Source organism: Sciurus carolinensis, chromosome 7 (assembly GCF_902686445.1).
Source record: "Sciurus carolinensis chromosome 7, mSciCar1.2, whole genome shotgun sequence".
Lineage (NCBI taxonomy): Eukaryota > Metazoa > Chordata > Mammalia > Rodentia > Sciuridae > Sciurus > Sciurus carolinensis.
The window spans coordinates 63,753,614-63,897,792 of record NC_062219.1 but is presented as its reverse complement, the minus strand read 5'-3'; the positions used below and the strand labels follow the sequence as shown (position 1 = coordinate 63,897,792).

The 144,179-nt window shown below is 36.4% G+C and overlaps 2 protein-coding genes across 4 annotated transcripts; one reads left to right on the top strand and one right to left on the bottom strand.

Annotated features, from left to right (window-relative positions):
• The first annotated feature begins 2,523 nt into the window (after positions 1-2,523).
• On the top strand, positions 2,524-9,394 carry Pou3f2 (POU class 3 homeobox 2). Its single transcript, XM_047557140.1, has one exon. The coding sequence runs from the start codon at positions 2,701-2,703 to the stop codon at positions 4,030-4,032; it is 1,332 nt and encodes a 443-aa protein (XP_047413096.1). The 5' UTR covers positions 2,524-2,700; the 3' UTR covers positions 4,033-9,394.
• A 29,470-nt stretch (positions 9,395-38,864) lies between these two features.
• Fbxl4 (F-box and leucine rich repeat protein 4) lies at positions 38,865-129,234 on the bottom strand. 3 transcript variants are annotated; one of them, XR_007109544.1, is made up of 10 exons: positions 129,098-129,234; positions 111,174-111,291; positions 109,941-110,524; positions 98,611-98,956; positions 89,676-89,920; positions 81,365-81,578; positions 46,937-47,008; positions 42,687-42,999; positions 41,560-41,626; positions 39,312-39,394 (listed from the first exon to the last, which is right to left on the bottom strand). XR_007109544.1 is itself a non-coding variant. In XM_047558961.1 (9 exons), the coding sequence occupies exons 3-9, from the start codon at positions 110,450-110,452 to the stop codon at positions 39,231-39,233; spliced, it is 1,866 nt and encodes a 621-aa protein (XP_047414917.1). In that variant the 5' UTR covers positions 110,453-110,524; positions 111,174-111,291; positions 129,098-129,234; the 3' UTR covers positions 38,865-39,230. The 3 variants fall into 3 exon arrangements, 2 of the variants coding, with proteins under 2 accessions (XP_047414917.1, XP_047414918.1); XM_047558961.1 differs by lacking the exon at positions 41,560-41,626 and having other exon boundaries at positions 38,865-39,394; XM_047558962.1 differs by lacking the exon at positions 41,560-41,626 and having other exon boundaries at positions 38,866-39,394; positions 109,941-110,381.
• Positions 129,235-144,179: the final 14,945 nt, after the last annotated feature.

Here is a 144,179-nt window from a genome sequence, read left to right as displayed (position 1 = left end):
GTCAGGGGTGTGAGGTGCTTAGTAACGGGAGGCAGCCCTTCCCGGGAGCTGGATTCCTTCCTCTGTAGAAGCTCTGAGCTCCCCAGGAGGAAAGAAAAGAAAGGTGCCGTGAGAGGACTGTGAGTTCCCCATGGGCGGGGTAAAGCCTTGTACCCAGTGCAAGGGACGCAGGGCTGAAGCTCTAGGGAGGTTGCCCTGCCCGCCCCTCAACCCCTGCGCTCTCCATACTGGGAGCGCCAGCACCACACGCTGAGTCTGCGCGCTCTGAGGCTTCGACTTTTCAATTTTATTTTCTTATTTATTTATTTATTTATTTATTTATTTATTTATTTATTTATTTATTTATTTTTTTTTTTTTCCTGGCCAGACCAAGTTACTGTATTCCTAGCAGACCCCAAGCGCGAGGTTAGAGTGGCTGGGCGATTGCGCTGGAAGTCAGCGCTTCACAACGTATATCCTAGCCTCGCTGCGCGGGTGCGCGCGCGCGTGGCAGGGGTGCAGGTCAGTCCCGCTGCTGCCTGTGGGCTCGCTCCTCCCCTAACCATTTCTCTCTTCCCCTCACACACACGCTCATAAACACAGGACACGTGGAAATTCGCAGCCAAAGCGCCTTGCCCGAGCGGGTACTCAACCTGGTGATTTATAAACAACTCAGTCACTCCCCAAAGAGCACGGCTCCTCGTTAGTCATGATGAATTTTCTGGTCTGCTCTATTCTGCTGTCTAGATTAAGATGCTCGGAGGCCCCAAAATGCTCCCTTTGAGCGTTGATTTGACTTCCCTCACAAGCCTACCACCGCCGACAGAGCCCGAACTAGCACAACAACGCGGGGGTCAGGGATGAGAGGTGGAGAAGTAATTCACGTTCCCTGGAGTCTTTCTTTCCCTTCCTGGCAATAACTTTTTATGTACCGGTGCTGTACTGCCGACCCTTCCTGGCGGTCCGCTGCTTCAGCCTGCATCCGCCCCTAGGTCCTGCTATCAGACTCGAAAACTGGCAGCAGACACCTGCCTCTTTGGGCTAAGAAACTGAAGGCGCGACGCGCTCGCGCTCTGCAGAGCGGCGCCGCGGGTGCACTGTCCCGCGGTCTTGTTCTGGAGTTCACGGCTGAATGCTGAGCAGGAAGCTTGACTGACTAGCGCCCGAGAGCTTAGACTGACCCCACCCCCTGGCGCTCGCAAAAGTTATTGATTAGGAAGGTTTCCCTGGCATCGACCCATTTACTTTCACACCTTTTTTTTTTTTCCCTTTTGAAGCGACTTAACGGAAAAGTTGCGCCAATAAGCGCGAGGAACAGGGAGTGGGGGGAGCGCATACATCTCCATCAGCACCGCTACCCAGAGCTGCTCTTGGATATTCCACCAAACCCAGAGGCCCTGCACCCCTCGCCAGCACTTCTGCAGCCTCGCACAAGTCCAAGGTCTGCCCACACAAGCTCCTAGTTTTCTAAACCAAAAACTATGCGCGCGCCCGAGTGTGAATCTGACAGACTTTTAGAGTTCTGTTTTCAGTTCAGACCGCGGTACTGTTAGAGCAGCCAACTCTGCGCCTTGATAGGAGTAGCTCACAAGCCGCGGCAGAGTCTGAGCTTGCCTCTCGCCGAGTCTTTTCGGTGAAGAACTGAGGCAGTCGGGCCTGGAACCAAGAGCCTGGGCTAGCAGGGTGGAGACAAGGAGGGAGCCTTCATTCCAGTCAAAAGTGTCCTCACACTCAGGAGCGAAAGGCACCTGTGTTCTGAAATTCTAACCATGAGGGGAAGGGGACTTCGACTAAGGGACAATTCTGGCTCCTGGCTCTAGGTTTAAGCGACACTGGTGTGTGTGTGTGTGTGTGTGTGTGTGTGTGTGTGTATCCCCTAGGTGAATGAAAATCGAACTCCCGCTGGCTCGGTGCGACCCAGCCTTTCTCTTTCTCCATCCCTCCCCGGCTCCCTCAAAGCCCTATTGGAAAGAGAAAGTGGACCCCCCCAAACCCCCCAACACACACACACCCTATCCAAGTCTTCCAAGTGGCTGTGGTCGATAAGAGCGCCGGAACCACCCCCCTGCCCGGCTTCTCTGCCTGGGAGACAGATGGGGGGCGGGTCCCACCCGAGAGGGGGCGGAGGAGGCCCGGGGTGGGGAAGAAGAGGGGGGGTGAGAACTGAGAGAATCTGAATCGCCCGGCTAGGGGGGGGACTAGGAGGAGGGTTAGCAAGAGCCTGGGGGAGGAGAGGGGGCAGCTGTGCGCCAATCAGTGGCGCCGGTCTGGGAGGTTGCTAGCGGTATCCACGTAAATCAAAGGGCGCGGAGCCAATGGGAGGGGGCGGAGGGGGCGGGGCCCAGGCGCGTGCCGCTGCGAGCCGGCTCTGCCAAGAGAGCGGGAGAGCGCTGGAGAGAGCAGGGAGAGGGGGGAGCGCCGTGCGAGTCAGAGTGAGAGAGAGCGAGAAGGAGGGAGAGGAGAAAGAGAGCGAGGGCGGGCGGGCGGGAGGCGGCGGCGGCAGCAGCAGCAGTAATAGCAGTGGCAGCAACAGAAGGCGTCGGAGCGGGCGTCGGAGCTGCCCGCTAGGGGAGAGAGAGAGCGAGCGAGAGAGAAAGAGAGAGAGAGAAAGAGAGAGAGAAGAGAGAAAGAGGGCGAGGAGGAGAGGGAGCCAGAGGCGAAAAAGTAACTGTCAAATGCGCGGCTCCTTTAACCGGAGCGCTCAGTCCGGCTCCAAGAGTCATGGCGACCGCAGCGTCTAACCACTACAGCCTGCTCACCTCCAGCGCCTCCATCGTGCACGCCGAGCCTCCCGGCGGCATGCAGCAGGGCGCCGGGGGCTACCGCGAGGCGCAGAGCCTGGTGCAGGGCGACTACGGCGCGCTGCAGAGCAACGGGCACCCACTCAGCCACGCTCACCAGTGGATCACCGCGCTGTCCCACGGCGGTGGCGGCGGCGGCGGGGGCGGGGGCGGCGGCGGCGGGGGCGGCGGCGGGGGCGGCGGCGACGGCTCCCCTTGGTCCACCAGCCCCCTGGGCCAGCCGGACATCAAGCCCTCCGTGGTGGTGCAGCAGGGTGGCCGCGGCGACGAGCTGCACGGGCCAGGCGCCCTGCAGCAGCAGCACCAGCAGCAGCAACAGCAGCAGCAACAGCAACAGCAGCAGCAGCAGCAGCAACAGCAGCAGCAACGGCCGCCGCATCTGGTGCACCACGCTGCCAACCACCACCCCGGGCCCGGGGCATGGAGGAGCGCGGCGGCTGCAGCGCACCTCCCACCCTCCATGGGAGCGTCCAACGGTGGCTTGCTCTACTCGCAGCCCAGCTTCACCGTGAACGGAATGCTGGGCGCCGGCGGGCAGCCGACAGGGCTGCATCACCACGGCCTGCGGGACGCGCACGACGAGCCACATCATGCCGACCACCACCCGCACCCTCACTCTCACCCACACCAGCAGCCACCGCCGCCGCCGCCCCCACAGGGCCCGCCAGGCCACCCAGGTGCGCACCACGACCCGCACTCGGACGAGGACACGCCGACCTCGGACGACCTGGAGCAGTTCGCCAAGCAGTTCAAGCAGAGGCGGATCAAACTGGGATTTACCCAAGCAGACGTGGGGCTGGCGCTGGGCACCCTGTACGGCAACGTGTTCTCGCAGACCACCATCTGCAGGTTTGAGGCCCTGCAGCTGAGCTTCAAGAACATGTGCAAGCTGAAGCCTTTGTTGAACAAGTGGTTGGAAGAGGCAGACTCGTCCTCGGGCAGCCCCACAAGCATAGACAAGATCGCAGCGCAGGGGCGCAAGCGGAAAAAGCGGACCTCCATCGAGGTGAGCGTCAAGGGGGCTCTGGAGAGCCATTTCCTCAAATGCCCCAAGCCCTCGGCCCAGGAGATCACCTCCCTCGCGGACAGCTTACAGCTGGAGAAGGAGGTGGTGAGAGTTTGGTTTTGTAACAGGAGACAGAAAGAGAAAAGGATGACCCCTCCCGGAGGGACTCTGCCGGGCGCCGAGGATGTGTACGGGGGGAGTAGGGACACGCCACCACACCACGGGGTGCAGACGCCCGTCCAGTGAACTCGAGCAGGGGGAGGGGCAGAGCGCGGGGCTCCCCCTCCCCTTCTGCCCACGGTCCTTTCCGGACCCTTGTTCCCTCTCTAACTTCTGATTGTTCTTTTTATTTTTAATTATTATTTCCCCGTCCCCTAAAAAGAAAAAAAAAAAAAAAAGGAAAAAGGAAAGCAACTAAGACACTGGACTATCCTATAAACGGTAGCAGGTGTAATGATATGTTTTGACCTTTACAGGCGAGTACCCAGGCAATGAAGTAGAGTGTCTCCTAGAGAGAGTGAGAAGAGTGTGTGTTTGTGTGTGTGAAAGAGAAAGAGAGAGATGGCAAGCACTGAGATAAATACCTGGCAAAACTAAATAAATTACCAAAAAGAAGAATCCCACCAAACCGTGATAAACACAAAACTGCAGCTTCCTTGTGCTCCATGCTTGGAGTTGGGACGTGCTGCTGTGTTTATTTAATGTGGCGTCCCATCAGGAAACAGGAAAAAAAAAAATCACATGTTCTTTGATATAGGCAAAATTTAACCACATAAATTTGCACTGCAAGAAAATTGAAGTTTACATGAACAAATTCATAAATATATTTTTCTCTTAATCTCCACCGTTAATTTTGGAATTACCCTTTGGGTTTTGTTTTGCTTTGCTTTGCTTTACTCAGTAGAGAGAATTGAAGCCAGTTCTTGACCGCGCTCCATTTCTAGTTCTTGTATTGCCCCTTCTTACTGTTTGTGAACTTTGATTACCTTCATATTCCCTTTGCGTTGGTGTAACATTTATTTATTCCTTTTACCAAAGCAAATGATTGAATTCATACAAAATAACTGCTTGCCTGACTTTGAGAAATGTGTATGGTCTACACACTTTATCCAAGGCAAGACTCTAATTTAGAATATAATAATAAGAGTCAAGCATTGGTTTTCTTACCACCCACAAAGTAAACTTCATTTTCAGGCAGTGTTTCTGGGGGAGGTTATACAGGGGAGAAAAAGAAAAATCAATAGTGAGTGACTGATTGCTTCATTTTATCAGGCGGGCCCATTGTGAGAGAGCTCAGAGGAAATGTGGAGGTTAAATCTATTTCCAGAGTTGTCCAACAGAAAGAAAGTGGCACTTTGAAGGGAACTAGGTGAATCTATATCTTCAGATACCCCCATATAGTTCTCTGCTTTTAGTTTTAATAACTTAATTATGAGAAATCATTTGTGCTGACCGCAGCAACTAAACTTTGTTCCTCAAATTGTCTTTTTTTTTAAGCATAAAGAAAACCACCCAGAATTCAATGGTGTATGCATTTACCATGTTTCTTAGCACACAAATACCCATATGCATACATACATAGACCATAGACTGGATTTGTCTTCACTAGTTCATTTGTTTATCAGTCATATTTAGGGTCCCACATCCTCTTTCCCTTTAACTTATTACAGAAAATACCAGTTTCACTTGGACAGCTCCCCCCTTCAGTAAGGAAGCCAAATGAAGTGAAAATAAAATGCTATTTTCAATCCTTCCTCTCTCCCTTTTGTTAATAGTTTTAAGTGCATTTTTTACCTTATCTTGATGGAAAACAGTTAACTCCCAACACAAAAAACTACTGGGAAGTGTAGGTAAAAACAAACAAATTTGTAACTGTATTGAAAATAAATACCATTAAACTGTGATCGGTTAAAATTTTTAAAATAATAATCAGCACAAAAGGGCGCTAAAAGGGAAGACACTTTTTATTAACCTTAAAAGTTTGGGGCTTTTTTCCTGGTTAGGTATTAGATAAATGTTTATTTTAAAAAATTGAATTTTCACTACCATAAAATTATGGTTCAGCATCAGATTAGCATTGCACTCAGTAGTTAAGGTTTTAGAAAATATGCTTTATACAATATTGTCTTTTCAAACACCTGTGATTGTTTCATTTTCAATGTTTTTGCAAGATAAATGGTGACTTATAATGGGCATATTTATTTGCCTGTATTTCATTTCCCCCTATGAATGTCACAAGGAGATGGGCACGGAGCTGCTTCAGGTACATCACACTGCTTGTTCCTGAGGTGTGGGAACTGGCCTTCAGTGAAGCAATCCAGAGCAGGGCAGAGAAGTAATGGTAAAGGGAGGAAATGAATTTTCAGATACTTATTATCAAGTAGGTAAGGTCAGAAGCTGGAGTTCAGGGGATGTGTCTACAGTTCCTCTAGCTCTCATAGGTTTACTAAGATGAAAGTTACCACTGAACCTTACCACTATGTATATATGTTTAATATCTGTCTTTTGAAATGCAGAAATAGTTTAAATGTTTCTTTGTCTATTTTTCTTTTTTTTTAATGCTACCCAGGGAAATATTTTCATATCATTTTTAAGTGGCCTGCCTCAATGTATATTTATTTCTTTTGAAGCAAAAAGGTTCTGGAAACTGTTTTTCTGTAGCTTTAAATGAGTAGGTGAGCAAAATCTATATGGGATGTAATTTTTTTTGTTCAGTCTCTTTAAAAATACTTTGTTTTGGTACATTTGGTTGTGCTTGTGGGGAAAATAAAAGCGCAGAGATCCTTATATATTTATGTTAAAGTAATATTTTATTATTACATAAAACAGAAATGCACAATACCTTCATAGTTTGTTCTAATTATTGAAATATCTTTATTTTATTTTTAAAGATAGTGCCAAGTTTTAAGGGGAAAAAAATCCTAGACCTTATACCGACTGAGTTGAGTTGTGTGTAAAACACCTCCCTTCCTTTATACTTCATAAAGTTTTGGAATAAATTTTATGCATATACTGCCAGGTTTCATGTTTATAACTTTCAGAAGCTTTTTTTTTTAAATGAATACTACTGTTCTGATTTACTTTTCTTTGCAAAACTATCATCAGTCCAAAACCTTTCAGTCACTACGCCTGTAGCATTAAATTGAAATGGTCACTGGATTTGAGCTTCAATTTGTTTGCCATTTCATGGTCTGACAAAGAGATGTTTGCCCTGTAAATACGTGCAGATATTACCGCATCTTGTTTCCAGGTTAGGTATACCTTATCTAATTGGACTGTTGGGAGAGCATCAATCGAACTACGTAATTTGGAATCTGCAGAAAAGCGGGGCTTAGATTATTCCTCTTAATAACTAACAAATATCTTTCAACAAAGAATAACTCTGACAATATGCTATGTGCGTGATTACCACATGATTAGAAGTAGATTCTATATATTATTAATATTAGGTTTACAGGAAAAGATAGATTTTACAGTGGTCTATACAATAGTGTCTGTTTCTGATCAGGCAAACAAATGGGCTCTAAAAAAAGAAGCAGGAGCATGCAGGAGAGAAATCAAGTCATAATGCTAACAACAGATTCTTTCAAACAGTCTTAGAACACTATACTTTAAAAAATCAGTTTTAAGCTTAGCGAGAATTCCAAGCAGACTTGGGTTAGTTTACAAGTTTGTTGATGTATTTAAAGTCCTCCTTGGAACATTGGCTTAAGTATAAATGTTCATTTAGAAAGGTAGTTTCTGGGCTTATTACATCTGATCATCTTTTCTAACTCCTAGTCAATATTACATGGGTCCCAAACAGATTCAGCCAAATGATCTTATCAATAGTCTGAACAAGAAGTGACAGAAAGAAGAAGTGTTTTGTGACCGCAGACATGCTGATGGGTAAAATGTTTAAGCTGGGTATAGATTTGAGTTCTGGGTCAATATCCCTTCACTATAGGCAGAAAACAAGCAGCATCTGCCCTCTGCAGGGCATTTCAGTGGACCTTGAGAAGGGAATTTTTGTTCTTAGCCACAGGGGCTACTGACTGGAAAGCATCATCACATGTTAAGCAGACACATCATGGTTTTGACCCATGTTTGCCATTCAGATCCTAAAGCTACTCGGGTAGTTTCCATGCCAGCTAGGGAAGGTATTACACACTGTGGTGAAAAAGTATCACCGCCACTGGAACAAATCTGGGGGGCAATCATTCCTAAGATGTGGGCTTAGCCACAATAATGAACCCTTTTTTCTAAACACAATAATGCAGAATGTAACCATCCTGATAGAACTCTTCTGTTTCTTCAAAAGATGTCACTTTTTAGATTTATGATATAAGATGGGGAGAAATGATCATGTGGGAAAGAGTTATGTGAAGGTCAGATGGAGGAAATGGCCACAAATAATATTATGCTTGGCATTTCTAAACATTCTCGGTTCCCACGAAATAACCTCTATTATATTTCAGATGGCAGCAACAAAAGCACTCTTTTCCTTTCCCTCCTGCTCCTACCAAGGGAGGTCACACATTCGTTGACAAAATTTTCTGGTAAAACGGTTTTGATAAAGGCACTCATCTTTCTACTTATTTCTTCAAAAGCACATAATAAAGAGATGCAACAGCAACAATGAGGGGATAGCATTTGGGTTCACTGGTACCCACAAGTGTATGTCTATTTGTTGCATTCACTTGCCTTTTATTTTCTCAGTATGGAAGCATCTTGGATAGTGCTGGAGAGTGGGATGAAATTACCCTTTTATCACTCCTTTCTGTGACATGTCTTTGCTGATTTTTCAACCAACTCATAGAACTCTGTTCTAGATTCTATTGAATTCCTACAGAAGTTAAAGAATGAGGTAAAGGATGGAGCTTGTACAGAAAGAGAAAGAATGATGAAATAAGGGTTTCTTTGGGTCTGCTTGTATATTTCAGTGGATAAGGCAAAGGGACAGTGTTTATCTAAAATAAAAGAGAAAGATGCATATTGGAGTACTATGACTCTTAACCATATGATGAAATGGGATGTACAGTTAAGTTTTATATAAATATTTTCCCTATTTAGGAAAGTTTACTTTTTCAGTGATGCATATTCTCTTAACAGGGGACAGATGGTAGTAGCAGAGAACCAGGGCTTCTAATACCTATTCCCCTATTTGATTCAGGATGGAAAATAATGTAAAAGTGACAGGGGCCTGCCACTCAACAAATTAAAGAATCAACTGGCCCATGTTTGCAGAACTTGGGCTAGTGTTATTTCAGTGCCCCCTCACCCAGAGAGGAGTATGGAATTGCCAGAAAATGGCTTTTTAGTTTCCTTTAAGGCTTTGCTTGGTTACGGAGTAAAGAAACAATCAGAATATTTTCACGTTGTTCTGGTGTTTGTGGGAAGCTAGAAAATTTGTTCCCTCCTCTTTTTTAAAAAAAGAAAAGTTAATTAACTTTATCATGTAATACCTTTCCTTTACCTTAATGACACCTCTGCTTGACTTAGCTGTTAGAGGTTTTAGAAACAGTATCATATCCCATCAAAACAATCCTGGTCTCTTATTGTTCCTAGAATTCTGATCGTTGGTAACATTAAGATGTATTTCCCTTTTTAAAAAATGTCTGAAATGTTATTTAATACACCAGTAAAAGTGCATCTATATCTTAAAGTTTATTCCTTCCATGTCTTTTTGAGTTTTTATAGCTCTTTGTTTGGAATGGGGGGGGGCGATTTCCATATGCGGCTTGTGTGTGTGAAGAGCTTGGGCTCTGAAAGGGTCTGTAGTTGGCGGCAAACAGTCCTCTGCTCTCAGAATGGGGAGTTGTCAAACAGGGGGAAAAAAAGAAGAAGAAAAAGAAGAAGAAGGAAATAGATGCCCCCACACCGACCTTGTTGTCACAGATTTTTAAAAGACAGGGGAGGGTTAGGACCCCATCTGAGCGATATGGAGGGGATTTTGATTGTTATGAATTAACTGTGAGTGTGCCAAACAACGTCAATAGGAAATCTCACTGTGGAGTAAATTTGAACCTATGCCCTTTTTTATTTGGGTCATATATTTTTCCTCCCACCAGGGTTTCCTCTGGATTTGTTGTTTAAAAAGGAAAAGGAAAAGCCACACACCTAAAAATATGGTCACAGAGTTCTGCAGCAGAGTGGGAAAAAGAAAGTTTCTTGTGGGTTTGTAACACAAATTAGCCACTGTAAATCACAGGGCTTAAGGCTCAGGCAAATTCATGTGGAAAGTGTTGGAGGCTCTTTCCCTCCTCCTGTTAAGAAATCTCATTCTATCAGAGGAATTTTTATGTGACCTTTTATGTTCTAAGGCACATGATTCTGAAGAGAATTATTTGACATTAATAACTTTTTGTTGATGTTGTCCCCCTAACAAATATTCCTTCAAAGTTGGTGCAGCGACTGGGCAAGGTGGGTCTAGGCAAGGCGAGACAGTGTGCTGCCAGCGGGCATCAGCTTCTGCGCTCAGCGGCTAGACAAGCGCAGGCCCTCAACGCGCGCACCCCACCCTGGCAGATGAGATGAGGGTCCTGAAAGCTAGACTCGAGAGCTTAGGGAGAGGAGAGACGTGGGAGAAACCAGGCATTCCTTGTGTTCCAGCCCAGGCCCACGCTCCAGAACGCTGCTAACAGCCCCTGGGAGTGCCTGCTTGGAAATCAAGGACTCTCTGCCTTGCCCCGGGGCTCCGACGACGCCACGACCCCAGTGGGAAGGGTTGACAGCTCGGACTTTGAGAGCCATTCCAACTCTCTCCCTTCCTAGGGAGGTCCATGCGGGGGACTACATGGACTATTGGTGGGTTCGCCAGCCGGAGACTGAAGCTAGAGGTGGTTAGGTGGAGTACAGATGTCTTGGGTATGGCCGTCGTCCCAGGAAAAGAATATCTAAGAGCAGGAGTTGGAAGGGCTTTTCTAAACGCAACGCATGGCTACAGGAGAGTGGGGGGTGGGCGCAGGTGCTGCCTGGGAACGGAGGGCCCAGAGGACAGTGAATCTCCTAGCTTTCTGCCTGTGCTTTTCTGCTTGACTCTACAAAGTCGGGCCCAGGACATTGCTTTTACTTGGGAGAGGCAATTGTGGGAGACGGTGCCCCAAGAAAAAAGTGGAGAGCAAACAACTACAAGAAAACTGGAAGAAAAACTGGAAGAAAAAACTGCATGGGAAGTAAAATAATTTGGACTTTTCCTGGTCTGCGAGGGCAAAGAATGGAGGACAGTGGAAAGCTGAGAAGCGAAGTTCTGAAGCATGCGCCCTTCAGTTCCCACCCATCAAACTTCTGGCTGTTTGACCTCAATTCTCTGCCTCCAGTGGAGGGGAACTTTTCCTCTAAACGCGTGGAGGAAAATCATTCTCTAACTCCCAGAAGCCGGTCACTCCCTGCTGAGCCTAAAGTCAGTTTTTGCAGAGAAAAGTCAGTTCTCCAAAGATGGGAAACCGGGAGCCCCTCTGGGCCCCCTATGATTCCAAGCCAGAGTTGAAAGCCGTGAGCTGCGAGGGTCGTGCCCCAGGACTGGAAGCCTGGCATTCATCTCCGTGGGTTGGCCACTCCAAGGGCCTTGGGACCCCTCCACCCCCATTAGCCATCCCAGGCTCCTGTGAGAAGAAACTCAGTCCTTGAAAACCTTTGCAGAAGGGCGAAGTGGGTTCCGATGCGGTCTTTCCCCTCCAGAAGGAGATGAGGCCGGCTGGAGATCAGGGTCACTTGGAGCCTGGGGTGAACGTCCTGGCCGCTGTGGCGGGAAGCTGGCTGAGAGCGGTGGGAAGGCTACTAAAGGCAGAGGCCGGGGCTCCCGCGGGGCTCCGGTCTGTGCTGGCTCAGGGCCTGGTTTCTGAGGGGCGGCCCAAGCCTCTCCCTCGCTCCTGCCGTGCCGGCCCGCGGCCACTCACCGCGCTCAGCCGCTAGCCCGGGCGGGGTCGTACACAAACAAGGATGCTTCTATTTACTCGCCTCTGCCTGTGGATTTCTAAGACATTCAGCAGGCACAATCATTAAACTAATTTGTATTTGATTGTTTGGGCGGACGGAGGGTAGTTTTATTGCGGTAAGCATTCAAGCAGGCACGCATCGCTGATTACCAGTATACATTAAATAAAGTTGTTTGTACACATTGTCTTACCACATATAGGCAGAGGCTTATTATTCTAATTACTCTAATTAGTGCATTGAAATGTTTTCTACTTGATTTGAGAAGACAGTGATTAGTTCTATTACTTCTTTTAACTCGTATTTTATGGAAAACTGTTGATGCATGTTCAAATTACTTTATTTGCCCCCAGAATATAACGCTGACCCAAACGCAGTGAACTGCACGGCCCTTGTGGGGCCCCAACTTTGATGTGGGCCTGGGCTTGGAAGAGGCGTCTGGTATTTATTATTTTGCTCCCATCCGCGAAGGCTAGTCTCCCAGCGCGGGGCCCGCGGCCCCTGCCCCATTCTGCGTCCCAGATGCGCTCCAGTCTCTGACCGAGTTCCAGCAAACAGAGATCCGAAACCTGTTCGGACTCAGCCTCCCTGGCCTGTTGCCCTGCTCCTTCCCCTGGTGGGACTGGTTTTAAAAGACTCCTTTAAGCATATTTTCCGTGAATCTGTTTCTTGAGCTTTAATGTTACTATTAATTGATAAGATCAGCTCATCAAACATACTATTTCGATAGGGAATTGTAATTAAAACCTTAATCCTGTTTGAGACTTTTTTCCTTTAAATTCCTTTTTCTTATGGAAGGGGTACAAAGTTCACTATAAAAAGTATTATAACAGGGAGATTAATTCGTTATCTAAATAACAATCTTTGCTATTGATCCAACGTACTTTCCGCCACCTTTTGTGTTAGTCCGGGAGGCCCTTAAAAAGGAGAATATGACAAAGCAGCAGATTTGGACCAAACCCCTCAGACTCGGATCTGCTTGGGAAAGCGAGGGGATTTGAGGACCGCCGTCCTCCACAGTCGGAGGAGGCTTTCCAGGTGGGTCTTTGCAGTCCCGCGGCTGCCACTGGGGAAGCTCAGCGTCAGTGCCGCAGGCTTGTAGCTGGGCCTTCTGCGCGGTCCTCTCCCCTCTCAAAGGGAGATCTGCTCAGTCTCTAGGTAAATATTCGACCGGTTCTGCTTTTACTTTTAATATTTAAACTCGGATTATCCTGTCTCTAAATGCGCGTTCCTAACCTTTGCCGGTGGCTGGATGTAATAAACCCTGGCGGGCTGGGCGCTCAGCCTCTGCTGGTCTCATCACCGCCTCCCGCCCCCGCCCCGCCCCCCAGCCCCTGCCCCTCCGCCCCTCGCCGCCCGCAGCGAAAGCCGCGCGGGAATGAAATCAGCGCCTCTCGGCAGCTGACGGCTGAGCATCCAGGGCGCTTGCAGGCGGGGGAGACCGCCCTTTATCCTGGCTGAAGAGTCCTCCGGGGTTGCAGATGGAGACGTGCAACCCCGCGGCGCCCCGGAGGAAAAAGAACCCGGCTTCCTGAAAGCAGCAGCCCCCAGGCATGGGAGGGGTTGCGGAGTGGAGTAGGGGGCCTGGAAGTTGGGCTGGGTCGCTGTTGTGTATGTGTGTGTGGCGAGAGGAGAGTGCACCCGGTCCAAATGTATATCCCCTCCTTGCACGTCCCCTTTAAAAGAGGTCGTGGCCCCAGTTTGAGAAGAAGCCAAAGAATTTCTGAAGCGAAGAGGACCGTTTGTGCTCCCAGGTCAGCTAAGTAGTCGGAGATTTTCTTCTTTTCTAAGAGCTTCCCCCACTCACACCCTCCTTCTTCCCCTCGAACAAAGTCTTCATACCCCACGCAGAGACTTGTTATGTAACAAAGTCTCCCATGCTAGTTTAACTGGAGAATAAAGGACACCCTAGCCCCACCCTCCTTCTTCCCTTCTCTCTTCCCCCAGTGCATCTGTTCTTCAGGACTTCAGTCATCGCACCCAAGAAGGGTGCAGGCCTTAACCCAGTAGAACTTTGGCGCCCCACAGTGGCACCAGCTTGTAACTACTCTTGATTTTACAGCCGCCTAATCAGTTCAAATGTTTTGTTTCCGATCAATTCACTTTCCCCCATCTCCTCTCCCTCTTTACTCTACATTCTTTCCCTTACTCTCCCAGTCAAACACTTATGAAGGTGACTGTATGCATATGACTCATACAAAGACTTCTAAACATTCAGTGCTAGGTAGTTCTTTATAGGGATTTGAAAATTATCACCAGAGGGGACCATACATTCTATACCAGAAAAGTTCCCAGAGAAAGGGAGGAAGAAAAGACACACCTCAAGCCTTAGTTCCTACACGTTGGGACTGTAATAGGCAAGCATTTTGTCTCTCAGAGAAGTCCCATCATCTCATTAGCATCAAGACCAGAATACCAAGTTAGAAGCCATGCTTAATAGCAGGTTGAATCCTTCACTTAGGAGAAAGGAATCCAGAGAATACTATTTTAACTCAATCCAAGTTTCATCTGAGACTTCTTTCTACATAGTAGGTTTATTCAGTTTTAGGGTTCAAAATGATGTGTTTTTTGTTTTTGTTTTTGTTTTTGTTTTTGTTTTCCCAAGAGGATCACCTGAACAGAAACAAATCCTTGGAAATTTTTCCAGAATAGGCAAAGCATCCCAATCTCCCAAAACTGCCACCAAAGGTATCCATTCAGCCTATAGAGCTGCACTTTGCTTCCTTCAGAGCCCACTGAATTAGTCCTTTCCCCACAACATGGGCCATTTTTACTGTGAGTGGTGCTTCCTTCCTCTGCCTTCATTCCAAGTAACATGATTTGGGGGGCGGGGGCTGGAGAGGACAAGATCTTCAGGCGGTACTCGGCAGTAGTAATGGAACTGGCAACAGGCTTGCAGTCAGAACACCTGCGTTTGTGTACCAGCTCTGCACTTAACTAGCCAGCAACCTGGGGGAAATCAGCAAAATCTATTTCTTCATATGCAGAATGTGGATAATATCACTTTTTAATATTTCCAACGGGGTTGAAGTAAAACTCAAATGACATAAAGTACATGAAAGCACTAAATAAAGTGCAAATCTAATGTGAAGTGCTGTTACTGTCAACTCTGATGGAGGCCTTCACTGTGATTGTCCAGCAAGAAATGTTTCTGACTTAAATATGATACAGCCTTATGTCTGCCAGTACAAGGAAAAAGAAATTCAAGGACAGTCATCCCAATTGCACTATCTAGGGAGGCACCAAAATTCTGATTTGGGAGCTGCTATTTACAACTGCATTTAGGATATTCAGACCCTAGTTTGTAGCAGAAGTTCATCATTAGGGCCTCCAGCTCCACACACCAGTAATCGCAGCGATTGCTGCTTTGCTCTGATGTGAGGGTTAGCCCAGAACTCTGGGCAACACTCCATTTATTTAACATCTCTTGATGTTTCCAGCATCTTTCTCTGGGTGTCTTTTATAGCAGCATGCGTCAATCAACAAGAGAACACTGGGATCATACACTCAAAACCAACCACACACGCAAAGCAGCAACAACGGCAATAACCACTGGAGAATCCCTACGGGCCTCCTACACTGGAATTAGAAATAAAGATGGTTTGGATTCCACAGGCACTCTGCGACATGTTCTCGTACCTAGGAGGGGCGTTAGGGGAGAAGCCAGTTCCCACTTTGGAGTACACTTCATCACTAAGGGATCCCATTCCACTCAGGAAGTCATTCTACTTTCCTAAGGGCTCTTCCTCTGAAGGAGGAGGAGGGACCTCCTGCCCTTTAGCAGAGGAGTGGTCCAGGTCATCCCCTCCTTTTGCCCCTGCAGGTGGGCCCCGGGCACCAAACGTGGCAAGACTGGAGGCTCTGGACGTTTCCCAGCCCGCGGGAAAGTCAGGAGTTCTGCGCTCCTCCTACGTGGCCGAAGCAGTTGTGCTAGCAATGCTCTGCGCGGGCTCGCGAAGCGCAGGCGGAGGAAGGGTTTCACGATTCACTCCGGGCGGCCCAAAGGTTTGGCCCGCCCTTCCTCAGTATTGGCCACGCAGGGCCGCTTTGGCTCTGCTGGGGTCAAGATTTACAAAAACATGTTGTTGCCTCAGAAGCTCGGCGTAGACGTGGAGAGGGGAGAGGAGGTGGACGACTGGAGACGCCACACCGAACAGGGCTTCAGCATCTCGGCACCCCCAACACCCAGGCCCCGGCGAAGCCGCCTTGAGAAGACCCAGAAGCAGCCTGATCAGGACCCTCCCCACGTGGCCCCAGGCTGTGCCCCAAGGGCTCTCATTTAGATGGGTTCCATTTGAAAGCCTAAAGATTCCTAGAGGTATTTCTTCCTCTTGAGTCAGAGGAGACGGACGGGCAGCGATGGCTGCTCAAGAATAGCGCCTCTTCCAGGGGTCGGAGATGGGACGGGAGGGAAGTGGAGGCAGGAACCAGGACGTTCTAGGAGCATGCAGGTCTAGACTTAGCACTAGAGGCATTTTCACTAGGTATAGGAAAGGCCAAACCGGTATCTCCAAGGACAGTGGAACTTACTACCAAGAGCTTGGGGGTACTTGAACCAGGATTTGTGGGCCTGTTGCCTTCAAGGACTTAAGTTGATAATGAACATACATGCATTTGCAAAAGGACAGATCTGAGTTCAGTGAATTGGGATTCTTCGTTGAAGTAATCAAAGTTAGGAGAGAAAGGTCATTTAGCAATTAAGGAAAAAAAAAAGGAGAAAGAATTGTTTGGCAGAAAGAAGCTGAGTGGGTCCTGAAGATAGGAAGCAACTGGCACAATGTGAGGCAGAGAAGCAGGAAAAGGCAGAGGGTGAGCAGGTTTGACAGTCTGGACCAGAGAACAGAAACTGGCGGCCAGCATAAGAAGGCTGCTGAGGGAGACTGTGAATGGAGTTAATTGGTAGAGGGTCTAGAAGAAGGTTTAATTAGACTCCAAAGGCAATTAAGAGCCATTGTAGACAAAAGATCTCATGAAAATAATGTTTTGGGAGGAAGGGAGCTGGCCTAGGGTATCAGGTTGGAAGGGAAGATGAGAACAGAACATTAGCTAGGAAGGAGGCTATTGGAGTACAGCAGACTCAAGGTAGTCAGGGAAGTCTGAAACAGACAGATGATGGTGTTTAAATGGCTGGAGGGGCTAAAAAGGCAGAAATATGGAGTGGTGAGACCATGATTACATTTTGGGGGTATCAACAGGGCAAAGATAGAGAGAGGAGAACAAAAGGGAATTGGAGAATTGATTTCTCTAGAATCACACACACGCACAGGTACATGATAAAACCATAAGTACAGCAGGGTTTTCAACATTTATCCATTGAACCCACCTCTAAGGCTGACCCTAATTCAGGATTTTTAAATTTAAAATTAATTAGTTAATTAATGCTAGGTCCTGTCCTAAGTGATGTCTCTGTAGCTGACAGAATATGAAAGAAAAAAAAAAAAGAACATAAATCACAGGTCATACATTTTTCATGTTATAGGCACTATCCATAATGTTGAGAAACCTTTATAGAAGGATGACAGCCAGACTTCTAGAAACTTCCTGTGAGACCGAAGTAGAACATATCACTTCCTTTTTCATGTGTCTTCTGCCATATGCATTCATCTAAGTCTTTGTTTTAAAGACAGTTTTCACAATCTATTTTTTAAAAATTCAGGTACATACTAAACTTTCTTTTAAAAAACATATTTAGTCAACTAAAACTATGAGGGCTTAGTTTTGAGGAGAATATATTTATTTACATTTACTATTACTTTTCAATTAAAGCACAAAAGCCCCCTCTCTAAGATTTCCTAGCCTTTAAAAGGTAGGAATGATATACATGATTATTCTCAAGTAGAAAAAAGGAAAGCAATTTAAATAGAGGACCACTGAAAACAAGTATGTCAATATTCTCTTAAATATAGTAAAAAGTAACTGACACTGCCCAGTTTTTAAACAGAGCATGAGGAAGCTGAAAATTTTCCCTCTAAGATCAGGAGAGAGACAATGATGCTCACTTTTACTACTTCTATTCATTCTAACACTGTAGGTACAATCTGAAGTAATTAGAAAAGCGGGGGTTGGGGGAAGCATCCAAATTGGAAATAAAGAAGTTAAATTGTCTCTGTTTGCAGATGACTTCATCTCAAGACAGGAAACCCTAAAGACTCTCAAATGCTAAAGAAAGCTATTAGAACTAATAATTGAATTCAGGAAAAGTGCAAGATACAAAACTGACCCACACAAATCAGTAGCATTTATATACACTAAGAACAATTTACAATCATTTTTATTTCCAAAAAAAGAATAAAGAATATAATCCTGTTTACAGAAGTATTGAAATACTTAAGAAAAAATTTAACCAAAGAAATTAAGTGTGTACACCGAAAACTATAAAACACCAATAAAAGAAATTGATAAATGGAAATATATCCCATGTTCACGTATTAGAATTGAAATTATTCAAATGTCCATACTACCCAAAGTAATTTATAGATTGAATTCAACCCCTATCAAAATTCCAATGTTACTAGAAAAAACTTTTAAATAATAAAATTTATTTGGAATCACAAAAGACCAGGGATAGCAAAAACAATTTTGAGCAAAAAAAATAAACCTGAAAGAATCACACTAGCTGATTTCAATATGTAGTTACAAAACTATAGTATTCAAAATAGGGATGGCAGTGACATACAGATCAATAGAATGGAAATTCCAGAAATAAATCATGCATTTACAGTCAATTGATTTTTGACAAAGTTGCCAAAAACACGATAGGAAAAGGACAATGTCTTTAATAAATGGTGATAGGAAAACTGCATATCCACATGCAGAAGAATTAAAGTGACTCTTGTCTTACACCACATTAAAAAAAAGCAACTCTGAATGAATTAAAACTTAAAAGTAAAATCTGAAACTGTCAAACCACTAAAAAAAATAGGTTAAAAGTTTGTTGACATTGGTCTGGGCAATTAGTTTTTGATACAAGACTAAAATCACAGACAACAGTCAAAAATAGGCAAGTGAGATGTTATCAAATGAAAAAGTTTCCCATGGTAAAAGAAACAATAAACAGAGTGAAGAGACAACCTGTTGAATAAGAAAAACAAAATTGCAAACCATACATCTGATAAGGGGTTAATAAAATAACAGTAAGGAGACAGCCTAATTTTTTTAAAAAGGGAGATAGATCTAAAAAGACACATTCAAAAGAAGACATACAAATAGATAACAGATGTATCAAAAAATGTCCAGTATCAGTAATCATTAGGGAATTGCAAATCAAAACCACAATAAGGTATCACCTCATCAGTTAAAATGGCTATTATCATAAAAAGACTAAAGATGCTATTGAGGATGTGGAGAAAAGGGAACTCTGTACACTGTTGGAGGCATTGCAGAGTAAACAGAAAGTAGGTTTCAAAAAAATTTTTTAAATAGAACATAACAATATGATTCAGCAATCTCACTACTGAGTGTATACAAAGGAAATGAAATCAGTGTGTCAAAGAGACATCTGCATGCAGTAAAGTAAAACAATACATTTACTTTTGTATTATTCACAATAACCAAGATAGTAAATCACAATGGATAAATCAAAAAAGAAAGCACACACACACACACACACACACACACACACACACACACTTGCACACAATGGAATACTATTGAGTCTTTAAAAAAGAGACCTTGCATTCATAACAATTTGTGTCATTTGTATTCAACATAGACAAACATGGAACACGTTATGCTGTGTGAAATAAGCCAGGCACAAAAGGACATAAGAACATATTGCATGATCTCACTTACATGTGGAATTAAAAAAAAAAAAAAAAAAAAAAAAAAAGAGGTGAACTCAGAACAGAGAAAATGGTGATTCCCAGGACTGGGATGTCTGGTGAGGATTTGGAGATGTTAGAAAAAGTTTTAACCACAAAAAAGTAAGTATGTAAAGTTTTAGATATGTCAATTAGCTTGATTTAATAATTTCACAATTATACATTTACCAAAATATAACAATGTACACTATAAAATATGCAACTTTTATTTGTTAATTATACCTTAACAAATCTGGGGGGTTGGGAATAAAGACAGACCATGAACTGACTTCCATAAAATTTCTCCTCTAAGATAGTTGAATTAAGTTGGTTCTAGTTTCCACTACCTATTTAAAATCAAACTAATCAGAGCACCTTAATTTTTTTTCTTGGAAAATCTTGGAAAGTGGTAGTCAGAAAGAAAAAAAAACTTTTTACCTAGAAATGTTTATTAAAAATTAATATTTTTAAGGTACTGTGGGAAAATGAGAAACTATTTTCTGCAAAATAAGAGTTAGATCTAATTTGATAATGAAATTAAGTTTTCTGTTGTCATTATGCAAGCATTTTTTTTCAGGGGAAGACATACTAATCCCACATATGCCCACTTTATATTTTACAAACTGTACTATGTTAAAAAAACTGTTGGGTGCAACTAAGTGGACTGGGAAGGCTATTGACTCTGATTTAGAAGATGTATGTGTATAGCAGAGGATCTGCCAGATGCTGTCTGCCTCTCTAACGTCATTAGCATAATCTCTTAATTTGGAGGAAGAGGATAAGGTATTATCAGATAGTTCTGCATGGGTGCTGAATTATCAGAATTATTTGTATAGGGAGGCAACATTTTAGAAACTGGTAAAAGGTTTATTTCTAAAAGAGCTTCATATGGCATAGATTTGAATGGAATCTTAACCAGATGATAAATATAAAACAAAATTCTCTTTATAATTTTGCAGTATTTCACACAGAAAATATATAAATAAAACCATGACAAGTACCTGTATATCTTCCACTTAATTTAAGAAATAAAACATGCTACTCCTCATGTAGTTATGGCTCCCTGGTCATCATTTCCTCTTCTCCACCTGCGGTAAACAACTGAATTTCACATTTACCATTCCCATGAATTCCTTCATATATTACACATATATCTGTATTCTTAAAAGTCTGTCATATTTAAAACTTTGTATAAACAATATAAAACTTTTGAATAAGCCACAATTCATAGAAAATGTAAAAATATTTCAGATGCAAAAGATAAGGCACATTAGATATACCGCTATATTTTCCAGACTTATATAATACATTATTTTGGTTCAAGGCCTATATGGATCTTCCAAACCAGTTATATATTCAAAAACTGAAATGCTACAGAGAAAAGCAAAAGGCAGAATGGGTAATAACCACAACAATATTTATGTTTTGTTTTATTTTGAACCCAGGGCCTCACGTATGCTAAGCAACTGCTCTGCCACTGAGTTACATCCCCAGCCCCATGTTTTGCCTTTTTCAGTATGACCAAAGTCTATATATTTTATAAATTATCAGCTCAATTGTATAAATAAGTCTAAGGAGATAGACCAGCATGAATGTGTTCTTACTTATAAATAACTGTATGTCCTAATAGTTGTCACTTCAGAAATAGTTACTTCCCAATAAAAAGTGTTAGTTTTCATTTTAAGTACTTTTATGGGTATAAAATGGTTTGTGAATAATTATACTATATACATGGAGGGTATCCAGAAGTAAAAAAGTGTATTCTGTCCTTATTCCAATTATAATTAGAATCTACATTGTGGTAGATCATTTCTGAAGATGTCACTACAATATCCCCACCCTGGGTGTGTCCTACAATGAGCATCTCCATCCGTTCTCAAGTGGAGAGTGATTCCCCCCACCACCACCACCAGTTTTTTCCTAAACTGGGCTTCTCCTTATTTTGATCAAGAAAATGCAGCCTTGGAAATAACTCTATGCACCTTAAAAGGCTAAACTTTAAGAGGCCTTGTAACTTCTATTTTTGCATCTTTGGAAGACCTGAGAAGAGAGAGAAACCCAGTCTCTGGCCAACAACCCAAATGAACTAGAGTCCAAACAATTAACTAGGTGCATACCACCCACATGTGAGCTTGGGCAAAAACAGAAGAGTTGTCCAAATCCATAAAATCATGAGAAATAAGAAATCATTCACTTAAAGCTATACATTTTGATGTGGTTACAACGCAGCAATAAATAAATGAAAGAGTCATGTAAATGACTTTGTGTTATAGGTTTGGCATCTTTGCACCATACGATGAAGTCATAAGTAAAAATTTACAAAAAGGATGTTTTACCAATTCTGTGTCATAGTAAAATCCAACATTTAAAGGTTCTTGGAGTTCTATTCCCACCCAATATGGTCTTCTGAAGTATCTTAAACTTGAGAAAGAACTTTAACACTGGATGAAAAATTTCAAACACCAAATGACACTCTTCAACATTTACTGCTAAGTGTGTGGGAAACCCTGAACTACTCTGGTATTATTTGTAATTGCCACAAGGACTTTATAATCCATATACACAAATACATAACAATTTCAAAAAAACAGAAAACATGAATATTATATGTAAGCTAATTCAATTAAAGTTCTTAGGAGGAGAATTCAAAGTTAGAAGGAGTAAAATAAGAATTATTTAGTAGTATTTAATAAAATGAGAAAGTGTAATCAGGCAGGAAAAAAATGGGAAAGCACTTTATGTAGGGAACAACTGGAAAAGACAAGGACAACTTACCTTTTCTGGAAGTGGGTGGGAGAAAGAGTTGCTTAAAAGAATATTCTTTAAACGTTGTTAATACATGACTATTAGAATCTCTTATTTGAAACCAACTAACTGAAATCAAACCATCCAGTCCTAATAAAGAAAAGTAATTCAATGAATTATAAAACATAATATTTCTGAAATGACTTGATCCTTGGGAACAATTCAATCATCAGGACTCAGTCTGGCTGTCTTTATGTCCTAGAGGTGAATTCATCATGGTGACTAGAATGCTTGGCTTGTATTTTGTACTAATGGCATCCCCAGACTAAAGAGTTCCATCTGAGACCCAGAACTACTTTTATTAACCATCTCTGTGTACCAGCTGTGGTGTGCATGCCTGTAATCCCAGCAACTAAATGACTCAGAGGATCACAAATTTGAGGCCAGCGTGGGCAACTTAGTGAGACCCTCAAAAGTAAAGATAAAAGGACTGAGGCTATAGCTCAGTTGTAGAGTGCCCCTGATTTAAATCCTCAGTAACCACAACAACAGCAGCTGCAATAGCATCACCACCACTTGTGTTAGGGGAGGGTTTGCAATGCTTTTGACTAGCCAATCAGTTCAAATGCTAACCCCTAAAAGCAAGGAATCAACCCAAGACTTATGTCCTCTGAAATATGTGAACACTTCTCTGAAAGAGTTGTTCTCCCAGAGAAAGTCAGAATGGCAACTCAAGAAGGGTTAAAATGTGGCCAAATAGGAAAAAAGGTGTGTGTGTGTGTATGTGCACTGTTCACTATAATTAACATACTTTTAACAGAGTATGCTGATATTATAAACATCTTTAGGAAAAGACCTAAAAGTAAAGGAACTTCTATATTGACTTAGTGATGTAAAGAAATAGATTGTATCTATATGTGAGTCACAAAAGTGAAGATTATTAGTCATCTCTCAACCTATAGTTTCATATTTCTTATTGTGGAGGTAATAGACATTTCCAGGAAACTACTCTTAGAAGATTAAACTATTTTATCTAAAAAATGTACTTATTTGAAATTCCACAACATTCTTAATGAAAATAATATTATCTGCATAATTACATTAAATGGCTTCTGGAATACATTACCACTAATGATGCTAATAGAGCTAGTCCAGATGCAAACTATAAAAACATCCATTATCTTTTGTCCTTGAAGGAACTTCAAAAATTGCTTTTTTCCCCTCTTGTAGGAAGCCTACTAATGTTATACTAGAATTCATCTTATTTTGTAAACTGCTCTACAGAGCCTCAATATCTCATAAAAGTTTCAGGAAATATTCTAAGAATATACCCCATTATTTTGTGCTTTTTCCCCTATGGTCCAGTTTCATATATGATTGATTTAATGAATGTGGTAGCCAGGATATTTAAATCTCATTTTTATTTTTCTTCCTAGCTTGTATTCGGTCTACAGATATTAGGCAACACCATAGACAACAAATATATTTTATAAAATAAAGTAATTTTCCACTATTGGTAATACATAAAAGTTGAAATTAGGTTTTATTGTGTATCACTGTTATGTTAGTTTATAGAATTAAACTAACTGCAGTGATAAAGTAATTGAGATATTCTGGGTCTCAGTTAATAAAAAAAGGAAAAGTCACACTAAAACCATGTTTCTAAAAAAATAGTACTTTAAGCACAGTATTGGCATCAAAGTAGACGTGAAAATCAATGGGATAGAAGACTCAGAAACAAACCCACATACTTACAGCCATCTGATACTTGACAAAGGTGCTAAAAATGTATGTTTGAGAAAAGATAGTCTTTTTAACAAATGGTCCTGGGAAACTGGATATCTATATGTAGAAGAATAAAATCAGATGCTTGTCTTTCACCCTGCACAGAAGTCAAATCAAAATGGATCAAAGACTTGGGAATTAAACCAGAAGCCATGCATCTGCTAGAAGAAAACATAGGGTCAACCCTCCACCATATAGGTATAGGCACTAACTTCCTCAACAAGACCCCTAAAGCTTAAGAAATAAAACTAAGACTCAATAACAGGAATAATGTTAAATTAAAAAGCTTCTGCATAGCTGAAGAAACAAGAGAGTAAAGAGAGCCTACAGAATAGGAAAAAAAACTTTGCCAGCTACTCTTATGACAGGGGATTAATATCCAGAATAAATAAAGAATTCAAAAACCTCAATGCAAAAGAGAAAGAAAAAACCCAAATAACCCAATCAGTAAATGGGAAAAATAACTAAAAAGAAAATTCTCAAAAAAAAAAACCCCAAATTAAAACCACACTAAGAATACAAATGATAATAAATAATGGTGAGATTGTGGAGAAAAAGTACACTTGCACATTGTTGGTGGGACTGCAAATTAGTACAACCACTCTGGAAAGCAGTGTGGCAATATCTCAAAAAACTGGAAATGGAACCACTATATGACCCAACTACCCCACTCTTGGAACTAAAATGAGCATACTAGAGCAATACAGCCACTATAAAGTTTATAGCAGCACAATTCACAATAGCCAAACTATGGAATCAACCCAGATGCCTGTCAATAGATGAATGGATCAAGAAAATGTGGTATATTTACACAATGAAGTTTTATTCCACAGTAAAGAAGAATGAAATAATGGCATTGGCCAGTAAACAGGTGAAAATGAAGAAAAATCATGCTAAGTGAAATAAACCAGAATCAGAAGATTAAGGGTTGAATGTTTTCTCTCATATGTAGAAGCTAGAGCAAAATTAGGGAAAAAAAGCAGTGGGGAAGGGGATCCAATACCATAAAGATGTAGGGAAGGTCAGTGGAGTAGAAGTAGGAGAATAAGAGGGAGAAAGGAATGGAAAGGGGAAGAAATATGGAATGGATCTAACAGAATCGTAGTACGTACAAATATAAATGCACTAAAGGGAATTTCTCCTTTACAAAAACATAGAAAGTATCAATCAAAAATAAAAGAGAAAGGAATATCAGTAGAATAAAGGAGAGAGAAAAGGGAGGGAGAGGGAAGGAAAAGGGAGGGTAAGTGGGGATTGAAATAGAATTCCTTGTATATATAACTTTGCTAAAAGGAACACAAATACTATGTATAAGAGGCTGATAAAAATTTTTAAAAATAGTTGTTTCTAAGATAGGCAAGAGCATGGTGATACTTCAAGTGTGTGCATTCCAAGTCCAGTGATGACTAGATCTCAAAGACAAAGCATACATAATGCAAACCTCTGATACTTTTGATAGTATGTTATGGACATTAGTACATGTAGGATATTTTGAATGCCTTTATTTTCCTCTATATAAATTGACAGTCACACAATTTTTTTTTCTTTTCTGGGAAATATCTATGTTAGGGCTCTCCAGAGAAAGAGAACTGATAGGATGTGCATGTTAAAGAGATTTATTATAAGGATTTGGCTCATATGACTATGGAGGCTGGCAAGTCCAAAATCTGCCAAGTAGGCTGGCAGACTGGCGATATAAAGCCACACTGGAGTTGTCATCTCAAGACCAGCAGGCTGGATAGCTAGTGTTACAACTCAAGTCCTGAGGCAGTTGCTGTGGAACCAGGAGAGTCAACCTTGCAGATCAAGGTCAAAGGCATTCTACTGGAGAAATTCTTTCTGCAAGAAGGCTAGTTTGTTTATTTTCTGTGGACCTTCAAATGATTGGATAAAGCCCCCCACATTGTGGAAAGCAATCAGCTTTACTTAAAGTGTATCCCTTTAAATGTTTTACTTTTTGTTTATTTGTTTATTTTTGAGATAGGCTCTCACATGTTGCAAGGCTGGTTGAAAACTCCCAGGCTCAAGTAATCTTGTGACCTCAACCTCCCAAGTAGTTGGGATTACAGGCCTGTGCCACCACAAACTGCTCAATTTAAATTCTTATCTCATCACCCTCCCACCAACTGAAGCACACGAAATAATGTTTTGATTAAATATCTGAACATTCTATGACCCAGCCAAATTGACAAAATTAACCACCACAAGTCCACCCTGTCAAGTTGCAGGAACAGAAAGCAAAAACATGCTAGTGGTATGCTAAGGGTAGTGGTGAATGGTGCCACGCCCAGTGCCATTCCTTGGTTTCTGAACCTGCAAATCCTGGCTATGGAGAAAACATAACAGTTATTGGATGCTGATTCAGAGCATAGACTGCCTTCTGAAGAACCCTGCCCTATATCTACAGTATTGCCACCATGCTGGTTCTAGAACTGTCTTCAAAAAGTCACTCCACCATTCTATCAAGCCACCTACTTCAGGATGGTGGGGGGAAAAAAGACCATGACCCTGAACCCATTTGCTGTGAAGTGAATTCCTTGATTAGAAGCAATGCTATGTGGAATACTATGATGGTGGATAAGGTGTTCTGTAACTCAGATGATGGTTTTGCATGCAGGAAAGGCAAATGCATATCCAAAGTAAATGTGTATTCCAGAAAGAATAAAATGCTACTTCTTCCATGAAGTGTTCCAGTGTAATCAACCTGCCACCAGTTATGGTTACATAACAGTTGGGCTCTTACATGATAATTTAGGATATGTCTACTGGCTATAAAATGGTGCAAGAACCAATAATATCTAGGGGGAAATGACTTTCCTATGTGCTAACCATAGGATATTCCTTACCCTGGCCTAATTTGACTCTAAATAATTATACATAATTTGGAGAAACCTCCGGACCAACTACTCAAGGTTTGGTGTTCAAATTAAGTTCTTAGGACAGGTGTGAGCCCAAACAGATGTCAGTCATTGGATAGTGTACTGACACATGAGGTATTCCAGGCAGGGCAGTGTGGACCAGGAAGGGAAAATGTCCAAATAAGTGACATTAATGAGACTTAATCTTATGTTACTAAAAATATTTTAACAGTTCAACATTTTTTCCCTTCAGTTTTCAAAGTTCTTTGAACCTACTATCTAAATAAACCTCAGTTCTCTTCCAGGCAGGCAGATTTCTATGGCATAAAACTTCTACCAGTACAACTGGTTTTAGAGGGCATGTATCAGAGGATGCAGAGGAACAAGATGCCCTGAGTTTGTGTTTTCATCAAGAAGATTCCTGGTTTTCAGAATTCCTGAATATTGTTACCTATTTGTATATCTATCCAGATATGTATACCATGAAAGTGCCAGTATAATAGGAATATAAATCTGGTGTATTTCACTAACATTGAATTCATAGTAGGAATTCATATTTCAATTAAGCAACTAAAACTTGTTGAAATATCAACTTTAAATTGCCATAATTCAAAATAAGTGTCATATGTAATTGAAAAATAAACTAGAAAAAGATGATAGTACTGTTTGTAAAAGGGATGATAAATCTGAAAGTAATAAAATGACTTTCAGAGTAGATGGCAAATTTAGAGAAAATAAAATTGCCATTAAAAACATTGCCTAATTTATAAAACTTGGATCTTAATAGTCTTGCTTTATACTGGAGATAGGCCAAGCTGTGGATAATCTCCAATATTTGCTCAACAAATATTTATTGAGTATCTATTATGTGCCAGGTACTATTCTAAGCCTTGGCAATAACGTATAAAATAAAGTCTTTGTGCTTATACAGTTTAAAATTATAGAGCAGTAGATACAAATGAATATATAGTATATAAAATAGTCATAAATACTCTAAAATATGGCAGGTTACAAGGGATAGTGATTGATGAGGGGAGGGGTGTTGGGGTCTTAAGCCCCCTTGCTCTTCTTGACCAGCGACAAGGAAAGGGGACACTCTCCAACAAGGTCAGACCAGGATAGGTAGGGCAGACTGACCACCGGCTCCCAGCCCTCCAGGTGGAGGGCAATCAGATGCGTCAGGGAGACCAGTCACAGCAAGAACTCCTTTATTGAGGAAATCACACAGCTTTTATGTAGGGTGGGGGCTAGGCAGGAACCAATCAGCTTAAAGGTCAGCAAGGCATAGAGGATTCATGCAAGTGAGAGTCCCATAGGACTATATGGCAAGCACGAGCTGATCACATTCGTGGAACTGTTGTTAACCAATCCCTAACGGTGGCCCGACTTATCGTCATTAACCTTTGAAACCGCCTTTGAGCCTTGATCTTGCTCACTCGCCAGGGAGTAAGGAGTCAGCCTGAGTTAGTTAACGTGTCATTAGTCCCAAAAGAGGGGAATATGCCATTTCATTTTGGTCAATATGGGCCTTTCAGCATAGGCAAAATTTAAAGAGACTTGGGAGGATGCTAATACTAATCAAAGCATTTTCACTTCAAAGTAACAAGCTATTTTGGTTCCCACATTTCTGAATTTTTATATTTGTGTTAATCAGCTTTCCATCACTATGACACAATACCTGAGATTAAGAGAAAATTTTTATTTTTCTCTCATTCTCTTTTGGAGGTTCCAGTCTATGACTGATTGGCACCATAGCTTTGAGCCTGTGGTGAGACAGAACATCGTGGTGTGAGAAGGAGCAAAAACACTTACCTCATAGCCAAAAAGCAAGACAGGAAGAAGAAAAGGGTGGGAGTACCACAGTATTTTTGAAGGGCATTGTGCCCAATGATCTTGAGGCTTCCTACTAAGCCCCCATTTGCGGGGGTTGGTAGGTATTGGGGATTGAATCCAGGAGCACTCTTGCACTGAGATACATCCCCAGTCCTTTTGAAAATTTTATTTTGAAACAGTGTCTAAAAAAACTGCCAGGCTGAGCTTAAATTTGCAATCCTCCTGTCTCAGCCTCCCAAGTAGCTGCAATTAGAGGTATGTACTACTGCACCCAGCAAAACCGTAATTCTTAAAATTCATTACCTCCAAATAGTGCAACCCTGAGGACCAACCCTAAAATGTATGGTCCTTTGGAGGACACTTAACCTAACCATATCATATATAATCAAAATGTCATCAATTATGGAGGTCTGGTACATTAAATGTGGTGATAAAAATTAATTCATGAAGACAAATATAAAGCCCAAATAAACATAGTAGCATCACAGCATTTTTTTTCATTGTCACCCCAATAATGTATAGGGTTTGTACTACTTAGACTACTTTGGACAGTTTGGGTATTTGTTTAAAACGTAGTTCTGAGAGTTCTATCTACTATCAGACTATACAAGGGTTTGGGGACTAGAAATTTACATTTAAAAAAATCCCAGGTTATTCTTACATATAATGATGTAAGCAAACTTCAGAGTAACAAAAGAGCATTTTAATAATTTTGAATGTTTAAAGCCTTACTAGGTTGAATATTAAGATTAAAAACAAAGAAGTATCATACATTACTACTTCATCTCAAATCTCTTAAAAATAAGATGGGATATGAATAAAGGAAAACTAAAGTTCCATTACTCTACTATAATTCTAAGAAAAACAGTGATTAAACTACAATAAAAATCGGAGGATATGCTTTGTCAATTAAGTGACTAAAACAGCATTAGAATGATAGCTTTATAGTAAGAATGGCCTCAGAAAGATTGCAGAACAACTTCTGAGGAAATTGAAACTCAAAGTTAAATAACAGCCAAAAAGTAGTACAGTTCAGACTGCCCATCCCTCATGACTTTTGTTTTTCTTCTATCACTTCCATTGCTGTACCATCAATGACCCAGGGACTAGAACTACTTTAGCTTATTTCCTACAGAATTAGGTGATATTGATATTTGGGAGAATCTTTTCCCCCAAAATTCAAATGAAGATCTTTCTAGAAATTCTGAACTTAAACCCATATAGTCAGCATATATTTCTCTTTTAAAAATTAAGATATTTCCTTTCACATTATTTTGACATATTTTGGCTACTTATAGTGAATTCAAATATTTGTAGAAGATTGTTGTACTTGAAGTGTTATTGACCAGAATTATAGGTTCTCAAAACCTTTGGCTGTCATTTACAATGACAGGAAGAGTAGCTTTACTATCAATGACTTGACCATGTAATATTTGGCCAACCGAATGTGAGTGGACTTGAGCACTGTATCTACTTGGAGGCTTTCACATTGCTGCCAGTTCTCTTGCTTCAGTGCCTCTGCCACAGAAGGGCATAGGCCAAGATAGAGTCTTCATGTCCAGACTAGGTCCTGGCTGGGGTGAAGCTGAACCTAAGCCACACACTGCAGTGCAGCCACAGCAACCACTCACAGGAGTCAACAAACCGCATGAGAAAATTGCATTGGTAAGCATCACTGAATTCACTGTAGCCTGAGAAAAGCTGGTACCTTAAGTAAAAAGATATCCAAAGTAAGTATTTTGAGGTTCCCAGACCAAGCATTTTTCTTATGAAAATGGGTAAATATCTTCTCAATGTTCCTAAAAGTACATTAATGAATAGAATGTTTTTATGTAGTCTTAAACCTGGTATATGATAGGTGCATATTTGAGTTATGGTCATTTGTGTTTGAAAAATAGTTGTAATTAATTTGTTTCACAATTTCATGATGTAAAATTTCACCAATGTGCCGGAAGGAAATGTCACGGTTTATCTGGGGATATAATTTTCAAAGTCCCTGGAAATATAAGGGAAAAAAATTATAAGCCCACATTCAATGCCCTATCAACTTACATGATTTATGTCAGATTTACATCAGCAAAAATAATTTGCCTTTCCTTATAAAGTTTTTCATATATTTTCTTCTTAATACTCCTTATTTCCTACTTATGATTGTTTAATGTTAGAAAAATTCCTTTTTATTCTTACAGTGTATCCAATTGCAAAGAGGAATTTCATAGATATTGAAGGACTACTTGACTACTGATAGTACTGCCTATGTCCTTTTTTTCTTTTAAAGAAACTATGATATCAATGTTTAATAACTTCATCTGGCAGTGGTGACCTGAAGCTAGTTCACACCAACTCAAAACAGCAAAATGTGTGAATCTCATCCCAACTCGGCATTAAATGACTTCACATTGACAGCTTGAAATCAGTTATGGTGGGAGTATTTACACAGTAAAAACTGGAAAGCAATACAAATCAGGGCTTTTTCCTCCTACAGAGTTGGTTAAATATTTATCACTGTACCACTGTACCAGGTTTAAAAAAATCCACCTTTTTAACATTTGATATTTTAATGCTTGAAATACTTTAAAAACAGTCCAGTTAGTTTTATGAGGGGAGATTTAAGGCTACAAAGTTAGAATAAAGCTAGCAGCTACTAGAAGTATGGCAGAACTGAAAGCACCAAGGAACACAGCCTGATGATGTTCCAGGAGCCCTTCCTCCTGTACTCTAGACCCTGGTAAAACTGATGTACCCCAGAGTAGGAGACAATCCCCTTAATTCTGGCAAGGAGTGCACATAAACTGGACAGTAGAAGACACTGTGACAGACAGAGGCAGACCAGTCCTCTAACATTCCAATAGTGTTCCTTTTTTCTGTGTAATCACACATGGTCAAAAACACACTGATGACAATGAGGTCAATATATGCTAGCTACACACATTTAGGTCTTTCAATTTTTCAAATATGTCTGATTATGAAGACTTAGGAATATTTATTTTGAGTTTTATTGGGTGGCACTGCTTTTAGGACTTCTAAACATGTTTAAAAGTGATCAGGGCTTCAACTATATCAATTCTTCACTGAGTTATCTGTCAGCTAAAACATCAAGAAAGAATGGTATTAGGTTTAACAATTCTCTGGCTTTGGTTGTAATCTTAGCAACAACTTACAAATATCCCATATAAAACACCACAGAAATATAACTTTCCACTAAAAAAAGGTTTTAGCAAAATGAAACACATATTAAACAAATGTTTTAAATCACATGCAGTGGTCCATGCCTGTAATCCCAGTGACTTGGGAGGCTAAGGTAGGAGGATTGTAATTTCAAAACCAGTCTCAACAAAAATGAGACACTAAGCAACTTGGTGAGACCCTGTCTCTAAATAAAATACAAAATAGGCTTGGGGATGTAGCAAGTTTGTTAAAAGTTACCCTAGTGAATTCCTTTCTTGTTAATACCATATAATACTGCTTAGTGGTGTTTTTCAAACTGTGCTCTGAAAAACAGAAGTTTCTAAGAAATGGTGATTTATTCCACAGGAGACTGGTGAACATGACAAACCTTAACTCACCCCAGCATCAAGGTGTCCAAGAGCATCTTAGAGGCCCTCAAGTCCAGCAGTAAAGATGCCTGCCTAACTTTGTTAAACCTACTATATCTATCCAATGCTATTTTACTACAGAATTTTTTTCTTGGCAAACACCAATCTTTAAAATTTGTTGGTGGTTATTTATGTGCATTCTCTGTACTCAGGCACCCTTGCCCTGATCTGTGCCAGGCACAAAACTATCAATATATTTTTGTGGTTGGTATTGAGATTATAATATAGATGGGTGAATGTCTTACCTTGTGTTATTCATTTCATCTTAGCTCACCAGAAATATGGGCATGACTAAGAACTATGGAACAACTTAAGAGCTAATTAGTAATGGGGGAAAGGGCATTCTACAAAAGATACTTTATAAGTAAAAAAGGAAACCACCATGTCAAACTTTGGCTTGTTTTAAGTAACAAATCAAACAAGTTTCTGAATAAATACATTTTAATTAGGGAAAATTACTAAGAATGTAAGAAAAGAGTAACAGTGTAAACTCCATTTAAATTGCAGACTCAGGTAATTTTAGAATTTAAAATGACATCTTCTGATGTCATTTCATAGTGTATGGATGGACTGGTAGTGTTTTGCACATAGATGATAGCTTATCTTCTAGGCTTATCCTGTCTAATCTATAGGATCTGTGTTAAAAACATATGGACCCAAATCTTCCATTATATTAAGACAGTGTTCTAAAATTATCAGTTTTGAAAGTGAGCTAATGAGATACTCAAGTTTATTATTTTAAAGTACAGAAAAATAGTAATACCAGAAATCATTAGACTTTCAACTTTTTATGCAAACAAAATCTAAAACATCTTAATCAGTTGTCTGTAGAGATCTTTGTTACAGAGAAAGATGGTATCTTTGGTGTATTCTTTGCAATGTGTGAGATCATATGACTGTTAATTTTATATTTTTCCTTAAAATTTTTATAGTTGTCTTTACTCATTTACATTACTTTGTAAAATTCATGAATTAAAAATTTCCCACTGAAAATAGCAATTTTGACCCTTTCAAAATGCAAATAAACCACTAATAGTATCTATATGTTCAAAAATTTAAACCAAAATTTCACTTAGACATAGTGAGTATACTTCTTGTTGTACCAAAAAACTCTTGTCTCTATTAATATTTGTAAAAATACACAATAAACCATAATCTATGATTAAAATAAACAGAGCCTTAACAATGTTAGCTAATTTCAAAACCCCCTATTCTAATAGTTGTGATTAATCTTGCACACACACACACACACACAAAAACCTTTTACAATCAGATTTTTCTATATTTTGGCTCAAAACTAAGCACTCCACAGGAAAGGAAGGATTTTGTCTATATTGTATATTTTAAAGATCTTATTTCAGTATATTGTCAATATGCAAATAAAGTGAAGATTGTCAGTTAAGATTCACTGAAAGATTTTCAGGTGGTGCAAAAGGAAAGTTCAGACATACCAATATCAATTGGGCTAAGTGAGGAGAAAACTAATGTAACACTGATAAATGTGTAATAAATGGTTTTGCAAATAAAAATTAGTCTTAGTTTTAGGAATCCTTCAATAACTTTAAATAAAAAATGAAAAACAATATTCAAAATTAATATACCTGGTAGCCAAATATAATTTTTATTGACTCTTTTTGCCTAGTATTACTACACTTACAAATGTGAGCTTTGGTTTTAGTTAATTTGGAGGAAACACACACACACACACACACACACACACACAAAAACCTTTTACAATCAGATTTTTCTATATTTTGGTTCAAAACTAAGCACTCCACAGGAAAAGAAGGATTTTGTCTATATTGTATATTTTAAAGATCTTATTTCAGAGAAATTAATATAAGAGTATCATTAGGTTATGCTCTCAAACATATCAGGGACATATTTTTTTCTGCCACTAGCCTCTGAGAAAATAATTTACCTTAGCAAAATACTAATAATTATACAAAAATTTCAGACAGTTGTAAAAGCTAACAAGTTATTTGGCTTCATATTTTGATGTATAGAGTCTACATAAATTCTTGTTATGGTAAACAAGACAAAATATTATTGTTTTAAAATCTAAATAGTAAAATGAGAAATACACCTGAGAATAGGTTTGAATATGGTTTATGAAATTAGAAATGGACAATTGATTATACTAATTGACTAAATCATACTATAGCACAGGGGTTAGAAATTGGGTCCACAAACCAAATCAGTCTGCCTCTTTAAAGGTGTTTTTTAATGGGTAAAAAAAAATGTTTTATAACACACAAAAAGTATGTAGAGTTTAACTTTCATTGTCCACAAATAAATTTTTATTGAAACTTGGCCACATTTATTGATTTATGAATTGTCTATGATTATTTTCACACCACATAGAGTTGGGACTCATTTGGTACTCTCAGTATTCTGCACTGCTGCTACCAAACACACTAAAAGTGTAATGGTGATCACTAGCATTTTGAATACCACACATATTGTGTACACACACACCCAAACCTCCCATTGTATTCAGGCAGTATCCTGAAACAATCAGTTTTGAAAGTGAGGCAATGAGATAATCGAGTTTGTTTACATGCACAAAAACACACTTTATTATCAGTGTCTACCTATAATGTCAAAGCAAGAGAAAAGTAAACTTTAAGTGGTAATATTTTTAAGGCATAGTAGAGTGAGGATTATTTTGTTAAAAATTAGATGGCAATGCATGGTATTTAACATGCAATGATAGAATAGTTGTTTTAAAAGAATACGTTAGAATTACCAGGCTAAACACTCATTACAAAATCCTTAATTCATATAAATGTAGTGGTCAGAAAAATTAGAAAATTTAAAACAAGATAACTTATCACAGCAGAATAAATTTATGAAAATAAAGCTGCAACTGAAGTAAAGGACTGAATTGGTACCTAGAAAGGAAAGTCATTTACTGATGCTAAGTTAATTAAATTTGTTTGATAATATCAGTTGAAGAAAAGTAAACATGCCCAAGACTATTACATTACATTTTTGGCAAGAACAGTTGAAGAATTGAGAACCTTGGGAACAACAGCTACAGTAAACAGAAAAATAAAATAGTAAGATGAATGAACATGAGTGGTCTTCTTTGGCTACTGGTGAGTGAACACGTTACTGATACTGCCTAGTTATTGTTTATTTGATGAATCCATGACAAGGATAAAGGAACTGAAGAGTTGGTCCCTATAAATTGTCTGTGTGAAACAATTACATGCAAGATTATTTTCTAAGAAGAAAACAAATTACATACAACCTGAAGTAGAATCTGCTAAGATGTGTCACAACTGGTAGCAGTAAAAGTATGTGTGGTACAAAAAAAGAATTAGCTGGGGCTGGGGTTGTGGCTCAGTGATGGAGCACTTGCCTTGCATGTGTGAGGCACTGCATTTGATCCTCAGCACCACACAAAAAATAAACAAATTATTGTGTTCATCTACAGCTAAAAATATTTTTAAGAAAAGACTTAGCTGGTTAAACTTACAAAGCAAAGTCTATGAAAATGTAAGGTGTTTAAAACCTGTGGTTACTTACTGTATTATTCACTAGCGGGTATTACGTGGAATATATTTTATTCAATCTTGTATTACTGAACTAGTAGTGTCAACAGGGAACATCATTTACTCTTAAAGATTTAAGCATCCACAGTTTTATCTTTAGTCAGATATAGAAACAGAATATCCTGCTTTGTTCTCCCACATAGCAGTTAACTGGCTTAATGGTAGTATGAGGTTTATGATGAGTTTCTGAGCTCAGGGCTGATATTGAAATTTTTCTGTACAAGAAATGCCCACAATCATGACTGTAGGATTAAATCTCACAGTAAATGGTTTTGGAATTTGGATTTTGCTGCAGATTTGATAGTGTTTTGTAATGAATTCAACCAAAAATTACAAACAAAAACCAGTTTTAAATGTGAAAAAACCAGTGTTTAAATGTGAAATACCCTTACATTTTTTTGATGACAACATTCAAATCACAAGTAAGATCAAGCTGCTTTATTAACTTCCTGTTAATAAAAGCAAGCAGGCAGCAAGAACTCCACTCCATGACTTTGTAATTCAAACTAGAATTCCAGGAGTGTTTTGGGGGGCTTGATGCAAGCCAAGTGCAAATGAATCCTCCATTTTTCAAAATCTATTTAACTGTGTCAAAGAGGAGTTTCTATCTAATCTTCAATTGGAAGTGATTAATCTACAAAGTAATAACATGCTAAAAGAAAAATTTCAGGATTAAAAAAAATAATTCTATCAATGCCTTCCTTCCAAGTGATGGATATGCTCAACAAAAATCATATTCTCATGGATTAAGTATTAGACAAACCTACTTTTAAGAAAACATTTTACAAATGAAATATGCTAAGATCTTTCAGATTAGCATTAGCACTTTTCAGTGTTAGGACTGAACCTACAGTCTCATGCATACACCACTGATCTACAATGCAGTCCCCATCATTTTGATGACAGGAAATACTAACTTTGAATTCCAGTAAAGTGAAAGGTTACTCCCAAAATTATTTAATTCTTCTCATCAGCAGAGCCATATTTTAAAAAAAGGAAAGAAGAAAAATGTTCTTAATCATTATGTCTTCAATTTCATCAAAAATTTTGTGGAAACTTGTTTTCTCTCTATTTGTTTAAGTAGCTACACAATAATCTCAACTTTACCTCTTGGTCACAGCCTCATATTTACTATCTAGTCTTTACAGAAAAAGGATTTGCAACCTTTGTTCTAGAATCAGATGCCATCCTAGATGCTTAAAAGCATAGGTTAAATACAACACCTACAAATCCAAATGACCTGGTTTTTGCATGCTGGCTCTGTCACCCACAGCTCGATCATGAGCAAAGTCCTTTGCTTCAGTTTCCTTAGGAGTAAGTAATGGCATCTATTTTTTAAAGTTGCTGTGAGGATTAAAGTGAATTAGTAAATGCAAATCATTGGAATCAGAACCTGACACAAAGCATTTAACTACTGTGAACTTCCAGCTTAAGATAATGGTAGACTTCAAACAGTTGATAATCAAATTATACATCTCCTCACCTTTGAATAAGACATTTGAAATGTTTACAAACCTTCATGGATGAAAAGAAGATTGCAGTGTATGAAGATAAGGATAACCAAGCCCTTTTCCAAATGCTCCTAACTTCTTCCCTCAAATATAAGACTTGAGTGGGGCATACTATGGATATGACCAGGATGGCAATTCTCATATATATACTTTTTTAATGTAGAAGAGATTGTATTATTTTTCTTTTTGTACCAGGGATTGAACCCAGGGGTGCTTAACCACCAAGCCACATTCCCCAGGCCTTTTTAAATATTTTTTAGAGATAGAGTCTCACTGAGTTGCTTTGGGCCTTGATAAGTTGCTGAGCCTAGGTTTGAACTTACAATCCTTCTGCCTCAGTCTCCTGAGTTGCTGGGATTACAGGCATGTACCACCAACTTGTATTACTTTTTTAATATTTTATATTTCATAATATTATATTCTTTATAATCTACAAAAGATTAAATAGTACTATTAAATTATAAAATTTACATTTTTAAAATTTGACATTTTAGAAGTTAATAGCATATGTAAATAACATATTCTTATTTGTTCATACCGAATGCCTACTATTTGCCATATGTATAAATTTACTAGCTTAAGAATGTTGAGGGGAAAATATATTATTGACAGGACCCTCAGAAATTGCTTAAAGATACATATTAATAGCTAATGTGCTTTTTTCTTAAATCAATAGCTCTTATAACAAGAAATTTTAGAGAACCGCTGTCCAAAAAATTTTTTTTTCTGCAATGATAAAAATGTTCTACATCTATGTGTCCAACATGATAACTATTAGGCAGCCTTATGTACTTACTGAACACATGCAAATGAGAAACTGTATCTTAAATTTAACTTGTTAAAAATTGTTCAGCACATTCTACAGGATCATTGCAGAACATTTTTGCCTTTAGTAGAAAATAATGTTTGTTATACTACACAGTTTTAGTTTCTTATTCAAAACAGCCTTGCCTTTTCATAGCACAAAATATTTTCTACTTTGTTAATAGCAATATAAAATCAATTTGCTATTTAACAAATAATGTTTGCTTTTATTTTTTTGACCTTTCCTTTTGTCACCCCTTAACTGTAGCTGAATTCTAATCATTGAATGTATCAGGGTCAGGAAAAAAAATAAACAAAATCCACATATATGATTTTTAAATGTAAATAAAATCCACATGTAATTCAAAAGTCTTAAACCTTTCCCTCTGGCAAATTTTTAAGGCATCTGTTTAACAGTTGGAAAGTTATTTCAATTAGTAGTTTACCTCTTACTCTTGATTATGCCTAGATTTTTATATTGGCAATATCTAGTAATGAAACATAAATGTATCAGAAGTGAAAAAACTACTAATTTTCCAGTTGAACAGTTTAAAAGAAAAATCTTTGGTAGAAAAACATGTTTCTTTCCCCAACTAGCTTGACAATTTTGAATACCAGATAAAATATTTGCTGAGTCATAAAGCTTTAATGAAAAATCCTTACAGGAAAGTGTGAGAAAAACAACTTTATTTTTGCATAAATATCATGATACTTTAATGTTTAAAGTGTCCCTTTAAAAATAAGTTAAAATGTTTCCATATTATTCTTTTATGAACATAATTATTGATTAAAGCATAATTTCACTTTAACACAAAGTAAAAATAATATGTGATTCACATATTCTTGATGAAAATCTTACAATATTTCATGAGAACATTTCTTCACATTTTTACTTGATTCAATGGGAAATTTCATATTTTTCTTTAAAATTCACAAATGTCTTAATTCTCATCATTATAAAACTAAAGATACAACAAAACCACCCCCAAATAAAACCCTGCAAAAGCATATTGATTATAACGACGGAACATGTATTAAGTCACTGAGTAAAGCTCCTTTTTATGAACACTTTTGGAAAGTTTGCACTCAGTTCTAATACAGCTCTGTTATCAATCTGTGAACAGAAGGACACATCAAGCAGGGAAAGATCTTTACAAGATTCCAGGAGTTTTCTTAAGGATGCTGGACTTACCATTCTTGTTCCTGTTTGAAAAAACAAAACCAAACAAAATACCTTAAATATAATATTATAAATGTCCTATCTTGAGTCCCCTTTTATTTCAAATACACTTAAAAAATGTTCTTTTAAAAATTAAAAGCATTTTTTAAAACAAAAGACTTCATACTGAAATACTTCTACTAAAAAAAATCAAAAACAAACAAAAACATTGAGTGTTTCCAGGTAATATGGCATCCAAGATCTGAGTACTGGTCATCTTTATTCCTGCTTCCAACCCCTTCTAATCATTCATCTAAACTTTCCTATCTAGACTTTGTCACTCTAGTATAAAATGGTTTTCACATCTCATTTTCCCTAACCCACAGGTCAAATTAGGCAGCAATGTCTATAATAATTCAACCTCTAATTCTTTGCATTGTAATTACTGAGCAACTACTTTGTTAACCCTATTGAGTATCTGTTTTAGGTACTGTAAATACAAAGATAAATAAGACTCATGTCTGCCTCAGGAACTCACTGACCAGTGTTGAAAGCAAATAAATATAGCACAGTTTCGTAAGTTTTACAGTGAGTGATAGGTGATGGGTGATGAGTTATTTTAGCCCATGTTAAAACTGAAGAAATCATGGGATATTTAGTTAGATGCTAAATTAATTATGTAAAGCATCTGATAGATGGCAGGCACTTAATACCAAATATCACTTGATTTAAAGAGATGATCTGTTGTAAAACATATCTTGCTTTAACCATAGCTTTTCTGGGGAGAAACAATCACAATAATCACTTACACAGATCTAGTAGGAGGGGCATTAGGATTTCTGAAATGTTAACTTAAGCCTCATTCTTTGATAACTCCTTTCTATTCCCCTCCTGTTGTGGGCTCCGGAGCTATAAATATACTGTCATGATCTGTGACTGGTCACAAGGCTAAACCAATTCAGATTCCCCTGGGACTTTAAAATTGGGATTAGGCAAAGCCTTTGGTGTCCACAGATTCCTATTTCAAAAGACAGGTAACACTGGGCTTCAATGTTATATTTGGCCATGTACACCCAGAGAAGCATAGGTGGCTATGAGGATCAGAAAAGAACACGGAAAATCAAGGGAGAAGCACACATAAAAGTCTGTGAATACATAGTGGTGGAGGGTGGGGTAGGAAACAGGTACTGAAGCATGTAACACAAGAAAAGTAAAAAAAAAAGGGAGGAAGGGAGAGAAGAAGGAGGGAAGGGGAGAGAGGTCTCATGGGATCTAGGAGATACAACTCTATCTTTATAAAACTTTTCCTTATGCTTGTTATTCCAAGTGGGCTTCTGATTTTCTGTTTTGTAACAACCTTAACCTAAACACTTATCTGTTTTAGCTATTATTCTTTTTAAGCCCAGGGTTATGATTGTTATTTGCTTGTCTTGCCCATTAGAACCTGAATTTCCTGATGAACCATGAGTTCTGTAAAGCCTTAGAGAATGCTGTGAAGGAAGTCAAATTTAAAATTTAACTAGAGTCCCCTGTCCTATGCTTCCAAAATAGAGAATAGACTCTAGATTGCACCAGCTAGCCAAGAGGCCATGAGCAAATCAGTTCATCTGTTTGAGCCTGCTTCTTCTTTCTGTGGCTAATAATAGTTATCTCACATAAGACTCTGAGGATTAAATCAATTAATATGTGCTCAGAACAGTATATAGCATATAGTAATGTATCTGTAATTATTAACTATTGGTAAATATTGCTCACTGTTTTCCTTATGTTTGAAATAAGACATTTAAACATATTTGCATGATAGTTGTCTTCCATTAATATTTATGATACCATAATTATGATACTTCCTCTTATACTTATGAAAGTTAAAATTGTTTCCAAAAAGTCATTATACTTATTTTTCTTTTACTTCTCTGTAAAGCTATTCATATATTTGCAGTCAGATGTTCTACCATTGAGTTATACTCCCTCATTCAGACAATTAATAGGTCAAATTTAGATCACCTAACAACCAACCCCACTGCCCATCACATTTGTGCATTGCTTAGAATGAGTGTTCCTGACACCTTCATGATTCTGTAGCATCTATTCAGACACTGGCTATTGCTCATGTCTAGCATATATGATTTTTTTTTGGAGGAAAGCATTATAAAATAGATTTTAATCAGCAACAGCACTATCTACATCCATTTAAAAAGGCTCTGCCTGCCTTTCCTTGTTCTTGTGAATTCATGACTTTTTCTTGAACTTTTTGAAATATTTCTCTCATAAATGGCCTAGGACAATTCAAGAGGAAAGATGGGTAGAATGGAAAAGAAATAACCATAGAGTGGGTATGGTGTTGCAAAAAAAAAAAAAAAAAAAAAAAAAGAGGTATTGACTCTGGAGCCAAAAATATTACATTTGAATCCTTGCTCTGTCACTTAACTGCGGGGTGCCAGTACCCTCACCTATGAAGACAATGATATAAACTCCCTGAGCTATGAAGATCAAATAAAATATCATACAGATGAAGTATTTAATCCAAAGTATGCACATGAGAGGCCCAAAAGTAGCTTGAATAAGTAACAGGCTGCTTGAATAAGCAGCATCTACAAATGTATCATAAACCTGAAAGTGGAGAAATTTTAACAGAAACTAAAAACACAGATGCTGAAAATCTTTGAGTTTTCCTTTTGTTGAATATTTAATAAAGAGGAAGGGATATACACATACTTTATGAACTAACCTATTAGTAGTAATAGACTGCCTGAAAACAGTTTGAGTGCTATATGAGATCACAAAGTACCATTGTGTGGGCAATGACAACTACAGTGACACCTTTGGCTAAGATAAGAAGTAAGTAATGAGATCTCAAAGGGCTCCTTGTTGATGAATGCAGTAAAGACACAAAGAAGCCCAGAACTGGAAAGAATTTTCAACAGATCTGCCTCAGGGTAGAACTATTTCTAAAAACTGAAATTATCAGGGATGGAGACTTCACAACACTCCTTTATTAACAGTTTAACATTAATAAATTTTAAAACAAAATCTAACTTAAATTCATTATATAAATGGATTCATTTCTTCTTTTCTCCTCAACAAAAATGGAGAACACAGCTCATATAAATTCTCACTCTTCTAACTAGACCAAAAATGAATAGTTATTTAGAACTTTTGACAGGTTTAACTATAAAGTTGTTACTGACCTTACTGTTTTACTTAAGTACATATATAATTATTCCTTATATCAATTTATCTATTTTGTATTTTTATCAAACCACATAGTCTTCTCGGGAAAAATTTTGTAAGTTTCTCTTTGGTTTCCTTGCAAAGAAACACATATTGTATCCTTACCTAATATATCCAGTTGCCGTAATTTGATACAGTTACACGCCAGTTCTTCTATATCTGTGTCACACACAGACCTATTAGCTGTAAGAAAGAGTTTTTGCAAGTTTGGAAGCTGGCGTGCCAATCTGGCAAAGCACCCGGTACTGCTCTGCAGAGTGGGACACCAGCCAAGGTCAAGTTCCTCCAGAAGTGGACATCCAGAAGCCAGTTCCGCTATTCCATTCTCAGTGATATTCTTACATCTCCATAGATCCAGGGTCCGGAGCTTTTTACATTTGGCTCCTATCATGCTAGCTATCACATCATAGTCTTCAATCTGGAAATCAAAGAGTTCCAAACTTTTATATGTTGTGCTCAGAAATGCAAACTATTTAGAGCTTGTTAAAATATTCTTAATCATCTCTTATTGTTTGCTTCCATGTAAATATACCCATATCCTTGTTAGTATAGATTTATCCATTCATCTTATAGATCTGCCACTGTTTCATGAAACAGCAAAAGTAATCACTTACTTGAAACTCCATTTAACAGAATTGATAGAGGACATTAATGAATTAAATCCCAAAGCAATTTTAAGTCATTAGTCTATCATGGAGAATTTGAAGATTATGTGTTATTCTTTTATGCCTACCATTTTGACTTTGAGGCTGCTACCTGTTCACTGGGCCTAGTATCTTTTATTTTACATATATTAACATACTTAGGTAGGTATATAATATCTCTTTGATGAAGGTGTGCACCTTGGCAGGTTCTAAAATTGTGTGGAAATGTTGACAGAACTTATGAGGATAGTAGCTTTGGGTTAAGTGAGGCTTTTACAGACTAAACATACAACAGAAAAATAACTTAGATGATAACGTTAATTACTGCCAGTTACTGAAGGTATCCAATACTTATTTCATTATTAGAGGATAAGCATCTATTGATTAAGGATTTAACATTTCAGTTCTTGGGCTTTATATGCTTTAATGTTTCTTTAAGTAGATTATTTTAAGAGATTCATTTGATTTTGTTATGATCAGGTATCAAAGTTATCACCAGAAGACAAAAAAGAAATAAAGTAGTAAAGATTTACAATGATTATTTATTTTGTTCACTTGTTTATTCTACTTTCAATAAATATTTATGCTACCATTAGGTGCTAGCACCACTCTAGATAGCAAGAACAAAAGTAAACAAAAAATATTTTTTGGTTCACATTTTTTGGAAAGTCAGAGACAAATAAATGAGCAAAATTAATTCAGGCTGCCCAGAATAAAAACTATATTTTCCATATTTTCAAGCTGCAAAAGTATGTCATATAATTAAGTTCTGGATAACAGGAAAGAATCCTCAAAGGCAACTTCTGGAAAGGGTCCTCAAGGGAAGGTATTATGCCTTTTTATCATTCCTGTTGCCTGACCTAGAGATATGATGGCTGAAGTTTCACTGTAAACCAAGAGATCAAACATATGACATAGAGAGACTGCAGAGCAGTGATCTAGAGGTCAGGACCTCTTGGGAGTCTAAGGAGAAGAGCATGGATTGCTTACTTCCAGCACTTCATTACATGAAAAAGAAATGACTCTCTTGTTTAAACATAGTCATCTGGAGTTTTTCTATCACTGGCAGTTGAACCTAATTATAACCAATACACTTGCTTACAAATTTGGCTAAAAGATTTCGTAGAGAGAGAGCTGGAACTAATGGTTAAACAAACTTCTGAATACTTTTGGGCTTTGTTATCTATTTGTTCATCGTTTTCCATGCCCATGGATAATAAAACTTTAAACTGAAGAGATGATCAGTTATTACAATACAAATTTTAAAAAATCTCTTTCCTAATGAGAGGAAAAATTAAAAATTTCAGAGTCCTACCAAAAATATTTATGGCAGTGGCTAAAACATCTAGATTTGTTTGGTAAGATATTACTCTTCAGAAGTTCTTGTCATTGCAAATCTGTCAAACTGGCACTTGAAGCACAAAGATTAGTTTCAGAAAAAAGTGGCACAACTTATTTTGTAACTACATTATATTCAATATGGAAAAAGTACGCCATTAGAAAAATGTTCAGAGAAGACAAATAATAAATCATAAGCACTGTGCAAAGTCAATACAGTGCTCTACTTGTGAGGGTAACAGGTTCATAAATAACACAAATCTATAAATTGCTACCATTTGGAGAGTCAAAAATAAAATATTCAGTGAAACATTCTGATTTTTGACTAACTTGATAGGAAAGAAACTGAGATAGGCATGGTATTAAACTATCAACCAACAGCTGTACATGTCACTGTCCTGGTGAACCCTGAACCTTCTGTGAAATAAGAACAGTATTTCTATGACACTCATTAAGGCCCTAATCATGATGTTAACAGCAGTATTAGCATTATTAGCATTATTTTTTAATTTCTCTGTCAAGAACTTATAGTTAGCAAACAAATAACAATGGTAACAATCTTATTGGTAAAAACATACTTCAATTTTAAAAAAAGTCTATTTCCCTAAAGCACAGTATATTATACATTAATATATGTAATATAGCAAAACAGGTTCAATAGTCCAATAAGGCTAGAAAACACTGGGTTTAGCAAAGGCAAGAGTTTCTTTGTTGCAAGTTAAAACTCTAAGAGGAGGACACAATAGTATCACTTCCTAATTTTGATTACAAATCTTCACTGTGCCCTCACATACGTACCCTTTTATAACTGAATATCTGTCAGGATCCATTTTTCCACGGACCAATTTAGGAAAATGCTGACTTGCAATACATGAAATTCTAATTCTCTCTCTCTCTCTCTCTCTCTCTCTCTCTCTCTCTCTCTCTCTCTCTCTCTCTCTCTGTATATATATATTTCCAACTCTTAAAGTGTCTGTGGCTAGAGGCTTGCTTTTCTAGGGAATATTACTCCAGTCTAAGAGGAGGTAAATAACAAGCAGAATAGGCAACCTCTTTAAAACAGGTTTTTTTGTTTGTCTGTTTTTAACCAATCTAACAAGAGCAGGCTAGTAATATTCAAAGATCCAAGTGGCTGGTTTGTTGTCACAGAAACTGCCATCAACTATCACTGGGTTCATCTAGAAAACCCACTACAGGGATTCAAAGAAAGCTATGAAATGGCTTACAAAGGTAAGAATTTGACTTGAAGTAAGGAAAAACTTGTGGTTTCCAAGGTTATTTCAAAAGACTAGAATGGACTGATTACGCTTGTAGTTTAACAATACCAGACTGCCAGGAATTAAAGACCACTGGGATAAAAACCAATGGAGATAAATATGTTACTATAAGAGACATCTGTCTAGCCTACATTGCCAAATCCTGAGAGATCTCTGAAGCCATCGCTAAGCTCCAAAAGATGCTCAATTGGGATGCCTTTTAGGTCAGAGATGCTATCTATTGATTCCAAGTCTAGGATACCAGAACTTCTCTGGACCATTGTAACCAAACTATTTATTCATGTCTGTTCAGTGGATAGGAAAATGGACAGGTCTGGTGATCTCTTAAATCTGTGGTTGAAAATATCGAAGAAACTGAAGAGAAATAGGTTGCTCCACACGAAGTTCACTTCTGGTGAGTATGTATGTGCACACACACACATAGCCCAAGAATTTGATTATCCCTTAAGTTTCAGTGTTATCTGTAAGCTACATAATTAAGTAGTTGAGTTGAAAAATTTAATTTTTTTCACAACTTCTTGCAGGGGCATGTGAAATCATAATTTTAAATCTTGAAGGACTTTAGAGATTTTCTAATTTAACAGTCCCTAGGATTCTGGCTTTCACAGAAGAGTAAAATTTCAAAAACAACTGAGTTCTAACATAGGGTGTTGATCTTTTTATTTTGCACAGTAGGAAAGTTTAAAAAAAACTATAAAAAAGCCTATTATCAGTATTTCCAAGAAATATTCCAAGAATTTACAAAAACCAAAATTAATTTTGTGAAAAATTACCAAACTATTAACATGTGGGCATGACTGACATTTTATTTTGTAAAGAAACCCAGAGAGGTAGATGGCTTGTTGAGATAATAGCTGGCTGGGGTAGAACTGAACTTTTTTTACTCCATGTACTTTCCTTGCTCTTGTTGATAAATGTCAGTGTTTCAAAGCATCCTCTCCAATTGAAGAAAAATGTTTGAAAGTAAGGTACAAAACAGTTAACCATAAATCAGAAACTGTGGATAAGTGTGGGGTGTGGCAAATCAGGATAAAATTCAATCATGGGAAGAAAAAGAGAAAAAGAAATTGAATATAAAGAATTTTCAAATACTTGCCATTACACAACTGCCCAAACTGAGGTGCTGAAGCTCTGAACAGAAGTTCAAAATGCTGAGCAGTGCTGTTTGCTGCCATTGGGGACCACATCACAGGCAAATATGGAAAGTGAATGAAAGTGAAACAAAGAGAAGAGGTCAATTAGACATTAAAAGCTGTCACTGCTTTTCCTGAAATACGGCTCAAAACCTAGGTTACAGATTCCACAAATGCCATTTAATGAGTCCCCAGGTGCACTCACCATTGATTGGCTTGGAGTCAAGGTAATCATTACTAGGCTCCATGTAAGTTGTCACGTTGTATATGGTTTTGCATGCCCCAAAGATACTATATTCCCTGTAACCTCTCAGTTTATTTCCCAGAGGTAAGCAATTTGAAAGCCTGGTTATAAGAAAATTAAACCACCCTCCCTCCAAAGAGAGAGCGAGTGAGCGAGAGCGCAGGAAGAGAGTGCGCATGCATGCACCAAAGGGGCCTAGTGACACTCCTGAAAAACAGCAGCAGTTCTGACATTCACTCATCAGTTGCAGTCTGATGGAACTGCCAATAGAGTCACCCCAAATCAGGACTAAGCTGGTGACTTTAATGTCAAAGGATTCTCTTTGCTGACAAGGATATCAACAACCATTGAGCACCTGTCAGTAGCAACATGCTGACTGAAACATATCTAACATGCACTTTCTAGTCATGTTCTTGCCATTTAAGCCCATCTATCCAGTCCAATGAAAACGGTCTCACCACTAAAGAAACCCAAAGATATGCTAGACTGCTACATAATCATAGCAGTCTAAAAATATTTTTAAAGTCCTGATTATATTTTGACACACCTACAAGGAAAATCTGTAAAAAGAAATAAAGCAATGTAAAATATCCAAATTTCTAGCTTTTCTTTTGTATGTTTAGAAGAAAACTATTCAAACTTACACAGCAAAATCATTTTCTAAATCTCTGAGCTAAATTATATCTAACAAAATTAAGCTACTGTACAACTCACTTATATGTGTTCAGTTACTGAACACATTGAGGGAGGGGTGAAGAATGTGTCAGTGACAACACAAAACATTTGGTCAAATTTCAGATATTTTCACTGAGAAAAAAATTAAGAAAGTATTTTACATAAGAATAAATTTATTTAAAGGAAAAATAATACAGTAAGAGTTATAATAAGCCCTAGAGGAATATAAGACTTAGGTCTAATTATTTTTCTCTTGAGCATTTCTTTAAATTTAAGCAAAAAAAAAAAAAAGTTTACATTGATTTTATACTTATACTTGTTTCACAATAACATTTACAAGACAATCCTATGTAGCTCTTAGAATGTTAACAGCAGAAAGAGTATATGAAGACAAATTAACTTTAAGGTTCTTCATAATACTTAAGCCATTCTGACATACTACCAGATGGGGACATAGCAATTAGGTTTGTTTTTATTACAGTACCAAAGTCTTATAAGGAAGTTGTTTTATAAGACTTTCCCATGAGCAAGATCCAGAATATACTAGAATTTCTAAAAAGTATTTCACATACCCTGTGGGTAAGACATTTTAAATTAAAAATATATACAAACACATACACATGTGTAGGTCTACAAACAGTTCATGAAACATGTTTTGTGATTTATTTTAAAATGATTTATTATGAAGAATCTCAAGTACATGACAAGTATAGGGTCCAATATAATACCCATGTAGTCAATACTCAGATTTATCACATTTTCCTTCTTTATTAACATCTCTATTTTTGAATCCCTCTAACCATCCATATAGTTCCATATAAGTAACTTTATAATGACTTGGTGTTTAAAAACATGCCTTGAAGCTGGGCACTGTGCCCCACACCTGTGATTCCAAGACACTGGGGAGCTGAGGCAGGAAGATAGCAAATTTGAGGCCAGGCTGGGCAATGTAGCCTTAAGATAAAATTTTAAAAACTCAGTGGTAGGCCACTTGTGTTGGAGATACAACACACACACACACACACACACACACACACACAAAGGTGATATAAATTTTACTTCACACTATATATCCATTAGTAGTATTTAATATTGTTCTACATGGTATATATGTGTACTTCTCAACTTCCTCATTTGTTTTGTGAGGTACTTGTCCACGCTGCCTCATATAGTGCTAGTTCACTTATTTTAACTGTTGTATAATATTCCATTATACAAATATATTACAACATATACTCTCATTTGATGAGTACTTGTTTACAATTTTCACTATTACAAAAGTGTTATAATAAACATTCTGAAATGTACTTTCTTGTGCATACAGGAGAACATTTCTCTAGAGCACACCTCAGAGTTACAATTTCTATGTTTTGGTAAGCTCTGACTTCAAATTTTTCAAAATATCTCTACTGAATGTTTGTTATTTTTACATAAGCAGTATATTAGGTTATTACATCTTTGTCAGTGTAACTGTCTTTTCATTCTTTGTAACAATTGTCCCTCTGATGAATATGGAATGGTATAATTTGAAGAAGTATGATCATCAGTGAGGATGGGGATCTTTCCATATGTTTATTGGCCGCTCATATTTCCTATTCTGTAAATTGCTTAATCGTATTGTTTATTGCTTTTCCTGTGTGGCTGTTTTTTTCCTTCTTAACTTGCAGGAATTCTTTATGTATACTGGACACCAATCTTTGTTAGTTATATTCATTACAAATACCTTCTCTAAATCTGAGACTTGGCTTTTCACTTTGAATACAGGCTCTTTTGAGATGTGCATTTTTAAAAATTTAATATAGTCACATTAATCTTTTTTCCCTTTATGCTTGCATTCTGTTGTCTTTAAACAGTCCTTTACTCAAGACAAAATATCCTTCTTTTTATTTTAAATAAAAGCTCTAAAGTATTTTGTCATTAAGTTCTTAATGAACAATTTTTATATACAGGAGGATATTTCATTCTCACCCCTTGTCTAGTTCAATTTATTAAAGTCTTCCTTATCCACTAATTTGTGATGCTTTCTGTCAAATGTTGCATTTCTGTATATGTGTGTGTTTACTTTTGGATCACTTTGTTTTACTAGTATATTTGCCTTTCCCAACTCTTAACAATCATTATAGTTTGTAATAAATCTTAAAATCTAGTAGGGTAAACATCCTTCATTCCTCAACACTCTCTCAGTTTTTCTTGGCCCTTTGTTCTTTCCCATTGATTTTAGAATCACCTTCTAAATTTTGGTTTTAGCTTTTTCAAAATAATACAAAAAGATTACTTTTCTTTCTTTTTTCTCCCCATGACCATTAATTAACTTACTGGCATCTTATCTATTTTTTTAAATTATTTATTACGTCTGATACCTCCTCACTGAATTTTTCTTTTTGTTGAGAAATACTTTTAACAGTTCTTTAGTGAACAGGTAGTAAAATCTTATTATTTACTGAGTACATATTGACAAATCAGGCATTGTTTTAAATTTTTTAATTAATCCTCATAACAACCCCATTCATTCATTTAACAAATAGTTATGAATGCCTACTATGTAGGCACTTGGAATATATCAGTGAATAGAACAGATAATAACCTATGAACGATAATCATTATTACCATTTATAGATAAGAAATTTGAGTCATAAAGCTAAAAAACTTACATGTTATTTATCCTCAATTTTGACTAAAAGTTTAGTCAAGTTTAAAACTTAAAGATAACTGTTACCTTCTTTCACTACTTGGAAAATATTACTCCATTAACTATTAGCCACCATTATTTGATAAGAAGCCTACTTTCAGTCTAATTGTCTTCTTTTGTGGATAGTTTTTTTTTTTTTCTCTAATAGCTCTTGACCCTTTATTTTTAAGGATCACAATTTAGTCACCGTATGTCTATAAAGATTTATTTTTGGTTGTGAGGATGATTTGGCTGAGACATCTCTTACTCCACTGACTGTTTGGGTTGATTCAGCTTATCTGGCTGGATAGAGGGGTGTCCCCTTCCTCCCTCACCACTCCATGTGTGTCCCTCCTAAAGCTGTGCACTCAAAGAGGATGACCTTCCCCAATACAGGAGGACCATTATTTTGGTCAAGGGTATATAAATAGCTGAGGTCCCCTGCTAGAACCTCCAAATAAACTCTCAAGATTTATTTTCATTTATTTTATTTGATATTCTGAGTTCATCTGATTTGAAGATTCACATTGTTCTTCATGAAAAATGAAGATTCTTACCAATTCTCTCTTCCAACATTACTTTTCTACCATTCCTTCCATTTTTTTTTTCTTCTAGAACTTCTATTCAATGAATATTGGAATTTCCCAAGTTACAGTGGTTACAGTGGCTTGAAAAAAAGTCCATATTATTCCAGACTTCCTCCTTTCAGAGGTAGAGCTTAATTTCTTTCCCTGTGAGAGTGTGTGTTAGACTTAGTGACTTACTTTTAACCATCTGTGTACAGCAGATGTGAAGGCATGCCACTTTTGATATTAGGTTATTGTGAATAATTTTATTTATCATTCTGACTGGGCCACTGGGTTTGCAAACATTTGGTCAAATATTATTAAGGGTGTTTATATGAGGGTGTGCTTTGGGTGAGATTAACATTTAAATCAGCAGAGTAAGTAAAACAGATTGCCCTTCCTTTTGTTTTAACAAAATAAGGGGGAATTTTTCTCACCTGATGGCTCTCAAACTGGGACACTGGCTTTGTCTTGACTTTGGATATAAACAGAACATCATCTTTTCCTGGGACTCCTGTTGGCTTTCAGGGTGGAGCTATACTATTAGCTTTCCTGGGTCTCCAGGTTGCCAACTTAGCCTGGAGACCTTGAGGCATGCCAGCCCCATAATCACATGAGACAGTTCCTTGTAATAAACCTCTTAATATGTCTCCTATTAGTTTTATTTCTCTAGAGAACCCTAACTAATCCAGTTATAAAAAGGCTATGGTTCCTGTTTTAGCTTTCCTTCTTCCTCCATTAGTCACTTGTGGAAGTCAGCTTCCATGTCATGAGAACACTCAAGGCAATCTATGGATATTCTCATGTGGAGAGAAATAGAGGCCTCTGGCCAAGAGCTAAAGAACAGCCCTGCCAATAGGCATGAGAGTGAGTTTGAGAGCTGATCCTCTAGCCATAGTTAAGCTTTGGAATGACTGGAGCCCCAGGTAACAATTTGGCTATAGCCTCCTTAGAGGCCTTTCTATGGTCTCCTTAGAGTAACACTACACAGTTAATAAAACACTCCCAGGATTCTGGGTGAGATAGTAAATACAGGTTGTTTTAAACCACTAAGTTTAGAATAACTGACATAAAACAAGAGATAAATAATTTAGTGACTGGAACATAGTAAGTATAATATATTTATTAAATGAATGAATAGGGTTGTTTTGAGAATTAACTGGAATTTTACAAATACAAAAAACTTAGCAGTGTCTAACACTATAGCAGTGCCTGACATTCACAGCTTTTACAAACTTAAGTACAGTCCTCAAACTTCTTTCTAATTTAGCAAAACTCTGTGTCCAATTTAGAATTTATCTCATCTATTGAATTAAAATTCCAATGAATACAATTTATTTCCTAGGTTTCTAATCAGTCCTTTTTCACAACTACTTGTTCTTGTTTAGTTTATTTGTGCTTCATAATTTTTATTTCTTTTTAAAAAGATGCTTTTATTTCTTTCAACCTTCACCCTCCAACCCCAGATATTTTATTCCTTTCTGTCTAAGGATCTTGTAGATTGCTCCCTTCTGAACCAAGAATTCTACTGAAGGGTAGTGATCTGCACAGGAACTAGGAATACTGCAGAAACAGCAATAGGTTTAGCTTAGTTCTGACCCTGAGGCATGGTCAATGCCAAATCGTTATGTACTCTTTAGTATATCTGCCTATACCAAAACCACTCCTTTCCTAAGACTTTCATCCAGATTCCTAAAGTAGCCTGGAGAGAGCCTGCTACCCAGCTCTGATTATCCCTCCCCAGGCTGGATAACAAGATTCTCTTGTTAGAGTTTTAGATGAATTCCCTGGTGAATCAGTCCTTCTAATTAAAAAGAAGAGTAAGACAATAAATATTTATTATCAAGAATACCATTATTAACCTGCCTGGGATGTTCCTTAGAGGACTATCTATTACTTACTGTCTATCTTAAAGACTGTTAACTTTAAGACACTGTTAACTTTAAGACCTAACATAGAATATCCTTCTAACTCCCTTTTGAACTAAGGGACTATTCATATATACCTAGAAAACATATTGTGGAATGGTTGACTACAATTATTCTGGCAAATATGTCACAACAACTTAACCAGTCTACACATTAAACTTGGAATTAGAAAATCATTTAATCTTAGAGGGAACTATAATTTTTTATTCTCACCTTGAAAAGGACTATAGAACAAAAGAAGATTCATGTTGAATGACATCACTCATCTTTGTTGAATAAGAGATGTGAGATCAAATGGTGAGACTTAGATGGGGATACAGGGGTGATGACCAAAGGAACAGATGCTGTGAGGAACATAACAAGGAGTTGAAAGAAGATAAAAGGGTCTACAGGTACCACTGAAGTGAGCAAGTACAAATTACCAGTTTTGTGGCTTTCTCCCACAGAGCTCATCAATGAAAAGCTAGAGACTAGGGGAGTACTCAGATGTGCTAAGAGAACACATCTATGGAAACAGTTTGCATAACTTTTTTAAATCCAGTTAGCAATTCCTTCTAGATTATCTTTAGAATATTCTTTCTGTATATTGTTAGTATTCAGAATCAAAATATTGCTGTTAACTTCAAAGCAAAGAGGAGTAACTATCAAGAAACTTATACTTTATGTCCAAATATAAAATGGCTTTATTTCATAGAAATCACAGATGCAACAGTTTAGAGCAGGAGTTGGCAAACTGCTGCCCATGGCCAAATCCAATCTACTGCTATTTTTGTAAATAAAGTTTTATTGCAACAAGGACACATCCACTCATTAATGTATTCTCTGTGGCTGGATTTGTTTTTGTTGTTGTTTGTTCTATGTTTTTCAGGTGCTAGGGATTAAACTCAGAACCTCACCCATGCTAGGCAGATGCTCTACTGCAAAGCCATCCCCATCCTATGTCTGTGGCTGTTTTTACACTATAACAGCAGAGCTGAATATTTGTAACCAAGAATATATGCCTGCAAGGTGTAAAATATTTATCATCTGATCATCCACGGAAAAAGTTTATATATCCCTACTTAAAAGAAAAAAACAATTCTACCATAATGAATACTTGCAACACTTCTACACATTTAGAACATGCAAAAGGACGAATCAAAACTGCATTGTGTATTATGAAAAAAGCATTCAGAAATAAAAAGTAAAATTTTACGAGTCTCTTAATTTAAGACATAAAGTATCTTGAATCCCCAACTCCACAAATTCTACTGGTTTAATTCTGTAAAACTCATTCAGCAGAAGCACAAAAATAGTTCTATAAGACTAAAATATAATTTAGTTAGAAGCTTTAATAATGCAAGTCAACATATTCATTTTCAAATGGGTTTCTAATTTTCAAATAAAAACCAGCCTTATTTAAATCATTACAGAAAGGAATTAGCTAAAGAATGACTGAATCCATGATAATTTCTTCTAGAGATTATCAAAACATACTCTAATAAAGTCATTTGGTAAACATGCATTCATAAAGAATTATTTTACATTCTACCTAAAATCTACTTACATAACACTGTTCAGCAGCTTCAAAACCCAATGGAAAACTATTAGTAATAAATCTAACTCCTCCTCACATCAAGGTGAGAAAGCATATGTAGCTTCCTAACCTAGTACCACACTTAATTAAATATTCAAGTAGATCACATGACAGCCATTTCTGATAGTAAGGTGCCAAAGTAAATGAGTAAATGGCAAATTATTATAACAGGTTATGAATGAATTACAAAGCAAGAGACAAAAGAGTGTGAACAGTTTAATGCAATTAGACAAAAACAATGGAAAAGCATGCTCATGGGTCAAATTCCTGACAATTCACTAAGATTCAGAAAAGAATTGTAAAGGAATTAGTTCATAAACACTACATTGCAATGATTACAATAAGAAAAAGACTATTTCACCTTCCTTTCATAACTGCCCTTCTCTGTTTCTTTAGCAATTTTATTCCCCATACTGTCCTTAGTGAAGCCTCCAAATATTCAGATGCTCCAATTTCAACTTCAAAAATAGTTTATCAGTAAAATGATAGGTAATAGATGTAAAAGTTCAGTGTATGCAAATACGAAATGCCATACAGTTATTATTATTAATACATTTTTCTTGTTATAAGGAAATGTATTAATAGATAAAAGAAGGCATGAATTCAAATGTTTAACAGTTTTATAAAAAACTACTACTCATAAACTTCATAACTTCTCATTCTCTAGACTTCTAAGCAAAAATAATAAAAATGATCTTATATTCACATATAACTTTTGGACAGTTCAGATTAATGGCTTAGTAGTTAGTTATATTTATGCATATCATGTACATCTTAAAAAAAATCAAGAACTTTGGGAGAGAGATTCAAGATGGCAGACTAGTAGAAGGCTGCTCCATGGCTTGAGATTCAAGCAGCCTCTGCAGTACTCCTTCTGCTGTGAAGTGGGAGTACTGCTTCTCTGTGAAGGGGGTAAAAGAGGAATTTTACCAAAACTCAATACTGGACAGTCAGAGTGTCTCAGAGACTCAGAAATGTGAGTACAGTAAATGGAAGAAAGACTATATTGGAGCCAAGCCAGTGCAGGCAGAATTAGTAGTGGCACTTATTTGGAGAACACAGTGAGAAGCACAAGGGACAGATTTAGTATGGAAGAAAACTGAGATCAGAAAAGTAGCCTGCCCTTAGATGATTCAGAGGCTACACTGTGCACTGGTGCTTGAAAAGGGCCCTGTGTTTCTCAATTGGCTGCAGAGAACTGAAGCAGGAGCCATCTTGATGTGGTCACACTGCAGCTGCTGCTGCTGCAGGAGCCAGAAGCTCTCAGCAAACACAACTACACTATTCTAGAAGTGCCTGCTGGGTGATCTAGGGTCCACTGAGAATAGGAGAAAAACAAGCACAGAGAATATCTAACCCAGGGGGATTCAAGTTGGAAAAGTGAAGGGGAGCCCAACTCATTTCCCCCTTTGAGTCTGGTAACTCACATGACCAACTTAAGTGGGTAAGGAATCTGAAAGGTGAGTATGAATACACTCAAGGACTAAGGCTGGGAAGCTGGAAAGCCTGTGTTCATGGGCAGCAGAGAGGGTAAAGGATTGGTTCCCCCACTAAGTAGAATCCTTGAGAGGTTCCTGAGATCCAGACTTCGAGCAGAGATCTGCAACTGCCACGCCCTAAAGGATGTAGATATAATCTCTCCAGAGCAGACGCCGCCACCCAACAAAGCCTCTGAGGCCTGTTTAGACCTGAGCTCCACTTGCAGGAATTCCACTCTTAGAATTCTGCAGTGGACCTACCCTGGGAGTGCATCAATAAGGTCTGGGCAGACAAAACTCCAACCGATAGTACTTCCCATCCCATCCTACCTCATACTGGGGAGAAGGGCAGCTGAGACTTACCTGAACCAGGTTCAGTCTTAGGCCACTCCAGCTGGCAGCTAGGTTAGCAATATAAAAAGTGGAAGGGTTTAACAACCCTCAGTCCTTGCTCTTGCACTCAGTATACAGTTCAAAAATAAAAAAATAAAAAAATAAATGAAAAGAAAGACATTGGGCACAGACAGTAACCACTTGTTCTCACTGACTATTTTGACCACCTCAGTGTAAACAATTCCTTCATTTTTATTAGGAAATCTGTGTGTGTGTGTGTGTGTGTGCGCGCGCGCGCGCGTGTGTGTATGTTTGCTGTGCTGACTGGTTAACGGACACATATACATAAACATATTTGTTTCTTTTTTTCTCATTTTTAGCATTTTTTAAATGTAGTTGTTTTTAGTTGCCTTATCTTTTTTTTTGAGGGTTACAGTTTTTGATTAAATGTACTTTTAAATGTACTTTTGATTAGTACATTTTGGTTTTGTTTTGTATTGTTTTTCATTTGTTTCTCTTTTCTTTTGCTAATAGCCAAATTCTATTGTTCTTTCACTCTCCCTTTACTTTGTTACTTATATTTTACTCCTCCTTTCTTATAACCATTACATACTACATCTCTTTTGCATTCTCTGTTCACTTTTTGGAATTGTAAACTCTTTTCTACCTTATTATCACATTTTCTTTTCTCTTAATTAACTGTATTCAGCATCTTTTGCACTAATTAGTTTCTATAACTCCTGCCTCCCACCATCAATGCTGTTGTAATTATTACTGCTATGAATCATAATTGACACCTGTGATTTGCTTTAATGCCAGATATAGTTCATGGCTACTTATTGTTTTTTGCTGATCGCTACTACTGACTCTACCATTTTGGTTTGTGACAATTAATATTGTAGATGTCATAGAATGAATCAATATTTAATTTAATGTTTTATTTTGTTTGCATTAGTTATTGATATTGTTTTCTCCTATTCTGTGAGGTGCTGGGAACCTACGGGGACACTACAAGTTCAAAGGCAAACTCAATCAAAAGACAGCACACCTTGTTCCACACCAAATTAATGACATTCAAACTTCAGCTATTCTTCAATACAAAGAATAGAAAAGACAAAAACCCAAACTAATGAACAGGCCCCAAGAAGGAATGGCTAGAGGTGGGCCCCCCAGGTGCCACCTAAGGACATACATTGCTATAGCAAAAACAGAGAGAAATAACACAAAGGTTGTGTACACCATAACTATGAGGGGGTCTCAATCCCTATCACTCTAGAACACTTGGGCAAATGAAGACTGTGCCCTAAAAAAGGTCCACATGTAAGAGGAAGAGACATTCCTTCCAACAAAGCATGAGTACAAGAAACATGAAAAAGCAAGCTAACACAACACCTCCTAAAGGTCATAATTCACCAGCAAATGATCACAAAAATATTTAAGTGGATGAAATATCAGATAAGGAATTCAAAAAATCATTATAAAAATTATCAATGATTCCAAGAAAACAAAGAAAAACAACTAAATGAATTAAGGATGTCAGTACAGAACATGAATGAGAAATAAAAGAAATAGAAATATTTAAAAAGAACCAAACGGAAATCTTGGAAATGAAAGACAATAAAGCAAATAAAATGTTCAGCTGAAAGTCTTTTAATAAAGTAGATCATGCTGAAGACATAATATCAGAGCTGGAAGACAAAGTGGTCAGCCTTAACACTGAGACAGCATTAAAGAAAAAAAAAAAAAAAGTAACCATGATCAGAATATACAAAAACTTTGAGGCAACATGAAGAAATCAAACTTAAGTATTATTGGAATTAAGGAGGGCTTTGAGATGTGGGCTAATAGAATGAATTAACTCTTCAGGGAAATAATAATAGAACATTTTCCATATTTTAGGCCACAAAGCAAGCCTTAGCAGAAAGAACAGTAGAGTAGAGGGAAGGGAACAGGGGATAGGAGGGAAAGAGGGGAAGGGAAAATAATAGGAGCTAAAGTAGAACAAATTTTACTTCATGTTTTTATAATTATGTCATAGTATATTCTATAGTCATGTATAACTAAAAAACGATAAAAAAAACTCTTAGCAAATACATAATTTATATAATTCCTTGTATCTTATCAGATATACTAGAATGAAATTAGAAATCAATACACCAAAATCCTACAGAAACTATCTAAACATATGGAGCTTGAACATACTTTTTTAAATGGTGAATAAGTGATAGAAGTAATCAAGGGAGAAATTAAAAAATTCTTACACCCAAATGAAAACAGTGATACAACATACCAGAACCTCTGGGGCACTATGAAGACAATTCTAAGAGGAAAGTTCATAGCTAAGAGTGCCTACATAAGAAAACCTGAATGATCCCAAATAAACAACCGAAAAGAAGAACAAACCAATTTGAAACCAGTAGAAGGAAGAAAATAATTAAGATTAGAGCCAAAATCAATGAACTTGAAAATTAAAAAAAAAATACAAAGGATTGATGAAACGGAGTTGATTCTTTGGCAAGATAAACAGGAGTGATAAAACCTTAGACAAACTAACCAAAAGAAAAAGGAAGAAAAAACAAATTAATAAAATTAGAGATGAAAAAGGACAAATCATCACAGACATCTCAGAAATTCAATAGATCATTAGAGACTATTTTGAAAACTTATACTCCAATAAATTGGAAAGCCATTTCTAGACAAATATGATCTACCAAAACTGAATCAAGAAGACACAGGAAACCTAAACAGATCAATAACTTGTAATGAGATACAAGCAGTAATAAAAATCCTTTCAACAAAGAAAAGGACTAGATGGATTCTCAGCTGAATTCTACCAAACCTTTAAAGAACTAATGCCATACTCTTCAAATTATTCCATGAAACAGAAAGAAATAGAATTTATCCATATTTAATCTATAAAGCCCAAACCAGATAAGGACACATCAAGGAAAGAAAATTACAGACCAATATCCCTGATGAACTTAGATGTGAAAATACTTAAAAAAATATTAGCAAATTGTGTTTAAACAACAAATTAAGAAGATTGTATACCACAATCGAGTCAGTTTTATTCCAGAGATGCAAGGATCATTTAATATATACAAATCAATAAATGTGATTCATGGGGGCGATCCAAGATGGCGGCCTAGAGGGAGACTGCACCCCCTGTCGCTCCAGAACCCAGGAGTTAAGAAGGGGAGGCATTGAGAGACTCGGACTGAAATAGAGCCACGGGTGAGTCTGCCCACTGGGTAAAGCTCGGCCCACTGGATAGATCGTCCAAACAAAAATTGAATAAAGAAACTATAGATCTCAACAACACAATCAGCAATTTAGACTTAACAGACATATATAGAATATACCATCCAACAAAGAACGAATACACTTTCTTCTCAGCAGCACATGGATCCTTCTCTAAAATAGACCATATTTTATGCCACAAAGCTACTGTTAGCAAATACAAGAAGATAGAGATACTACCTTGTACTCTATCAGATCATAATGGATTGAAATTAGAAATAAATGACAGAATAAAAAACAGAAACTTCTCCAATACTTGGAGACTAAATAATACACTATTATACGATGAATGGATAACAGAAGACATCAGGAGGGAAATAAAAAAAATTCTTAGAAGTAAACGAGAACAAAGACACATCATATCAAAATCTCTGGGACACTATGAAAGCAGTACTTAGAGGAAGATTTATTTCATGGGGTGCATTCAAAAAAAGAAGTAGAAATCAACAAATAAACGACTTAACACTACAGCTCAAAGCACTAGAAAAAGAAGAGCAGACCAATACCAAAAGTAGTAGAAGACAGGAAATAGTTAAAATCAGAGCCGAAATCAACGAAATCGAAACAAAAGAAACAATTGGAAAAATTAACAAAATAAATAGTTGGTTCTTTGAAAAAATAAATAAAATTGATAAACCCTTAGCCACACTAACAAAGAGAAAGAGGGAGAAAACTCAAATTACTAAAATTCGGAACGAACAAGGAAACATCACAACAGACACGAGTGAAATACAAAACATAATTAGAAGCTATTTCAAAAATCTATACTCCAACAAAACAGAAAACCTCGAAGACATCAACAAATTTCTAGAGACATATGAATTACCTAAACTGAACGAGGAGGACATACACAACCTAAATAAACCAATTTCAAGCAATGAAATAGAAGAGGTCATCAAAAGCCTACCAACAAAGAAAAGTCCAGGACCAGATGGGTTCTCAGCCGAGTTCTACAAAACCTTTAAAGAAGAGCTCATTCCAATACTCCTCAAACTATTCCATGAAATAGAAGAGGAGGGAACCCTCCCAAACTCGTTCTATGAAGCCAATATCACCCTGATACCTAAACCAGACAGAGACACATCGAGGAAAGAAAATTTCAGACCAATATCCTTAATGAACATCGATGCAAAAATTCTCAACAAAATTTTAGCAAATCGCATACAAATATATATTAAAAAGATAGTACACCACGATCAAGTGGGTTTTATCCCAGGGATGCAAGGTTGGTTCAACATTTGGAAATCAATAAATGTCATTCACCATATCAACAGACTTAAAGTTAAGAATCACATGATTATTTCAATAGATGCAGAAAAAGCATTTGATAAAATACAGCATCCCTTCATGCTCAAAACACTAGAAAAAATTGGGGTAGTGGGAACATTCCTAAACATTATAAAGGCAATCTACGCTAAGCCCATGGCTAATATCATTCTAAATGGTGAAAAACTGAAAGCGTTCCCCCTAAAACTGGAACAAGGCAGGGATGCCCTCTTTCACCGCTTCTATTCAACATCGTCCTTGAGACTCTAGCCAGAGCAATCAGACAAACCAAAGAAATTAAAGGGATACGAATAGGAAAAGAAGAACTCAAACTATCCCTGTTCGCTGATGACATGATTATATATTTAGAGGAACCTGGAAATTCCACCAGAAAACTTTTAGAACTCATAAGTGAATTCAGTAAAGTAGCAGGTTACAAGATCAATGCTCATAAATCCAATGCATTTTTATACATAAGTGATGAATCTTCAGAAAGAGAAATTAGGAAAACTACCCCATTCACATTAGCATCGAAAAAAATAAAATACTTGGGAATCAATCTCACAAAAGAGGTGAAAGACCTCTACAATGAGAACTACAGAACACTAAAGAAAGAAATTAAAGAAAACCTTAGAAGATGGAAAGATCTCCCATGTTCCTGGATAGGCAGAATTAATATCGTCAAAATGGCTATACTACCTAAAGTGCTATACAGATTCAATGCAATTCCAATTAAAATCCCAATGGTGTACCTTGCAGAAATAGAGCAAGCAATTATGAAATTCATCTGGAAGAATAAAAAACCTAGAATAGCTAAAGCAATCCTCAGTAGCAAGAGCGAAGCAGGGGGTATTGCAATACCAGATCTTCAACTCTACTACAAAGCAATAGTAACAAAAACGGCATGGTATTGGTACCAAAATAGACAGGTAGATCAATGGTACAGAATAGAGGACATGGACACAAACACAAATAAATACAATTTTCTCATACTAGACAAAGGTTCCAAAAATATGCAATGGAGAAAAGATAGCCTCTTCAACAAATGGTGCTGGGAAAACTGGAAAACCATATGCAATAGAATGAAATTAAACCCCTATCTCTCACCCTACACAAAACTCAACTCAAAATGGATCAAGGACCTTGGAATCAGACCAGAGACCCTGCATCTTACAGAAGAAAAAGTAGGTACAAATCTTCAACTTGTTGGCTTAGGATCAGACTTCCTTAACAGGACTCCCATAGCACAAGAAATAAAAGCAAGAATCAACAACTGGGATAGATTCAAACTTAAAAGCTTTCTCTCAGCAAAGGAAACTATCAGAAATGTGAAGAGAGAGCCTACAGAGTGGGAGAATATCTTTGCAACCATACCTCAGATAGAGCGCTAATTTCCAGAATCTATAAAGAACTCAAAAAACTCTACACGAAGAATACAAATAATCCAATCAACAAATGGGCTAAGGAAATGAACAGACACTTCACAGAAGAAGATGCACAAGTAATCAACAGATATATGAAAAAATGTTCAACATCCCTAGTAATAAGGGAAATGCAAATCAAAACTACCCTAAGATTTCATCTCACCCCAATTAGAATGGCGATTATCAAGAATACAAGCAACAATAGGTGTTGGCGAGGATGTGGTGAAAAAGGAACACTCATACATTGCTGGTGGGGTTGCAAATTAGTGCAGCCACTCTGGAAAGCAGTGTGGAGATTCCTCAGAAAGCTTGGAATGGAAACACCATTTGACCCAGCTATCCCACTCCTTGGCCCATACCCAAAGGACTTAAAATCAGCATACTACAGAGATACAGCCACATCAATGTTCATTGCTGCTCAATTCACCATAGCCAGATTGTGGAACCAACCTAGATGCCCTTCAGTTGATGAATGGATAAAGAAACTGTGGCATATTTATACAATGGAATATTACTCCGCAATGAAGAATGATAAAATTATGGCATTTGTAGGCAAATGGTCGAAATTGGAGAATATCATGCTAAGTGAGATAAGCCAATCTCAAAAAACTAAAGGACGAATGATCTCGCTGATAAGCGGATTAGGACATATAATGGGGGTGGGAGGGGTTAGCATTAGGTTTAGGGTTAGGTTTAGAGTTAGGCTAAGGAGAGCCGTAAGAATGAAGGAAAGAAGGACTGTATGAAGGGAAAAGGGTGGGAGGGGTGGGGGGGAAGGGAAAAAAAAGAAACATCATTACTCTATGTAAACGTAAAAAAATAAATTAAAAAAAAATTGCAGAATGAAAAAAAATAAATAAATAAATGTGATTCATCACATTAACAGAATTAAGGACAAAAATCACTTAGTAATCTCAATAGATAAGAGGTCTTTGACAAAATCCAGCACCCATTCAAGATAAAAACACTGAAGAAACTACAGATAGAAGGAACCTACCATAACATCGTAAAGGCTAAATATGAAAACCCCAAAATCAAACTCATAGTAAATGGGGACAAACTGAATATATTTCCTTTAAAATCTGGGACAAAAGAGGGATGTCCAATCTCACCACTCTTATTTATTATAGTGCTAGAAATTCTAGCCAGAGCAATTAGGCAAGAGAAGGAAATAAAAGGAATTAAAAATAGGAAAGAAAGAAGTAAAATTATCACTGTTTGCAGATGATATGATCCTATATCTAGAAGATCCAAAAAATTTCACCAAAAGGCTGCTAGAGCTAATAAGCAAAGTTGGCAAAGTAGCAGGTTACAAAATCAACATACAAAAGTTAATAGCTTTCCTGCATACCAAAAAAAAAAAAAATCTACTGAAAAAGAAATCAGGAAAATAATTTAATTTACAATAGCCTCAAAAAGAAAAAAAAAAAAAAAACCCTAGGAATAAATCTAATCAAGAAGGTGAAAGACCTCTACAATGAAAACTATAGAACACTGAAGAAAGAACTTGAAGAAGACCTCAGAAGATGGAACCTGCAATGTTCATGGATAGGCAGAATTAATATTGTTCAAATGGCCATACTACAAAATTCAATATCTATCAGTACACCAATGACATTCTTCATGGAACTACAAAAGACTGTCCTAAAATTCATTTAGAAAAATAAAAACACAGAGCAGCCAAGGCAATTTTAAGCCAAAAAAGTAACACTGGAGACATCACAATACCTGACTTCAAATTACACTACAGAGCAATAGTAACAAAAACTGCATGGTACTGGCATAAAAACAGACAAAAAGACCAATAGAGGACCCAGGGACAAACCCACACACATATAGTCATCTGATCCTTGACAAGGGTACAAAAACATATACTGGAGAAAAGACAGCTTTGTTAATAAATGGTGCTAGGACAACTGGTTATTCATATATAAAAGAATTAAACTAGGCACTTATCTTTTGCCCTGCACAAAAACCAACTCAAAATGAATCAAAGACCTTGGAATGAGATCAGAAACTATGCAACTTCTCGAAGACAATGTAGGGTCAACACTCCAGGTTTTAGGCACAGGCATGACTTTCTCAATAGGACCTCTAAAGTTCAGGAAATAATGCCAAGAATTAATAAATGGGATGGCATCAAATTAAAGTTCCTGCACAGCAAAGAAAAGAATTAGGAATGTGAAGAGAGGACCCATAGAATGGGAGAAAATATTTGCTAGCTATTCTTCTGACAGAGGATTAATATTCTAGAATATATAGAGTTCAAAAAACTTTACACCATAAAAGCAAATAGCCCAATTAATAAATAGAAAAATGAACTAAACAGACATTTCTCAAAAGAAGAAATACAAATGGTCAACAAATATATGAAAAAAATGTTCAACATCATAAGCAACTAGGGAAATGCAAGTCAAAATTACAGAGAGATTTCATCTCACACCAGTCAGAATGGCAGTCATCAAAAATACAAATAATAATAAATGCTGGAGGGGACATGGAGGAACACTTTTTTTTTTTTTTTTTTTTTTTTTGCGGTACTGGGGATCGAACTCAGGGCCTTGTGCTTGTGAGGGGAACACTTTTACATTGCTGGTGGGACTGTAAATTAGTACAACCACTATGGATATCAGAATGGAGGGTCCTCAAAAGACATCCTGAAGAACTAAAGTGATCTTAACTACAGTGATATGTGCATACCCATGTTAACAGCAACAGAATTCACAACAGCTAAACTATGGAACCAGTCTAGGTGTTCATGAACAGATAAATGGAAAAAGAAAATGTATCATATATACACAATGGGCTTTTATTCAGTCATAAAGAAAAATGAAATTAAGGCATTTGCAGGAAAATGGATAGAACTGGAGACTATCATGTTAAATGAAATTTGTCAAACTCAGAAAGTTAACCATCATATGTGAAAGCTAGAGAGGAAAAAGGAAAATAAAGGTGAGGATGGATCTCCTAAAAATTAAAGGGAAGTTAGTGGAGGAAATGGACCAAGGGGTAAGAAGCAGGGAGCAAGGGGGAAAGTTCTGGTGATTTGAAACAAATTCTATCAAAATGTACAACTATAATGCACCAATAAAAAAGGTGTAATAAAAAAAAATTAGCCTAAAGCACTGTCCATGACAGGAAAGTGGACATAAAAGCACATCTCTCTGCAAAAATAATACTTTCTGCCCACAATATGGCCCCCAATATGGCTTGCACTTTAACCCAAGAGATACAAAGTACATACTCAAAACAGTATAGATATTTGTAAATCATCTTATTTTTCTGTTAACAAAAACCTCAAATTGTGTGGAAGGAAAACACTTTCACTGAATTATTAATTAAAATAATATTCTCTACAGATATAACAAAAAGTGTTATCAACAATTAATTATCTGGATAATTTGCCAGAATTACAAACACAGAAAAAAACAGCTCTTATCTACTACCTAGGACAGCAAGTAAACTTGCATTGTTGAGCAGCATTTCATTCTTCACATTTGAAATGACTACAAAATAAAGTATTCCAAACAAAGAAAAAGATTTAAATAAAACATTTAAGCAGTTCCCTCCCCACCAAAAAGAACTTTATAATCAATGTATGTAGAACTTTGTTCCATATTTTACATTAACATAGGTTTCTAATTATTATAACTGTTTATAATCTTTTTTGCTCAATGTTAAAAATTGTTATTTATCTTCAATAAAGAATGCAACCCTTAATTATATACTCTACCTAAGAAGATAGGATTCCAAATTACTATTCTTCTAAAACAGGATTATAGAAAACATATTGACAAAGGGCCTATAATAAGTTTACATATTAGACTTAGGCTAGCTAAAATATAGACTAGTGACATCACATGATCACAAATTTAACTTTACTAATCATATAATACATTTCAAACACATAAGAGCAATGTCCCCAAGTAATAAATTAGGATTTTATCAAAATACATTCAGTAATGAATAATAAATTTAGGTAATTTGTGGTAGAAGTTAGAATTCTAACTAATGTCTAAAAAGCAAAGATTAGAGATCATAAATGACATAAATTAATAAAGCTTTTTGCACATGGCTTTGAGGAGAAAAAAGGAAAGTTCCCTAACCTTAATTAAGGTTTTTTACAACTACCCTGGATCACAGACTCAGAACTTTAGCTCTTCAGAATAAAGTCTGGATAATGTGTCAAATTCCAATAATACATGTGTATTAATGGGAGTACATCTAAGATCAAGTGTTCACACATGTGCCTTGCCTCACCGTCTCATTTCGAAACTTTGAAAAAAAAAAATCATTGTAGTAGATCTCTCCTACAATAACATAGTCGAGTACATCTTCCCTCACAAACAACTACATGATCAACAACCCATAATGGAGGATAGCAGAGATTTGCAATAGAAAGGACATAGCAGTTTATACCCCAGCTGGACTTAATCAGGAACCTTACTGAATACACAAAAACAATGTTTCTATCAGAGGGGTTAGGCTGATGTGGAAGCATTAAGAGGAGTCTAAGGCATATGGTGCTTGACACTTCATTTTAATGATGCCCAGCTAAGAAGGTGCTCTGGTCCAAAGACTATACCTATCTTCTTCCAAAAGCACTTCTTTTCTTCCTGTTCAGATAGAGATGTTAACCTATTTCTGTGCTGATGCCTTTAAGCACTTGTGCTGCATAACTAATTCTCAATGTTTACATTCCATGGTCACCCACAAGTATTGTAACTATCTTGGCTGCCCTTGCAACAGTGAGAGAATGGGCTAATTAGCCATCTCTAGTGAATGGTGTCCTTTCCAGGCAGATTTCTTATACCTGGTTTCCTGGTCACTGTCATGACTGCAGTTAGTAATAAGTCTACCCTTCCAAGGGGTCACCTCCCGTCACTGCACTGACAAATCAAGCCTTCTGACCCTGACTGAACCACAACATAGTCACTAAGGTCACACACAACCAGCACCACCAAAAGCCTCATATACAATTCCTTAGGAACTTCTACAAGGCCAATCAGGAGAGAGAAGTACAGATATATTCTTAAACCTGGAGACATATACCAAGGATACTAGTTTTATCATATGATAGTAAATAAAACTTCATTAGTTGTTAAAAATCTTGATTGCTTCAGAATGAAGTGCTGGCATGCCTGGAATCCCTGTGGCTCAGGAGGCTGAGGCAGGAGGATCAAGAGTTCAAAGCCAACCTCAGCAAAAGCAAGGTGCTAAGCAACTCTGTAAGACCCTGTCTCTAAATAAAAAATAAAATAGGGATGGGGTTGGGGTTCAGTGGTAGAGTGTTCCTGAGTTCAATCCCAGGTACCAAAAACAAGAATGAAATAATTACTAATAACCTTTGTTTAGTGTGTTGCTTAAATTAATCTGAAACTGTATTTTAGATAACAGTTAATGACAGTGTGCATTAGTCTACGCAGGTGATCAGAGTAGATTCTTATTAATTTCTCCTCCTAGTCTTAGTCATCAGCATTGACTCCATTCCTTTAATTTGACACATGGTTTGTTCTTAACAGAGTTTGTTAGTTGCACTGACTCTGTTAAGGGAAAGGCCATTCCTGCTGTTATGGTTTAGATATGAGGTGTTCCCCAAAAGTTCGTATGTGAGAAAATGCAATAAAGTTTAGAGGTGAAAATGATTGGGTTATGAGAATTTTAATCTAAATGGCACATTAATTATCTGACAGGAATTAACTGGAGGGTAACTATAAGCAGGTAGGGTATGGAAGAGGTGATTTCTTGGGGGTGTGCCTTTGGTGTATATATTTTGTCCTTGTTGAGCAGAGCTCTCTCTCTCTCTCTCTCTCTCTCTCTCTCTCTCTGCTTCTTGGTGATCATGTCCTGACCCACTGTCCTCCACCACTCTTCTTCCATGATGCCCTGCCTTACCTTGGCCCTGAGAAATGGAGTCAGCTATCTATGGAGTGAGACCTCTGAAACCATGAACCCCAAATAACATTTTCTCCTCTACACTGTTCTTGTCAGGTCTTTTGGTCACAGCATCAAAAAAACTGACTAAAACACCTGCCAATGTACAATAATGTGTTCTTTAAATCAAATAAGAACGTGGTAAAAACACCATAATATTTGCATGTCAGGAAGCAAAATTCATGGAACCAAATCAAATCATACTCCTTTTCAAAAGATAAAAGTTTATATACTAGGAAAGTCCAAGAGCTTTCATCAACAGTCAGGGTTGTATGAATTTTTACTTATATATAACTCTGCTGAATAAACTGGCACAATAAAAAGATAAAATATGATTGCTGATACCCAACAGAAATAACTAAAGATCAATTACTTTTGTTGTCTTCTACTTCATGAAGATGAAGGCAAAGGGGAGCCTTGAAACTCTCGACACAGTTTAGCAGACCAAGTAAACAGTTGCTGAACCATGCTTGTGGATTACTGTCATATACTAGTCCCCCACAATACCTATAATCAGTTTTTTCACTTCTTCAGATTCTTTCAATTTATGCTCTATCATTCTTGAAGTGAGGCAATCAAAACTGGATGCAGGTGTTCCATTTATAACTCCAACTTTTAAAAAACACTCTTGGTTTTCTTTTCTGCTGCTAAGCAACAGAATGACATTCTTTCTGAGCTATCTGTCATACCCCACTCTCATTCCCCAACCCAGATTTTTTTTTTTTTTTTATAAAGAAAGGTAAACAAGCTCAAACTTCTAAAACTGAGATTGTTTTAGAAAATGCATAGGACTTATTTTAAAGATACTTTCTTATGTACTATGTTAAAAAGTTATTTTTATGCCTTCCTTTACAAGTCATTATTAGTTTGCTGGGACTGCCAAGATAGAGCACCACAAGCTAGGAAGCTTAACCAACAAAAATTTATTTTCTCATAATTCTGAAGGTTAAGAAGTCTGAGATCAAGGTATTGATAGAGCTGGTTTCTTCTAAGACCTCTCTTTTTGATTTGTAGATTCCATCTTCTGCTGGTATCTGCCTGTGTATGTGTCTGTATTTTACTTTCCTCTTCTGATACAGACACTGGTGATTTTAGATTTGGACCCAGCCAGTGATCTCATTTCACCTTACCTCTTTAAAGTTCCTGCCCCAAAATACAGGCACATTCTGAGGTACGGGGAGATGAATTTGGGGAAGACACAATTCATCCCATTACAGAAGGTAAGAATAGAATAGGAGTAAATTATGTCTCTACTTATAATGCCCTGTAGAAGTAAAGGGTCATTATGTTTTCAACTTATTTTTCAAATAGTTCAAAAATACTATTATGCATATAGCATGGGAATCTGGATAAAAGTACAAGGGAAATCTTTTTTTTTTAAAGTCTGAAGATAACTTTTCTGAAAGCCTGAAGTAAAATTTTTCTTAAGTATTTAAAAGTCTATTTAATGAATTCAATTTGTATAGCCCTAGTTTTGTGAAAAATAATATCCTCATGAATGGCTAAAGTGGTGTTTACAATCAATGCTTATCATATATAATAAGAATATTATGAATAGAGAAGAAAAGGACAAAAAAGGATTGAACCAAATTCCTTCCAATCATTATAACACCTAATTCAAAAATAATCATTTTCTTGCCACAAATAGTTGAAGAAATAAAGCACAGTTTCTTTCCTAAGTTTCCATCTTTTGCCTAAAGTATTGCCTATTCAACCAAATTCAGTTTTTAAAAATTACCTATCTACCAATTCATTTCTAGTTATTCTGGGATTACACAGATCACACATCTCAGCATGAGGGTCTTCCTTCTAACATTGATTCCTAGCACAGGCATCTTCTAGCCAAGCACAAATCTAGGGAACTACTAGTATGCATCTGGGCTTGTCATCTACCTATCTATTCTGTGAGTCATTAATGCATAATATCTTATTTTTTACTTGGCATATGTTTACTATTTTGTACCTACTGAAATTCAAAAACAATGTATGCCTCGGATTCTGTAAACAGCTCACAGCTTATTCTGTAATTTTATTTTTGGCTGATGTTATAAGAAGATATTTGTTATTTATTTAATGAAGCTACTTTTTCTTGCAATTCTAAACACATTTGAAGAAAGAAAAAGTGCTCATAAAATAAATCAGGAAAACAAATTAAACTATATTTTATCACAGTGTAAGACTAAAACTTCTGAATAATCATTGATGTAGAAATGGGCCACATTAGCATCCCAGGATCTACCTACTAGTAGATAAGGCAATTCTGACCATGCAGTTTCTCCTGAGGTTTATTGAGCAATCAGGCCTGCAGTATGCCTGATTACTGCTAACCACTTAAGAATTCATTACTTAGCCAACAACAGCACATCATCTTATGTACCTAAATTATTTTGAGGATTATGTGTCCTAATGCTGCTTTCCACTATGGCATAAAATTCAGAGTAGGCCTATATCAGTTTGCTTGAAGTAGTTCATTATATATTGATTCTACAAACTTTCACTTAAATATTTGTAAATGCAATTTGAATAACTGTGATTTACCAGAACTACTAACACTTTAAACTAGATTTGTTAATAATAAAAATGAAAGGGGGCGATCCAAGATGGCGGCCTAGAGGGAGACTGCACCCCCAGTCGCTCCAGAACCCTGGAGTTAAGAAGGGGAGGCATTGAGAGACTCGGACTGAAATAGAGCCACGGGTGAGTCTGCCCACTGGGTAAAGCTCGGCCCGGGTGGCAGGCCCAGATAGAGGTGGCTTATTGGAGCCGGGCAGGGCAGCTAGAGTCTTCCCAAGGTAGCCTTCCACACTCCGGCAGTGGGCTCCTCCCACACGGCCAGCTGCACGGCGCAGGCCCACAGTGAGAGCATTTCCGCACAGAGCCAGTTCCAAACCGTGGAACCAGTAGGGGGCTAGGGGCAGTTTTCTTCGGATGAGCTGCTTTATCAGATTCCTCCAAGACATCAGGCTACTGAAGGCTGGGAGGTGATACACTGGAAATCTACCGGGACACTATAAGCCAATAGCGGAAAACTGCAATATCTCAGGGTCCCACTGACAACTGACCAATATGAGAAAACAAGGGAAGAAAATGTCCCAAACAAACCTAGATACTACAGCAATAAAACCCAATGACAGCACAGCAGAAGAAATGTCAGAAAGGGAGTTCAGAATGTACGTAATTAAAACGATCAGGGAAGCTAATGAGGAGATGAAAGAGCAAATGCAGGCATTGAAGGAGGAGATGAAAGAGCAAATGCAGGCATTAAATGATCACACCAATCAACAGTTAAAAGACCAAATACGGGAAGCAAGAGATCATTTCAATAAAGAGTTAGAGATATTGAAAAAAAAACAAACTGAAATACTTGAAATGAAGGAAACAATAAACCAAGTTAAAAACTCCATAGAAAGCATAACCAATAGGATAGAACACCTGGAAGACAGAACCTCAGACACTGAAGACAAATTATTTAATCTTGAAAGCAAAGTTGGCCAAACAGAAAAGATGGTAAGAAATCATGAACAGAATCTACAAGAATTATGGGATATCATGAAAAGGCCAAATTTAAGAATTATTGGGATTGAGGAAGGCTTAGAGAAACAAACCAAAGGAATGAACAATCTATTCAATGAAATAATAACAGAAAATTTCCCAAATCTGAAGAATGAAATGGAAAACCAAGTACAAGAGGCTTATAGAACTCCAAACATACAAAATTACAACAGACCCACACCAAGGCACATTATTATGAAAATACCTAACATACAAAATAAAGACAGAATTTTAAAGGCCGCGAGAGAAAAGAATCAAATTACATTCAGAGGGAAACCAATAAGAATATCAGCAGATTTTTCAATCCAGACCCTAAAAGCTAGAAGGGCCTGGAACAACATATACCAAGTCCTGAAAGAAAACGGATGCCAACCAAGAATCTTATACCCAGCAAAACTTACCTTCAAATTTGACGATGAAATAAGATCCTTCCATGATAAACAAAAGCTAAAGGAATTTACAAAAAGAAAGCCAGCATTACAGAACATTCTCAGCAAAATATTCCATGAGGAAGAGATGAAAAACAACGATGCAAATCAGCAACAGGAGGCGCTAGCCTAAAGGAATAGCCAAATAAAGGAGAAACCAAATCATGTCAAAAACAAATATGAGTCAATTGACTGGGAATACAAATCATATCACAATAATAACCCTGAATGTTAATGGCCTGAATTCATCAATCAAAAGACACAGACTGGCAGATTGGATTAAAAAGAAAAATCCAACAATATGCTGCCTGCAAGAGACTCACCTCATAGAAAGAGACACCCATAGACTAAAGGTGAAAGGATGGGGAAAAACATACCATGCACACGGACACAGCAAAAAAGCTGGAGTATCCATCCTCATCTCAGATAATGTGGACTTCAAACCAAAACTAATCAGAAGGGATAAAGAAGGACATTACATGCTGCTTAAGGGAAGCATAAATCAGCAAGACATAACAATCATAAATATCTATGCCCCGAACATTGGCTCATCCACGTACGTCAAACAAATCCTTCTCAATTCCAGAAATCAAATAGACCACAACACAATCATACTAGGCGATTTTAACACACCTCTCTCACCACTGGATAGATCGTCCAAACAAAAATTGAATAAAGAAACTATAGATCTCAACAACACAATCAGCAATTTAGACTTAACAGACATATATAGAATATACCATCCAACAAAGAACGAATACACTTTCTTCTCAGCAGCACATGGATCCTTCTCTAAAATAGACCATATTTTATGCCACAAAGCTACTGTTAGCAAATACAAGAAGATAGAGATACTACCTTGTACTCTATCAGATCATAATGGATTGAAATTAGAAATAAATGACAGAATAAAAAACAGAAACTTCTCCAATACCTGGAGACTAAATAATACACTATTACATGATGAATGGATAACAGAAGACATCAGGAGGGAAATAAAAAAATTCTTAGAAGTAAACGAGAACAAAGACACATCATATCAAAATCTCTGGGACACTATGAAAGCAGTACTTAGAGGAAGATTTATTTCATGGGGTGCATTCAAAAAAAGAAGTAGAAATCAACAAATAAACGAGTTAACACTACAGCTCAAAGCACTAGAAAAAGAAGAGCAGACCAATACCAAAAGTAGTAGAAGACAGGAAATAGTTAAAATCAGAGCTGAAATCAACGAAATCGAAACAAAAGAAACAATTGGAAAAATTAACAAAATAAATAGTTGGTTCTTTGAAAAAATAAATAAAATTGATAAACCCTTAGCCACACTAACAAAGAGAAAGAGGGAGAAAACTCAAATTACTAAAATTCGGAATGAACAAGGAAACATCACAACAGACACGAGTGAAATACAAAACATAATTAGAAGCTATTTCAAAAATCTATACTCCAACAAAACAGAAAACCTCGAAGACATCAACAAATTTCTAGAGACATATGAACTACCTAAACTGAACGAGGAGGACATACACAACTTAAATAAACCAATTTCAAGCAATGAAATAGAAGAGGTCATCAAAAGTCTACCAACAAAGAAAAGTCCAGGACCAGATGGGTTCTCAGCCGAGTTCTACAAAACCTTTAAAGAAGAGCTCATTCCAATACTTCTCAAACTATTCCATGAAATAGAAGAGGAGGGAACCCTACCAAACTCGTTCTATGAAGCCAATATCACCCTGATACCTAAACCAGACAGAGACACATCGAGGAAAGAAAATTTCAGACCAATATCCTTAATGAACATCGATGCAAAAATTCTCAACAAAATTTTAGCAAATCGCATACAAATATATATTAAAAAGATAGTGCACCACGATCAAGTGGGTTTTATCCCAGGGATGCAAGGTTGGTTCAACATTTGGAAATCAATAAATGTCATTCACCATATCAACAGACTTAAAGTTAAGAATCACATGATTATTTCAATAGATGCAGAAAAAGCATTTGATAAAATACAGCATCCCTTCATGCTCAAAACACTAGAAAAAATTGGGGTAGTGGGAACATTCCTAAACATTATAAAGGCAATCTACGCTAAGCCCATGGCTAATATCATTCTAAATGGTGAAAAACTGAAAGCGTTCCCCCTAAAACTGGAACAAGGCAGGGATGCCCTCTTTCACCGCTTCTATTCAACATCGTCCTTGAGACTCTAGCCAGAGCAATTAGACAAACCAAAGAAATTAAAGGGATACGAATAGGAAAAGAAGAACTCAAACTATCCCTGTTCGCTGATGACATGATTATATATTTAGAGGAACCTGGAAATTCCACCAGAAAACTTTTAGAACTCATAAGTGAATTCAGTAAAGTAGCAGGTTACAAGATCAATGCTCATAAATCCAATGCATTTTTATACATAAGTGATGAATCTTCAGAAAGAGAAATTAGGAAAACTACCCCATTCACATTAGCATCGAAAAAAAATAAAATACTTGGGAATCAATCTCACAAAAGAGGTGAAAGACCTCTACAATGAGAACTACAGAACACTAAAGAAAGAAATTAAAGAAAACCTTAGAAGATGGAAAGATCTCCCATGTTCCTGGATAGGCAGAATTAATATCGTCAAAATGGCTATACTACCTAAAGTGCTATACAGATTCAATGCAATTCCAATTAAAATCCCAATGGTGTACCTTGCAGAAATAGAGCAAGCAATTATGAAATTCATCTGGAAGAATAAAAAACCTAGAATAGCTAAAGCAATCCTCAGTAGCAAGAGCGAAGCAGGGGGTATTGCAATACCAGATCTTCAATTCTACTACAAAGCAATAGTAACAAAAACGGCATGGTATTGGTACCAAAATAGACAGGTAGATCAATGGTACAGAATAGAGGACATGGACACAAACACAAATAAATACAATTTTCTCATACTAGACAAAGGTTCCAACAATATGCAATGGAGAAAAGATAGCCTCTTCAACAAATGGTGCTGGGAAAACTGGAAAACCATAAGCAATAGAATGAAATTAAACCCCTATCTCTCACCCTACAGAAAACTCAACTCAAAATGGATCAAGGACCTCGGAATCAGACCAGAGACCCTGCATCTTATAGAAGAAAAAGTAGGTCCAAATCTTCAACTTGTTGGCTCAGGATCAGACTTCCTTAACAGGACTCCCATAGCACAAGAAATAAAAGCAAGAATCAACAACTGGGATAGATTCAAACTTAAAAGCTTTCTCTCAGCAAAGGAAACTATCAGAAATGTGAAGAGAGAGCCTACAGAGTGGGAGAATATCTTTGCCAACCATACCTCAGATAGAGCGCTAATTTCCAGAATCTATAAAGAACTCAAAAAACTCTACACGAAGAATACAAATAATCCAATCAACAAATGGGCTAAGGAAATGAACAGACACTTCACAGAAGAAGATCTACAAGCAATCAACAGATATATGAAAAAATGTTCAACATCCCTAGTAATAAGGGAAATGCAAATCAAAACTACCCTAAGATTTCATCTCACCCCAATTAGAATGGCGATTATCAAGAATACAAGCAACAATAGGTGTTGGCGAGGATGTGGTGAAAAAGGAACACTCATACATTGCTGGTGGGGTTGCAAATTAGTGCAGCCACTCTGGAAAGCAGTGTGGAGATTCCTCAGAAAGCTTGGAATGGAAACACCATTTGACCCAGCTATCCCACTCCTTGGCCCATACCCAAAGGACTTAAAATCAGCATACTACAGAGATACAGCCACATCAATGTTCATTGCTGCTCAATTCACCATAGCCAGATTGTGGAACCAACCTAGATGCCCTTCAGTTGATGAATGGATAAAGAAACTGTGGCATATTTATACAATGGAATATTACTCCGCAATGAAGAATGATAAAATTATGGCATTTGTAGGCAAATGGTCGAAATTGGAGAATATCATGCTAAGTGAGATAAGCCAATCTCAAAAAACTAAAGGACAAATGATCTCGCTGATAAGCGGATGAGGACATATAATGGGGGGTGGCAGGGGCTAGCATTAGGTTTAGGGTTAGGTTTAGAGTTAGGCTAAGGAGAGCGGCAAGAATGAAGGAAAGAAGGACTGTGTAGAGGGAAAAGAGGGGTGGGAGGGGTGGGGGGAGGGGAAAAATAAAATAAACATCATTACCCTATGTAAATGTAAAAAAATAAAAAAAAAAATAAAATAAAATATAAAAAAAAAAAAGAAAAAGAAAAGTATAAGCAGATGAATTTAATGGTATCAACTCAAGGTTGTACTTGAATTTTCGTAGCTTAAAAGAAGAACTAGGTTGATTTTGCTTATTATGAGATTATTTCTGAAGTACCCACATGAAGAAATTTTGCTAATTGTCCCAGAAAAAAAGCATTTCATCACACTGCTTGTTGAAAAACTGAAATCCCTACTTTGTTATCATGTCGATGTAATGGAAACAACCACACACAAGCTCATGAATGTGTTTTCAGGCGTTGGAAGTGTGTCACTGTCAGCGTGGAGAGGGATATGAACGCTCCTGCTGTTTGCCCACCTCCTGTGAAAAAGAGGGACCTTCTTCAGGTCTTGGGCAGTGGAAAATTATTAAAGTTAAAATGTTCAAAAAAATAAAAAATAAAAAAATAAAAATGAAAGACAAAAACTAAATTTTCCTGTAGAAAATATTTGAGACTAATTTTATAAGACATAATTTAATAGTCTATTTTATACTAGATATATGTGTGTATGCTAGTTACAATGTTACATTTCCTTACCAATTGCAAATCAGAAAAGGAATAAGTACTAAAGAAAAATCAATGTTTTTGATGGAGGCAGCCAGGCCATTAGAATAGCTATTTTTCCTTGATCTTATATATCTTACAATTATAACAACATCACTGAGTCCACTAGACCTGGGTTCAAATCCTGTTTTGTGGCTCTTGGCAATATATTAACCTTTTGGATCGTAATTTGATTATAATAAGATGGGAATACCACCTACTCTCATTGAACTGGTGTAAAGAATTAAATAATGCAAAATGTTTATAACAGCAAACAGAATATATTCAGTAAGTTTTTCCAAACTTTGGAACTAAAACTGGGTCTACAAAATCATCCAAATAGTATTAATTATACACATATAGATTGCTTAAATCTTACAAAATGACATAGATGTATACTGTTTATTAATACAAATGTTTATAGGCACATGAAGTGTAACTCTCTTATATCATACATTTGACTTCTATGAGGTTAATACATGAGCCAATATTTTGTAATACTAATTTTATATTTTTGTAGGGTTTAGAAAAATGAGTAAAAGCAGCACTGGGTAATTTTTAGTCCTTTGAAAACAAAATAATCTCTCCCAGAAAGTTCAAATTCCTATTTTCTTTTTCTCCTTATATATTTCCTTAGAGCAAGCAGAGACATCTGAAATCAGGTGCTACTCATTCTTTTCAAAACACAGTCAATGACTATGTGGAAAGTTTACAGAAAGACCTGTCTCCTAAACCTTGTCTTCTCATTCTCTGTACCCATTAAGCAACATTATGAAATTCAGGATTCAAGGAATATAAGGGATCTAAGATCTAAGGAATAAGAGGGATCTAAGATTATTATTTTTTTTTTCAAAGAAAAGAATTTGCTTAAGTGACAGGAGGTGTTTACACACTGATATGAATACCAGTGCTGCTATGGCTTTGGCTTCTTTTAAAAGAAATCAGCTGATTGATTGTACTGCCTTTTCCCTTTTGCCTATGAGTTATTTGTGGGACTCTGATGTAGATCCCAAGAATGATGACATAATAGAAGCAAGCAAAGTATGGGAAGAGAGCAGTGAATAGGCTTGGGAAGCATTAATAAAAACCTGGGTAAGTTTTTCTCAATTTTTAATTTGCCATTTTTATCACTAAAATAATTAAATTTTATTATGTCAACTTTAGATCAATGAAAATCAATTCCATGATTTTTTTCTACATATACAACATCAGAAAAATATAGAGTATGAAAGTGAGTTTTATGTTATCAGAGCAGATAGCATATTTTTAAAAATTTATAGAAAACATAGAGTACTACCTAAATTTTATTTAATGCATTCATATCATAACTTTACATCTACATTTAAGTAATCGAGGGAAGCTAGCACTAATGGTATCTAGACTTAGGATACATGTATAAATTTCTATTCTTGAATTATGAAATCTTCACAATCCTCATAAATTACACTCTTAAAAATTAGGGTCATATTCTTTCAGTCTTTTAAGGCAAATTTAAGAAAACTGCAGACTATGTCATGATTCTCTAACAAAAAGATCATGTTAATATATAACATTTCAAAGGCATCTCATGGGATAATATTTTCACAAATCATCACAAATGTATGATGTCTAGCAAGTTTGGTTTTTCTTCTCAAAGACTCATTCAATAATTATTTCTTCTTAAAGTTGAACACTCAGAAAATTTTAAAATGAGGTATTATTTTGCTCAGAGGATCTCAGCCTATATAATATAAAGGGCAATAAATTAGTAATGGTAGCAATGAAAAACAAGTGTGGCCTTATTTCAGAATGGATGGTCCTACCTAAGAGAAAATAGATGATAAATTTTATACCTACAGAAATTGTGAATCATTTCACAACAGACCAATGAAAACATGGGCTAAAATCATATTTAAAATGGCATTCAGGGACATTATCCTTTCATTTTACAAGTTAAAAAAAAATCTAGATTGGGGGCTAGGCGTACAGTTCAGGGGTAAAGTGCATGCTTTGTATGCTCAAGGTCCTTGGTTGGATCCCCAACACAAAAAACTAAACAAAACAAAACCTGTAAAGGGATCACCCAGCAATACAAGAACTGTGTGTCATTAACAAGATTTAAAAACAATATACATATTTTTCATAAAATATTCTTAATAAGGATGATAAAGACTACTTACAGAATGTAACATCAAATAACATATAAATATAGTAAGTTACATGAGAAACTGTTTAGTTCACTACTGAAGTCCAAGTGCCTAAAGCAGTTCCAGGTACCTAAAGGCACTCAAACATTTGTTGTATAAACATAAAAAGAAAAAAGACATTATTAAAGACATTTCCACTACATTAGAAATAACACTGGCAAAACTGTTGTAACTCTACTTTTTCCACATTATTTGTGAAGTTCTATTAGCAGTAACACTTCAAACATTGGGAAAGAAGTAAAAAGCATATTAATTTCTAAATGCATTAGAAAATCCAAAAGGTACAAGTAAAAAAATTAGAATAATTATAAGCTTTTACTTAGGTGAACAGATACAAGATAATTTTTTTAAGAGAAACAAATTATCCTCCATACTAACAATAACGAATTAAAGTTAAATGGAAGGGAAAATAGTACCTGAAAATTAAGCATTCCATGAATAAAATTAACCAGAAAAATTTAAGATCTAAGTGAAGAAAACTACAACATGTTGTTAGATGTAAAACAAGACCTACATTTGAACAGATGAGAAGTCTTATTAGAAAGCAAAATGAAATATGAGTACCCTTCTAATAAAAATCCTTGCTGAAAGATACATCCAGAAGAATAAGAACTCCCCCAACCAAAAAAATGTTTGAACAGTGAGGACAATCTTCTGTAGATAATAAAACATACTACAAAGCTGCCATGATAATAGTACTACTTCTACTACCTTTATTAGTATATATTGAACTTAATATGTTCCAGGTACTGCCTAAGTACTTTACATGTACTTTAATCCTCACAGTGATTAAGAAAGATCTGTATTTTTAATATCCGCATTTTAGAGACATAGAAACTGAAATACTCAGTGAGATTGGGAAAGTCACTAGTCTATCATTTTGGAAAAGTAATTTGGTTATCTTTATTCTTTTCCTTAACAAATATCTGTGGCCAGTCTTTACCAAATCCTATTCTAGATGCTAAAAATGTGGCCTAAAAAATAGATGTGGCACCTATGATTATACATCCTACCATGAGGAAAAATAATACAAGAAAACAAATATCATTTCAGAGATTGACAGGATGCTAAATAGGAAATAAAACTGAATTATATGATAGAAACAGATCATAAGAGAGCCTACATTTTATCAGTGTCCATGAAACCATCATTAAAAAAATAATGAGCTAGAAAAACATTAAAATATTTGATAATCTGACAAAACACCCCATACAAGCAGAACAGAAAAAGCCCTGAGCTAGACCATGTAATAACACTTGAGGAATAGAAAGCTGGTTAACATGTTTGTTGTAGAGGAAACAAGTACATAACAGAAAGTGAGTGTTTACAACAGGAGCCTATACACAGTAATACCACTTCTAGGACTCCTTTCTACAGCAATAACATCATGTATACATAAACTATTTGCAGAATAATGTTACTGCTAGATATTTTGTAAAAGGAAAATTACTAGAAAAACTCAATGTTGATCATCTGGAGGATGCTGACTAGATTATGGTACAAAATACAGTACAGAGTTTATGAAAAGAATTGGACAGTACATGTGCCAACGTGGAAAGACATCTTACAGATATTGTATGAAAAAAGCAAGTAGACTACTATATATGACATGAAATATGTTATTTTTTAAATGAGACTCATGAACTCTGGTGTCAGAAATTTAAACCATTAAGCCTGATCCTGGATAAATTCCTCTTTGCTTCCTCCCCTCCTGGCAAATGTTCTCTTATATACCAACCTACCACCATTTTCTCTCATTCATTCCCTGCCAGCATTTCAGTGTACCTGAGCCTACTGCTCATTTCTCTATCTGGGAACGCAAATAGCACAGCATAATTTAAGAGTGAACAGAAGAACATTTCTTCGCAATTTAGAAATATAGAGATAGACTCTAACACTGAAATGACTGAATTAGCTCTCATGATTTTAGAGTAGTCAGATAGTATCCTAACATTTACTCAAAAATTAGAGATTACAATAATATGAACAAATAAAGGAAAACAAATATTCAGTTGGTTATTACACAAGGAAAGATGTAAATGAGTTATTCTTACCTCTACTTTTGTTCGATAGAGAACAAGTCGTTTAAGGCTGCATAACTTGGCAATGTGGTTGAAAGCCTGAGGTGGTAGTTTATCACAGGATGAGAGATTTAAGTCTTGTAGATCTGGACACATCTCAGAAATAACCTCCAAGCAAGTTTCATTAAGGAAGTGGCTACAAGATAATTCAAGGCGTACTAATTCAGATCCACAAACCTTCAGAAACCTGTAAAAACAACATTCCATGTGAATTTCATAAAATTAAGACATTTTGTAAGGACTTTGAAATTATATCAACTCTAAGGAGGAAGGCTTAGAAGAATGAATTTCTATTATGAAAAACATAAGACATGTTTCACTTAAATTCTCACTGACTGCATGCTAAAATATTCATGGTTAGGCTAAAATAAATCAACCTGAGAAGATAAAACGGATTTAATCATGTAAAAAGTCAGCTAATACTAAGTAAAAAATTAAGAAAGCAGAGGATATATTTCTCCTACTTACCTATAAAGCACATATGAGTGGATAAAGATTAAAAGAAAAAAGAAAACTCAAAAGTCTTAGAGGATATTTGCCCCATAACAATACTCAGAACTGGGTGATATATTTGGAACACTGCACATGAAATGACAGCTTCAATTAAATGACCTCAAAACAATCAGACAATCCTCCTCTCAGAAAATTTCTAGGTTTGTTTAATTGCACTGCTGTAATATGTTGCTTATAGCTCTTACTATTGAGTAACTGAACTACTACAGAAATAATCCAAGGTAAAGGACATAAAATGCTTTATCAGAGTAGGTCACAATATTTATATTAGTTACATTACAAATGGGGGGAAAACAGTCCTGTCCATAACCACACTTGTTAGAAATCTAAAACTAAAATGAATCTAGGAGCACTTGAATGTATGAAACTTTATCAAATAAGCAAACTGAACCAATTATTCTTGTCTAGTTCTCTTCATAATCGTGTCCATCAGTATCACATCAGCAATATTAATACGATTAATTTATGTCACATATTTTTTCCTAAGTGATTTAAGAAACTGATAAAGGAACATACAAAATAAAACTGAACCAAATTGGATCACTTAAGTAAATAAAGGAAATAACACTGAACTAGAAGTTAAAAATATGGATTTTTTATACTGTTCTACTACTTTCTAGCAGTGACATGAGAAAAGACATTTTTTCAAGTCTCACATTTCCTTAGCTATAACTGAAAGACCTGAACAACACTCACCACATTGCCCCATGGTTTTGATAATCAAATAATATGTGAAAGCAATTTGTAAAGGTCAAGCACCCCACAAATATTAAAATGTAAGTTAAATATTGGTTAGCTCACATTTAAACAACAGAATTCAATTGCTTCAGATTGATTTTAAATATTGCAAATAACCTAGTAGTCACATGTACTATTTATGCCTGAATACCCATTTATTCTTAATCCACTGCAGTCTGTGTTCTGCTCTTCCTAAATGCACCCTTTTCTTTTAATTGCTAAATTCAATGACCTCTCCTATCAGTACTTGTATTATGTGCTTTATTTATGATGTTTAATATGATTGCCCCACACTCCCTTAAACATCTGATGCTCCTCCTGCAAAATCCTTTCCTGAATCTCTTCCAACAAGTCTTCCTATTATTACCTGTGCTAGTTATTAGCTAAACTGCAGTCTGCATAAAACATGTTCATTCATTCAGAAAGTAGGTACTAAGTTTCCATTATGACCCAGATAGTAGTAGCCTAGGCACTCCTACTCTTACACAGTCTACTTACATTTTGGTGACAGAAGGAAACTAAACACAAATGAGTAATAAATAGTATATTAAAGGGTGAAAAGCAATAAGGGGCAAATAAATGCAGGGAAGGGCAATAGGAAGTTTGCTTAGAGAAGCTTCAGTGAGAGAGTGAGCAAAGCAGATGACGGGAAGAAGAACATTCTAGGTAAAGGAAAGGGCACTAGTTTGGAGGCAAGAGCAAAGAACAATAGGGAAGCTGACACAGGAGGCACACAGGGAGGGGGAAATAAGTAGATCAGAGAGTTAAGGTACCATGTCACTATAAAGACTTCGGTTTTTATTTTGAGAGAAATGGAATTGCTAATCTTTAGAGATTTTGAGCAGAAGAGTGTCACCACTTCCTTGTGTTTTCCCAAGATCCTTCTGGTTTTTGTGTTATAAGATTAAGAGGAAAGGGGGACCATTAGGATACCACATCAATATTCAGGAGAGAGGAGGGCACACAGGATCCAGGTAGTAGTAACAAATGTGATGATAAATACTCAGATTCTGGATCTATTTCAAAGATAGGCAAGGCATGCTAAATTGACTTACCTCAACACAATAGACTGGACTCCAGCATCATCTATTACCCATTATTTTTCTCTTAATTTCCTTATTTACTAATTTTTCTATATTTTAAAAGCTGTCTCAAATCCTTTGGCATTTGAAACTGATCCTTGGTGTACCTAGTACTTAGCACATGGAGGCACATAAACATTCAGCAAGAGTTAGTTGAGTGAATATTCCAATTATGAAAATTTAATTCATAAATTTGATTTTCCTCTATTCTTGCACAAACTAAGTTCTAGTAACTAACAGTATTTTTCTTTTAATAAGGTCAAGTTATGCCCAAGAAATAGGATAAATTAGCATATTTACCTTACTTTGAGTAGAGTAACAAGTAGTTATTGGGAGTTATTCATTATTTAAAAGTTAGCAATCTAAAAACAGATATAGCATTTCAGAGAATTAAAGAATATTCTATTTGATAATTCTAAAATTATTCGCAGATTACAAAAGTTAAATGTGTCTATTAACCCCCTTAGAATTAAAAGCTTTAAGGCATCTTATTTCCTTATGGTCTTCATTATTGGCAAAGCACTTTGATCGCATTTCTTTTTCATATTTAACTTGGAATGACTTGAAGACTTGACATTCCTCCTCTTTTCACTCTCATTATTGAACCTTTCTCCTCCAAAGAATTTAGAGTACTGTAAAATCAATCACCAGAAAGCCAACTTTCAAGTTGATTTAATGATGCAAAAGCAAAATAAAGCAATGACCATATTTATATTATTCTTCTGAATTTTTTTCTTTTTCACTCTCAATACTTTTATTATATACTTTCACTCTGAGAAGATTATTTGATCAGTATACCTATATTCTCTCTTCCTTGCAGGATCTCTTACAAGATCTTTATTACTTGCCTTTTCACAATACCTCCATCCCAAGATAGCAGAAGCAGCACCAAACTCAATTCACTGTACACAAATCACTTCTCTTTTTTTTGGGGGGGGGGTGGTCAATAACAGGGATTGAACTTAGGTCACCTGACCACTGAGCCACACTGCCAGCCCTACTTTGTATTTTATTTAGAGACAGGGTCTTGCTTGAGTTGCTTAGCTCCTTGCTTTTGCTGAGATTGGTTTTAAACACTCGATACTCCTGCCTCAGCCTCCTTAATGCAGGTCCTCATGGAAATTTTTTTTTAAAGCAGAGTTATATGTATGCTTTTGTCTTGGTGAACTGTTTACTCATCTCAACCATGACATGGGTCACTTGAAAGGGGAATTACAGTTTCTTTATTCTTACAGCTATTCATTCTCCATTGTGAATTCTTTTTTTTTTTTTTTTTTATATATATTTATTTTTTTTTTTTTAATTGTATCCCACTCCTTGGCCTATACCCAAAGGACTTAAAATCAGCATACTACAGAGATACAGCCACATCAATGTTCATTGTGAATTCTTTTAAAGTTTTTTTTTTTTTTTAAATTGAAGGTTTTATGAGGATACCTAAGTTCAGATAAACAAATCTGAACTACATCTCCTACTATGAGAAAAGGAGTCTCTGGAGAGTAAAGTAAATTGCTTTTCCTTATGATGTAAATTAATTTGTCCAGAAGAATACAAGTACATAAGAAGTAATTTACTAAATGGTAACTTGCACCCTAAAATAATTAACATCCAATGAATGAATGATTTAATCTGAGCTTACTTATCACAAAATAAAAGGCACTAATCCTCACAACCTGCCTGAAATATGGAGGTAAGGGAGAATTAGATATAAATATCCATGGCTTCTGATTCCAATCCTAGATGTTGTTAGCTGACCCTCACTGAGTTCTATAAAACAGTATATTTAAGATAATTTTAATTCCAAATAACTTAGAAGATTATTTAATAAATCTGGTTCAGGGCTGGGGATATAGCTCAGTTGGTAGAGTGCTTGCCTCACAAACAGAAGGCCCTGGGTTCAATCCCCAGCACCGCAAAAAAAAAAAATTCTGGTTCAAAATAAAGCCATTAAAAACAAAACTTCTTGCTTAACTGAGTATGGTACTATCCAATAATGGTAGAAAAAGTGGAAAAGAAATTGTTCCTACTGTCTCGGACCTGACAATCTAAAAGAGGAAACCTGTATAAAATATATTCAGGCAACTGAATAAAGAATATATTAAGCTCTTTATACTACAAAACTCTAATTCTGTGTGAAAACATCTGTAAAGTTCTTGAATCTAGAAAGTACCCAAGAATGATTTTTTTAAGGAATGAATACAAACTATTTAGAATAACTAAAAGGGGGTAAGGGTAAAAGCCTGCAATTATTTAGGTAAAGATCAGGGTGATTTGACCCATTTGAAGACAAACAGTATAGAGGAAAAATGGACCTAAGGCCTTTTCAACAAAATAAAGTGATGAAGCTTTAAAGCACAAACATGCAGGAAGGCAAAGAAATATCTAAGACTATAGAGAACTGTATTATAAAAATGGAATTACAATGGATGTAATTTTAATGAGTAATGATATTCATGAGCAGTACTCAAAGTTGCAAATCACAAATCTGTGGATGGAACAGGATTTTTAATAACTGATTAAAAGTTTTATGTTGTTATTCCAATTTAAACTATTTCTCTGCTATTCTGAATAATACAAATTCATAAAAAAGTTCTTTAAAATCCAGTTAAACAGTTCTAATTTGCAAAGACAAGGTTTTTAGGCAACAAAAGTAACTACATCAAACTTTTTCCTAAAGAGTTACTCAAAAAGCAGCTCATCATCATCATTGGCCTCTACCTTTAAAATGTACATTTTTTTCTTTAAAGTATTATAAATAAGTCTTCTTCACAGTAATGAGCATAAATAGGCCATACTTATTCATAGGTTACTTATTCATAGGTTATTCATTAATAATCAAGACATGAATATTTATTGTTTATTCTGGGAATGCTGCCTACAATCTAAAATGACTGTCAATTCAGCAGTCAAGTTGAGGGGGCCAATAGCAATCAGTAGGCAAACCTCCAACATGCCCCCACCCTTCCCAAATTTTTTCTCTTCCTATTATTTTCACTTTCTTTTCTTAACAGAAACAGTGACTAGGTTTAAAGGAATGCTAGGAAATTTTTGGTTTTATTGACTGAAATACTACAGTAAAATATCGAGGATTTTTATATGCACTTTTGTGATTATTCAAATAGGCCCACAGAAACTCATCTGGGTGAACAGAAAAATGGAAGAAAATTGCTGGTGAGAAAGTGGCTGGAATTCTACCTTCTCAAAAGACAATCTTTACCCATTACTAGCCTAAAATTAAAAAAAAAAATAACTGCTTAGTTTTCTTCTCACATGTGTTTTTTCTAATGCATCTGAATAAGCTACATAGAGAATGTTAAAAAAAAAAAACTGATTTGATTTTACCTTTACATTTTACTCATTATCATGATCACATGCAGCACTTTGCCCAAGAAACTGGACCTCAGCCATTCTCTACCAATGTTTTATCTAATGTCTACAATCATGGTTGCCACCCTGTTATTTTACTTATAAAAATATGTGAATAGTATGTTTACATTTTATCTTTATAACTTTATCTTCTCTGCTGAAGGAAGGAACTGTAATCATATATTTTTACATGGTCAAAAATACCCACTACTGGGCCAAGATTGTGGCTCAGTGGTAAAGTGCTTGCCTAGCACATGTGAGGCACTGGGTTCGATCCTTAGCACCACATTAAAAATATAATGTCCAGTTACAACTAAAAAATAAATATACTTTAAAAAATATCCTACCCTGCCTTGTCACAAAGGATAAAAACAAATTTCTAATAGTGGAAAATGCTGGGGAAAGAGCTGTAAAAATAATTAAAATGACCTAAACATTTGTATATTATAAAATAATGCTTACTGACATCAAGAGTTCTGTCTCATATTCTATTGTTTCTGGTTTATTATCAATAATATATGCTCTAAATCATCATCATTAGCTTCAGTTCTTCTTGGTCCTATTAGCAGAGAGAAAAATTTACAAACAAAGTGGATACATTTGGGGTACAGAGAGTAAAAAGAACTTAGCTATTTCTAGGATTCAGAAAATTATACTTCAAAGTTTAGAGCTTTGCCATGCTGAGAACTTTGAACAAAAAGACACAGGAAGGTCTCAGATACAGCCTCAGCACCAAAGTTTCTCTGACTTTCTCCTGGCCTCTGTCTCTTGCCCACCTTTCTCTCCCAGAATAAGTCAGAGAAACCAGAATTCTTCTTCCTCAAGACAGGACATAGATAGTAGAATTTCTTTTCCCCAAAGCAAGCCATAAAGCCTAAACATATTACTCTAACCTTCAGCCCTGCCTTTCTGTTTAGGGCTGGCCATAAAGAAATTCTGACATACCCTTGTCCAATACTAGGTCACAATAATCTCATTCCAGAGAAGTCCTGTCCCATATTTAAGAAGAAATTCTACAACACAAAGAAGAATCTGAATAGACAGAACTTGCTAGGTTCCCCACTCAGTCCATTACTATTACATCATATGCTTTTTGTCCAATCCATTTCTACATGCGTGTCCTTGCTTCACTGAACCTAAGCATAACATCAGACAGTTTCTCATGTATCTTTGGGTCTTTCTCATGTATCTGAAAGGTCCTGTATCACATAAAACTATCACAAAATAAAATTTTTAAGCTTTTTTTTAACCTGTCTTTTGATATAGTATGTTAGCTATGGCCTTTATGATGGGAAGAAAAGGATCATCCTCTTTCTGACCCATAATGTGTTTTACTGCACAAGGGTCACATTTCTAGCAATGAGCCATTTCCCTGAATCTACTTCTGACAGAAAAGAAACTCAGTTTTCCATGGTTCCAACAGTCTTACTACTTGTATTTTTTTAATCTGATGTAGAAACTATCATTGTTAGCATTTTGAATACATTGTTCCTATTTCAAATAGTAGGGACTTTATTCAAAACTAATGTTATAAAATATTTATTTCAGAACTGCATCTTTATTTTTATAATCTGAGTCAAGTGAAAAGAAGGCTCCATATACAAATTTCTAATTCTAAAACCACTGTACAAAAATGCATTTGGCCGGAGATATGTGCAGGGATAGCTGCAGTTCATTTTTGGATTGTAAAAATAGGTTAAAATTCTGTTCAATAATTAAAAATAACAGGTAATTTCCACAAAGTTTCTAATCCATTATTTAACTTCATGAAAATAATGGAATCATATGTAGCATACAGTGAGAACAACTACCATCAAGGTTAAGAAACACACCTGTTTGTATCATAAGAAAAATTACTATGGCATTACTAAATGAATATGCACTTGTTCAAGCTTTCAAATGTTTAACAGGTGACATTTAATAGTAAGGAGACAAAATGCTTAAATAGAAAGGAGCAGAAACACCTGGGCAGGTCTGCAAGTGTGGTCGTCTTGCATGCAATTGCATTTTCAACATAATTAGTTTAAATGAGCTTCTAAATTTGGGTGATGTATTGCACATGTAATTAAGGTTTAATTAAAAATGTTCTGTAATAAATTGTTTTCCATTTCTGACAAATCACATTAGAGAGGTAGATTTTGATTTGGAAATAGTTTTTTAAATGTGTTAATCATCTCAGCTGAAAATATGGGAATAGAAAAAAAAGTTCTGTTGAAAGTCAGTTGAGATTTAAAAAATAAGAGATAAAGAATTTTTTTTTTATGTGGCAGACTGAATCCAGGAGTGCTCTGCCACTGAATATATCCCCCAGCCCTTTTCACTTTGAGACAGGGTCTAACTAAATTGCCCAATCTAGCCCAAATAGCTGGGATTACAGGAGTGTACCAGTTTCTTTATAGTTTAGCTGAAGAGAATGCTAAAATACTTTTACTTTTATAATCATCAACATTCTAAATATAAACCATATTTCTTTTTTAATTTCTGTAAGATACATAGTATAAAATTTTTAACATTTATTATGAAAACTATTACATAGTAAGTATAGCCTGCTAATGAAGAAAACCTCAATAAGGCTTTGCACTAACCTGCTAAATCCTGCAACCGAGATGAAGCCTCTATTGCCAGTCCAAGATAAGTTAAGCCATTGGACAAGAGTACATCGAGCCTGCAGGAACTCCAGAGAAGTGTCATTTAGCTTTGCCCAGTATGGCTGCAGATTGAGGTGGATATACTGCAGAGGGTCACAGCAATGCTGGTGCAGCAGTTTGCAAGTTTGTGCTAATCTACACAGGTCTGGTAGTGTAAGGTGATTCAGAATCAGTTGAATGAGCTACCCAAAACAGAGAAACCAAGATCATCAAGAGTGAAAAAGAGTAAGATCATTTTATTAAACATATAATGTGACCTAATACAGTGTTACATTTTATAATATTTCTGAAGAGAAAATAAACCAACAATTAACAAAATCATCCAAATAGAAAGAAATCATACATACAGATGATTATATTGCATTTCAAAATTGTTCAAATATAAAAAAAATGTTCAAATATTCAGCTCATGTTGGCAACTTTTTCTTTAGGGTGCAAAATAAAGTTTCAATAATTTGTTGAATAATACAGTTTTTCATAGACTCAGCCTTTACTACATGCCAAACAAAATGTTCCCATTCTCAGAGTGCTACAGTCCAGCATGGGGACTACTAATTACAAGGATGAATTTTAATAGCATTGATAGAAAGAAACACAATGCTACTAAAGCCTAACACAAGACACACATCTAACTCCAAAGTGAAAATGTACTTGTGCCAGGAGGGCTCAGTTTTAGAGGGAGAGGAGCAAATTAGGTGAAAATAGTAGCAAGGACACAGTTACATAAAGCCTCACAGAGGAGCTTAGATTTATCCTGACAGGGGACAAGGGAGACAGGAAAGGCAACAAACCAAGGAACTATTGTAGAATTCCAGGAAAAAGAAAAAAAGGCACTTAAGGCAGTTGGCAGCAATAATGGAGTAACAAATATATATAAAAATAAACCACACAGAATCGAAAAGATGTTTTACTCTCAATTATCTCCTTAAACTAGTCCAAGATTTGTTTTTTCTTAATGAAAAATTGGGGGCTTCTAAACTAGTTTACAAAGAACAACTGCTTAAATAGCCTATACTGAACCAAGAATCATAAAAATAAAATCAAACAATTACTAAATGTTCAATCTTACTTAGATGAGAATTTTTTTTTTAAATTTAATGTAGGGCATTTAGTAAACTTTGTTTTATAATTATGCCCTTTACTACAAATCATCTTTTCAATTTACTTTCCAGGTTCAGTATAAATTTTAGGTCAGATTTTCACTGTTTTGGGCCAAAATATTACAAAATAGAGTAACCACAGTATGATCTTTAAAATAACATGTATAATATAATGTGATATATTTATTAATCAGCTGATGCTTGGGTTTGGGGTGTTCTTGCTATTTACTTTTAACATTTGAACTAGGCTTTAAAAAATAACATTAGGATATATGTATATCTGTAAGTATGTTTATTATGAAGACAGGGGAAGAGAAGGAAGATAATAATTTGTCCAAAAGCTGACAAAGATTCTCTGCTTGATCAAAAACTTAAGTTAAGCTTCTAGACATTCTAGGTTCATCTGTGTACTTCCTTATCAAATCCAGTTTTAGCAAAAAGCCTTATAATTCCTCCTAAGTTAGTTTTTCAAGAACCTTCATCCTCTACCATCCTCCAGAGAATGCCTGATCTCCTATTCTAGGATGAATCCTGTTAGTTCAGTTTAGTCCAAATCCCCCTTTCTCCTGATGTTTCTTCTTAGTAATTTTTCCATCTACTCACGCTCAATATGCTGGTTGGCTATAAATCCCCACCTACCCATGAGGTATTTGCAGTTAGTCCAATCTCTCTCTTCCACTGCAAAATTTCATGCAGTGGTTCCTATTCCTACCACGATTGAATTTTCTTTAGCAAATCTCCTCATTGAGATAACCCCGTTACATGTAAAATGTGGTACAATCAACAAAAATTCTGTTAAAAAATTAGAAAATAGAAACATTGAAGAAAGTAGAAAAAAGTTTCTCCCTCTCTACCCTCAATTCTATTAATCCTCTCCCCAGAGAAAAGTATGTTAATGGTTTTTCTGACATTTTCCAAATAAATGTGTATGAAATTTCTATTCTTAGATATACACTAAAGGAATGATAGTATACATACTATTCAGCACTTTGCTTTTCTCAATTCATGATATATTCTGTAGTTCTTTCTCCATCTGCACAAACAGATCCACACCATTCCATTCCATAGATGTGACATAATAATTCAACTAGTTTCTTATTGATGTATTTCCTGACTTTTTCCTATTGCAAATTATATTGCAATATCATGTGTATACATTATGTATGTATGTTCATCTTGGCAAACTTTGAAAATGTATTGTTAGGGTATATTACACACATTTAAAAGTTTTGATATAAGGACAAAATTGCCCTTGTGAATGGTCACATCACTTTATATATTCACAGTGTATGAAAGGACCCATTCTCTTACATCCTAGACAGCACTGGTATCAAAACTATCAGTAAGAAAAGCAAAAAAAGAAAGTATGGGACCACTTCTGTGGTTTCTTTTTGTTGTTGTTGTTATTTATAAAATCTAATTCTTTTCTAAGGGAGTTGCTAATGTTTACTTCTTTCCTCTTAATGTATTTCTGGATTCTATCTATTCTGTTTCATATATCTATCCATTATTCTCCCATTTCAATAATGCTCTAGGTAAAATAAGTTTTCTTCCAAAATTTTAAAAGTATTTGTGTTGGACAATGGAATTTTATTCAGTCAAAAATAAAAATGAAATTATGTCATCTGCAGGAAAATGGATGAAACTTGAAAATACTATGTTAAGCAAAATAAGTCAAACTCAGAAAGTCATGGGTCACATGTTTTTTTTTGTTTTTTTGTTTTTTGTTGTTTTTTTTTCTCATATGTGGAAGCTAGAGAGGTACAAGGTAAACAAAGATGGGGAGGAGGTCTCATGAAAATCAACCGGAGTCAGTAGAATAGAGGAAAGGGACCAGGGGAGGGAGAAGAGGAGGATAAAGGGAAATGATATTGGGAATGATATTGGCCAAATTATATTGTTATATTGTGTGCGCTATGAATATGTAACAATAAATCCCACCACTATGTACAACTATAATGCACCAATAAAAAGTACAGAAAAAAAAAAAGGCAAGCCTTAGTATTCCAAATTCTTGAAAAACCTAAAAGCGTAATGAAGGAAGAAAAGATATGATTCAAGCTTTTGAGGGTTTAAAATTCCAGTCTTTACAGCATTATCAGAATGTTATATAGTTCTATTAGCGGTTGATCCTGGTATCTTTGTGAATTAGGGGTGGTACATTTCTTTGTTACCTTGATTTACTGTATGAGTCAAATGTTTTCTTTTTCTGGTTACACTAATATAATTTATTATAACCCCATTACTAAAAGATAGCAAAACAGGTGCTATATAACACCACAACTGGGAACAACAACTGGAATTGGGCATTTGTTCCAAGCTAAATATACTTCTTTTTCTAATTTTTCTTCAATGTATGTGTTGGAATGCATTGGATTATTTGGTCGCAAGTGAGAGTCAGGACTAATGCCCCTCCAACAATCTTCTTTTCTGGAATTTTCCTAATTATTTTCATATTTCTTGGGTGAATTTTTCCATTAAATAATTCTGCTTGCATTTTAAATGGGACTTAAACACATAATTACTTTAAGGAAAACTGACCTTTTTGCTTTATTGTATCTTCCTCCTTGAGGCATGCTATGACATGTTTCTGGAGTTCCTAATGCTATCAGTTTGTCTATTAACTTTGTAACCTACTAATTTACTCATTGTTCCTAATAGTTTTTGATTTATTCTCCTGTGTTTCTGATATATAAACAATTTTTGTCTGCAAATGATGATTTGCAGCCTCCTTTCCAAAAATTACAATTTTTATTTCTTTCATGATATTTGTTAATAGACAACTGGTACGACAGATTAACAAAATATTTATCATTTAAAGGAAATGTTTAAAAAATACAATTATCTAAATTGCTGTCACTTATCAAATGGTTTGTACATCTACTGAAATGATCATAGGATTCTTCTTTTAACCTAGTACTATGGTATTATTACACAGATTCTCTAACATGAAAAAAACCCTCAAATTCCAGGAACAAATCCTGAATGATTTTGTTGTATTATCCTTTTAAAATAATTCTATTTGCCTTTGTTCATATATGTAAAATTGATCTAATAGTTTCTTTTTGTGTGCTATCTTAATTATTACCCTGGCTTCATGTAAGAGTTGACAATGTCTTCTTTATGCTATGAAAAAGTTTAAATGATACAGGAATTGTCTGTTTCATAAATGTTTGAAAGAAACCACAAATAGTCTGAGCTTGACAACAATAATAATCTGAAATCTGCAGAATTAACTCAAATTGTTTCAGTTATTGTGGTAGAATTTTTAAGCAGTTAGTGCAGAGACATCCTGTAACAGAAGATAAATAATTTACTTTTTCCAGATGGTTATTTAAATAACCCCCAGAAACTTTTGGCATAGTTCCAAAGAAAAATCACCACATTTAAAGGTATATATTATATGAAAACATTCTTATACTTAGTATTAAATTTTAAGCAAATATTAAACTGTAAAAAGAATGAAGAGTCATTACAATCATGACAATAACATGTGAAAGAGCAGTTTTGATTTTGATTAAATAAAAGATTTGGCTGGGGATATAGCTCAGTTGGTAGAGTGCCTGCCTTGCAAGCACAAGGCCCTGGGTTCAATCCCCAGCACCGCAAAAAAAAAAAAAGGTAATAGGTTTTAGGTCTACAAGACAATACCCATTAATCATTACCCTAATATCTCCTTTCTGTCAAAATGTGTTTTTGGGTGGAATCCTAGTACAGAGTATCTCTGCATAACACAATGAAGACAGGATAGGACACACTGGGCAGAACTCCCCAAAACATAGTTAATCTATCTGCCCTCAAAACTCTTTGAGATCATTCATTGTACTTAGCAGTATTAACTCTTTATATGGTACTTTGCTTTCATCATAGCTAATTAATGTCCTTCCAAGAATACTAATTCTATATCCTCGTTTCTTCTACAAGAGTTTATTGTATCAGTTAAACCCTTTGCATGTATTTGAAACTTTCTCTTTACTGACTCTGTTCCTTCCTCATACAAATAGGCTGAAACCTCTCTCAATTCATATCACAGAAACCTTTACACTCTGCTGCATCCTCCACTACTGATTCTCTTTTTCTTCAAAAGGAAAGCTATTAGATGAGATAATACCTATAATAGTTTTATACCCTCCCTCACTTTCATATTCTATTTTTTGAGTATTACACAAACGGTGGCGTATTAGCCAGGATAGCAACTGTCATTCATTTTTGGTGCACAGTCTTATTATGAATGTTAAAGCACATAATTAGAGTATATTAACAAAACTATTTTTCTGCTTATTCTCAGAGACTAAACACTTTTTGTCTCTGCTGCTGCTTCTCTCCTTGAGAACTCCAAAAAATAGTTGATCTATCTGCCTCAAAACTCAGTCTACTCTATGAGATCATTAATTATATTCTGCAGCATTAACTCTTCATATGGTACTCTTCTTTCATCAAAGTTAAATAATGTCCTTCCAAGAATACTAATTCTATCTCCTGGTTTTGTCCACAGAGACTAAATATGGGAACAAGTATGGTAACATTCTCCCATTCCTCACCTTACAATAACGGTTCCATTAAATTGATCATGGTAAAGTACTATAATTGAAGTTCTCTCACTGATCAAAACCAGTGGGCACTTGAAACAATCCTCTACAGCTGACATCTTTTTATGGCTTCTGGACCTTTTCAGCTTCCTAATACTTTGGTTGAAGACTCTCTCATCTTTGTCCCAAGTCCCTTTTCTGGCTCTATGAGATTCTTGGATGTCAGTATTTCCAGAATTCTACTCTTGGCCCTTTATTCAAACATCACAGTGTTTCACTGGTCAACTTCATCTACCATGGTGCCCTTGTCTTATTTAGAGATGACTCATTCAAATGTAAACTCAGGCCTTCCTGCTGGGTTGCCAACTCACATAGCAAGTACCCACTATTCTCAACCAGTCTGCTTTGATGAATCACAGGTACCTTCCTATCCTCATCTACTGTTTTATAATTAATGACATGTCCACCCACCAAGTCATTACCTAAAACCTAAAAGTCGCTCTGATGTTTTTCATCTCCACATTCACCAGTTACTTTTAATTACAACCTTTTGAATTTCTGAAATATTTCTCCCCCCTAAGGTCTTCTTCAAACATTCCAACTTGCAAAGCTTCATAAATTCTTGTCTAAATTATTGCCAGTAGTTTCCCAACTGAGACCTCTATCTCCCATCCTGACTTCCTGTTGGTCTATTCTCCATTTACCACAGAGTAATCTAAGACATAAATCTCATTTTACAATCCTCTTCCTTAAAATAAACAAAACCTTCAATGTTCACAATCATTTTTATGCCATGAGCCATATCCATATGAAAGACAAATTCATATGAACCCAAAACATTGGGAAAATTATTCTAATTGTTGGCCAAAACATGTGCAAAAATGCTTGAATATTATGGATAATTTCTGGAATATTAACTATTATTCCACATCTTTCTCTCCCTCCCACTCAAAGACAGTGTAAGAACAACAGAAGAAAGTGAGTATGAAATTATAATCATGAATCTGCTCTAATTTTTTTAGCAAAAGTAAATTATTTACAAAATCTTATTTGACTCCCCAACTAATTTTGCTATATACCACAATAAGACAGTACCCTGAGGATCACTAGGTGAAGGGTTAAAATACAAACCTGTTGGCAAAACCCAGAGGTAGGACCTAACCTATGGTACAGCAGAGTAGGATGTGCACTGCCAAGGCTAGGGTGTCCTAATAATTGTTGTCCAAGTGAATGGAGTTGTACACTACGGCAACCCTAAACCTCCATCTAATTTCATGCAGCTTCTGCTATCAAATCTGATGTTTCAGCCATACTAAAATGCTGCAATTTCCAAACAGGTCACAAAATTTCACTTCTGACCTTTGTATATTCTCTTCCCTCTGTCCAAAGTTTCCCTCTGTTTCCATTCAAATGCTATATGTCAAGCATTTTATCAGGCCTGAATAAAATTCAACAAACTGTTCAAAATAAATTATTGAATGTAAATTTCTATTTTCTAGTTTTAGCAAATGGATAAAATCTGACCCAGCTATCCCACTCCTCATTTATACTCAAAGGACTTAAAATCAGCATACTACAGTAACACAGCCACATCAATGTTTATAGCAGCTCAATTCACAATAGCTAAACTATGGAACCAACCTAGATGCCCTTCAACAGATGAATGGATAAAGAAAATGTGGTATATGTACACAATGAAAAATTACTCAGCCTTAAAGAAGAATGAAATTATGTAAATGGTAATTAGGTAAATGGATGGAACTATAGAATATCACGCTAAGTGAAATAAGCCAATCCCAAAAACCCAAAGGTCAAATGTTTTATCTAATAAGCAGTGCTGATCCATAGTGGGGAATGGATAGGGATGAATGAAGGAACTGTGGATTAAGCGGAGGGGAGTGAGGAGAGGGGTGAGGCAGTGGGGATGGGAAGGACAGTAGAATAAGGCAGACATTATTACCCTATAAACATGTATAATTTTTTAAAATAAAAATATAATAAAAAAGAAAATGGGCAAAAATCAAAAAGTGATTCATTCTCCTTCAGATGAACTGCTACCCCTGTTGCCAAGACCAATCTCCCCAGAGTCCTGAGGAGCAACACTCTCAATATCTCACACTCCTCTCTGCCCCAATTCAACTCTGCTTGATCTTTTCTCTTTCCTCCCAAGATGGTCTTATCCAATCTGTGAAGCTTCCTTTCCATAACGCAAGACTTGACCTAGAACTTTGGACCTTAAACTCTGTATCTAACAATTTTAATAGCTACTTTACAGATACCGCACAGTGTTTTAGCCATACAATGTTATACAAACATTATAATTACTGATAGGCATTCAAGAGGTTGCCTTATTGTTTCATGGATGTTAAGCTACCTGTGTAATTACGGTAAAATCTGAAATACCAACAATTTGGAAGGCGGATATCTAGGTTGGTTAAAATTTTAGTCTGTAAATTTTCATTAAAAAGAAAATTGATTATATTATTTTTAGGCCCACATAGTTTTTAGCAGAGACCTAAATGCCTGGCCCCCACTATCACTGCCAAGGATATTTGGAAACTGGTGGGGAAAGGTTTTGGTGTAACATGACTATGAAACACTTACTGGCATTTGATACCTGGGAGCCAGGAATGCTAAAAATACTACACAAGTGTTCCCGTGGAGGTACACTGAAAAAAAGACTTCAAACAAGATACAAAAGAAAAAAAAGTATTTCCAGAGAAAGGCACTCTGGACCTGCCTAGACCAAAATTTAGAGTTAGAAGAAGATATACCAGAGTTAGTATGGAAACATAAATGATACTGAGGAAAGAAAGCTCTGGACTATTAAATAGAATAAACATTCATCTCAAAATCTTATTATTTCTCTTATTTTTAATAGCAAATAATCTTTAATGTAACTGACATAAAACTGCACATACCACTCACACTTATTATGTATAATTATGAATTACAGTATAACATTATTATTATTATTGGTTTATGTATTTAGCTATTGCTATTTAATGATATAACAACATACGTTTAATAGTTTACCCAGAATTACTGAAGTTAATACAAACAAAAGCAGCAAAATCAGTTTTTTGTCTACTTTTTCCAAAACCAAAATATGCAACACATCAGAATACTGCCTTACTAATGCTTCCAATTCCTCTAATATGTAGTATAATAAATAGTAATTTCCAAACATTTAAAGATCTATACTGTTCTATATAATATTGCTACTTAACATAGTTGGCTTACCTCATATGGCAGTTTATCAAAATATCCATTATTTGGCCCTTCCCTGAGGGCAGTACTGCTAAATTTTTGGTTAAGATTGTCCATTCCGCAACCATCCTTTTCTTCATAGTCATCGTCTTCTAGATCATTCATGTCAATAAGTGAAGTCTTGAGAGAAAGCACTGGCTTGTCCTTCATACCATGTAGCACAACTGCATCTAATTCAGTGTAATAATCCAGAAGAGAACTATTTATTTCCAGTCGAATAAGATTGGTGGGAAAATTTATCTGCTTAATACAAGGTTTAAACTGGCGAGCCTGGGAAGCATTCACCTTCGAAGGTCTCTCTGACCAAAGAATCTCCCATCTGCCAAAGAAAGAAACTTCCCTATAATACACTTTAGAATGAGATCTACCAGTACCTTAAGATTACAGCCCCATGCCCAATATACTACAATGAGAAATATGCCAAGTAAGGTGAATAGAATCAAACATAAGAATTGTTTCCAAGATATGAAAAAAAATTTAAAAGCTAAATTTCACACATATAATTAATTTATTTTTATAAAAACGCCCAAAGTCCTTTGTTTTTTCCTTTGCAGATTTCACACTGATCAATTTAAAGACTAGACTTGGTAGAGGTAACTGAAGAATAGCACTGGGTTTTAAAGAATAAGTAAATCCTATGTAAGAATCAAGCACAAAGGAAAAAGCTGTCTTGTGTGCACCATATCTCAAACCAACTGCAGAAACTACACTTGTCATCTTGCCTCACAAAGGTCTCTTTCTCCACTGTTCCATTCCTGTTACTGGCCTCATACAAACTCAAAATGTTTTTTATCTTCGATTTTTCCCATTTTTTAATGCAGTCATTACGTTTTGTCAAAATTTTTAGGAAATTCTTTTATGTATGCTCTCCCCAAGAATTTTCAATTTTTCATATTTTTAGTCATTTTTTTATCTCTAGTACCTAGCAAGTCTTGTCCCTCCAAATGAACTCCCACTTTCCAGGCAACGTGGTCACTACTTTCTACACCATAAATTTATTTCTAACTTTGGGACTTTGCTCATTTTGTCTTCCCATCAATGAAATGTTCAACCTACTACTATTATTTTCCCATCTCTTCTTCAAAGCTTAAAACATATTCCACATCCAAATAAGTAACACACTATTATCAGGTGTTTAATATTCTAATGTCATAATTAACTACAACTACAATAATTATTTTCTAATAGATCAGAGAAAATTAAAAACATAAAAATATTTTAACAGACATTTTCCTTCTAATTGATTACTTTGGCTAGAAGAATTTTTAATTTTATGAATAATAAAGAATATTTTAAAGCCTCTCAGTTCACATTACAAACTGCTTTTAAAAAAGCTTATGCCCTGACGATGAAATAAAATCGTTCCATGATAAACAAAAGCTAAAAGAACTTACAAAAAGAAAGCCAGCATTACAGAACATTCTCAGCAAAATAGTCCATGAGGAAGAGATAAAAAACAAAGAAGCAAATCAGCAAAGGGAGGAATTACCCTAAAGGAACTGTCAAATAAAGGAGGAACCAAGGTGTGTCAAAAAAGAAATAAACAAATAAATAAAATTTAAAAAATGAACCAAATGACTGGGAATACAAATCATATCTCAATAATAACCCTGAATGTTAATGGCCTGAATTCATCAATCAAAAGACATAGACTGGCAGATTGGATTAAAAAGAAAGATCCAACAATATGTTGCCTGCAAGAGACTCATCTCTTAGAAAGAGATACCCATAGACTAAAGGTGAAAGGATGGGGAAAAATATACCATGCACATGGACTCAGCAAAAAAGCTGGAGTATCCATCCTCATTTCAGATAATGTGGACTTCAAGCCAAAGTTAGTCAGAAGGGATAAAGAAGGACATTTCATACTGCTTAAGGGAAGCATAAATCAGCAAGATATAACAATCATAAACATCTATGCCCCAAACAGTGGCTCATCCATGTATGTCAAACAAATCCTTCTCAATTTTAGAAACCAAATAGACCATAACACAATAATACTAGGTGATTTTAACACGCCTCTCTCACCACTGGACAGATCTTCCAAACAAAAATTGAACAAAGAAACCATAGATCTCAATAACACAATCAATAATTTAGACTTAACAGACATTTATAGAATATACCATCCAACCAAGAACGAATACACTTTCTTCTCAGCAGCACATGGATCCTTCTCTAAAATAGACCATATATTATGCCACAAAGCTAATGTTAGCAAATACAAGAAGAGAGACACTACCTAGTATTCTATCAGATCACAATGGATTGAAGATAGAAATAAATGAAAGAGTAAAAAACAGAAACTACTCCAACACCTGGAGATTAAACAATATGCTATTATATGATGAATGGATAACAGAAGATATTAGGAAGGAAATTAAAAAATTCTTAGAGGTAAATGAGAACAAAGAAACATCATATCAAAATCTCTGGGACACTATGAAAGCAGTACTTAGAGGAAGATTTATTTCATGGAGCGCATTTAATAAAAGAAGTAAAACTCAAAAAATAAACGACCTAACACTACAGCTCAAAGCCCTAGAAAAAGAAGAACAGACCTACACCAAAAGTAGTAGAAGACAGGAAATAGTTAAACTCAGAGCTGAAATCAACGAAATTGAAACAAAAGAAACAATACAAAAAATTGACAAATAAATAGTTGGTTCTTTGAAACAATAAACAAAATTGATAAACCTTTACCCACACTAACAAAGAGAAGACGAGAGAAAACCCAAATCACTAAAATTCGGAATGAACAAGGAAATATCACAACAGACACAACTGAAATACAAAACATAATTAGAAGCTATTTTGAAAATCTATACTCCAACAAAATAGAAAATTTCGAAGACATCAACAAGTTTCTAGAGACATATGAATTGTCTAAACTGAACGAGGAGGACATACACAATTTAAATGGACCAATTTCAAGTAATGAAATAGAAGAAGTCATCAATAGCCTACCAACAAAGAAAAGTCCAGGACCAGATGGGTTCTCAACCGAGTTCTACAAAACCTTTAAAGAAGAGCTCATTCCAATACTTCTCAAAGTATTCCATAAAATAGAAGAGGAGGGAACCCTCCCAAACTCATTCTATGAAGCCAATATCACACTGATACCTAAACCAGACAGAGACACATCGAGGAAAGAAAATTTCAGACCAAAATCCTTAATGAACATCAATGCAAAAATTCTCAACAAAATTTTAGCAAATCGCATCCAAAAACATATTAAAAAGATAGTGCACCATGATCAAGTGGGTTTCATCCCAGGGATGCAAGGTTGGTTCAACATCAGGAAATCAATAAATGTCATTCACCATATCAACAGACTTAAAGTCAAGAATCACATGATTATTTCAATAGATGCAGAAAAATCATTTGATAAAATACAGCACCCCTTCATGCTCAAAACACTAGAAAAAATAGGGATAGTGGGAACATTCCTTAACATTTAAAGGCCATCTATGCTAAGCCCATAGCTAATATCATTCTAAATGGTGAAAAACTGAAAGCATTCCCCTTAAAAAGTGGAACAAGGCAGGGATGCCCTCTTTCACCACTTCTCTTCAATATCGTCCTTGAAACTCTAGCCAGAGCAATTAGACAGACCAAAGAAATTAAAGGGATACAAACAGGAAAAAAAGAACTCAAACTATCCCTATTTGCTGATGATATGATTATATACTTAGAGAAACCATGAAATTCCACCAGAAAGCTTTTAGATCTCATAAGTGAATTCAGTAAAGTAGCGGGATATAAGATCAATGCACATAAATCTAAGGCATTTTTATACATAAGTGATGAATCTTCAGAAAGAGAAATTAGGAAAACTACCCCATTCACAATAGCATCGAAAAAAATAAAATACTTGGGAATCAATCTCACAAAAGAGGTGAAAGACCTCTACAATAAGAACTACAGAACACTAAAGAAAGAAATTCAAGAAAACCTTAGAAGATGGAAAGATCTCCCATGTTCTTGGATAGGCAGAATTAATATTGTCAAAATGGCCATACTACCTAAAGTGCAATACAGATTCAATGCAATTGAATGATGTACCTTGCAGAAATAGAGCAAGCAATTATGAAATTCATCTGGAAGAATAAAAAACCCAGAATAGCTAAAGCAATCCTTGGCAGAAAGAGTGAAGCAGGGGGTATCGCAATACCAGATCTTCAACTCTACTACAAAGCAATAGTAACAACAACGGCATGGTATTGGTACCAAAATAGAAAGGTGGATCAATGGTACAGAATAGAGGACACAGAAACAAACCCAAATAAATACAATTTTCTCATACTAGACAAAGGTTCCAAAAATATGCAATGGAGAAAAGATAGCCTCTTCAACAAATGGCGCTGGGAGAATTGGAAATCCATATGCAACAGAATGAAACTAAACCCATATCTCTCACCATGCACGAAACTAAACTCAAAATGGATTAAGGACCTCGGAATCAGACCAGAGACCTTGCATCTTATAGAAGAAAAAGTAGGTCCAGAGCTTCAACACGTCGGCTTAGGACCAGACTTCCTCAACAGGACTCCCATAGCACAAGAAATAAAAGCAAGAATCAATAACTGGGAAAGATTCAAACTAAAAAGCTTTCTCTCAGCAAAGGAAACTATCAGCAATGCAAAGGAAGAGCCTAAAGAGTGGGAGAAAATCTTTGCCAATCATACTTCAGATAGAGCACTAATCTCCAGAATCTATAAAGAACTCAAAAAACTCTACACCAAGAATGCAAATAATCCAATCAACAAACGGGCTAAGGAAATGAACAGACACTTCACAGAAGAAGATCTACAAGCAATCAACAAACATATGGAAAAATGTTCAACATCTCTAGTAATAAGAGAAATGCAAATCAAAACCACCCTAAGATTCCATCTCACCCCTATTAGAATGGCGATTATCAAGAATACAAGCAACAACAGGTGTTGGCGAGGATGTGGGGAGAAAGGTACACTCATACATTGCCGGTGGGGTTGCAAATTAGTGTAGCCACTCTGGAAAGCAGTGTGGAGACTCCTTAGAAAACTGGAATGGAATTGCTATTTGACCCAGCTATCCCACTCCTTGGCCTATACCCAAAGGACTTAAAATCAGCATATTACAGAGATACAGCCACATCAATGTTCATAGCTGCTCAGTTCACAATAGCCAGATTGTGGAACAAACCTAGATGCCCATCAGTTGACGAATGGATAAAGAAACTGTGGTATATATATACAATGGAATATTACTCAGCCATAAAGAATGATAAAATTATGGCATTTGCAGGCAAATGGATGAAATTGGAGAATATCATGCTAAGTGAGATAAGCCAATCTCAAAAAACCAAAGGAAGAATGATCTCGCTAATAAGTAGATGATGACACATAATGGGGGGTGGGAGGGGTTAGTGTTAGGGTTAGAGTTAGGGTTAGGGAGGGGGACAAGAATAGAGGAAGGAAGGACTGTACAGAGGGAAAAGAGGGTGGGAGGGGTGAGGGGAAGGGAAAAAATAACAGAATGAATCAAACAACATTACCCTATGTAAATTTATGATTACACAAATGGTATACCTTTTCGCCATGTACAAACAGAGAAACAACATGTATCCCATTTGTTTACAATAAAAAAAAGCTTATGCCAAAAAAGTATATAAACATGACCACTGAAACCATTACCACTGTAATTTATAATTCACTATAATTCACTGATTAATAAAACTTAAAATGTTGTTGATTCACTAACTTCACCCAATGACCTACTGAAATCTAAGTAAAAACTAACTACAGTGAGACATATACGAAGCTGAAGTAGAGAAAAGTCACTGACACATAGGTACCCTAATAGTCTTTAGGTCCATAAGAGCATAGAGTCCTAATCTTGGAAGAATGGAAAAGGGAAATATGGTAATTTCTACCTACAAGAATAAACACGTAAGACAGATGCTCACTGGAAATTCTTTTTTTAAATTTATTTTTTAGTTTTAAACATTTTATTAATATGTTAATTGTACATATTAATGGAATTCAGTGTGATATTTCCAAATATGCATATAGCATATACCAATCAAATCCAATGTCCCTTTTCCACCCTCTCCCCTGACACCCTTCCCAATCTCTAGTAATCCTATTCTACTTCCAGGTTGACTTTTTTTAGCTTCATGCAGCACTTGTCTTTTTGGTTCTGTCTTATTGTACTTAACGTAACATCCTCTAGTTCCATCCATTTTGCTACAAATGACAGGATTTTAATTCTCTTTATGGATGAATAATACTCCATTGTTTGTATGTATCAGATTTTCTTTATCCATTCATCCACTGATGGGCACCTAGGCTGACTCTGCATCTTAGACATTATGAATAGGGTCCCAACAAACATGGGTATGCAGGTGTCTGGTATGCTGACCTCATTTTCTTTGGATGTATTCCCAGAAGTGGGACACTCAATGGGAATTCTAGTAAACATATCACCAAGAAAATCAGGAACTACAGAATAGTTAACTATAAAAGCAGGAACTTATACATTTTCTAAAACCTTTAAAATCACTCCATATTCATTATTTTTGCAGATTCTTTTTGTTAGGAATAAAATCCATCAAATATAAAGAGCCTGTATTTGTATTCAAAGACAACATCTCAGTCCATCTCTAGTTGGGAACTAACATAATTGTGTAAAGGACCTGGTCAATTCTAACTTAAATGAGAAAATCCTATTTCTTGGCCCATGAAGTCAAAGGCACTAATATATGACATATTTGTGAAACTGTTTCTTAAGCAACTTCCTTTGACAGCAAATTCTATGACTTTCTCTCCTTTTCTTTTCTCCTCCTCCTCCTCTTCTTCTCCTCTCTCTTTCATTGTACTAGGAATTGAACCAGGGCCTCATGTATGCTAGGCAAGCGCTCTACCACTGAGCCCCTTTTCTTTCTTTACTTGAGGCAGGGTAACATCAAGTTGCCCAGGCTGTCCCCAAACTTTCCATCATCCTGTCTCAGTCTCCCAAGTTTCTGAAATTATAGGTGTGTGCCACCACACCAGCTCTCCCTGCCCTTTTTTTTTTTTTTTTTTTTGGCAGTGCTGGGGATTGAACTCAGGGCCTTGTGCTTGCGAGGCAGGCACTCTACCAACTGAGCTATATCCCCAGCCCTCTCCCTGCTTTTTTAACTTCATTATCCAGTTAAAGTGCTTTTAACACTTAAAAACCCACATCATTAAATTTTATCCCCAAATTAAGTAATTCCAATCAGTTTCTTTAATATAACTTCAATTTGTCATTTTTCCCTCCCCTTTTCCCTATGTCTCTATTCCAAATTGTAATCCTAAAATAGCATATTTTGTAATTCCTGCACAGGCATCCATTAAGACCTTATCCTCAGGATCAGGACACTCAATACTGCCTCTTTTTTTTCTCCCTTAAGAGCACTAAGCAAGAAGCAGTAAAGACTGAGATCTGGTAGAACTATCTATAACTTTTCTATTTCATTGGGTGAACAAAGAAATTGAATCAGGTGAAATCATTAAAAGACTGCTTTTACATTCTGAATGTTTGGGACTGTAAGAAATCCACTTCCTGCAAACAAATTTATGAGTTATTCCAAACATTCTTGTTTGCTAACTCCTAACATAGGGATAAAATTGTGTGCTCAATTAATGTGACAGGAAGTACAGTCCAATGGTTTCTACACAGTAGTGCATAATGGAGTTTTCTATGATTAAATGTGAAAAGGGAAAGTATATCGATATATACAAACAAGCATGCATGCATGCAGAAACATTCTTGTAAAAATGCTCTTTATTCAAGATTCTGATTGTACTAATTTCTTGGTGTATACTGGGGTTTCTTTCATGAAATTGTTATGATGATAAATGATGTTGGTATTTCATGTGTCTTTTAAATGTCTGCTTATTCAACAAATAATCTGACTTTATATGAGTTCCCTAATTTTTATAACCATTATTATGTTTATTGCAGTTGACTCCTCTCACTCATGCTACACTTAGATTCCCTGGTGGTTCTTGTGACCATCTTCTAGATGGGACTGATTCACCCTATGTCACTTACACCCGCAAGCCTATTCACAGAACTGCCCTGAGTTCCTGGAGTCTCTTCCTCTAGAGTGTGTCAAGTTCTTAAAGATTTTTAGTCCATATGTTCATCTCCAGCCCATAGCCAAAGACTGATTGATGCAGATGGCCTGGTGCAGGAGACTGAAACTTCACTTGAAATCACATCCTTCCTGAATTCTCTTTCTCTACTGTGCTTTCCCCCTTTCTTACTGGTTTCTGCTAGAGCACTTCTATGATAAATAGCTGTGCAGAAACAATAACTTCAAGGTTTGCTTCTGGGAAACCACTAGTTTAGATTTTAATAATATCTCATGCTTACAAACCCCAACAGCTTATTTGCTACACTCTTGTACTTTTCCCTCTTCTTCAAACACCATGATTTCAGCTTAAATGTGCTCTTTCTCCATCTTTCCTACCCACAATGGAGCCTCTCTTGATCTTTATTCTCAGCAAATTCACTTCGTCAGGGAAGACTTCTCTGAGGTCCAAGGATTAGATTCTCCCTTCTGCCAATACACGTTTCCTATGATCCCATGGTCCTCTTGCAAGCTGGCCTGTGAGTTAAGAGAACAAGAGCCACCTTTGTCTGGCTCTGTTTTGTTCTCAGCATTGAACTGGCAGAGAAGGCGTTCAATGAATGTTTTTCACTGTCTAAAGAAATTCACCAAAATGTCACTAAATCTTGGCAAAATAATTATAGATATTTTTCCATGTACATATTCTTTTTGTACTTTCTAACAAATTTTTTAAAAATGAAACATTTACTGATTCCATAGTAAGTAAAATTTCAAACTTATTTTCTTATACTGCAATAATATATATTGGTTAGATTCCTTTTCTCTTGACATTTAATGGTATTTTGAGGGATAAAGCTAAATATCAATAAAGCAAAACAGAAACATATCCATAAATAAAGTTAACTTTAGTCACAACCATGTACTAAAACTTTCAGGAATCCAAAAATGTGACTTATATTCAGCTTGGCAGCCATTATGTTTTGGATTGAAGAAAACACATTACATGTTTCACAGATCTTATCCCCAAATTTGTTCAGCTTTTTAGGAAAAAAAATGTGGATAACTCTATAGGAATGACAAGAGTCCTAATAAAACAATTCTCACATAAGAAAATAACTGGTCTAAATATCTACTTAATTTTCTTTTAGGAAGAAAAAAAATGTATATTGGAAGATGTCAATTTCTATCTTTCTTTTTCCTTTTTTTTTTGTTTTGGTTCATGTGTATGTGTGTTGGGGGCCAGTTTACTGGGGATTGAACCCAGGAACTTTTTATGATAGGAACTTGCTAAGTTGCTAAGGCTGGCCCTGAATTTGGGATTCTCTTGCCTCAGCCTCTCAAATCACTGGAATTATAGGCACTTACTGCTGTGCCCAGTCTGCATTTCTTTTTCAATGACTTATAAATTACATTATACACAAAGAATTATCAAAGTATATCTGAAAAGAACAAGTAAAGATTACACCAGCAGTCTCCAACCTAAGTTGAGTTGTACTCTGTACCCATTTCTCAGGAGGTTATGAAGGTATTCCCTTAGAACTGAGGAGAGATACCAAGGGAGCAGTGTGTCACAGAGTGGCAGCTGATCCCTGCGCCACTCCTCTTATTTGCTAACAGCTAGAGTCCTGAATTTAATAGGTGCACATGAACTATTTGCAGGGTAGAATATTCTCCTAAGGGCAGGAATTTGTGTTTATTTTGTACTCTGTTCACTGATTTATCTTCAATATCTAGAACAATGCCTAGCACACAGTAGAGACTAAAGTAATGAATGAGTGAATTAACAGTTAAAAAAGATCTAAAAACTGGTAAGATCAAAAAGTAAAAGAAAAATAAACAAATTACATGATCAGATAGTTTGAAAGAAAGCAAATATAAATGGTTCTTAAACATATGAAAAGATATTTAACCTCAGAGGTAATAAATGGATTTTAACAAAATTGATATGAAATACAATTTCTAACCCGTTAAGTTTCAAAAATAATGAGATTTATCATCATACTCTGTGGGTGAGTTTTGACAATACACACACATTCATACACTGCCAATGAGAATATAAACCAGTACAAACCCTCTAGAGGGAAATTTAGCAAAATTACAAATGTGTGATCTCTTCGGCCAACCACCTCTTTCAGGAAATTCATTCCACATGTACACTTGCATACAGGTAAAATGACTTATGATTTAGTTATTCCCTCAATTAATTTTCAGAATTACAAAACAGACTGGAAACAACTAAGTGCCAATTAATTATGAACTAGTTAATAAACTGAAGTACATATATACTATGCTTTACTTACTGTTGTAGGAAAGAATGAGGAAGGTCTCTTTGTACTTATATAAACATATCCTATATATACTACTTAGTGAAACAAATAAGGTACAAAACAATGTGAATAGTATGCTTATTTTTGTGAATAACAAAAATAAAAATATATTTGTATTTGTATTCACACAAAGAAACTCTGAAAAGATACAAAGAGACCTGATAAAAATGGTTTCTTTGGGGAAAGGATGGGTCCTGAGCACATGGAGAATAGGGTATGTGCAAGGCCACATTATGTACTTTATAGGTTACTGACCTATGTGATTATTTCATCATCAAATAATTATATTTTAAAAAATAAAGAGGATGAATCACAAAAACGAGAGAGAGAGAGAGAGAGAGAGAGAGAGAGAGAGAGAGAGAGAAAGGAGCTGCTGTGCAAATTAATGATGTAAATAGCATTGTAAAGAGAATTCAAGAACTCCTTAAAGCAACACTTACTTTTATATCAAGATGCATGTTATAAAAGCATCCACCTAACATTAAAGCTAACCTCCTAAAGATATCCTCTAAAGCATCACTCCATGGGCCTATTTTGAGTTGTTCATGGTAATTAAAAGCAGTAACATGATGCCTGTTTGAAAATATTTTAGGATCGTATTTTCTACCAATTTCTCAGATTGGCCCACATCCCTATTAGTTCAAATTATACTTTTCATTTGTGATAAATTCTGTGTCGTGCAAATATCACAATCTATGAATATTATTATGTGAGGTATTAAGGCAGAAAACATGCATTAAATCTTCATGAGTGTGATCTCTCTTTCCCAAAGGAAATTCAGGACAATTTTCAAAATTAAATTTGTCCAAATTACTTAAGATAATACTTCCAATGGAAAAAAGATCCCAAAATCTTTCAGAAATATAATTTAGGTCACTGAAACTGAGATTTACCTTACTTCAGCTGGGGGACTTGGAGAATATGGATTTGCAGAACAAGCCAGAATTCGGATGACTGCTCCAGGATGATAGGTTTCCAGAACATGAACAGCTGTAGGATATACCTGTTGTTCAAAAGTAAGTTCCACATAGTCCTGGCTCTGAAAATTAGGTGGTGTCCTCTTGAATGGCAAGGAAGCACTAGGACACTGATCCCACCACGTTCCATAAGTTCGAAACACAGCAGTCTGAGTAAAGTCACCAGAACTTGGGAATACATTTGGTACACCTGCCAAATTCCACATGGTATAGGACATACTATTCTCACTTCCATAATGGGAACTGAAATCCACTACTTCTTTGGCATATTGAACCACCTCTGCATTGAGAGGGGAAGTCCGGGTGTTTGATTCTATAGTTCTATGGCTGTTCATCATTTCTCCTCTTGTAGCTGTCCTGGCTCGGCGCCGAAGGCACATATAATAAAACATAGTCAAAACTGTTAACATGGGAAAGACTGGTGACATCTAGATGTGAATTATGAAGCTTCAAAAGGTCAGGTGTCCTCAGTAAGACGAAAGAACTCTTTGAAGGATGTTCTAAAAAATGAATGGCTTGGTGAAGTAAAATAATTTAAATAAGCAGAAAAATGCATGGAGAAGTTAGCAGGCTTTACCCCAATGAAGTTTCCCAAAATGAAACTTTGAAAAATAAGTTTTAAACTATAAATGCAAACCTCTGGTATAAATAATTTATCTATTTCTAAGAAACTTAAATATTGTAAATGTATCTTATGCTAAATGGAAAGCAAAACTGATGTTATAAGGCAATGGAAGATGTATAATCTAAAAGTTCAACTTTATATAAAATTATAACCACCATCCAAGAAATACCAAGTCCTGGAACTTTAAAAATTAAAATTATTTATAATATGTGGCATACCACTAAAATACAGTTATTAATTCAAAACAATCTTAGGCATTGCCATAATTTCACATTTTAACAAAGGATTCCTTATTGCTAATTATTATTCTCTTATTCTCTTCCAAACATGCTTAGTACAGATTTCACATTATGGGAATATAGTTTTTGGAGCTGACAGTTAATTCAGACCAACTAAATTAACTGCCTTACACATCACAGATCACCAGACAGTGTTTAATTTATAACTCTTAGCATTATTTGTTAGAGCAGTCCTTGGCTGTCTAGCATCTGGTTTGTTGCCAGCTACTCTTAGAAATCACTCACCCCAGATAGAATGGTCACAGGATACACATGGGAAATGTAGAAGTTGGCACTCATCCATGTGGCCTGAAATCTGCATGCTGCTTTCAGGTACTAATGCTAAAATGTGACATTCTTTTACCTGTAAAATAAGAGTTTTAGAAAATATTTTTATTTCCAAATCAGGAAGTCAAATATCCCAAAAAAGATTATTACTCCTAAGTAAGCAGTTACTTACTAAGACACAAGACTTTCAAATCAAACACAGTATATTTTTCTAAATTCTGTGGACAATTTGGAATTAGTATCTTTTTTTTTTTTACATTTACAATAATGAACCTATCTATATAGAGATTGCAAACTCATAGTTTTGCTTCAAACTATGCTAGCTGACATATTTTATGAGGGCCAAATGATGTTTTTAAAAATCTGGTCTAATTTAGCCATGTGGTGGCACACGCCTGTAATCCCAGCAACTCAGGAGGCTGGGGCAGAAAGATCCTAAGTTTGAGGCCAACTGGCAACCTGGTGAGATTCTCAGATAACTTAGCAAGACCCTGTCTCTAAATAAAAAGTGAAAAATACTGGTGATGTAGTTCAGGGTAAAGCATTCCTGGATTTAATCCCCAGTAAAAAAAAAAAAAAAAAAAAAGTTTAGTTTATAACCTTGAAAGGCCAGTAGTCTGCCTAAGACCACTCTAATTCCCAGCCAGCTCTACTTATGATTTATAACACACACCTGGCCCATGCCCATGTTCCTCACTGAGTAGGCAACCTATTATCAATATAAATAAGAAAATCGAACACTTATTCTGATACCTGTGAAGTCTTTAATTTCTCCAAAGTAAGATTAATATGCCAATCTTTAGTAGAGCATTGTGTTAGCCTTCCAAAACTTTAGCACCAAGACTGAAAAACATTACTTTCATTAAATGTCCCTCCCCATTCTACTGTCATGTATAACCAATTAGAACAATAAATAAATAAATAAATAAATAAATAAATATGTCCCTCCCACTCAAAAATCAATGGATTTTTCTGATATACAAGACAGAATCTAAATTCCTTTTTTGGTGTTTCAAGGCTCTCCTCAAGCTGGACAGACCTCTTTTTATCTAACCCAGAAAATCCAGTCAAGTTCTAACCACCCTTCATGTTTTGCTGTAAGTTTCAACTGCTCTACTATTTCTTTTCCAATCATTTTATTCCATATTAGTAGGCTTACTCTATGGCACCAAAAGGCACTTAGTTCCACTAAGGTCTACATTATAAGTAAGTTTCCTGAAGGAAGAAATCCAGTTAAAGATCTTCATTTCTTAATGTACTCAGTACATAGGGGACACAAAATGTTTGACACTGTTGATACCACAGTGATGAACAAACAAAAAACATTATGAGTCTAAAATAACTTAAAATTATGCAATAGTATCACTGAGTCTTTCAATTCCAATAAAGTCTAAACACTGAGATGCTTGACAAAATATAATCTATGAAACAGTATATAAAGGGCTGAGCTTCAAATATGTGCAAAAAAATACAAAATTGTGATAAACAAAGAGGAACATCAAAGAGATGAAACTAACATGACTCACAGAATCAGTTACTGACCATAATGGTTATGAGGGGACTTTCTAACACCCATGCAGGGAACTTATTTCCAGACATATGTCAACTATGGAGTCAAAACTCAGAAAAGATCACCCTAAAACCAGGACTATGAAGACACAGTTTACTGGGGGAAGCTCAAGTAGGTATGGCATCAAATGAGGAAATGGAGAAGTCACCATGTGAAATCAGAACACTATTAGGCATGTGCAAGCATAGTACGGGCCTAAATTCACACTACCTTCATGGTTTAAAATCCCACCCCATCCCCAACCTAAAAAAAGAAAAAGTAGTTTCAAACTGGTAGAACTTTAGGACTCATTAGCACAAATGTGAAATCTCTATGCAGAGATGTTTCTGCACAGCACAAACCAAACCCTTACCAAAGATTCATCACAGTAAATGATTATAGAACAATATGAAAATTAACCACAATGAGGGTCACTCAGTAGACTCAACAAACATTCCATGAACAAGAAATACATTAGAACAACTAGAACAAATACAGTCATGTGCCACACAATGCTGTTTTGGTCAACCTGGACATCCTCAAGGAATTGACTATATGACCTTTTGGACATCCCTTTCACTCCACAACTAAACTCCTTTCAATTGCCTTTAAAAGCCTGTGTTTATCAGTGAAACAGTTTTATAAAATCATAGGATTATCTGCAAAATAAGATATCATCCTTCATGTGAACTTTCACAATCATTCCTGACAAAAAGATTGAGACAAATTTGTCAAATTTTGGTTGACATACCAAGTCATAAACTTTATAACTGTTTCTTGGTGAGGTTATTCAAAGATTACTGAATATCAAAATCAGCAAGATTATCACATGGGAAACATTACTATTTGTTTTTATCTTTTTATTTAAAAAAATGTTTTTGTAGTGCTAGGAATCAAACCTAGGGTCTCATGCACGCTAGGCAAGCACCCTATCACTGAGCTACATTCCAGTCTTGGCAATACTATTTTAAAACTATGTTAAAATTCAGTAAAATTTTCATGGAAGCAATATATATATAAAGTGAACTATAAACTACACACATATACTAAATAGTCAAGCTTCTTCAGTACAGAAATGTAAAGTGTATGATTTGTTTTTTTCCCCAACCCTGAATAATAATAATCTTTAGTTATTTTTTGTGAAATAAAGCTAAAAATGATAAAAGAAATTTCTGAAAGAAAAAGTAGTGTACAGTACACTAAAAAGGTATTCTTTTATTCTTTTTTCATCAATGCTACTCAGGTAGTAGAGAAGTTAAATCCTGTTTTTGAAAATAAACAAGGCACAGAAACAAAAAAGAAAAATTATGCAAACCTTCTAACACCATTCACCAATTCTAAATTCCTTTTCATTCTACTAAGATGACATATAAAAACGTTTCAGAGGTCAGGAAAAACACATGGAGAAAAAAGGGTAGCTTCCTCTGCTTTTCTCTGGGAAATGAAGCTGAAAAGGGAATAGAGTCATTGTCTCAGGACTCACATGGGTAGCAATGACCAAAGCAGAAGTCCAAATTGTCCATGTACTGTCTGGACTTTTGCCAAGACATAGATACAATTTGTGATAACTGATGAATATGCCAGTGGGCAATGAACCAAGTGCAAAAGATACAATAATTCCATTTTATGAGGAGGATGGTATTCAAAGACAAAATTATTTTTCCCTTATGGGGCAACTAAATAAATATTAGTCTGGAACACTAAATTTTCCAAAAGAATGATTATAAAATATACGTTTTGGGAGTAATTCTCTTTTCTAGTTCACTCAAAAAGCTAATTTAATTTTAGAAACTCTTATGACACATAAAAGTACTATTTTCCAGGTAATCAAGAAGGCTTAATTCAGTCACTTACCAACAATGAATATAAGCTAAGAAATTCTCCATGACACACTGAACTTTTATACTAGCATAATCAAGGAATATGAAACAACAGACATTTTAACTTGTATCTTGAGACTTTCTTATTCCTTGGGAAACAACTGGCTTTATATGACATAGTTTTATTATGATACAACTTTATTTTCAACCACATCTTTCGTATTATAAGATGCTTAACAAAGTTAAATAATACAATTACAGAGAAAGCAATAACAGTGGAAAAGAGAAATTAAGAGGTATAGACAAGGGAGAACATATGTTTACTACTGAGATTTGAAGCGAGATGGGGAGTCGATGAGGCGGAGAGAAGCAGGATGGCAGGAACTGCAGAGAAGACGGCTTGTGCTTTGACAGAGGGAAAAGGAGTAAGGAAGAGGACTTTTCATGAAATAAACAAAAAAGAGGCAATAGAATGATCTAGAGCTAGAACAATACAAAGACCAGGTTGACTCTGTGATGAAAGAACCTGGAAAACAAGCTTAAAACTCAAAGGAAGATTCTCAACTCACATTAAAGTGAAAAGATATGGAAAAAGATGAAAATGGCAGGCAACACAGCACAGACACATACCGAAGGGATCAAAACACAAAGTTTACTTATGAAATAGTCCACAGAGACATGTCAATAAAGGGATAGAAAAAAGGTGGATTTAGAGAGCTTTGTAGCACAGCACTAAATTGCAATGGAATATACAATATGGTAATAAATCAAGAAAAAAGTACAAACCTTAATGCTTATCATTTCTGAATCCTACTGAAATTGGTCAAGAGACCCTATTCTACAGAAAGAACTTTTCTGGATAAATCTAGAAATCAAAACAGGTAAATGAAGGAATATGTCAATCAAAAGAATAAAATTATATGTGAATCTGAAGTAGCACTCAGAAACTACATTTTAATTTGATCTAACCAACAGGTCAGCTCTCTCCTGGCCTGCCCCCATTAGGCTTCTGTAGAAAATAATAACACGTACTCATACCTCTTTCTGCCTCTCTGTAACTTGTTCTAAGCTTCCTTCCTGGTTCTTTTCTCCTCTTTCTTCTCAAATGTACAGAGATACCATTTAAGGAAGGCTGTCTCTTTGATAATATGAATTACAAAAAGATATGCACCTATCTTCTCTCTTTCCCCTTCACTTCACATCTGACAACCTTTGCTGTAGATCCAAAAACTTCCACCATTCCCTCAACAGCACTTGTGCTTTGATGGCTCATCAGTTTGAGTCTTCCAACAAAGCTAGATGGAATACCCTCCCTCCTCCTCTGCTTTGGCACCCTCTCACCCAACCTTCAAGGTCAAGTTCAAAATTTATCTACCACTCATCTTTCATTTGCACTACATATCACATATTATCTGCTATTTCTTATCTGCTGAGATATTTTTCTTCCCCAACAGACTATGAATTCCTCAAGTTTGAAGAATATACCTTAATTATAACTACACACTTAAGGCCTGAAGCATGCCAATTTAGGCTCAATAACCATTTCTTGTTCTACAAAAATTGGCAGAGTAGATGGCATGAAAGAATTAAAATAAACACATTTAAAATAAACACAGAAATGAAACCAGTGACTCTACAAGGAAGATACATGTGAAAAAAAATTCCCTATCTTGATAGGGGATAAAAAGGATGAAAGTGGATAATAAAAACTGAAACACAATGGTTAAGATTCAAATGTGTGAACTTCTTTGAAGCCATCCAAGAAGGAATGGTATACATATTGAAATTTTACTGTTCAAAGAAAATATTAAAAAGTAGTAACTTCCATTCATACAAAGGAGCCCCTGAATACATAAAAGAGACTTAACTCTGGCCACAAAGAAACTCTGATTGAAATTAAAGAAAGATTCATGAAAGAGATGATTGGAGAGGGGAAAAGAAAGCTATTTTCTCAAATATGATGATTTTTTAAAAATTCCAAATCTATGTTAAGACCATAGGTTGATTATAGAGAACTGGAAAAACTATTTCTAAAAAAGAAGTCCTTAAAAAAGGAGATAACCGGGCTGGGGAGATAGCTCAGTTGGTAGAGTGCTTGCCTTGCAAGCACAAGGCCCTGGGTTCGATCCCCAGCACCGCAAAAAAAAAAAAAAGGAGATAACCTAAGAGCTAAGAAAAAAGACAGACTGAGAGAGGCAAGAATATAAGAGCAAGGGCAAACAGGTTTAATATTGTTCTAGTATTAGACATGCTGTGGGGGAGCACATGCTGACTGTTAGCAAAAGTATCACTTTGCCTTTATCACAATAACTTATATTCCAAATGTACTATATGCTTAAAACTAACATATTGAGAAAATAACAGTGCAGTACAGAAATTACTGGGGACAGCATCTTAAGATTTTATGTAGCTCTCTTTTCCTCTAATTCTTCTTCAGTTAAAACATTTGCATTATGATTGGTGTTTTAATCAAGGCTTGCTATGGTTTGGATAAGTGTCCCCAACAACCCAGGTGTTAAAGGCTTGGTTGCAGCCTATGATACTACTGGTAGGTAGCAGAATCTTTAAGAGATGGGGCCTACTGGGAGGCAGGGAGGTCACTTGGAGGGCCTTGAAGCAGATACAGCCCCTTTCTCTTTTTGCTCCCTGGCTTCCATAATGTGAACAGGCCTCCTCTGCCACACATTCCTGCCATGATGGACTGTGCCACAATAGTGCCCAGTGACCATGGCTTGAAACCTCTGAAACCATGAGCCAAAATAAAGTCTTCCTCAGGTTAAGTTGCAGGTCCAAAGTTATAGTTCTGGAATGTTAACTGACACAAGGCCCCAATACAGAATAAACAGGTGGAGTTTCTAAATGAAACAAGTAGGGCAACATGGAGACGAAACATTCCTAACCAGCTTCAAAGTTTCTTGAAATTCCAAGTATCTGAAGGTAGAAGGAGAAAGCAGGGGAACCAACTTAGGATAAAATTCCTAAGAGCAGAGGGAAAAATTTTAAAACACAGGCAAACAATACTTCTCTCTTTTCAGGGATCGAGGTAGCCTTCAAAAATGTAAGGATGTGACACAAAAAATCTGGAACAGAGTAACTTCTTCAGAAATTTATTCTGTGTTGATGAACAATGGCAAGGACTAAGCAAGAAAAAGACAGACTAGAAATGATTTATCAGAAAACAAAGTCAGGATTTAGAATCCATTTAAACTAGAAATAGGCAACAGAAAGTATGGCAGAAATCATTCTCTCTCCTCTCTCTTTCCTAGAATTTCTTTAAGAAGCATATTTAAAACTTCTGAAATATTTCATCATCAATCGTTAGTGGCAAGAAAAGCAGAAAAATAATTAAGAGAAAACAATGATTAAAAGAAAAAACAAAGCGAGCAGACTGTAGGATTAGAGGAATGGTGATTTTCCTGACAGTGGATCTGGAAACACTCTTCCCACCCAGGTACTATCTAACACAGTGGCAAGGAAGGATATGCTTCTAATTACAAGGTGCCTTAGATACATATACTATTATGCTATATTAACTATATTTTACCCTTTCTTTATTTTTTCAAAATAAGTAAGAATAAACCATTAGAATGAAGAGACTGGTGAATTCAAGAGAACCTTGAAACTTTCACAAACACATACCATATGTTTTTCTACAATATTTTAAATGAGTCATATCTGGTTGAAGAGAAAAAATATCTCCAACTGTTAAAACCATACTAATTATGAGACTCTGCTTTAGCCAAATACTAACTATACATTTGTGTACACATTTTTGTATACTGAAACACTTTACCTAACAAAAATACAGAGGATTTACAGTTATCCAACCTAACAAAAACTCAAACACAATATTTTAAGTCTGTCATGGGTAGCCATTATAGCTAAAAGAGTAATTACCTAAAATGGTGTAATATTGTTAAACTTACTTCAGGATATAATTGCATTCCAAAAAAAAAAACCAAAAAACCCATACATTTCAAGAGTACAGTTTGATGAGTTCTGACAAAAACATATAACCTAAAGATTTATATATAGCAACAGCTCCCAGGAACCATATTAAAAGAAAGAATATACTATGAGAAAATACTAATAAATGATTTGCCAAGTCATTAATAGTCACAATATGTAAAGAGCTATTACAAATCAATAAAAAATAAATTCAACGGAAAAATAAGCAAAGGATATGACTGTGCAAGAACAAAAACATAGATAGAGACAGCCACAAGTCCCCGAGCCAATGGAGAGCTTCGATCCGCAAGCAGCATCTGGGATCAGGGCAGGGCAGCCAGAGACTTCTTCAGGCGGCTCTGCCCACTCCGGCCGCAGGCTCTTTCCACGGGGCGCGATCCAAGATGGCGGACTAGAGGGGGACTGCATCCCTAGTCGCTCCAGAACCCAGGAGTTAAGAAGGGGAGGCATTGAGAGACTTGGACTGAAATAGAGCCACGGGTGAGTCTGCCCACTGGGTAAAGTTCGGCCCGGGTGGCAGGCCCAGATAGAGGTGGTTTATCGGATCAGGGCAGGGCAGCTAGAGTCTTCCACAGGCAGCCCTGTGCACTCCGGTGCTGGGCCCCTCCCACACAGCCAGCTTCTCCAGGTTCTCGGAGCAGACCCCCTACTGAGAGCCTTTCTGATCAGAACAAGCTCCAAGTCCCGGAGCCAGCACAGCATACTCTGGCCCGCAAGCAGCTTCAGGGACCAGGACAGGGCAACCAGCGATCTCCCCAAGCAGCCTGGACCCCTGCGGTGGGAGGTGCCTTTCAAGGCTAGCTTCTTGGAACAGACCGCCCTGTGAGAGCTTTTCTACATAGAGCCAGCCACAAGTCCCCAAGCCAACGGAGAACTTCGATCTGCAAGCAGACTCTGGGATCAGGGCAGGGCAGCCAGCGACTTCTTCAGGCGGCTCTGCCCACTCCGGCCGCAGGCTCTTTCCACAGGGTGATCCAAGATGGTGACCTAGAGGGTGACTGCATCTCCAGTCGCTCCAGAACCCAGGACTCAAGAAGGGGAGTCATCGAGAGGCTTGGACAAAAATAGAGTCACGGGGTGAGTCTCCCCCACTGGGCGAAGCTTGGCCTGGGCACCAGGCACAGATAGGGGTGGCTTATCATAGCAGGGTAGGGCAGCTAGAGTCTTCCCAAGGTAGCCTTCCACAATCCAGCGGTGGGCTCCCCCCACACGGCTAGCTGCACGGTGCAGACCCCCAGTGAGAGCCTTTCCGCACAGAGCCAGCTCCAAGCCCTGGAACCAGTAGGGGTTAGGGGCAGCTTTCTTCGGAAGCACTGCATTATCAAATTCCTCCAAGACTTCAGGCTACTGAAGGCTGGGAGGTGATACACTGGAAATCTACAGGGACACTATAAGCCAATAGAGGAAATCTGCAATATCTCAGAGTCCCACTGACATCTGACCAATATGAGAAAACAAGGGAAGAAAATGTCCCAAACAAACCTAGATACTACATCAATAAAACCCAATAACAGCAATGCAGAAGAAATGTCAGAAAGGGAGTTCAGAATGTACATAATTAAAACAATCAGAGAAGGAAATGAGGAAATGAAAGAGCAAATGCAGGCATTGAAGGAGGAGATGAAAGAGCAAATGCAGGCATTAAATGATCGCACCAATCAACAGTTAAAAGACCAAATACGGGAAGCAAGAGATCATTTCAATAAAGAGTTAGAGATACTGAAAAAAAAAAAAAAAACTGAAATACTTGAAATGAAGGAAACAATAAACCAAGTTAAAAACTCCATAGAAAGCATAACCAATAGGGTAGAAAACCTGGAAGACAGAACCTCAGACATTGAAGACAAATTATTTAATCTTGAAAACAAAGTTGGCCAAACAGAGAAGATGGTAAGAAATCATGAACAGAATCTACAAGAATTATGGGATATCATGAAAAGGACAAATTTAAGAATTATTGGGATTGAGGAAGGCTTAGAGAAACAAACCAAAGGAATGAACAATCTATTCAATGAAATAATATCAGAAAATTTCCCAAATCTGAAAAATGAAATGGAAAACCAAGTACAAGAGGCTTATAGAACTCCAAACATACAAAATTACAACAGACCCACACCAAGGCACATTATTATGAAGATACCTAACATACAAAATAAAGACAGAATTTTAAAGGCCGCGAGAGAAAAGAATCAAATTACATTCAGAGGGAAACCAATAAGAATATCGGTAGATTTTTCAATCCAGACCCTAAAAGCCAGAAGGGCCTGGAACAACATTTACCAAGCCCTGAAAGAAAATGGATGCCAACCAAGAATCTTATACCCAGCAAAATTTACCTTCAAATATGACGATGAAATAAGATCCTTCCATGATAAACAAAAGCTAAAGGAATTTGCAAACAGAAAGCCAGCATTACAGAACATTCTCAGCAAAATATTCCATGAGGAGGAGATGAAAAACAACGATGCAAATCAGCAACAGGAGGCGCTAGCCTAAAGGAATAGCCAAATAAAGGAGAAACCAAATCATGTCAAAAAACAAATATGAGTAAATGACTGAGAATACAAATCATATCACAATAATAACCCTGAATGTTAATGGCCTGAACTCGTCAATCAAAAGACATAGACTGGCAGATTGGATTAAAAGAAAAATCCAACAATATGCTGCCTGCAAGAGACTCACCTCATAGAAAGAGATACCCATAGACTAAAGGTGAAAGGATGGGGAAAAACATACCATGCACACGGACACAGCAAAAAAGCTGGAGTATCCATCTTCATTTCAGATAATGTGGACTTCAAGCCAAAACTAGTCAGAAGGGATAAAGAAGGACATTACACGCTGCTTAAGGGAAGCATAAATCAGCAAGACATAACAATCATAAATATCTATGCCCCGAACATTGGCTCATTCAAGTACATCAAACAAATCCTTCTCAATTCCAGACATCAAATAGACCACAACACAATAATACTAGGCGATTTTAACACACCTCTCTCACCACTGGATAGATCGTCCAAACAAAAACTGAATAAAGAAACCATAGATCTCAATAACACAATCAACAATTTAGACTTAATGGACATATATAGAATATACCATCCAACAAAGAACGAATACACTTTCTTCTCAGCAGCACATGGATCCTTCTCTAAAATAGACCATATTTTATGCCACAAAGCTACTGTTAGCAAATACAAGAAGACAGAGATACTACCTTGTACTCTGTCAGATCATAATGGATTGAAATTAGAAATAAATGACAGAATAAAAAACAGAAACTTCTCCAATACCTGGAGATTAAATAATACACTATTATATGATGAATGGATAACAGAAGACATCAGGAGGGAAATAAAAAAATTCTTAGAAGTAAACAAGAACAAAGACACATCATATCAAAATCTCTGGGACACTATGAAAGCAGTACTTAGAGGAAGATTTATTTCATGGGGCGCATTCAAAAAAAGAAGTAGAAATCAACAAATAAACGTCTTAACACTACAGCTCAAAGCCCTAGAAAAAGAAGAGCAGACCAATACCAAAAGTAGTAGAAGACAGGAAATAGTTAAAATCAGAGCCGAAATCAACGAAATTGAAACAAAAGAAACAATTGGAAAAATTAACAAAATAAACAGTTGGTTCTTTGAAAAAATAAATAAAATTGATAAACCCTTAGCCACACTAACAAAGAGAAAGAGGGAGAAAACTCAAATTACTAAAATTCGGAATGAACAAGGAAACATCACAACAGACACGAGTGAAATACAAAACATAATTAGAAGCTATTTCGAAAATCTATACTTCAACAAAACAGAAAACCTCGAAGACATCAACAAATTTCTAGAGACATATGAATTACCTAACTGAACGAGGAGGACATACACAACTTAAATAAACCAATTTCAAGCAATGAAATAGAAGAGGTCATCAAAAGCCTACCAACAAAGAAAAGTCCAGGACCAGGGATGCAAGGTTGGTTCAACATTCGGAAATCATTAAATGTCATTCACCATATCAACAGACTCAGCCGAGTTCTACAAAACCTTTAAAGAAGAGCTCATTCCAATACACCTCAAAGTATTTCATGAAATAGAAGAGGAGGGAACCCTCCCAAACTCATTCTATGAAGCCAATATCACCCTGATACCTAAACCAGACAGAGATACATCGAGGAAAGAAAATTTCAGACCAATATCCTTAATGAACATCGACGCAAAAATTCTCAACAAAATTTTAGCAAATCGCATACAAATATATATTAAAAAGATAGTGCACCACGATCAAGTGGGTTTTATCCCAGGGATGCAAGGTTGGTTCAACATTCGGAAATCAATAAATGTCATTCACCATATCAACAGACTTAAAGCCAAGAATCACATGATTATTTCAATAGATGCAGAAAAAGCATTTGATAAAATACAGCACCCCATCATGCTCAAAACACTAGAAAAAATAGGGATAGTGGAAACATTCCTTAACATTATAAAGGCAATCTACGCTAAGTCCATGGCTAATATCATTCTAAATGGTGAAAAACTGAAAGCATTCCCCCTAAAACTGGAACAAGGCAGGGATGCCCTCTTTCACCGCTTCTATTCAATATCGTCCTTGAGACTCTAGCCAGAGCAATTAGACAAACCAAAGAAATTAAAGGGATACGAATTGGAAAAGAAGAACTCAAACTATCCCTGTTCGCTGACGACATGATTATATATTTAGAGGAACCTGGAAATTCCACCAGAAAACTTTTAGAACTCATAAGTGAATTCAGTAAAGTAGCAGGTTACAAGATCAATGCTCATAAATCCAATGCATTTTTGTACATAAGTGATGAATCCTCAGAAAGAGAAATTAGGAAAACTACCCCATTCACAATAGCATCGAAAAAAATAAAATACTTGGGAATCAATCTCACAAAAGAGGTGAAAGACCTCTACAATAAGAACTACAGAACACTAAAGAAAGAAATTCAAGAAAACCTTAGAAGATGGAAAGATCTCCCATGTTCTTGGATAGGCAGAATTAATATTGTCAAAATGGCCATACTACCTAAAGTGCAATACAGATTCAATGCAATTGAATGATGTACCTTGCAGAAATAGAGCAAGCAATTATGAAATTCATCTGGAAGAATAAAAAACCCAGAATAGCTAAAGCAATCCTTGGCAGAAAGAGTGAAGCAGGGGGTATCGCAATACCAGATCTTCAACTCTACTACAAAGCAATAGTAACAACAACGGCATGGTATTGGTACCAAAATAGAAAGGTGGATCAATGGTACAGAATAGAGGACACAGAAACAAACCCAAATAAATACAATTTTCTCATACTAGACAAAGGTTCCAAAAATATGCAATGGAGAAAAGATAGCCTCTTCAACAAATGGCGCTGGGAGAATTGGAAATCCATATGCAACAGAATGAAACTAAACCCATATCTCTCACCATGCACGAAACTAAACTCAAAATGGATTAAGGACCTCGGAATCAGACCAGAGACCTTGCATCTTATAGAAGAAAAAGTAGGTCCAGAGCTTCAACACGTCGGCTTAGGACCAGACTTCCTCAACAGGACTCCCATAGCACAAGAAATAAAAGCAAGAATCAATAACTGGGAAAGATTCAAACTAAAAAGCTTTCTCTCAGCAAAGGAAACTATCAGCAATGCAAAGGAAGAGCCTAAAGAGTGGGAGAAAATCTTTGCCAATCATACTTCAGATAGAGCACTAATCTCCAGAATCTATAAAGAACTCAAAAAACTCTACACCAAGAATGCAAATAATCCAATCAACAAACGGGCTAAGGAAATGAACAGACACTTCACAGAAGAAGATCTACAAGCAATCAACAAACATATGGAAAAATGTTCACCATCTCTAGTAATAAGAGAAACCACCCTAAGATTCCATCTCACCCCTATTAGAATGGCGATTATCAAGAATACAAGCAACAACAGGTGTTGGCGAGGATGTGGGGAGAAAGGTACACTCATACATTGCTGGTGGGGTTGCAAATTAGTGTAGCCACTCTGGAAAGCAGTGTGGAGACTCCTTAGAAAACTGGAATGGAACTGCTATTTGACCCAGCTATCCCACTCCTTGGCCTATAGCCAAAGGACTTAAAATCAACATACTACAGAGATACAGCCACATCAATGTTCATTGCTGCTCAATTCACCATAGCCAGATTGTGGAACCAACCTAGATGCCCATCAGTTGACGAATGGATAAAGAAACTGTGGCATATATATACAATGGAATTATACTCCGCAATGAAGAATGATAAAATTATGGCATTTGCAGGCAAATGGATGAAATTGGAGAATATCATGCTAAGTGAGATAAGCCAATCTCAAAAAAGGACGAATGATCTCGCTGATAAGCAGATGAGGACATATACTGGGGGGTGGGAAGTGTTAGCATTAGGTTCAGGGTTAGGTTTAGGGTTAGGGATAAGGAGTGTGGTAAGAATGAAGGAAAGAAGGACTGTATAGAGGGAAAAGAGGGGTGGGAGTGGTGGGGGAGAAGGGAAAAAAATAATGAATCAAACATCATTGCCCTATGTAAACGTGATTACACAAATGGTATGCCTTGACTCCATGTACATATAGAGAAACAACATGTATCCCATTTGTATACAATAATAATAAAAAAAATAATAAATAAAAAGAACAAAAACATAATTGGCCAATAAACATATACAGATATTCAACCCCATCATTAAGCAAAGAAATGCAAGTGACCATTTCATCTTGATAATAACTGTTCTATGAGATAATACTTTACAGGTACATCAGTTTCTGCATGTCTTAATATGGGCACTGATCATGTTTATTTCAAACTATCTTTGCAACAGCACTTATATAGCAAACAGCCTTGGGATATAAAAAGAGGTCTCCCTCTACAACAGTGGGAAAAATGATCTCTCCCTCCAAGGCAAAAATCAGGCATGTTTACTTGTACCCCACTTGAAACACTCAGATTCTCTAAACTCAGGAGGAAACCTGCTGTATGTGCTAGTGTCATCTGGCCTTTGTCATGTCACCCTGTAGAAACTGGGGCCCCAGGGCTCAGCACAAGATGATACTCTCTGGCTACCATTACTGCTGTGCTTTTTGTCTCTGACCCAGGAGACTCATGTCTTCTTGCCAGCACACTCTTAGCTTGCAAGTTGTATACTGTTGCAGACTTTTGACCATTTTTGGCAAGGATATGATGGCAAAAGGAGCATTCTTACAAACTGTACAAGTCTACACTTACCAACCTTTTTGAAGGGACCTATGACAGAATCTCTGAGAATTTAAAATGTATATATAGCCTTTGACCCAACAATTTAAGTGTTTGCACTAAAGAAAATAAATATGCAAACATATACTATAGTTCTCTCACCTAAGGAAATAAGTTTCAAGATCCTAGTGAATGCCTGAAACCATAGATAGCAAGGAATACTCACACATACTTGTTCTCCTCATACATATATATATACCTATGATAAATTTTGACCTTTTCACTTAAAGGAAGCACTTGATACCTTCTCTTTGGCATATGTGAATTCCAAGCATCACTACTACTGAGCTTTGAAACCATGTGTAAATAAGGGTTATTTGAACGCAAGTATGGCAAAACTATGCAGCTGATCTAATAATCATGATGCTACCAAGTGACTAACAAGTAGATGGTGGATACAGCAAGGATGTGTTGGACAAAGATATGATTCATGGAGTAAGAAAGCATCATGCTACTCAGAATAGTGCACAATTTAAAACTTATGAATTGTTTAGTTCTAGAATTTTCCATTTAATATTTTCTGACTGTGGGTGTAGGCAACTGAAATGAATAGAAAGTAAAACTGAAGGAGAGACTACTGCACATACAAAATGATCCTGTAATTTTGTTTACATTATAAACATGATATAAACATAGTAGTCTAAATATCAACAGAGGATTGGGTCAATAAATTTGGGGTTATTCCTACAATTAAATACCAAAAAGACTTTTTTAAAGACAAGATAATGTTGAGCCAGGCATGGTGGCACATGGCCTATAATCCCAGCTACTCAGGAAGTTAAGGCAGGAGAATCACACGTTTGAGGCCAACCTGGGCAAGCTAGCAAGACCCTGTCTGAAAATAAAATTTTAAAAAAGGGCTGCGAGTATAGCTCAGATGTAGCGTATTCCTGAGTTTAATCTATAGTACCACAAAAAAAGGACAATATGTTATATGAACTGACACAAAAAGATGCTCAACTATGACTAAGTAAAGTTGCAGAAAATTACATAGAGCAGACCGACATTTATGAAACCAATGTAGATTATACTCATGCTTTTAAATCTGTAAGAATAAATTATTAAACAGTGATGACTTTTGTGGAATATGATTACTGGCAGGTGGGCACACAACACGCCCACTTTTTCCTTTGGCTATTTATGTACTGCTTGATTTTTAAAAAGAACATATACATTTATGTTATAACCTAATAGAGTTCTTAAGTATCTATTAATAAGAAACACTTGAAAATGTATTATATTTGGGATAGCCAGTTGAGATGGTAAGATACAAATGGACATAAGGCTGAGGGATCACATCTATCACCTACAGATACTGAAAACAGGTACACCATGTTCTGTTTTGTAGCTGAAGACTCACACTACAGGTACTAACGCAAAATACAAAGTCAAAAGATTTGCACATTTTGAATCAGGTTGTCTCTCTTATGTACAACTCTAAGGAGCAACTCGACATAGTGAATGCTGAGTGAACAACAAAAGGTATTTATTTAACAGTCATTACTAAAATTCAATTTGATTTTGGTAAAGGCAAATCAAAAATATTAATTTCAAGCATAAGCAAGAAACTAAGGGGGGCATAAGAGGTAAAGAAAGTGACTTAAATTGTCCCAACTAAAGGAGTTCATTCCCAAAACATTTATGAATGTGTGCAAGGTACATTGTTCAAATTACTAGACATTAGAACATATTGCAAAATTAGAGTAACAAGAGTAGTGTGGCATCATCACAGAAAGTCAGAATCTCTGCTGAACAGTTCATAAAGAGTTCCAAGAATATACAGGAGTTATGGTCCTCAATATAGATAGTACTTATCAAAAGGGAAAAATATAATTCAACAAATGATGTTGGCCACTGGTTAACAACAAAAAATGTGTAGCCTTGCTTTCTACCTTATATATGAATAAAACCATCAACAGTAGAAGAAAAAAGATGCGGATATTTATATAAATTCAGATGACAAATGGCCTAAGAGGACACCAAAGGTAAATCCATGAAGTTAAATGGCAATTGTCCACTAAACCAAAATTATGAGGGTAAGACAACAAGACTAACACAGAAAAGAAAGGGGCAGTTTTTGCTAGCTGACCGTACATGGAAGTAAAAGATAATCTGTTATTAACATTTTTTTACTGTATCATGGTTAACCACCTCACACTGAGCTGACCTCTCTGATTTTCAAGTCTGTAACAGAAGGAAGGATATGAAAATGCAGGGTTCAGAAAAGTCAAACGTCAGGACAGCAGTTGAAAAATAAAAGTTGGTACTTGAAAGTATGAACTGAATCCAATTCAATGACAACTTTGAGAGTGCCTACTATGGGGTGATGTATACTGTCTCTAGAAAGAAAACTTTACTTTCCCCCAAGAACTCAATATCTGATAAAGGACTATAGGTGCGTTGAGGTAACTGGAAAAGGTCCCTGGTATTCAATCAACAGGTACAGTATGTAGTACAAGAGAAGCATAAGGTGAGTTTGAAGAGAAAAATGTACCCATATTCTGAATTTAAGAAACTGAGGAATGCACGCAGAAAGCAGAAAAGTCAGCTTGTGTCTTCAAACAGATACAAGCAAAAAACCTACACCTCAGTGAGACCTCCAGGGTGCAAAGCCAGACACAGTATCAACTATTAATACAACTAACCGACCACAAGTTTATATCATCGTAACTTCTTTCCAATTAATTGGAGGGGCGGGGGCTTTGCGGCAATGAGCTTCTGGGAAACCAAGGAAATACAAAACCACCCATACTGCAATCATGTTGACAAGGACAAGTGGATGGTCATCATCACATTCTAGGGACACACCTAAACACAGAAAGGATGTTGCAATCAGGTATCTTGTGGCAGAACTGAAGAAAGGAATGGGCTGAGTGGGCAGAAATCATTAGATGATAGAGGGAAACAACGCCAGCAGGAACTCCAGCAACAAGTTTTCGTCCGCAGGCAGGTGGCTCAGGCGCGGCGGCCAGGTCGGCAAGGAACTGTAGGTGTCAACAACCCAGCGCAATGCTACGACTCACGCCCTGCAGGGACACTGGTGCAGGAAAGCTGTGCCCTCGGCACCTAAGCAGAGTCCAAGGTCCCCAGCAAGCCCCGCAAAGGCCGCGCAACGGGAGGTGGAGGCGCGAGTGGTGGGGGCCTCTGTCTCACGCCCACGCTCCCCGCAAACAGCTCGCCGCCCAGCCCCGCCCCAGCGAGGAAGAAGGGAGACTGAGACCCGCAGAAAGGAGAAGTAAAGGAAGGGCCGTACCCTGCAGGGTCCGGGAGAGGCAAGCGCCGAGGGCTTCACCCCCCACCGGGAGGCGCGGAAAGGCCTGGGCGCGGGGCCGCTCCCAGGCTCTCGCGCTGCGGCACTACAGCGGCGAGCCGGGCCCAGCGCGACCCGGAAGGAAGACACGGAGACCGCGGGGAGGGGCGGGGCTAGAGGAGGAGCGGGGCTCGGGGCGGTGTCCAAAGGCGAAGTGGGGCGGGGCCTCGAGGAGGGCGGGCACTGCTCCCACAGGAGTGGCTCTCGAGCTTCTGCACCGCCCTCTTCTAGACCGCGAGGAGGAACTTCCTGCTGGCTTACCAGCACAGCCTGTAGTGCCATAGAAATGGCACAGTTACTCAGAGTCTGGCGGGGGCTACAAATCCTGTGCTGGAATAATCCCTTCCAAATGACAGTCCTTGTAGAAGTCCTGCTAGGGCTTCTTCAATCCAGAGTTGGTGGCTTAGTTGATGTATAGGTATGCATGACGTGTGTCCGCAGAGGAAAAGTAGACTAAACATCACAGGGTTCTGAGGGCATAATCCTCCAAACCTCTTCAGCCCCAGATACAAATCCTTAATGCAGGCCCATTTCCATCTTAACATTGATTAGCCCATGACCATTATCCCTGATAAAGAAGATGCTCTCACATTCTCCTTTAGTCGCTTTAATTTATTTTCAGTAGTTACAATATGTCCCTTTCTTTAGCTTGAACATATTTATCTTGTTACAAGGTTTCCGTTAAAACGGAAAACTTTTAATACGTTGAATCACTCATTAATTGCTAATTGCTTGTAAAAAGGCAAAATAGTAAGAATATTTATTTATAAATTATGTAGATGAACTGACTCAATACATGATAAGTAAATTGTATACAAAAATGGAAATTTTATAAAGGAATTGAAATTTAATCCACATTCCCCAACCTTGAGTGTGACCAGCACTTAATGACTTTCTTCAGTATTGGAAAGGAGAGAAAAATAGCTTTATTTCAGGAGCCTGATAAACACACCCTTGACTAGATAAAGGTAAGTCAATAGCATGCACTCAGATATGGTGTTCTGAGAAGGGCAGTCTATCTCCTTAACAATAGGAGAAAGTGAATGAGCAGTATATGTATTGTCACTGCAACTTTGCTGTAAGCCTGTGTCTGTCCTAAATTAAAAACTGGATTAAAATAATAAATTAATGTATTAATAAGTAAATAAAACTGACTCTTTTATACTTGCTAAGTCTTAATTGAACTGATGCCTCAGGGCACTCAAGTCCTATTTAACCATAGCAGTTTCTCATTCCTAACATAATTTCTAAATACATTTTTCATTGATGTGTAAAATTTATTCAGAAAATGACACAAAATATGTATGTAGAGTTTGATGAAAAGTGACCACACTTGTATATTCACCAATCACATCAAAAAATAGATAATTACTAGAATTCAGAAGCTAGTAATAGCTAGCTTGAGTTTCTTTCTTTTTCTTTTTTCTTTTTATTTATTTATTTATTGCTTTCTAATCAATGACTACTATACCTTAATTTTTGTGGTGTTTTATGAAGTTTCTTTTTTTTTCCTAGCTTGAGTTTCTACTACATAAATATACTATAGTTCATTTATTTATTCTACTCTTGATGGGCATTGAACTGATTTTACTTTTGATTATTGGAAACAATACTATTAACATTCTTGTTTGTACCCTTTTGGTTTATATATTTTGCATGTCCTTCTGAGTTTTGATCTCCTCAATATCTAAGAGATGTGGTAGTTAGTGCTGTTATATTTTTGTTCAGTTTTTTTTGTTTGTTTGTTTTGTTTTGTTTTGTTTTGTTTTGTTTGCTTGTCTTTTTGTGCTAGGCATCAAACCCAGGCAGGGTCTTGTACATCTTGTTTTCAATGGCACTTAATTTACTGCTTAGAAAGTAGATAACTTAATAATTAAAGAAAAGAAAAGTCTAAGGGGAAGTACCATTTCCGTAACTAGATGGAATTTTGATCATTATTGTTCAGTTGACCTTTCCTCCAACTTTCTCATCTCAAGGACCATGCCATGGCCATACTTAGTTTGCTGGGCAGGAGAGCCAAGTGAGCTCAAAGAAAAGGGTAATGCTTATCAGTTAGTGATGGCTCTGATTTAGTGGGTGAACTATTGCTTAGTTATTAAATGGAATGTTGTTTGGAGCTGAATAGCATCCCACGCTGTAACAGCACTATTACAAATAAAGAAAGGCTCAACAAGGCTTAATTGTGCATAAAGTCACGAGCTCAGCAAGCTGGTTATGATCTATTCTATGTTAGCTTCAAAAGTTACAATGTTCTACTCAAATGGGGAGGCGGCCAAAGAAGCAGCAGGTTCAAAATTCTTCTTTGTCCCAAATTCTTGAAACAGTGACCATCATACTCTCCACTATTTTCAAGTGGTTTTTCTTTCTTTTAAACTGAGATGTTTATCAATTGTAAACGTTATGAATCATAAGCATGCGTGACAATAAAATCCATATCAGAGAGATAGATATGTCTTTCAGAACATTGCAGAGAGGTCTAAAAATGTCTTTACAGTAACCCTTTGGTTCTCTAGCATTAGTTTCCAAGTAAGTTCTCTCTAGAAAAGACCTTTCAGAAATGCAACTTTGTACATTTTCTACACGATTCTGCAAAATCAAGGACCCCTCCATGAATTCTTAAATTAACTAATTTGTTAGAAAGTGGAGTTCAGTAAGTAATGTCAGTAATATTGGTTCCAGGTTTTTAATATGCCAGTGACCAAAAAGCATGAATAATAGCTAGTGGAAATAATCTAGTTTACCTTTTTAAAAACTCTTATAGACACTTAAAAAGTTTGCCTTTTAATATTAATCTGTCACAACATTAATCTAAAAAGTGGTCATAACTGCTGAGGAGAAAAATCAGAATTTTAAGCAAAAGGAAAGCTCAAAACTCATGAAACCTGAACTCCTTTTTTTAACAAATGAGTAAACTGAAGCTCGAAGAAGTTAAACAAATTCCCAAAATCAGTGTCAGAGCTATCAATGAAACCTAGTTCTCCCAACTTTAAATCAGAGTTTTGTTTTATAACAGATTACTTTACAATTCACTAAAAACTAAGCATACTCCTCTATTGCTATAACCTTGAAGTAATTGAATAGAGTCAATTGAAAAGTTGAACTTGGAAGCAGGAAGACCTGTCTATCCAGCCCTGCTATATGAAATGTGCCTAATTCACAGACACTGGAGAGATTTAAAAGAGATCATATATGTGAAATCACTTTGTGAGGGATAAAATAGTATGCAAATGAATGAATATCATTAATATTTATTAAAATATGTTGAAGATCCATAACAGAGGATTTCTAGTACAAAATGTCAGAATAGAACCTTCAAGTTCATTCTGCTCTAACCCTTTTAATTGTCACCAGAGAGAGAAAAGTCTAAAAAGACTGGATGACCTACCCAAAGATTTATAGAAAGTTGCTTGTGAAGCCAAGACTTTAATATGTAATCCTCCTAACTTTTAGCTTTCAATGAAAATGTTCTAATAATTTAATAATTAAAAACTGATTAAATCAGTGAGATGACCTAAAATAATCTGACAAAACTTTGAACTGAATTTATACAAACCTACAATGAATATCTTGAATTATATCTAAAAGGTAAAAAAACCTGTTCTGATTGCATCATTTTAACTTGTACTTTCTTTTTCTGTGGCTTGCATCATATTCCTCCAAAACTGAGCATTAATGAAGTTTTTCAGTGATTAGGAATAATGTGGGAGAAATATCACATGGAGATAGAAAACAAACTAGATCATCTTCTGAGATAACTTCACTCCTATGGTATCCACAGGCAGAAAAATGAAGTTCATAGCTAGGAACTCAGATAAGACCAATGGAGATTACACTCCTCCTCCTTCCTATTTTTTCTTTCTTTAAGTGAATATGCTTTTAGAAGAGTCCCTGGGTCTATTCACCAAGTGACATGGTAATCCGTAAGTTATGGGTTATTAAGGGGTGTCTCCCAAAAGTCCATGTGTAAGACAATGCAAGAATGGTCAGAGGCTAAATGATCAGGTTGAGAGGGTTTTCATCTAATCAGTGGATTAATCCACTGATGTGTTAACTGGGTGATAACTATAGGCAAGTCAAGTATAGCTGGAGGATATAAATCACTGGGGGTGTGCTTCGAGGCTTACATTTTGTCACTGGTGAGGAGAGCTCACTCTGCTCCCTGTTGCTATATTCTGAGCTGCTTTCCTTTACTATACCCTTCTGCCATGATGTTCTGCCTCATCTCAGGTCTAGTGCTATAGAGTTAGCCAAGAACTGAGACCTCTGAAACGGTGTCACACAGGAATACAAAGATTTTCTGTCCTTACAAGTAAATCAAAAGTGATTTACTTTGAAATATGAGAGTGTCAATCTGAATGCTCTATATACTTCAAGGTTTCAACCTCCTGCAGTAATTTTGTTTGCAGTGCAAGATTTGAGGAGATTGGGTTATATAAATAAACTTTCAGTTTCATTCATTTATCTGTACCTTTGCACAAATGTTCATTTCCCTTCCCCGTATTAACACAGCTTGTCTATTAAAAAAAAAAACTGAATATGACTCTCTGAGTTAACCACATACTTTCAAACTTGAAGAGTTTCTCCTATTTTTGAAATTCAGCCATAAATATTTCCCTATACACTTAATATAAGTAATATAACTTATATGGTAAATACAAATGACTCAATGATAATTTATTAAGTATAATTTTAAATGGAATATTTATAATAATTGATGAAACTTTATAAAGGTTTCTGCTAAGCTCAATACCCTTCAATAATGCATTTTCTTCATCCTGTAGCCATGTAATTCTTTTGAAGTTTGTGAGAGAACAAATATAATCTGATAAGACCCTAAAAGTACATCTTTAATTATCAATCTTGTGATACTGTAACTGGAGTTTCTTGGATAGATTCTTCAGTGCCATGTTTAGAAAAATTCCTCTATTTCAAGGTCATTTAAAAAGAAATAAAGATGATTTTTAAAATAAGCTTTCTTTTTTTCCTGGTTATATATTGGTAGGTTTTCAGAATTTTGAGGAGAAATTGACTTCTTTATGAGCTTAACAAACTGTTACCAAGGATAAACCTCCATATTATACACACTATTGTTTTTTCTTCCTTGCTTATCATTTGGTTTTTGATAGGAGAGATTTGATAGCTTTAGAGTAGGAGGTTTTTCTTCCAAATCAAATGACTAACAGAGCATGCCACTAAGAGAAGAAGGTGAGAAGCCAGGAAGGGCTGTGGGCAGCATTCCACTTCCGCCTGCCTCCTGGTCTCCTGCCCCTGAGGACTCCTGCTACTGCCAGGACAGCACAGACAACTTGAAGGTGAGCCAGATGAGATTTAACAATGGTCAGCTGGAATTGATCCATTATAAAACCAAGCACTTTATTTACTATTTACTAAGTAACTTGCCATTCATATAGTATTAGACCATTTTATAGGATAAAAAAAAACTTAAGCTAATTTCATTTTTGTAAGTCCTATTTCCTTAATTATAAATATATTTCCATAGTCTTTAGAGCAGCTAGAATTACCTTTAATGCAAATACCTCTTTAGAGAACCAGCACAAGTATTTAAAATACAGAATAATAGATTTTTCAACTACTTTCTTTGAAGAGCACACTTTGATGATGAGTGGGGGCCGTTTTTGGTAATCATAATATTAGTAATTTGTTTTCCTACTAATAAGAATGTATGTTCACTTAATTCTTACTAATAAATACATTCTTCCTAGTAGGTTCTCACAAATTATTTGTAGTCTATTTTTGACATGCTTTGGATATGAAGTGTCTTCCAAAGACTCATGTGTTAAATAAAGCCTTAGTTCCCAATGCAGCAAAGTTTAGAAGTGTAACTTTGGGGAAGTGATTGGGTCATGAGGTCTCTGACCTCATCAGCGGATAAAATCTATTGATGGCTGAATGGACTAATGGGAAGTGGTGGAAACTGTAGGCAGGTGGGGCAGGGTTGGAGAAGTAGGTCACTGGTTGTGTATGCCTTGGAGACTAAATCTAGTCTCTGGTCCCTTCTTCCCCATTTCTTTCTCTCTCTCTCTCTCTCTCTCTCTCTCTCTCTCTCTCTCTCTCTCTCTCTCTCTCTCTTTCCTGGCTGCCATGAGAAGCTGAGCTGCTTTCCTCTGCCATACCCTTGCCCATGATATTCTGCCTTATCTCAGGCCCAAAGCAATGGACTTGGCTAACCATGAACTGAAACCTCTGAAGCCATGAGTCAAAATAAATCTTTCCTTCTAGAAGTTGCTTTTCTTAAAGTGATCAAAAAATCTAACACAATTCTACACCAATTCTATCTGTGCCTCCACATATGGATAGGAATCTAAGCAAGCATTCTTTTATATGAAGTGTCTGACAAATTCCAGTTATCATATAGGCCAACACTTCTCATACTTTCATGTGCTTATGAATCTTCTGAGAATCATGTTAAAATGAAGATTCTGATTGTGGGTGGGGCCTGAGTTCTGAATTTATAACAAGCTCCCAGGCGATGCAGATGTGACCAAATTCGGAACTACATCCTGAATAGAAAGCTTAAATCCATTTAACTTATAGAATACTGTATCTGAACTATGAAGACTTACCAAGATCAGGTAGTAATATTACAAAGTAACACCTGAACTTCAACTGGAGACTCAAGCAAGACAATGGCTAGACTCTTGTTAAACAGTTATATTGACTCCTTTAGACAGTTTGGATTTCTTGGGAATGGTGAGAGGTAATCCATATTCTATTTTCATTTTACTATAAAGGCAGGTACAAGACAAAAACCTATGAAGTGATGGCATAAGTAGGCTTCCCTTTAGTCTCAAAAGACTGTAACTGACTTATCTTGCAAGTATTTGAAGAATCCAGCAGTCAGTCTTAGAATTTGGGGGATAGAATCTTGGCATGTGCTATGACTATATAAGCTTGACCAATTTAACTTTTGTGTGTCAAAGCTCTAAGCCAGTATCAACACACCTCCTGGTGTCCCACTCTAGCCTACCTTTGTCTTCACCACAACCACTGTAACACACTGCCTTAGAAATGAGGGTGAAAGAAAAACATCAGATTTGTTATTCATAGCAACAACAACCCCAAGTCCAGACAGCTCCAAAGTAAATCTGAGCAAGGACTTGCTGTGACTTTATGACCGAAGACTTAATGTTCTCATACCATTAATGAGCTCTGGCACTTTATCAAACCTGTTATATTGACTAACTACCAGTAATTGCTGATTTATGGGCAAAGTCTTCTCAGACTGTTTTCTTCAGGAAATATATCTTCATCTTCTGGAAACATGTTGAATCAGTCAGTTCATGTTCTCTATAAGCTTTACTGTGTACATATCTAAGTAGAAAGCATCTTGCTTTCTTACCTGTTGCTGCTGATATGACCTTGCAGTACTTTACTTCACTTAAGTTATCAGTTTAGAAAAATAACCATGCTTCTGTAAGGAAATTAACTGGAATATAGCATCTGGAAAATAAATTTTACTGTTCTGTAATTTTCAGAAGCTCTTTACTTAAGAAGTGAAAGGTAATGATGTAACTATAAGGGTTCTTAAATAGCATCTACTCCAGGATGACAAATGGTGTTAATTTCTAATGCCAGAGCAGAGGAATGCTGGAGGATATGCCTTTTATTTTCCAACCCAGATCTAATACCAATTCTGACTTCTACTCCATGTTTTCCTTTTCTTTCCTTTCCTTTCCTTTTTATTATCTGGTCCCCACTACCTACCAGGCACCAAGGTTCTGTCTGAGGAAAAATTACGGTCATGTCAAGATCTGAAGATGATTCTACCAATTTAACTTAACCTTGGAATTCCCTATACCCCTGATCTCATTATTAACCATCACCTAGAGCTTCACAGAACCACATCCCTGGCAACATTTACCCTCCGATATTTCCAGCAGGACTTGTGTTACCACTGGGTGATTTGTACCTGAATCCACAGTCACCAATGACTATGTTACAGCAATCCTTAAACTATTCTATAAAATGTTTATGACCAAGCTTACAATATTTGGACACATAGATGTAGCTCAGGTTTCCATCTATATTCTTTTCCTGAATAGGGGCCCCCCAAACTCCTGGAAGATGCCACCTCCTTCACATTCCATCCTTTCTCATTCATTTCATGTAGCACTGGGAGGGAAGCAGAGGTTGGCAACAGCATCATTGGGACCTTATAATAACTTGGAAGAGTCCAAGTATAGAAATATATTTAGTCCATATATTTCTGGATTCAGGAGAGTGCTAACTGCAGTCAGGATGTCCAGAATAGAATTGATTTAGATGTCTTTCAGATAGTATGACCTTGGCTGTGTTACTTCACCTTTTTGACATTTTGTCAAATGTAGATAATGGCAGCTGTTCTTAAATGTGGTTAATCAAAGAAAATATGCAAAAGAACTGTGTTCTCTCAACAGGACAGGTTCTAGTCTATATAAACACGAGGAATTATTAAGACACTGATATTTTCAGATTGAGTCAAGTGTGATTGAATTTTGAACCATTAAATGTGCCTGTTCAGTGATTCTGTTATTGGTGGGCTGATTCTTGATATGCTAATGAAGACCTATGTATAGTTTTCTTGATTAACTCATGGCTCAGGACGTGTAACTTTAAGCACCAAAACAAGATTCAGTTTTTTGAGACATTGCATCCAATATCTCAATTATTCATTTTAGGAATTAGTGTAAAATTAGCATAGACCCCTGTTCATATGGAAATAGATGGTTATGTTAATTGGAATGCTGTAGCTAGAAAAATTCTTGCATAATGAAAGGATTGATATTAATATCTTTGAATGGAAGATGTATATCATATTGTTAGTAAAGATATAATTCATTCATGCATACTTGTTATTAACAATTATTTTATGTAGTTTGTCTCACTCCCAAAGTAGAAGCTATTCAATATATCTAGCATATATTTTGAAATAGCAAAATGCTAACTTATTTTTAGATGTAAAGAAGAACTATATTAAACTATTAAATTTTTCTTCTTGCTTCTACTATATTTTCTATCACATTTGATGTTCAGATTTTCTCATTTGGCTGTTATTAGGGTTTATTAATTCTTAACCATAACTGCGTAATTAGTGTAACCCTCCACCAGCTATCTGGATTAAACACTAGGTGTGTGTTGTGACCTCACTAAAATTCCTTGGTTCTCCTAGGTTGGCCCTTAAGGAAGGTTCCAAATTTATATGCAAAATTAAGCCCAAATAGTGGGAATAATAGTTTATGGAAATGCTGAAGGAAACAAAATCTCAATTTGCATCATATGTAAATGTGAATGAGTACACACACAAACATACATGCACACATTCGTAGACTTAAAGCCCTCTAAAGTTAAACTTTTAAACTTATGAATCTTATTATGATATATAATGTATATAATAAACCTTATAATATTATATTTCACCATTCCTTTTCATCTAGAAATTTAACCTAAAAACTTACCTTGAGGATCTATCATGGGAGAGGCTCCAAAATAAACATTGTCAGGAAATAAACACCAGCAAGGATCTTACTATCTAAATAAGGATGTAATTCATGTGTATGAGTAACTTACCATAAGAAAACGTTTTAAAAACATTATGTGCAAAATTCTATGGAAGTACAAGATTGGACAAGATTGGCACTGGGCCTGGCTATTTAACAGAGTTGGTATGTTGAATTAGGCCAAAATGATAGGTAAAATTTGGAGAATTTTCAGGCAAAAGCAACAGCAGGGGTTGGGGGAAAGGGCAAAAAATATTTAGGGATTAGCCATGATAAAGTTATGGTGAAGAAAGTGAAGTAAATCTTACCCCTTTTTAACCCATAATACTTTATGACAACTTTATCTTCTTTTCATTAATGGTGTGAAAATATTGTTTTTAGGAACAGATTAATATGTGAAGAAATTCTAAATAGAAAGGATTTTCTAGGGGGCACTTATACAATAATTTTACTTTTTCAACTTGCCTAAGACAACTGATGACTACATCCACTAACATTGCAAATTTTCACCAGGAGCCTAATGTTGCCCCCCAAAACATCTGATAACACCATATTGGCCACCATTTGAAAAGCCCAGTGTACAGGAAAGATTAGAAAGGCATAAGAGGCCACTGGGATGAGAATCTGTCCATGAAGATAAGAAGTCCAGGCACAGGGTATCACTTCATACTCTAGTTGAAACCTAAGAGTAAGAAGTGTGAGTTTCAGATTAAAAACACTGAACTAGTAATCCTAAAACAAAGTGCCTTCTCAATGATTTCTAACTCAAAGTTCTCAAACGGGGATACCTGAACATAGTATTTATCTGCTATTTGATCAAAGGAACTATTCCACTTACCGTGGCTATATATCAAATCATTCTAAAACCTCGTGGAGTAGAATAACTTATTAAGCTCACAGACTATAGGTCAGGATTTGGAGCAGAGTGTAACAAGGTTGTCTTACCTCTGCCCTGTACTGTCTAGGCTATTGTAGCTTATGACAACACTCATCTGTCACATGTCTTGCAGCTAGACACTGTTTGTCAGATGGAGACCTCCATTCCTCTCTACTTGTGCTTCACCATGTGCTCTCTTTACAAAAATCTAGTTTGACTTCATTAGAGCGTGGTGGCATATTTCAAAGGACAAGCAAGTATCCTAAGGGAGAGAGCCAAATATAGGCTATAACTTTTCTGTGACCTAGCTTTGGAAGTCATATAGTGCTCCTTCGGTCAAATCCTTACTGTGGGAGTGTTTACAATTCCACATTCAAGGTGCATATACCTCACCACGAATAGCAAGGTTCTGAAGAGTATTTGGAACCAGAAATATTGCCCTAGCCATATTAATAGCACACTACAGGGTCCTAGAGAACTCATAGAGTCATAGAGCCCTAAAGTCACTCATGCTGTTTGACTCTGTTTCTTCCCTCTTTTTCCCTTTCCTGTACTTGTAGCTCTGGTTCCCTGAAAGAGAAAAAGAGGGTAGCCTGGTCTGTTATTAGGGAAATTGTCTATAGAGTTTATCATGGATTTCCAAAATTCAAATTTAATACATATTAATATTCCTGGAGCATGGAAAGGACAAGTGACAAATGTCTTTGGAGATATGGTTTATGATAAGTTTTTGAGGGCTTTAACAGTCATGCTGAGAATTTAGGTCTACTCTGGCCTTGGAGCTTGTTCCCAAGGAACAAAGTGGAGAAATGGCAGTGCATCTTTGAACAGTGAATGACATAATCACTTAGGAAAATGCCTCATATCGAAGACTTTGGGCAATATGAATCACAGTGGGAAGTTTGGGAACAGAGGAAACAGGAGCACCTCTCTAAACTGAATTTTTCTTAACTGAAATGCTTATTAACGCCTACTCTCGATGTCACAAGGCTTTTTGGGTGCTGAGAGAGTAAGACACACTCTAATAATTCTGTGCCTTCCTCCCCTTACAGATGAGTTATTTGCTTACTGAGAGTCAGGATGTTTGCTTCTAAATCTGTATGAACTTTAATTGTAATTCAATTACAAATATAATATATTACAAATATAATTCAATTAAACATTTTAATAGTTGTTTTTATGAAAAGCAAACTACCTGATTTGGAAAAACTAAATAAGGGATTAATAATTGCTGTAGAATTAAGAATGAGTCAGACAAGGGTTAAAGATTGGGGAAAACTTGAAAATTGAGTAGTATTCTGTGCTAAGGTTTCTTTGTAAGAATCTTGCACTTTCAGAATAGACCATAGCAGATAGTAGAGAGTTGGAGTCTACAGAGTTCTAACCTTTAATGGATTCAATTCCAATTCTGTCATTTGCTATTCTTTATTTCTTTCTTTATTATTTATTTTATTGATGCATTATAATTATACATAATAGTAGGGATCATTATGCCATATTTGTTTATGCACATAAACTTTGATTAATCTCATTTCCCAGTACCTTTCCTTTCCCTCCCCTACTCTACCAAACTTATTTCCCTTCTATTATCATCATTGTTGTTTTAATTAGTGCATAATACACACACACACACACACACACACATGACTCACTGTAGTATATTCATACACATATAAATAATAATTGGTAGATTTCATTCCCCAGTAATTCCCATGCCCTCCCCCTCCTCTCTCCTTCTTGATCCCTTCCTCTACTCTATTGGCCACCCTTCTATTTTTGTAAGATTCTCCACCAACTTTCTTAATACTCCTTTTCCTGTCTCTCTCTTTCTCTTTCTCAGTAGCTCCCCCATATAAGAGAAAATATTCAACCCTTGAATTTCTGAGTCTAGTTTATTACTTATCATGATGTTCTGTAATTCCATCCATTTACCAACAAATGACATAATTTCATTCTTTTTGGCTGGGTAAAAAACTCCATTGTGTCTATATACCACATTTTATTGATCCTTTCATCTGTTGATGGACACCTAGGTTAGTTCCATATTTTGGTTATTGCAAATTGCAGTGTTACAAATATTGATATGCATGTATTACTATAGTATGCTGATTTTAGATCTTTTGGATATGCATGTATTACTATAGTATGCTGATTTTAGATCTTTTGGATAAATAGCAAGAAGTGATATTGCTTGGGTCATATGGTGGTCCCATTGAGAAATCTCTATATTACTTTCCAAAGTGGTTGTATTGATTTTCAGTCCCACCAATAATGTATAAGTATACCTTTTCCCCCATATCCTTGCCAACAATTATGGTTCTTTGCATTTTTGATGATTGCCATTCTAACTGAAGTGAGATGAAATCTCAGAGTAGTTTTCATTTGCACTTCCCTGGTTGTTAAGGATGTTGAACATTTTTTTTTCATATATTTGTTCACCATTTGTATTTTTCTTTTGAGAATAACTTGGTATTATTAGATTAAAAGATAATAGTCAAGAAAAGGATTGACTATAATGATGAGTGAGAGAATGCACATTTACATGTTTTTAAGGTATATGTGTGTCATTATTGTAATTCCCTGCTGAAATGGACTTAAAAACAAAATTGGAAAATCATTGGTCCTGAAGGCCTCACGTAGGAGTATCTTTTCCAGGTGGGAAATATTGGGGGACTAGGGAAGAGACAAGCAAAATAGAAAGCAAGGGGCAGAGTTGAAACACTTGTTGAAAAAGACTCAACAATATTTTAAAAATATGTGAGCATAGAAAGAGGACAAGGAGTTGAATTGACCCTAAGGTTTGAAGCTGAGTTCTTGAAAAAATATTTATCAGAAGAGAGGACCCAGTTTGAAAATGGGATGATGAAATCACCTTTATTTAAATATAATTGCTTTTAAACTTCAGTGTTTCTCAGGTTCTGGTCCTGGACCCTTTTCCTATATTTTCCAAAACACTCTCTCTAGACAAATTCATTTCATAAATAATCATGTCAAAGTGCCTAACCACTTAACTTTAGTATATGCAGCTAACTCTCAAACACACGTTTCTTGAATGTCTATAAAATAGTCATTGAATGTAAAATTCAATATGTGCAAAGTTATTTACCATCTTCCTACTAACACCTGTTCCTTATCCAAATTATCTTAATTAATGATGCCACAGTTCACCCAAACATCTAGGCCACAGGTGATCTACAAATCAATCTTATTATCTCTCCTTACTTTATTCCTCACATTCAGTTGATCTCTAAAACTTATACCATTTTTCTTTTTCATTTTCATTATTATTTGAATTTGAACCTTCTGTCATCCTAGCTCATTTCCCTGCTATCAAAATTGATAACTGGTTCCTTGCCTTCATGGTTTCTCTCTTCTAATCCACACTTTATTTTGCTGCCACGGTTGTCTTTGTAATATGCAATAAGCCACTACTTGATTAAAAGCCTTCAATGGCTTCCCATCATCTACAGGCTCTGGCCCAAAATTCCAAAAATACTACAAAAATACACATGACACACTGAGCTCAGCCTCTTGCCTCTATTTCCAGATTCACCTCTACCCCTGAACCTATGATCAGTCATATGGAATTAGCATAAAAATAACCCAACCATCTATAATTTATCATTTAGTAACTGTGCATGATGAAAATTTTCAAGGCAGAAGATCTTTGCTAGATCAATGAAGAATACCTCTATTTGATTCAAGGAATCCTTCAAGAGAACAAAAAAATGACTTTGCTTAAACTTTCTAAGTTCATTTCAGAAAACTTACCTAGTGTAATTCCACAGAGAAAAATCCTTCAGACAGAATGTTTGAAATATACGTTTTATTCTAAATATTTTGTTTATGCCTTTATAAATATTTGTTTCTAGTTAACAAGTATATTTTACTTTTTTTTTGCACTTAGTTCTGTGATTTTTATTAGTATTATTTTAGTATGGGTAGGAGCAAAGCTATAACTTGTAATAATTTATCAGATAAAAAGGACTTGCCTAAGCATAACCTGACTTTGAACTATGATACAAAACAAATAATGCTGCCATAAGTGCCTTATACACAAAGTTAGAAATGAAAAGGGAACAGAGAAGATATTAAAAGAACTCCAAGAAAATACTTTGCATTACTCTATATTAATAAATTCTGAAATAAATGAACAGTAGTCTAGGAAAATATATATTACCAAAACTGGCTCTCGAAGAGGTAGGAAACCTGCCGTAAATAAATCAATTTTCATGAATAAAAAAAAAGATTGTCATAGAAGTATTCTTCAACAACGTGCAGGATCCAGATGGTTCTGCAAATGAATTATTTCAAACTTTCCAGGAACAAATTGTTTCTATGCTATATAAACTTGTTCCGAACATAGAAAAAGAAACTGTCGCTATTCCTTATATGAAGTCAGCATCCATCTAACAAAGTGAGCATAAACTTCAGACCCATTGCTCTTAAAAACAGTGCCACAAAACTCTGAAATAAAAGTTCAGTTACTTTAAATATTTTTAAGTGTTAAGGAAGACCTGGTAGATTAATTTCAGAAATGCAAAGACAGTTGAATAGTAGAAAACTTATAAGTAGATCTGAAGAGGAAAGCCAAAAGAGGAAAAACTATATTAACAATTCTATGGAAAGAAGAAGAAGAAAAAGAAGGACA

Bases quoted from the DNA above. Each gene is read 5' to 3' on its own strand.
- Pou3f2 (XM_047557140.1), top strand. From the start codon at position 2,701: ATGGCGACCGCAGCGTCTAACCACTACAGCCTGCTCACCTCCAGCGCC.
- Fbxl4 (XM_047558961.1), bottom strand. From the start codon at position 110,452: ATGTCACCAGTCTTTCCCATGTTAACAGTTTTGACTATGTTTTATTAT. The intron at 89,921-98,610 runs GTAAGCCAACTA...TGTTTTGGGTAG, and splicing joins TTGATAAACTGCCATATGAG to CTCATTCAACTGATTCTGAA. The intron at 39,395-42,686 runs GTAAGGATACAA...TTTTTCAAACAG, and splicing joins ACGGCAACTGGATATATTAG to GAACAAGAATGGTAAGTCCA.